Source organism: Pseudorasbora parva, chromosome 25 (assembly GCF_024679245.1).
Source record: "Pseudorasbora parva isolate DD20220531a chromosome 25, ASM2467924v1, whole genome shotgun sequence".
Classification (NCBI taxonomy): Eukaryota; Metazoa; Chordata; class Actinopteri; order Cypriniformes; family Gobionidae; genus Pseudorasbora; species Pseudorasbora parva.
In genome coordinates this window covers 9,423,600-9,567,778 of record NC_090196.1, presented here as the reverse complement: position 1 = coordinate 9,567,778, position 144,179 = coordinate 9,423,600, and the positions used below count along the sequence as shown (strand labels likewise).

Below are 144,179 nucleotides of genomic sequence, written 5' to 3'. Positions count from 1 at the left end.
GAATACATCAGAGGTGGGATGTTTTCTTGTTTTTTTCACCAATTAGTACAGAAACATCCCACTTCTGATGTTTTTAATGGGCCCTTGATACTGGTTTCGTGGACATTCAGTTTTTATGCAAACTATACACTATTGTGACATGAAACAGACACGGATTGGTTCCACTGAGTGTGTAGAGTACAGTAGAGGTGGTTTTATATGAAATATTGACTATAATTATGAAAAATACACTTAATTAACATGTGTCCACAGGGCCTTTACAAGGTGTCCACTGAATACATCAGAAGTGGGATGTTTTCTTGTTTTTTTCACCAATTAATACAAAAACATCCAATTTCTGATGTATTCAGTGGGCCCTTGATACTGGTTTCGTGGACATTCAGTTTTTATGCAAACTATACACTATTGTGACATAAAACAGACACGGATTGGTTCCACTGAGTGTGTAGAGTACACTGAAAAAAATGACTTTGTGGTATTGTAAAATCTATTACATTAATTCATGTAATTTATACATTGTAAAATCAAGATTAAGTTGGAACTATATATCTTATGTAAAATGTACACAATTTATTAATGTAATAAATTAACTGAGAAGAAAGAGTACATTTTACTATATATTTACAAATAGTATTTAATGTTTTATAGTCACAGCACATTCACCTAAAAATACTAAGTAAATTTTAATCTGAAAAGCAAAGTGTGTTTGAATCTGCCCGCCCGTTTTTGTTGTTGCTCAAAAAGATCCCGGTTCAGTGGCAGAGACGGTTGGTTTGGGATGTCGCTTTTACATGGCTGACTTATTCTCGGTAAGTTCTGACCTTTCTATTTTAGATTTGTGATAACGATGTACTTCGTTTTGATGGTTTGATTATTGCATAGACGTTACGGTTTAAAATGGACTAAAAGTGAGTTTTAATCACAATAACGGTAGCTAAAGCTAAAGCTTTATCCACTTCTATAAAGTTGAGACTGGTGTTTAGTCAAAGATAGAGGGGATTAAATGTAGTTAGCCACGTTCTTGTAGAAGAAGTCACCCTGTCTGGTTAACTTCAAAATAATTTAATGTTAGCTGGCCGTGATTAAGTGCTGGCTGCCTGTTTGTGTGTCCTCTAGCTAATGTTAGCATTTTTTAAAAGTGTCTAAGTTAGTTGTTTTTATATCCACTGAAAATTTCACAGCAATTATTATATCAAAGCATAAGTTAGTCTGCACTCTGCACTAAAGAAGGAAAGTTTGGATGGCAGGAGAACTCTGATACCAAATAAGCATTGATGTATAACGTTAGCAACAAGTGCATGAATGTCAGCAATTCTATTTTAGTGAGCTAACGACATGAAGGTCCGGTCACCTTTTTAATGAAAATAAAATGTTATAAATGTAATTCTATTTCTTAAATGGAATTGTGTTCTTTCTTTCTTACAAACTGTATGCAGGAGGACAGTCGCAGTGTTGCCGCTGAACATATCCTTAAGATGGTCGTCCATGGAGCTGATCGAGAGGATCCAGTCGATGAATGAGCATTAAGGAAAAGTGACCATTCTGTTTCAGCTGGACTATGCATGTGCTCGTCATTAAAGCGTTAAGTTAGTTCAGTTCAGTCAAAAATGAAATGTCTGTCATTAACTCCTCTCCCTAATGTCGCTCCACACCCGTAAGACCTCCGTTCATCTTCACACACAGTTTAAGATATTTTATATGTAGTCCGAGAGCGTATGCAAGTGTATGCACACTATACTGTCCATGTCCAGAAAGGGAATAAAAACATCATCACAGTAGTCCATATGAGACATCAGTTAGTTCATTAGAGTCTCTTGAAGCATCCAAAATACATTTGGGTCCAAAAATAGCAAAAACTACGACTTTATTCAGCATTGGCTTCTCTTCACCGTTTGAATCTTTATTTGAGGATTGAACACAAACACGGAAGAGAAGACAATGCTGAATAAAGTCGTAGTTTTTGTTAATTTTGGACTCAAATGTGATACATTTCATATTTGGCTGAACTAACCCTTTAATGTTAGTTATGCCACTGTTGGCTGCTGATGTTTAGTTGAACCATACATGGTTAATTCTACAGTTATTGTAAATTATAATGAATGTACCTTAACTACTTAATCAGTTGATGTGAACATTACTGATTTAATGGTTAATTGTAAATTTTGACATAATAAACTGTTCAACTTTATTGTATTTATGTGTGATTTGTGATACATGTATTTGATGCAGAGAAAATTATTACATTTATTTGGTTTAAAATAGCAACATTAACATAATAATAGTGAGTAATATAAATTAATTCAACTAAGTAATTCAAAATGTCAAATGGACAAACATTATAAAATCTACTTAATTACTTCATAAGAGTAAATAATACAGATTTATAAAATGTTCACAATAGTTATGCTCCTTTTAAAATTAAATTTACTTGATTACTTTTAATAAATACAACATGCTAAGTTAAATATAATTAAGTAACATTTACTTAATGTCTTTGCAAATGTTACATTTATAGTTAAGTACATTTTACTTAATATTGGCAAGTAAGTTGTACTTGATATCGCAGCAGTAAATTTTACTTAGAAAAACTGAGTGCAAATTGTTACAAAGATTTTATCAAGTAAATCTTACAAGTTGTTTTTATCAGTGTACAGTAGAGGTGGTGTTATCAATAATGTTGGTAATAATTATTAACAATACACTTAATTAACATGTGTCCACAGGCCCTTTACAAGGTGTCCACTGAATACATCAGAAGTGGGATGTTTTCTTGTTGTTTTTTACTAACACAAAAACATCCCATTTCTGATGTATCCAGTGGGCCCTTGATACTGGTTTCGTGGACATTCAGTTTTTATTCAAACTATATACTATTGTGACATGAAACAGACATGGATTGGTTCCACTGAGTGTGTAGAGTACAGCAGAGGTGGTTTTATCAATAATATTGTTCATATTTATGAAACATACACTTAATTAACATGTGTCCACAGGGCCTTAACAAGGAATCCACTGAATAAATCAGAAGTGGGATGTTTTCTTCAGCTGGGGGCTAGGGGTCATTCCGTCACTTTAGTGGGTAAGTGGACAAATAGTGGTTTTGTGGGCTGGGGGGCGGGGCCTGGGGGTGGGGCTGTGGTCAGCATCGGTCAGCTGGGGGCTAGGGGTCAATCTGTCACTTTAGTGGGTAAATGGACAAATAGTGTTTTTTTGGGATGGGAGGCGTGGCCTGGGGGTGGGGCGGTGGTCAGCATCGGTCAGCTGGGGGCTAGGGGTCATTTCGTCACTTTAGTGGGTAAGTGGACAAATAGTGGTTTTGTGGGATGGGGGGGGCGTTGCCTGGGGGTGGGGCGTTGGTCAGCATTGGTCAGCTGGGGGCTAGGGGTCAATCTGTCACTTTAGTGGGTAAATGGACAAATAGTGGTTTTGTGGGATGGGGGGGCGTGGCCTGGGGGTGGGGCGGTGGTCAGCATTAGTCAGCTGGGGGCTAGGGGTCATTCCGTCACTTTAGTGGGTAAGTGGACAAATAGTGGTTTTGTGGGCTGGGGGGCGGGGCCTGGGGGTGGGGCGGTGGTCAGCATCGGTCAGCTGGGGGCTAGGGGTCAATCTGTCACTTTAGTGGGTAAATGGACAAATAGTTGCTTTGTGGGAGGGGGGGCGTGGCCTGGGGGTGGGGCGGTGGTCAGCATCGGTCAGCTGGGGGCTAGGGGTCATTCCGTCACTTTAGTGGGTAAGTGGACAAATAGTGGTTTTGTGGGATGGGGGGCGTGGCCTGGGGGTGGGGCGGTGGTCAACATTGGTCAGCTGGGGGCTAGGGGTCATTCCGTCACTTTAGTGGGTAAGTGGACAAATAGTGGTTTTGTGGGATGGGGGGCGTGGCCTGGGGGTGGGGCGGTGGTCAGCAACAGTCAGCTGGGGGCTAGGGGTCATTCCGTCAATTTAGTGGGTAAGTGGACAAATAACGGGTTTGTGGGATGAGAATGTGTCCACCCCGCCATATAAATGAATGTCACTGTCGTAATCCTGGAGTGGGACAGCGTATCGCCACCCTGTGGAGAAAGGACGAACTGCTTTTTGTGGCCCCAAACTTCTGCGGGCTCCCGTCTGGCCCCTGAGAGGGTCAGGCCCACCAAAATTGGTCAGGGTCAGTCAGGCGGCCGGCGAGGGCCGCCGGATGTTGTTGCCCCGCCCCTACAAAAATGTGAGGGGGCAGGGCGCAGCGTCCACAAGGCCACGTACACGACCCGTTTAACCAATGCCTAGAAGGACGCGTCTGAAAAGTGGCGTGCTTTCTGGAGGAAGCGCGCTCACCGTCACCCTCAAATCGGCCGCGCTACTACCGGAAGTAACCCTCTGTGGAGGGTTAGATCGCGGCAGAGGCACGGGGACTCCGCCTTTTGCAAGACGGAGCTGCGACCGCAACTCTGAGATGGTCATGTTCCCGCAGTAAGAACATGAGTCATCCATCAGCGCTGCCTCAGCGTGCTGCACGGCCAAACACGAGATACTGCGCTGATGACCATCCCGTGGTGAAATGAAACCACCGCACCCAGAAACACACAGATAGAATGTCATCTTTAAAAAGACGCAAGCTCTATCTGTGTTGCTCTTTTAGAATGATGCTCTCCTTGGTGCTGAAACACGCAGGGGGTGGGGCCGCGGCGACACAGACAGGAATGTAGTGCAGCCTGTCGTGCGCGCTCTCTCTCACAGGACGCTTTCAACAGCCGTGAGAACGGCTTTTTAGCGCTCTCCACCTAGCGCACCATACCAGCTGTGAAAACAGCCCTTGTGGTTGCTCTTATAGACAACGAAGAGAGAAGATCCGAAGAACACACGACCCGCTGCTGTGTTGTCACACCAATACCGACCGAAGAGATCTCTTCCAAAAGGCAGGTTCTTTCTCAGTCGAACTGCGAAGTGAGGAGTGATATCTGGCATAACCCTATACCACTCGGCTCCGAAGCAAAAGGATAGTTTGATGCAGTCAACTGTGTCTCATTTATACCCGCGTGGCGTGGCATGGGCACCTGGTGCAATCATTGCATGCCAATGTGCATTGGCTCGTTTAGTTAGACTCGAAGTAGATTGGCTCTCGCAAGCGAGATTCCTATTCGCGTCGAGAGTGACCGACTGAATGGGAACTAATCTTATTGCACAAGGTTTTTCGTATTTAATGCAATGCAAAAACACCTACTCTCAGTGCAGAGCGACTTAAATGCAATGCATTAGAAACCACTAATTTCTTGAATGAACAAAATGTTTTTGTATGCAATGCATGCAAAAGTCTTCTATGCCTGAGTTTTTTAGTATGCAATGCAATGCATTGCAAAAGCACTTATCTCTTTGCATCGCGAATTCTAACATGCCACACAAAACCGCTATTAACTTCATTGCACGAGATCTATGCAATGCAAAGACACTGGCTCTTTGGTGCAATGCGAGTTTTTTATGCAATGCAATGCAAAAGCAATAACTCCTCATTGCACAAGTTTTTTTGCATGCAATGCAAGGCCGAATATCTAATCTTATTGCACAAGGTTTTTCGTATTCAATGCAATGCAAAAACACCTACTCTCATTGCACAGCGACTTAAATGCAATGCATTAGAAACCACTAATTTCTTGAATGAACAAAATGTTTTTGTATGCAATGCATGCAAAAGTCTTCTATGCACGAGTTTCTTCGTATGCAATGCAATGCAAAAGCACTCTTCTCTTTATTGCACCGCGAATTCTAATATGGAACACAAAACTGCTATTAACTTCATTGCACAAGATTTATGCAATGCAAAGACAATGGCTCTTCGGTGCAATGCGAGTTTTTTATGCAATGCAATACAAAAGCAATAATCTCCTCATTGCACAAGTTTTTTTTGCACGCAATGCAATGCAGACTAACTAATCTTATTGCACAAGGTTTTTCGTATTCAATGCAATGCAAAAACATTTACTCAGTGCACAGCGACTTAAATGCAATGCATTAGAAACCACTAATTTCTTGAATGAACAAAATGTTTTTGTATGCAATGAATGCAAAAGTCTTCTATGCACGAGTTTTTAGTATGCAATGCAATGCAAAAGCACTCTTCTCTTTATTGCACCGCGAATTCTAATATGGAACACAAAACTGCTATTAACTTCATTGCACGAGATCTATGCAATGCAAAGACACTGGCTCTTCGGTGCAATGCGAGTTTTTTATGAAATGCAATACAAAAGCAATAATCTCCTCATTGCACACGTTTTTTTTGCATGCAATGCAATGCAGACTAACTAATCTTATTGCACAAGGTTTTTCGTATTCAATGCAATGCAAAAACATTTACTCAGTGCACAGCGACTTAAATGCAATGCATTAGAAACCACTAATGTCTTGAATGAACAAAATGTTTTTGTATGCAATGAATGCAAATAGTCTTCTATGCACGAGTTTTTTAGTATGCAATGCAATGCAATGCAAAAGCACTCTTCTCTTTATTGCACCGCGAATTCTAATATGGAACACAAAACCGCTATTAACTTCATTGCACAAGATCTATGCAATGCAAAGACACTGGCTCTTCGGTGCAATGCGAGTTCCCTTATCGAGGGAACTTCCCACTGCGTCGAAACGCTTTTGGGGATGCTCCCTAAGCATCAGCGAATCTGAAGCCTGAATAAACACTAGTCCAATCCGATTGGTCGTGCGTGATGACGTCATTGTGACGGCGTACCCGGAAGTATAAAAGGGGGGCCGGCGCATAATGGCGGCAGTTATTGCTCTTCAGCATAGCGCTCTCTGTTTGGTCTGTCTATTTACTGTTGTCTGTCCAGTTGCGAGTGTGTGTGTGAAAGATTTATTTAAAAAGTATGGAAGAGAGAAGGAGTGCATTTAGGCAGTGTGTGCATCCGTGTCCCCGTTACATCTCGGGATCGGATACACACCTGTTATGTGTGCAGTGTCTGGGTGTTCAGCACGCTCAGGCGGCTCTCGAGGGAGCCGCCTGTGAACACTGCGAGCTGCTGACACTCAGACTGCTCCGCTCTCGGCTGGCCGTGTTCGATGAGACCGGCCAGCCTCGTGGCGGGTGACGTTAAAACACCATACACACTGCTTCACTCATAAAATAAGGTGCTCAGGCAGTCCCCGAGGGGGCTGCCTGTAGTAACCCGGTGTTCTCCGTTCCCGTGCGGAAGCCCGCGATGCGGCTCTTCCACGGGAGGGAGAACCAGATGCTTGAGCGATCTGATTCCGAGGAATTAGATGTGCTCAGCGTCGACGGAGTGAAGCAAACGAGAGCCCGCCACCTTATAATGCAGGCTCGATCTCGCGTTGCCGAGGCAGCGCGTGCATTAAGGGTCTGCAACAGAAGTGAACACACGCTATATGTGTACATGTGATACTGTTTAGCGAGGCTTGCAGTCAGCCCCTGAGGGTGCTGGCTGTGGTCGTTGAGAAATGTCTCGTAGCGTACAGAAACGTGCGTTTTCGAGTGTTTCAGCCTCGCGCCTGTGGCTTTCATCTCGAGGGATGAAAGCCAAATATGTTGGGAACGATTCGAATCTCGCGTTGCTGAGGCAGCGTGTAGATGACGAGTAGTTGAATACATATTTAAACAGTATGGTCTGGTGATTAGGGCTGCATTTAATTCTGAGGAATTTAAATTAAACATTATCTGACTTTGAGGAGTTAGATATGTCTATTCAGCCTATCATTCAGCATGTTCACGTGATGGGTGATTATGGTGGCATTTATTTCTAAGGAATTAAATGGGATTTATCTAACTTTGAGTAGTTAGATTATCAGCCTATCATCCCAGTTGTGTTCACTATTTGGGTGTTTTTGGTGGCATTTAATTCTGTGCAATTAAATGGGATTTATCTGACTTTGAGGAGTTAGGTATTTCAGCCTATCATCCAAATTGTGTTGCTCCCGGGGAGCGTTCGAGATCGCCTCCTCTGTGGAGTCTTCTGGAAGTCGATGCTGCGATCCGCCGTCTACGACGCTCGGGCCACATTGGCTTCCAGCGAACGCATGCTGCTCTAGCCGCCTCTAGAAAGACTGCAGCAAACGCGTTCGCACACCGAAAATCCTCCCCGACTAAGCCCTGCCGGGTGGCCGCTTCAGGGGGTCGGGCAGGAGGCTCGGTGGGTACCAGAGACCAGCCTTGAGAGGCTGGTTCCCCTAGTAGAATATATCAGCGCATAGTCATTATGCTCCTGAATATATCTGTTGGGCCCTGTGTACCATGGGCAAAGGGTGCAGACTGCAGTTCAGTGTTCCACCACCGGGGTTCATCGGTGTGGCCTGGATAGTGGTGTGCCCAGCCCAGTGGCCTGCTGGCCAGCCCCCTCTCCAGAGGAGCGATCGAGGTCGCCTCCTCTGTGGAGTTTTCTGGAAGTCGATGCTGCGATCCGCCGTCTATGACGCTCGGGCCACATTGACTTCCTGCGAACACATGCTACTCTAGCCGCCTCTAGGGAGACCTCGGCTGGGCAGCGAACGTGTTCGCACACCGAAAATCCTCCCCGACTAAGCCCTGCCGGGTGGCCGCTTCAGGGGGTCGGGCAGGAGGTTTGGTGGGTACCAGAGACCAGCCTTGAGAGGCTGGTTCCCCTAGTAGAATATCTCGGCGCATGGTTATGCTCCCGAATATATCTGCTGGGGCCCTGTGTACCTTGGGCAAAGGGTAGAGACTGCAGTTCAGCGTTCCACCACCGGGGTTCATCGGTGTGGCCTGAATAGTGGTGTGCCCAGCCCAGTGGCAGGTAGGGAACAGGAAGTGTGCTCCCTGAGGGTAAAGGAGGCTATATTGTGTATCCCTCCGCCAGACAGGGAGTCCGGCTTTACGGTCGCTACCTCATGGTTCCCAAAGAGGATGGAAGAGTGCGTCTATTATTAAATCGGAGGTACTTGAACCGTTCTCTGAGGAGATTCAGGTTCAAGATGCTCATTATCCCATCGTGAGTCAGATCCAGTCCGAGGACTGGTTCGTCACGATGTATCTAAAGACGCATATTTCATATCTCCATCCTTCCTGCCCACAGGAGGCCTGAGGTTCGCTTTCGGGGGCGAGGCGTACCAATATCGGGTTCTTCCCTTCGGCCTCACTGTTAAGCACACCACTGTGAAGCACTTTCAGAGAGTGCTGGGGCACATGGCAGCAGCGTCCAACATGATACCGTTCGGCCTGCTACACATGAGACCCCTCCAGTGGTGGTTGAAAACCAAGGGGTTTTCCCCCAGAGGGAATCCTTTTCGTATGATCAGGGTAACGCGCAGATGCCTTCGTTCCCTAGTCATATGGAAGAAACCTTGGTTTCTGTCCCAGGGGCCAGTGTTGGGAGCGTCCTGTTGCCGGAAATCCGTTTCAACAGACGCCTCCCTCACTGGTTGGGGCGCGGTCATGGACGGCCGCTTTGCGAGGGGCCCATGGGAGGGCCGTCATTCCTCCTGGCACATAAATTGCCTGGAGATGATGGCGGTCTACAAAGCTCTCAGGAGCTTTTCTCCCGGACCTCCGCGGCCAACATGTCCTGGTGCGGACAGACAATACGGCTGTCGTAGCGTACCTCAATCGCCAGGGAGGGGTAAGATCGCGCCCTCTGTGCAGATTGGCGCATCTAATCCTCCTGTGGTCCCAGGGGAAACTGTTGTCCATCAGGGCAATGTATGTCCCGGGGGTTCAAAATCAGGGAGCAGACATCCTGTCGAGGCAGGGGCTGAGGCCCGGGGAGTGGCGGCTCCACCCCGAAGTGGTGGAGGCCATATGCGAGAGGTTCGGCCCAGTGGAAGTGGATCTGTTTGCGTCTCGAGAGACGTCCCACTGTCCACTGTGGTTCTCCCTCACGCATCCAGCCCCGTTGGGGTTGGATGCCATGGTGCAGATGTGGCCGAGGCTGCGTCTGTACGCATTTCCCCCGATTGCTCTGCTCCCGGGAGTCCTGGAGAGGGTCCGTCGGCAGGGGGTCAGTCTACTTCTGGTAGCACCCCGTTGGCCGACGCGAGTTTGGTTCTCAGATATCATAGCCCTGCTGGCAGGTCATCCATGGCAGATTCCTCTGAGGAGGGATCTCCTGTCTCAGGCGGCGGGGACGATATTCCACCCCCGGCCGGAGATTTGGAACCTTTGGGTCTGGCCCCTGAGGGGGCCAGGTACCTAGAGGCTGGCCTGTCGGCAGACGTGGTAGAGACCTTACTCAGTTCCAGGGCTCCGTCCACAAGGAGACTGTACAGCCTCAAGTGGAATGTGTTTTCCACTTGGTGTAGGGGGCGTGAGGTGGACCCAGTTAACTGCCCAGTGGCTTCAGTGCTGGAGTTCCTCCAAGATCGCTTCTCTGCGGGCCTAACCCCGTCCACACTCAAGGTGTACGTGGCTGCCATTGCGGCTTTCCACACTCCTCTGGGTGATGGGCCTCTGGGTAGGCACCAGTTGGTTGTACAGTTCCTCCGTGGGGCTCGGAGGATGAGGCCTGTGGCTCAGTCCAGAGTTCCAACCTGGGACCTGGCAGTGGTTCTCGAGGGGTTGGCTGAGGCCCCCTTCGAGCCACTGGAGTCAGCAGAACCGAAAAATCTGACCCTTAAGGTGGCTTTTCTACTCGCCATCTCCTCTCTAAGGAGAATGGGGGATCTCCAGGCCTTGGCAGTAACGCCGATTGCCTGGAGTTTGCCCCGGGTGGAGTGAAGGCCATCTTACACCCTAGGCCGGGCTATGTGCCTAAGGTCCCATCGAGGGTGGTCAGGTCTTTGGTTCTGCAGGCATTTCATCCTCCGCCTCACGTGACGGCGGAAGAGGGGAGACTTCACCTACTCTGCCCGGTCAGGGCACTCAGGGTGTATCTGGCGAAGTCCGCACAGTGGAGGAGATCTCAACAATTGTTGGTGTGTTTTGGCTCACCCAAGAAGGGGTTGCCTGCGTCTTCCCAGACAATCAGTAAATGGATTGTCCAGGCAATAACCAGGGCTTATCAGGTGCGCAGTTTGCCTTCACCTGTAGCCGTGAGGGCACATTCCACCAGAGGCATGGCCTCTTCGGTGGCCCTCCTTTCTGGGGTCCCCTTGCAGGATATCTGCGAGGCGGCGGGGTGGGCTACTCAGGTTCTATAGCCTGGATCTCCCTGCGACGCCTGGCGCGAGGGTGCTCCAACCCTAGTTGTGCCCGGTCTCCGGCTTCACACTAGGACAGGCGCAACCCTCGGTGTGGCCTAGTGGGTACTCGTTCCCCAAAGCGTTTCGACGCAGTGGGAAGTTCCCTCGATAAGGGAACGGCTCGGGTTATGTATATAACCCTTGTTCCCTGAGAGGGAACGAGCACTGCGTCGTACCGCCACACCTCGGCACGCCTGGAGCGCATGCTTCAGAGCAAAAAACTGCCGCCATTATGCGCCGGCCCCCCTTTTATACTTCCGGGTACGCCGTCACAATGACGTCATCACGCACGACCAATCGGATTGGACTAGTGTTTATTCAGGCTTCAGATTCGCTGATGCTTAGGGAGCATCCCCAAAAGCGTTTCGACGCAGTGCTCGTTCCCTCTCAGGGAACAAGGGTTATATACATAACCCGAGCTGTTTTTTATGCAAAAGCAATAATCTCCTCATTGCACAAGTTTTTTTTTGCATGCAATGCAATGCAGAATAAGTAATCTTATTGCACAGGGTTTTTCGTATTTAATGCAATGCAAAAACACCTACTCTCAGTGCAGAGCGACTTAAATGCAATGCATTAGAAACCACTAATTTCTTGAATGAACAAAATGTTTTTGTATGCAATGCATGCAAAAGTCTTCTATGCACAAGTTTTTTCGTATGCAATGCAATGCAATGCAATGCAAAAGCACTCTTCTCTTTATTGCACCGCGAATTCTAATATGGAACACAAAACCGCTATTAACTTCATTGCACGAGATCTATGCAATGCAAAGACTCTGGCTCTTCGGTGCAATGCGAGTTTTTTATGCAATGCAATACAAAAGCAATAATCTCCTCATTGCACAAGTTTTTTTGCATGCAATGCAGACTAAATAATCTTATTGCACAAGGTTTTTCGTATTCAATGGAATGCAAAAACACTTACTCAGTGCACAGCGATGTAAATGCAATGCATTAGAAACCACTAATTTCTTGAATGAACAAAATGTTTTTGTATGCAATGAATGCAAATAGTCTTCTATGCACAAGTTTTTTAGTATGCAATGCAATGCAATGCAAAAGCACTCTTCTCTTTATTGCACCGCGAATTCTAATATGGAACACAAAACCGCTATTAACTTCATTGCACGAGATCTATGCAATGCAAAGACACTGGCTCTTCGGTGCAATGCGAGTTTTTTATGCAATGCAATGCAAAAGCAATAACTCCTCATTGCACAAGTTTTTTTGCATGCAATGCAAGGCCGAATAACTAATCTTATTGCACAAGGTTTTTCGTATTCAATGCAGTGCAAAAACACCTACTCTCATTGCACAGCGACTTAAATGCAATGCATTAGAAACGTCTCAGTTACGTATGTAACCCTCGTTCCCTAAAGGAGGGAACGGAGACGTACGTCAGAACTGAACCGACGAATGGGATCTTACTTTAGAGACCAATCCTACTTCGAGCATCTAACAACGAGCCAATGAAATTTGGCATGCGATCACGCATTCCACGCTCCGCCCCGCAGCGCGGGTATAAAACAGGAAGTGGAATGATAGATCAGCGCTTTTCCTGCTGAGAAGCCGAAAGGTGACCGGACTCCCAGCGGAAGCACAGCACCTGGCGACGGGACGTACGTCTCCGTTCCCTCCTTCAGGGAACGAGGGTTACATACGTAACCGAGACGTTCCCTTTCAGTCGGTCACGTTCGACGTACGTCAGAACTGAACCGACGAATGGGATCCCTATGGAAAACGCCAGGATGCTGGCCCTTCCAGCGTCCTGCTTGAGCGCACTGCACCGTCTAGTATGGTACGGAAGTCAGGGCTCCAAGCAGGGAGTACAGTCACTGCCGTTTCTGCAAGACCCACTCAGAATGACTATTGGATAACGCTGGGAAAGCGTGCCGAGAGAGAGAGAGAGGGTACGCTGCAGGGCCACGTCCTTCGGGGAAGGAGAGGTGGCAGAATACACATAAGGACTAACCTGGCAGGGTAGTGCAACATATGGCAGTCTCTGGGGTGGTTCCAGCCTGATTGAAGGGGGGAAAGAACACGCCCAGAGACGACAGAGCGGGCTCTGTCGAGGGAAAGACACGGGGCTACCCCGAAGGGTAGCTGGTACCGTGGAAGAATACACATATGGGGTTGCCGTGATGGAACCGCTACATATGGAACCCAGCCTACAGCCACGTTACACAAGCATACGGGTGCAGGCCTGGCGTCGGACGGTCCGCAACGTCTGACACCGGAGGGGTGACGGAGGAGCTCGACAGGGTTAGCCGGTTTCCCGGGGAACACAACTGGAGACAAATAGACGCACGTATCCGGCCCAGAGGGCGGGAGTGGCGTTTCGCAAGCCGACACTTAGAACGGGCACTTAACGCTCCTGGCCACTGGGGGCGAGGATGCGGGAAGATACCGGCTCTACACGTAAGCTATAGAATCTAGCAAATGTGTTAGGTGTCGCCCAGCCCGCAGCTCTACATATGTCTGTCAGCGAGGCGCCTTGAGCCAGCACCCAGGAAGAAGCAACACTCCGAGTGGAGTGAGCTCTTACACCGAACGGGCAAGGCACGTCTTGGGACTGGTAGGCCAAGACTATAGCATCCACTATCCAGTGGGCTAACCTCTGCTTGGAGACAGCCTTTCCCTTCTGCTGGCCTCCGTAACAGACGAAGAGTTGCTCTGAGGTCCGAAGGCTTTGGGTCCGGTCAACGTAAGCGCGAAGGGCGCGGACCGGACACAGCAAAGCCAGGGCTGGGTCTGCCTCCTCCGAAGGCAGCGCTTGCAGGTTCACCACCTGATCCCGGAAGGGAGTGGTAGGAACCTTGGGCACATATCCGGGCCGGGGTCTCAGGACAACGTGAGAGTTACCTGGCCCGAACTCTAGGCACGATTCGTTGACCGAAAGTGCATGCAGGTCCCCTACCCTCTTGATCGAGGCCAATGCCGTCAGGAGCTTGTCTTCATTGACAAGATCTTAAGCTCACAAGATGCCAAAGGCTCGAAGGGAGGGCTCTGAAGTGCTCTGAGCACTAGAGCTAAGTCCCAAGAGGGTATCGAGGATGGACGAGGAGGATTTAGTCTCCTCGCACCTCTGAGCAACCTGACGATTAGTTTGTGCTTCCCCACGGACTTACCTTCTACTACATCATGGTACGCCGCTATTGCCGCAGCATATACCTTGAGGGTGGAGGGAGACAGCCTTCTCTCCAACCCATCTTGCAGGAAGGAAAGCACGACACTGATCGAACACCTTCGGGGGTCTTCCTCTGGAGCAGTCACAGGATGAGACACTCAAGCACGCCTTCCAACAGGTCCGATCCATCGACGGCCAGTCTCTCCAACCCGCCTTGACCGTCACCTATCCCTATTTTGCCATACTAAAAGACTGGTTGTATCAAGTGACCCAAGACACTCAGACAAAAATGGATACAACCCAGTTGTTGGTTCCGAAGAGCCGCCGGGAAATGCTTTTCCGGGCGGCTCATTCCAATCCGATGGCGGGCCACTTGGGACAGGCGGCCACGCTGAATCGCCTCATGACCCAATTTTTTTGGCCAGGCATTCATGACAACGTGCGCAGGTGGTGCGTGTCTTGTCCGGAATGTCAGATGGTAAACCCATTGGCTGCTCCAAAAGCGCCATTGCGCCCACTCCCATTAATGCAAGCCCTCTTCGAAAGATTTGAGATGGACCTCATCGGGCCATTAGAGCGATCCGCACGCGGGCATCGTTTTACGTTAGTCATCGTGGACTACGCAACACGATACCCGGAAGCAGTGGCTCTCCGCAACATTTCGGCGAAGAGTGTTGCGGACGCACTGTTTCGTCTTATCTCCCGGGTGGGGGTTCCGAAAGAAATCCTCACCGACCAAGGCACGGTGTTTATGTCACGTACATTACGCGAACTGTACGGATCATTGGGCATTAAATCCATTCGAACTAGCGTCTATCAACCACAAATGGATGGCTTGGTCGAGCGGTTTAATCGCACACTTAAATCCATGATCCGTAAGTTCGTACAGGAAGACGCCAAAAATTGGGACAAGTGGTTAGAACTCCTCTTATTCGCCGTGCGGGAGGTCCCGCAAGCCTCCACGGGGTTTTCCCCCTTCGAGCTTCTCTACGGACGCCAGCCTCGGGGGGTGCTGGATGTCCTACGAGAGACTTGGCAGGAGGGACCTTCTTTGGCGAAAAACGAAATTCAGTATGTGCTGGACTTGGAAACAAAACTCCACACACTGGGGCGGCTATCCAGGGACAATTTGTTGCAAGCCCAGGACCGCCAGAGCTGGTCGTATAACAGGGGTACTAAACTACGCAAATTCACACCGGGAGAGAAAGTGCTTGTATTACTCCCTATGTCAAGCTCAAAATTAATGTCAAAGTGGCAGGGACTGTTTGAGGTCGCACGACAAAATTGGGGATCTTGATTATGAGGTGATATGGTCCGATAGGAACGGGGCTCGTCAAATCTATCACCTCAATCTCCTTAAAAAATGGAATGAGGTGGAATCAGTGTTGTTGGCAACGGTTATCGGGGGAGAGGATGATCTCGGGCCAGAGGCGAGCATCAAAGCACAATCAGTCGCGCTGGCCCCTGGTGTAGATCACCTCTCAACGTACCAACTGATTTATCTAAATTACATTCGGAGTTTGCCGACGTGTTCTCGCCCCTACCGGGACGTACCGACCTGATTCAGCACCATATCGAGACCGAGCCGGGCGTGGTAGTTCATAGCCGGCCGTATAGGTTACCTGAACACAAGAAAAAGGTGGTTCAGGAAGAATTGGGTGCAATGCTTGATATGGGAGTAATAGAGGAATCCAACAGTGACTGGGCGAGCCCGATAGTTTTGGTCCCTAAAACCGACGGCTCGGTCAGGTTCTGCGTGGACTATCGCAAGGTGAATGCTGTGTCGAAATTCGACGCCTATCCAATGCCGCGGGTTGACGAGTTGCTTGATCGGCTGGGCACGGCTCGATTTTATTCGACATTGGACTTAAAGAAGGGCTACTGGCAGATCCCCTTGTCTCCATTGTCCAAAGAAACGACAGCTTTCACCACGCCGTTTGGATTGCACCAATTTGTCACACTTCCATTCGGGTTGTTCGGGGCTCCCGCCACCTTTCAGCGGCTCATGGACAGGATTTTGCATCCCCATGCAGCATATGCTGCTGCCTACCTGGATGATATCGTGATTTACAGTCACGATTGGCAGCGGCATATGAAGCATGTCAGGGCGGTCCTGAGGTCGCTGAGAGGAGCGGGGCTCACGGCCAACCCAAAGAAGTGTGCAATTGGGCGGGTGGAGGTAAGGTATCTGGGCTTCCGCTTGGGCCATGGACAGGTGCGTCCCCAAATTGATAAGACCGCCGCGATTGCGACCTGTCCGAGGCCCAAGACCAAAATGGAGGTAAGGCAGTTCTTAGGGCTGGCGGGATATTATAGGCGGTTTATTCCCAATTATTCGGACCTCACCAGCCCTCTGACTGACCTTACTAGAAAGGGGCTACCAGATATGGTCCAGTGGACGGAGCCGTGCCAGCAGGCCTTCACCCAAGTTAAGGCTGCTCTGTGTGGCGGGCCGCTTTTACACTCCCCTGACTTTTCTCTCCCTTTTGTGTTGCAGACTGACGCGTCGGACAGGGGGTTGGGCGCAGTCCTGACCCAGGAGGTGGAGGGGGGAGAGCGGCCGGTGCTGTACATTAGCCGCAAGCTCTCCAAGATCACCCGTTGGTATCTAGCTCCCCAGCCTTTTAAGTTCAAGGTGGTCCACAGGCCGGGTGCTCAGATGGCTGTGGCCGACTTCCTCTCCAGAAATGGTTGGGGGGTTGCAGGCCGGACGGCTCCCCGGCCTGAGTCGGGCGGTGGGGGTATGTGGCAAGGGGGGCGTGGTTCAGCGAGGTCTGCAGCGGAAGAGAGAGCCGCGGGACGAGCGGTAAGGGAGTGGGTTGGACACAGATTGATAACACATGTCTCTTGTTCCAGTAATGGGCATGGAGAGAGGTTAAAACGCTGGCGGAATCGGAAGCAGGAGAGAGAGAGAGACGGACTGCTGACGCACCCCCTGGAGACTCTGAGATATCCGGAACCCGGAAGTACTACGACCCGGAAGTGAAACTGAGACTGAGCATATGAGAAAAAGACACACGCTGAAGTGTGCACGTTGTGATTTAAGTTATTCAATAAAAAGACGTCAGCAGTCCAAGCCGACCCCTTGTCCTCTTCCTTCCTTACTTTACGAACTCGTTACAGTCTGACTGTAAGTGCTTGAATGAATTTTGTGGGGAATAAACTATACAGTAAAATTACTTGTAAATAAATACAGTAATAGTCAGTGTCACTCTGAACAAATATCAAATGACAGAATGAGCAAACCTATAAAGGAAAGAGTTTTATGAATTGTTTAAAATTGGACAGTGCAAGTGCTTGAATTAATTTTTGGGCAAATTGGACCGTACTTTTCTCTTAAACTATACAGAAAAATGACTTGTACATAAATACAGTAATAGTCTATAAAGGACTAGCAAACCTATAAGGGAAAGTGTGGCAGGGGAGGCGTGGTTTTGCGGGATCGGCAGAGGGAGAGAGAATGCGGAGCCGAGCGGGGCGTAAGGGGGTCAAGTGCAAATGAATAACACCTGTGTCTCATTGCAGTAATTGGCGTGGAGAGACGGCTTAAAAGCCACGGCCGAGAGAGAAGAGGGAGAGAGAGACTGTGCGTTGATGCTGAGTGATGAGAGAGAACAGAGCTGTTGTTGAAAAGTCTTCGAGAGAAAGAGTTTAAGTGCTTTGAGTATAACGCCCACGTGCGTACTTTGTGTTTGAGAAAGAGAAATAAAATCGCAAGCCACAGAAAGATTTTTATGAATTTTTGAAATTGGACACAATGTAAGTGTTTGAATAGACAGATTATTTGCAGTTTGACTGCCCTTTTCTCCAAAAATATGCAGTAAAATGACTTGTAAATAAATACGGTAATAGTCAGGGTCACTTTGAACAAATATAAAATGACAGGATAGGCAAACCTATAAAGGAAAGAGTTTTATGAATTGTTTAAAATTGGACAGTGCAAGGGCTTGAATGAATTTTGGGGCAAGTTGGACTGTACTTTTCTCTAAAACTATACAGTAAAATGACTTGTACATAAATACAGTAATAGTCGGGGTCACTCTGAACAAATATCAAAGGACAGAACGAGCAAACCTATAAAATAAATATTTTGGTTTTTTTTTGAAAATTGGACAGTGTTTGAATTCAAATTGATTTTTGGGCAAGTTTGACTGTACTTTTCTCCAAAAATATACAGTAAAATGACTTGTAAATAAATACAGTAATAGGCAGGGTAACTCTGAACATATATCAAATGAAAGAATGAGCAAACCTATAAAGGAAAGAGTTTTATGAATTGTTTAAAATTGGACAGTGCAAGTGCTTGAATGAATTTTGGGGCAAATTGGACTGTACTTTTCTCTAAAACTATACAGTAAAATGACTTGTAAATAAATACAGTAATAGTCAGGGTCATTCTGAACCAATTTCAAATGACAGAATGAGAATACCTATGAGGTAAAATTGTTTATGAATTTAAGAAAAAATGGGACAGCGTACGTTTTTGAATGCACATTGATATTTGGGGCCAGTTTGACTGTACTTTTCTCTAAAACTATACAGTAAAATGACTTGTACATAAATACAGTAATATTCAGGGTCACTCTAAACAAATATTAAATGACAGAATGAGCAAACCTATAAAGGGAAGATTTTTATGAATTTTTGAAAATTGAACACAATGTAAGTGTTTGAATAGACAGATTTTTTGCAGTTTGACTCCCCTTTTATCCAAAAATATACAGTAAAATGACTTGTAAATAAATACAGTAATAGTCAGGGTCACTTTGAACAAAAATAAAATGACAGAATGAGCAAACCTATAAAGGAAAGATTTTTATTTATTTAAAAAAAAAAAATTGGACAGTGTAAGTGCTTGAATGACTTTTGGGGTGAATTTGACTGTACTTTTCTCCAAAACTATACAGTAAAATTACTTGTAAATAAATAAAGTAATAGTCAGGGTCACTCTGAACAAATATCAAATGACAGAATGAGCAAACCTGTAAAGGAAAGATTTTTATGAATTTTTGAAAATTGGACAGTGTAAGTGCTTGAATGAATTTTGGGGCGAATTTGACTGTACTTTTCTTCAAAAATATACAGTACAATGACTTGTAGATAAATGCAGTAATAGGCAGGGTCACTCTGATCAAATATCAAATGACAGAAGAGCAAACCTATATAAAGGAGTGATTTTTATGAATTTTTGAAAATTGGACAGTGTACATTTACATTTACATTTGCATTTATGCATTTAGCAGACGCTTTTATCCAAAGCGACTTACAACTCAGGAGAACAGGAACCGATCCGTCAAGAAGAGGCAACGATACACAAAAAGTGCCCTAAATACCAAGATTTGTACACTGCTCAGAGTAGCAAAGACCAGAAAAGGAAAGAAGAAATGAGAAATAGAGGGGGAAATATATATATATTTTTTTAATAAAAGATTAAGTGCTCGTGGAAGAGATGAGTTTTTACCTGTCTTTTTACAATATTAGTATTTTTTTATTTATTTTAATACACAAAAGCATAAAACAGTAAACAACATAGGACAACCAAGGACACATCACACAAAAAAAAGAAAAAAAAAAGACTAGATTGCCTCAGTATATATATACATATATACATATAAAAATTATTGAAAATATTAACATAAATTACAATACACCGTTGTTTTATAAACCAGATAATTCACCACAGGAGAAGAAAAAATATATACAATAAAATAAAATACAATAAAATGGAGGGGTTACTGAATATATCATCGTTACACTTCCAAAAGTCTCAAGATAGGTCCCCAAGTGTCTTCAAATCTTTTTTGTGAGCAAAGTTCACCAACATGTAACTGTTCCATCTCGATAATATAAAGCATCTCATTTAACCATCTCAGGAAACAAGGGGGATTTGGAGTTTTCCAATTGAGGAGTATTACTTTCTTGGCTGCAATCAAGCCTACCGTTAGAGCATGTTGATGAGTCCGAGGATTAGTATCCATTATATCAGAATAGCCAAAAATAGCCAGGTTGTGGTCAGGTTGAATGTTAATTCTGTATGCACTTGAAAACAATTCAAAAATGTTGGACCAGAAATCATACAGAACAGGGCAAAACCAAAATAAATGTGCCAATGTCCCCTCCGCCATCTTGCACCTATCACATTGAGAAGATATGGAGGGAAATATTTTGTTTAATCTAGTTTTGGAGTAATGAATTCGATGTATAACTTTGAATTGGATAAATTTATATCTCAAATTTACAGAACAGCTCTTTATTCTCGACAGGCCTTCTTCCCAGATCTCATCAGACACTTCATCATTCAGCTCAGTAGACCAGGCTACTTTAAGATGATTGGTGCATAAAGATGTTGCAAAAGCATGAACGAAACAAGAAATCAAATGTCTGGTTTCAGGATTAGAGGATAAGAGTTCATGAATGATATGGTTTTCAGGTTTATTTATGAACTGTGGAATATTTTTCTTTACATAATTTCTAATTTGCAAGTAACGGAAGAAATGAGACTGTGGGAGTGCAAACTTACTTCTGAGTTGCGAAAAAGACTTTCAGCATTGCCCAATGAAATGCCATGAATATGTGGATGAGTTCTGATTCCTACAGCTAGTGGCTCAAGTGCAACATTGAAAAGAAGAGGTGATAAAGGATCACCTTGTCGCACACCCCGGTGTAGTTCAAAAGAGCTGGATCTAATACCATTGGTCAAAATAGATGAGGAAGGATGGTGATAGACTATTTTTATCCAGTTGATAAATCTGTCCCCAAATCCAAACCGTTTTAGTGCCTCAAACATATATGGCCATTCAATCTGATCGAAGGCTTTTTGGGCATCTAGAGAAATAACAGCTGCGGAATTGTTGGTTAACTGACGGTCTGAATATAAAATATTTTGTAGTAGGCGGACATTGCAAAATGAAAACCTTCCTGGAATAAACCCAGTTTGGTCAGGATGGATAATTGTTGAAATGTGTTGTGCTAATCTGGAGGCCAATATTTTGGTTAACACTTTTTGATCAAAATTTAAGAGGGCATTTGGTCTATAATTTGCTGGCTCGGTCTCAGATTTCCCTTTTTTCAGAATTACACAAATATTTGCTTCATATAAAGAATCAGGAAGTTTCTGTTTTAGGATTGAATCTTGTAGCATTCTTAGCATATAAGGGGCCAACTTCTTACTAAAAGCTTTAAAGAATTCACAGCCAAACCCATCCGGGCCTGCAGTTTTTCCAGTTGGAAAAGCATGAATTGCCCCTAGTAAATCTTCTATTGAAAGTTCAGAGTCTAGATCAGACCTAGAGGCTTCACTAAGTTTTGGAAGACTTCATTTTTTTAAAAAGCTATCAAAATTAGGGTCTGTAACGTTAATTTTAGAAGTGTATAATTCAGAATAAAACTCCCTGAAACATTCGTTTATCTCCTTGGGATTAGTTATTAAACTGCCCGTTTTTGATTTTATCATATGAATCGCCTTTTTAGCTTGTTCTCCCCTCAATTGCCTTGTGAGGAACCTTCCGGGTTTATCCCCCAACTCAAAATACTTCTGTTTAAGTTTGAGGAGAAGGGTACTTATTTGCCCATTCAAGATAGAATTATACTCGTGTTTTAATTTTAAAATTGTATTATAGTCAGACTTTGAGAGTGACACTCTATATGCTTGTTGGAGTACTGGGAGTGTTTCCTCTATTTTCCGAAGTCGACTATTGGTTGCCCGTTTTTTGGATGATTCAAATGATATGATATGGCCTCGCATTACAGCTTTAAACGTATCCCACAAAATTGAATCTGAAACCTCTCCATTGTCGTTAGTCGCAAAAAACTCCTCTATTTTTCCAGTTAAATATGATACAAAAGTTGAATCTTTTAATAACATTGGGTTAAAACGCCAACAAAAATTTCGCTTTGGCAAGATACTTTCAAATTGAAGTGTAACTGGGCTATGATCAGATATTAATATATTATGATATTTAGTACTGTTAATATTAGAAATCAATTCAGATGTTACCAAAAAATAATCAATTCTAGTGTATGATTTATGAACATGAGAATAAAATGAATAATCCCTATCTGTCGGATGCTGAAGCCTCCAAATATCAATCATATTTCTAGATTTGATTAAGTTATGAAGTGTTTGTATGGAGGTAATTGTAGGTGGTGGTTTTGAGGAAAGTCTATCCATATGGATCTAAGTAACAGTTGAAATCACCACCTATTATTATGTTTGAGGAGTTTACATCTGGAATTACACTAAAGATTTTGCGAAAAAATTGGGGCAGTAATAGTCGGGGTCACGCTAAACAAATATTAAATGACAGAATGAGCAAACCTATCAAGGAAAGATTTTTATGAATTTTCTAAAATTGGACACAGTGTAAGTGTTTGAATAGACAGATTATTTGCAGTTTGACTGTACTTTTCTCCTAAACTATACAGTAAAATGACTTGTACATAAATACATAGTCAGGGTCACTCTGAACAAATATCAAATGACAGAATGAGCAAACCTATAAAGGAAAGATTTTTATGAATTTTTGACAATTGAACAATTTGTGCTAGAAGAATTTTGGTGTGAGTTTGACTGTACTTTTCTCCAAAACTATACAGTAAAATGACTTGTAAATAAATACAGTAATATTCAGGGTAACTCTGAACAAATATCAAATGACAGAATGAGCAAACCTATAAAGAAAGGTTTTGTATGATTTTTTAAATATTGGACTTTAAGTCCTTAAATGGATTTTGGGGTAATTTGACCATACTTTTCTTCAAAAATATACAGTAAAATGACTTGTAAATAAATGCAGTAATAGGCAGGGTCACTCCGAACAAATTTCAAATGACGGAATGAGCAAACCTATAAAGAAATATTTTTATGATTTTTTGAAAATTGGACAGTGTTTGAATTCAATTTTTACTTGCAGAGGCGAGTACATAGTCGGATACAGGCTCCAATCGGAGGTTATAAAACCTGGCGAATGTGTTTGGTGTCGCCCAGCCTGCAGCTCTGCAGATGTCTGTCAGCGGAGCGCCATGTGCTAAAGCCCAAGAGGAGGCCACACTCCGGGTGGAATGGGCCCTGACCCCAAGGGGACATGGGCGTCCCTGCTGCTGGTAAGCCAAAACAATAGTGTCCACTATCCAGTGAGACAGCCTTTGCTTTGAGAGAGCCTTCCCTTCAGCTTCCCACCATAACAGACAAAGAGCTGGTCTGAGGTCCTGAACACTGCATCCTGTCTACGTAAGCGCGAAGGGCACGTACTGGACAGAGCAATGCCAAGGTTGGGTCTGCCTCCTCCAATGGCAGCGCTTGCAGGTTGACCACCTGGTCTCTGAACGGAGTGGTGGGAACCTTGGGCACATATCCAGGCCGGGGTCTCAGGATCACGTGAGAGTCAGCCGGCCCGAATTCCAGGCACGCTTCGTCAACCGAAAATGCCTGCAGGTCCCCTACCCTCTCGATGGAGGCCAGTGCGGTCAGGAGCGCTGTCTTCATAGACAAGAACTTAACATCTACTGACCGCAAAGGCTCAAATGGGGCCCTCTGCAGAGCACTTAGAACTACTGAGAGGTCCCAAGAGGGTACGAGAGGAGCACGAGGAGGATGTAGTCTCCTCGCACCCCTCAGGAACCTGATCACCAGGTCGTGCTTACTTACCGTTTTCCCGTCCAAGAGGTCATGATAGGCGGCGATAGCGGCCACATACATTTTTACGGGGTGGATGGAGACAGCCTTCGATCCAACCCTTCCTGGAGGAAGAGAGCACAGACCCGATCGGGCATTTCCAGGGGTCTTCTTGGCGAGAAGAGCACCAATTGACGAAGAGGTTCCACTTCAACGCATAGGCCTGTCTCGTGGACTCGGCCTGAGCGGAAGTGATGGTAGCCACCACCGTAGGTGGTAGGGTACTCAAACCTGCCGCGTCCCATCCAGGAGCCACTCCAAAGATTGGGACGCGGGTGCCACAGGGTGCCCCGTCTCTGAGAGAGTAGATCCTGTCTCAGAGGAATCGGCCAGGGAGGGGCTGTCGCAAGGAGAACTAGTTCTGGGAACCAGGTCCGGCCGTGCCAGTACGGGGCGACCAAGATGACCTGCTCCTTGTCCTCCCTGACCTTGCACAGAACACGTGCAAGAAGGCTCACTGGGGGAAACGCATACTTGCGTAGGCCCTGCGGCCAGCTGTGCGCCAGTGCATCCGTGCCGAGCGTGGCCTCGGTCAGGGAATAGTAAAGGCTGCAATGGGACGAGTCGTGGGAGGCAAACAGATCTACCTGTGCGTCCCCGAACTGATCCCAGATCAGCTGGAACGACTGGGGATGGAGTCTCCACTCCCCAGGGATAGACTGAAACCGTGAGAGCTCGGCTGTACGGTTCAGGAACCCCGGGATATGGACAGCACGAAGGGACCTCAGGTGCTTCTGACTCCATAAAACGAGATGGCGGACGAGTTGAGACATGCGGCGGGAGCATAGACCGCCCGTAGAAAGCTGAGGTTCGACCACTGGGTGAGTGTCTGTCTGCAGGCCCGAATCACTGGGACCCGGAGCGTGCCAGACTGCCATGCCCATCTCGGGACTCGATCGCGAAGCCAGTGCTGAAGCGGTCTCATATGAAGCAATCCGAGCGGCGTCACCGCGGCTGCAGATGCCATATGCCCCAGGAGCCTCTGAAACAGTTTCAGGGGAACCGCGCTCTTGCTCTCTACTGACGGAGGCAAGTCAGCAGTGACTGCGCGCGCACGCCGGTAAGCTGCGCACACATGGCGACCGATCATTCTCCATACCGAGAAAAGAGATCCTCTGCACTGGGCAGAGTTTGCTCTTCTCCCAGTTGACCCGAAGGCCCAGACGAGAGCATGTTGATGTGTCAACAGATGCGTCCACCACGGGTTGGGGTGCCATGTGCAATGGACATGCAGCCGCTGGCTCTTGGTCAGAGAGCCAGAGCCGCCTGCATATCGGTTCGCCCTGCACCGCTTCCGAGCGTTGCTGAAGGGTCAACACGTACTAGTCAGATCGGACAACACGGCCGTAGTAGCGTACATCAACCACCAGGGCGGTCTACGCCCCGCCGCATGTCTTAACTCGCCCGCCATCTCTTTTTATGGAGTCAGAAGCGCCAATCCCTGGGGACTGGAGACTCCATCCCCAGTCGGTCCAGCTGATTTGGAATCAGTTCGGGGACGCACAGGTAGATCTGTCCCACTGCAGCCTGTTCTATTCCCTGACCGAGGGCACGCTCGGCACGGATGCACTGGCGCACAGCTGGCCGCAGGGCCTACGCAAGTATGCGTTTCCCCCAGTGAGCCTTCTTGCACGTGTTCTGTGCAAGGTCAGGGAGGACAAGGAGCAGGTCATCTTGGTCGACCCGTACTGGCACGGCCGGACCTGGTTCCCAGAACTAGTGCTCCTTGCGACAGCCCCCCCCCCCTGGCCGATTCCTCTGAGACAGCATCTACTCTCTCAGAGACGGGGCACCCTGTGGCACCCGCATCCTGATCTTTGGAACCTCCACGTGTGGCTCCTGGACGGGACGCGGCAGGTTTAAGTACCCTACCACCTCCGGTGGTTGCTACCATCACTTCCGCTCGGGCCGAGTCCACGAGACAAGCCTATGCGTTGAAGTGGAACCTCTTCGTCAATTGGTGCTCTTCTCGCCAAGAAGACCCCTGGAAATGCCCGATTGGGTCTGTGCTCTCTTTCTCCAGGAAGGGTTGGATCGAAGGCTGTCTCCATCCACCCTGAAGGTTTATGTGGCCGCTATCGCCGCCTACCATGGCCTCCTGGACGGGAAAACGGTAAGTAAGCACGACCTGGTCATCAGGTTCCTGAGGGGTGCGAGGAGACTACTTCCTCCTCGTGCTCCTCTCGTACCCTCTTGGGACCTCTCAGTAGTTCTAAGTGCTCTGCAGAGGGCCCCATTTGAGCCTTTACGGTCGGTAGATGTTAAGTTCTTGTCTATGAAGACAGCGCTCCTGACCGCACTTGCCTCCATCGAGAGGGTAGGGGACCTGCAGGCATTTTCGGTTGACGAAGCGTGCCTGGAATTCGGGCCGGCCGACTCTCACGTGATCCTGAGACCCCAGCCTGGATATGTGCCCAAGGTTCCCACCACTCCGTTCAGAGACCAGGTGGTGAACCTGCAAGCGCTACCTTTAGAGGAGGCAGACCCAGCCTTGGCATTGCTCTGTCCAGTACGTGCCCTTCGCGCTTACGTAGACAGGATGCAGTGTTCAGGACCTCAGACCAGCTCTTTGTCTGTTATGGTGGGAAGCTGAAGGGAAGGCTCTCTCAAAGCAAAGGCTGTCTCACTGGATAGTGGACACTATTGTTTTGGCTTACCAGCAGCAGGGACGCCCATGTCCCCTTGGGGTCAGGGCCCATTCCACCCGGAGTGTGGCCTCCTCTTGGGCTTTAGCACATGGCGCTCCGCTGACAGACATCTGCAGAGCTGCAGGCTGGGCGACACCAAACACATTCGCCAGGTTTTATAACCTCCGATTGGAGCCTGTATCCGACTATGTACTCGCCTCTGCAAGTGGCCGGTAATGGATTGGCTCAGGTGTCTTCGCTTGCTCGCCATTCCACTCCACGGACTGGATACGTGCGATATTCTTCTCAGGTGAGTTCCCCGAGAGCCCTGAGCTCCTCCAGCACTGACGACGCTGACGCCAGTAAGTCTGCCCTTAGCCCAGACACTCGTGTCCGGCCAGGTGCCCCGTGTGCATGGTTCCCCTCCGGTGACCCCCACATGTGTATTCCACCGTAAGCCTTCCTGAGCGGGTGTATTCCCTTGGCAACCTTGCCACCCCTTGGGGTTAAAAATCCACCTGCGGCTGGTACCCCAGTGATCTTCCGTATGCAGCCCCCCCCGGGTCATACGTGTATTCCCAAGTCCTCCCTACGGGTAGGCATCTTGGCGCATATCTCCTCCTGGAATATGCCTCCCAGTGTACCTTGGTATTCCTGCGTTAAGTAGAGGCCTTTGACCGTCCTACTTGCATCAGGGTTCTCACGCTTGAGCAGGGCACTGGAAGACAGCCGAGTGGCGTTATTGCATTGGGACCCCCATTCGTCAGTCACTGACGTTACGTCGGAGTGACTGAACAAAAGGAAATGTCTCGGTTACCTATGTAACCCTCGTTCCCTGAGGAGGGAACGGAGACGTAACGTCCCGTTGCCACATCCGCTGTACCACTGGAACGGAGTTCAACTTGGCTCCTCAGCAGGTAACATAATGCGATTCATGCCTTATATACCCAGGTGGGTAGGCGGAGTTACGCATGCAAATCTCGCATGCCCATGGCATTGCCACTGCCATTGGGCGTTTTCTTAGATCTCGAAGGTGATTGGCTTCTAGGGGAAACCCCCATTCGTCAGTCACTGACGTTACGTCTCCGTTCCCTCCTCAGGGAACGAGGGTTACATACGTAACCGAGACGTTTTACTTTTAGACCAGGACTGGAGAACGCCGGATTATACGACTTCTTCCTCTGGTTGAGAAAAGGCTACACAACATCAGTGATCACATCATCTGTACATTTATTATACTGTAGGGTACAAGTGGGCGAACTGTTTAGAAGAAGAAGAACATGAACATGATAGAGGGAAGAGACAGAAACCAGTCTAGTTGTAATAATGAATCATTATTTTCCAACACTATATCAAATCTGTTTTCTGTATCATAGTTGACTGGATGGGATTATGTGGCACTCATTTGTGTGGCTTCAGCAGCTGTGAATGGATTAATATGATGTTAATGTGTTTTTTAAAACCCATTTTTATTTATCTTGAATCTTATTTGACTTTATTCTACTTTATCAACTGTATACTGTATCCTCCAATAAAGTGTTGAGTGATAAAGTATGGTGAGTATTGTGTATGGTGTTTGGTACAGTAAATACACATTCAACAAGTTTATTTAGGTTATCTAATTAATTACCAAGAATATTTTACATGAGAAGTAAACATTTTATATCTGGTTATATTATATTTGGTACAATGTTCCAAAAAGTTGTATATACTTGCATGCTGTGACAAGTATGTCAGTTTTCAGTGAAATAAAGGGAAGGATTACAAACACTTCAAGCTTAACTGAAGATGATCCATGTTGATAATTCTGGTACATCTACTACTGCAATAAAAATTAAAGCATGCACATTTTCGATGCCAGGTATGTGAAGAGGGTATAGATGAAATTGTGACAATGTCTCTTGTTATTTTACTTAATGGTGCATTGTCCTTAATAGTAATAATGAAGTGTAAATAATATAAATAGTTTTTGTTTTCTCTGGAAAGTGGATAATGGCAAGTTGTTGCAGGTTCATCCATGATATTTATTAGTGTTTATCCATAAAAGAAAATAATTTAATAATTTTAATAAAACTTAATAATTATTATTTTACAACATTTCTTTCAAATATTTCTGTATTTCATCAGATGGTCTTACAATATCAAAACCTATACACAAGCATGACGTTAGAATAGAAAAGACAAAATACTCTGATATTTAAATGTGACTCAAAGTTTGTTGTCCGTGATGAGGAGAATATATCTGTGTATGTTGTACTGCCCTTACACCTCCAGGGACCCAGTAGTGGCCCCTGGAAGAGCAAAAAAAAAAAAGCATATTTCAAATGGCTTTAACTCAAAGTCTGGTTAGCGTATATCACAGAGAAAATTGGCAGGACAACTGCATATGCAATGTTTACTAAATAATGTTGGCCACAGTTTTCAGACATATATGGAAAGCTGCCATAAAGGTTTTTTTTTAAAGTGCTCACAGTAAAATATACAATTTCAGCTTGGCCCTCATATATGTCATGAAGGTTTGCACAATGAACATATTTTAATATCCAGTTGTCCATTAAATATGTAATTTACTTAACATTTATTGTTTAATTATGAAACCTTTTAAACTACATTACCCATATATCTGTCATTGTATCAATGCAATGGGAAACATGGCGCTGTAGTTCATAGAAGTGTGCAGAAATGCTTAGGGTTAGGGTTGGGTTCTCAGTAAAGGAGTCATTTCTCACAACATAGCGACACTTTATAGTTAGCTTAACGTATAAATAACGTAATAATAACACCAAAACATACTTTGTAACATGAAACACCATTTTATATGGGTTAAAACAGATAGTCCAATCACAGCGCGTTCTGCGATAAAGTCACAGCCAATGACAACCCAGCTGAACAGAGGCGTCACACTTACTTGTCCATTTATGGTAAATTATATCACATCTCATCCGGTTCAACTGAAGGGGTAGATTCCTTAAATATTTAATATTTAGGCTGCTAAATATTTATTTATTCTAATTAAATAATAAAACTCACATTTTAAAACGAAAGTCTTCTTTGTGTGGTTAAACTGATGCATAATAAATATATTTGAAAGAGAATCGTCTTTCTATGCAATGGTCTACAAGCATAAACTTCTTTAAGCCATCCTTTACAATCTGAACTCTTGGAATTAAAACAAATATAACAAAAGCACAATGAATGCACACAATTTTGTAAGCATATTCCAATATTTAATGTCAAACAGTTTAAATACAAATGTAGTGCCCATATATATATATATATATATATATATATATATATATATATATATATATATATATATATATATATATATATATATATATATATATAGGCAAAAAAAGAATATTTTACATTCTAAACTTTAATACTATACATTTGCGATATTTTTCACTTTTATTGTAACTAAATTAAATGCCAATTAAAATAGTTGATGATTATTGTAAATGTTAACCATTTTCAGTCAGAAAATACTTCTATAAAGTACATTCATGTTACAGTTACATTAACAAGGTAGTGATATAATGGTAGGTAGTGAAATAATGATAGAGGTAGTTATGGTGGACATGTATTTTAGTGACCATTGTAATAAAAGTTTTAATGAATAATTATTGATTTCAAAAGGTATTAACTCTCACTATCTTCATTTGTTCAAACAAACAACAAATGCAAAAATATACATTGGACTATAGCATCATGAAGTCAATGCAAGATTAGAACTAGTGGATGGCAATAGATATGTCCTTCACTAAAACTCCTGATGATAAAGGCATAGGCAGACATCAAGAAAAGTTTATGAATATTGGTTCTGCATATATCAAAGAGATCTAGCCTAGAAATCTAGACGCACCCTAGCGGCAGCAAATTTAATTTGCCCGCAAGTGTGGTCTAGCAACTCTCAATTCCTATCTGAGCTGTATTCCTCAAAATCTGGACGACCCAATCACATTGTGTAGGTAGGCTATAGAGTCGGCGGGCGGGGCCATAATAACGACGGCCGAGTTGCGTTTGCGTGCTTCTAGTAACACAGTATTCTAGTCAACACAGAAACTGGCGAACGGCGGCGGTCTTTCGAATCAGCTCTGCCCGCGCCTCCGGTAGACTTGGAGTTCCCTTTATCGAGGGAACTCGCACTGCGTCATCGTAGATGACACATCGGGGAACGCCCACGGCGTGACGCTGCTGAGTTCATATCAAAAAAGTCCAATCTTGATTGGTGTTGCGTAATGATGTAACGAGTGACGGCATACCCGGAGGTATAAAGGGACGCCGGCACAAGCAAACGCAGCTTCCTGCTTTCAGCGGTCGCGCTCTGTGTTCTGTCTGTCTATTTGGTGTTGTTTGTCCCATAGGGCTTATTATATCAGTAGAAATGGCGAGCGAGCAGTTCAGACGGTGTGTGCCTCCCTGTCCGCGCTTTATTTCGGGCACGGACACACACCAGCTCTGTGTGCAGTGTCTCGGCGTGCAGCACGCCCGGGCCGCTCTCGAGGGAGCGGCTTGCGGCGAATGTGATAAGCTGCCGCTGAGAGTACTGCGCTCGCGGCTGGCGGTCTTTGACGAGGCCGGTCAGCCTCGCGAGCCTCGTGGTTCTGGGCCCGCTGTTGCCGAGGCAGAGCGGCGCTGCAGGTCGTGGGGCTCGCAGCTGGATCTGTCAGCGGGATTAGGGAATGTTGAGGCATCTCTCTCTTCCTCTGACGATTCAGAGGATCTTCCGCCACGTGTGGAAGCCCGCGCTGCGGCTTCTTCCCGCGAGGCGGAGGATCAGGTGCTCATGCTGTCCGATTCCGAGGGATCGTTGACAATGAGCACCGAAGCAGGCACAGTGGGGCAGTCGCCACCCCACTCGCAGGCTATGGAGGAGCTCGTGGAGGTCTTGACTCTCGCTGTGGCCAAGCTGAGTTTAGATTGGCCACAAGAGGAAGTGCACGTCCAGCCGCCAAGCAAGCTGGACGAGCGCTTCTTCAAGCGTCGAGCCCAGCCTCCACGCCGGGGTCTGCCGTTTTTCCCCAACCTGCACAGTGAGCTGTGCAGGGCGTGGGAGAAACCCTTCTCAGCACGTTTGACTACGCCCCCTGCACTTGACTTCGCTAACGTGCTGGGGGCGTCTGAGAAGGGATATGTTGCGCTGCCGAGGGTAGAAGAGGCGCTCGCGGGCCACCTCTCTCCCGAGACAGCAGCTTCATTGAAGACCCCGGCATTGCCCTCGAAACCATGCCGAGAGACTTCGAAGCTGGTGGCGAGGGCATATAGTGCGGCTGGTCGTGCTGGTGGGTGCCTGCACACTCTTGCGGTTCTGCAGGCCTACCAAGCGGACTTGCTGAAGGAGCTCGATGAGGGCGAGGGTCCCTCTCCGGAGGATGTGACTGAGCTGAGGAAGGCAGCGGATTTGTCTCTTCGTGTCACCAAACAGGCGGCCCGTGATATCGGCCGCTCCATGGCGGGTTTGGTGTGCGCGGAGAGGCATCTCTGGCTGAACCTGTTGGGGATCAGGGAGAGAGACAGACACTTTCTCCTTGATTCCCCGGTTTCGCCTTCTGGCCTTTTCGGCGGCGCTGTGAGCACCGTCATCGAGAGGTTTCAGGAGGTGAAAAAGCAGGCTGCCGCTCTCAGCCAGTTCATCCCTCGCCGCTGGGGCTCCTCCAGCAAGGCTGCCTCGAGCGGGCAGTCTCGGCCAGCAGAGGGCTCCTCGCACCGTGAGGTGCAGAAGCAGAGCGTCGCTTCTCGTGCCCCTCCTGAGGGAGCTTGGCAGAAGAAGCGACGCTCTCAAGGGAAGTCTTCAAAGCCGAAGACCGACCTGAGGGAGGTTATTCAGGCCAAGAAGGCTTCCAAGCGGTCCTAGCTGCGGCAAGACCGCTGAGAGCTGTCCCCCACGGGGCGGAGCGACCGAGGTCGTTCTCCCCCCGAGGCTCTCGGGAAATCGATGTTGTGCTCTCGCAGTCAAAAGGGCTCCGGACCACGTCGTTTCCCCATGTTCGCGCGCGGCTCTGGCCAGCACATATAAAATCTGCGGCAGAGCAGCGACTGCGTTCACACACCGAAAATCTACCTCGATTAGTCCCTGCCGGTTATCCGCTTCAGGGGGTCGAGGCAGAGGTTCGGTTGATACCCCAGACTGGTCCCCTTATCAGAGTATCTCGGCGCATGGTCATGCCTTCCGAATATCTCTGTGTGGGCCCTGCGCACTGTAGAACGGGGATACAGACTGCAGTTCAGAGTTCCCCCCCCGAAATTTGGGGGGATAGTCTGGACAGTGGTCAGTCCCGAGCAGGTGGGGGTAATGGGGCAGGAAGTACACTCTCTGCTGGAAAAAGGGGCGATAGAAAGGGTCCCCCCGCCAGAAAGGGAGGTCGGGTTCTACAGCCGGTACTTCATAGTCCCCAAGAAGGATGGGGGGTTGCGTCCAATATTAGATCTCAGGCTTCTGAATCGGTCTCTGAGGAGATACAGGTTCAGGATGCTAACCATTCCTGTTATCGTGAGTCAGATCCAGTTCGAGGACTGGTTCGTCACGATAGATCTAAAGGACGCTTACTTCCATATTTCCATCCTTCCCAGTCACAGGAAGTTCCTGAGGTTCGCTTTCGGGGGCGAAGCGTTCCAATATCGGGTCCTTCCCTTTGGCCTAGCCTTGTCACCTCGCACCTTCACAAAGTGCATGGATGCAGCCCTGGCTCCGCTAAGACTCCAGGGCATCCGGGTACTGAATTATATCGACGACTGGTTGATCATGGCCAGGTCATACGATATGGCAGTTCAGCATCGAGATGCTGTTCTAGCACACATGAGGTGTTTGGGGTTGAGACTCAACGCGAAAAAGAGCGCGTTGACGCCCTCCCAGAGAATTACGTTCCTGGGAATAGTGTGGGACTCGGTAACGATGCGGGCACACATGTCACCCGCACGTATCGAGACCATACGGGCGGAGGTCTCAAGTATAAGGTTGGGCCACAGCATCACTGTCAAACAGTTCCAGAGACTGGTGGGTCTCATGGCAGCAGCGTCCAGTGTGATTCCGCTCGGCCTGCTCCACATGAGACCGCTACAGTGGTGGCTGAGAACCAAGGGGTTTTCTCCGAAGGGTGAAATTGATCAGGGTAACGCGCAAATGCATTCGTTCCCTGGTTATATGGAAGAAACCTTGGTTTATGTCCCTGGGGCTAGTATTGGGAGCATCGTGTTGCCGGAAAACCGTTTCAACAGATGCATCCCTTACTGGTTGGGGCGCGGTCATGGAAGGCCGAGGGGCTAGAGGTCCTTGGACAGCCCAGCATGCTTCATGGCACATCAACTGCCTAGAGATGCTGGCTGTCTGGAAAGCTCTGAGGAGTTTTCTCGAGGACCTTCGCGGCCACCATGTCCTGATACGATCCGACAACACTGCCGTGGTATCGTATCTAAATCATCAGGGGGGTCTGAGATCGCGCCCTCTGTACAGACTGGCGCATCAGGTCCTCCTGTGGTCCCACGGGAAACTGTCTTCTCTCAGGGCAGTTTATATCCCGGGGGACCAGAACCAGGGAGCAGACATCCTGTCAAGGCAGGGGCTGAGGCCCGGGGAGTGGCGTCTCCATCCAGAGGTGGTGGAGGCCATATGCGAGAGGTTTGGCCGAATGGAAGTGGATTTGTTTGCGTCTCGAGAGACGACCCACTGTCCACTTTGGTTCTCCCTCAGGCATCCGGCTCCGTTGGGCCTGGATGCCATGTCACAGGCGTGGCCGAGGCTGCGTCTGTACGCATTTCCCCCGATTGCTCTGCTCCCGGGAGTTCTGGAGCGGGTTCGCCGGGAAGGCATTCGCCTGCTTCTGATAGCACCCCGGTGGCCGACCAGGGTATGGTTCTCCGACATTATGGACCTGCTAGACGACCTTCCATGGCAGATTCCTCTGAGGAGGGATCTGTTGACTCAGGCGGGGGGCTCGATATTTCACCCCCAGCCAGAGTTATGGAACCTGTGGGCTTGGCCCCTGAGGGGGCAGAGCTCATAGAAGAAGGGCTGTCAGCAGGTGTCGTGGAGACTATACTCAGCTCCAGGGCTCCTTCCACCAGGAAGCTGTACAACTTGGAGTGGAGAGTGTTCTCCATATGGTGTAGAGACCGTGAAGTAGACCCAGTGAACTGTGCTGTGGCTTCAGTACTGGAGTTTCTGCAAGATCGGTTTTCCGCCGGGCTTACCCCGTCCACACTTAAGGTGTATGTGGCAGCGATAGGAGCTTTCCACGCACCATTAGGTGAAGGACCTCTGGGGAGGCACCATCTGGTTGTACGGTTCCTCCGAGGAGCGCGGAGGATGAGACCTGTGGCTTGTTCTAGGATCCCTGCGTGGGATCTGGCAGTGGTTCTCGAAGGGTTGGTTGAGGCCCACTTCGAACCGCTGGAGTTGGCTGAGGCCAAGAACCTCACGCTTAAGGTAGCTTTTCTCTTAGCCATCACCTCTCTGAGGAGGGTGGGGGACCTTCAGGCATTGGCAGTAACACCCAATTGCTTGGAGTTTGCCCCAGGCAACGTGAAAGCTATCTTGCGGCCGACCCCGGGATACGTCCCCAAGGTACCGTCTAATGCGGTACGGTCGGTGGTTCTCCAGGCTTTTCATCCCCCGCCTCATGTGACGGCAGATGAGGGCAGGCTTCACCTCCTCTGCCTGGTGCGGGCATTGAGGATTTATTTGGAGAGGTCTGCCCAGTGGAGGAAGTCAGACCAGTTGTTAGAGTGCTTTGGTCCACCTAGGAAAGGGCTGCCTGCAGCGAAACAGACAATTAGTAACTGGATTGTCCAGGCAATAGCCACGGCCTATCAGGTGCGCAACTTGCCTTCACCTATAGCCGTGAGGGCTCATTCTACCAGGGGCATGGCCTCCTCGGTAGCCCTCCTTTCCGGAGCTTCTTTGCAAGAGATTTGCGAGGCGGCTGGGTGGGCCACACCGCATACCTTCGTGAGGTATTATAGTCTGCACCTCCCGGCGACGCCAGGCGCTAGGGTGCTCGCCCCCTGATTATGCACTCCGGTTCATGTCATGGGGTGCAAGATAGGCGAGGACTAGTGGGTACTCGTTCCCCGATGTGTCATCTACGATGACGCAGTGCGAGTTCCCTCGATAAAGGGAACGTCTCGGGTTATGAATATAACCCATGTTCCCTGAGAGGGAACGAGACACTGCGTCTCGTAGCCCCACCTATCTACAGAGCGGCCCGCTTCATAGCAGTAAGCTGCATTTGCTTGTGCCGGCGTCCCTTTATACCTCCGGGTATGCCGTCACTCGTTACGTCATTACGCAACACCAATCAAGATTGGACTTTTTTGATATGAACTCAGCAGCGTCACGCCGTGGGCGTTCCCCGATGTGTCATCTACGATGACGCAGTGTCTCGTTCCCTCTCAGGGAACATGGGTTATATTCATAACCCGAGACGTTAAGCTTTCCTCTGAGAAAAGAACAAAGAGCGGCACTGAAGTCATTCTTAAAAAGGGAAGATGTGTTCGGAGTTTAGCCGACCGGATACGGCGAATGTTTAATCAGTCAGCGAGCTCCCCTTCACCGTCGTTGCTCCGGTTGGTGTAGCGCTATCCTATCGCGTGCAGAGGGAGTTTGAAAGACAACCGTTTATCCCGCCCCTCGGATTGAGCCCTGTCTATGGTGAGTTTCCAGACCAAACATCTTGATGTGGCTTGTCAGGCTAAAAGAGATCATAAGACTCCACAGACTCCACGTGAAGACTTTGATACACTGTGACAGAGCAAAGGGTGCACTTCACTGGACATGTCCTATGCATGCCCAAACAACAACACCCAAAAACACTTATGAAGTGGACACCACCAGGAGGACGCACGAGACAGGGAAAACCAAGGAAGATATGAGACTGATGTTTCACGAAGACCTCAATGCCGGCGTTCCATGAGAAGATGTGAAAACGTGGCCACAGATCGAATATGTTGGAGGACACATGTTGCCCAATGTGCCCAGGACAGGACATGATGATGATGTTGTCAGTTTATACAAAACTGTAGGATTTATTTCTGTAAAAAAGGATGCATAATTAAATGTTAAATACATTTATGTAATAAGTTCACAGATATGTGTGCATTCCCATTATTAAAAGTATATAATAGCAAGCTATATCATATGAATTTGTTTGAAAATGTAAATAACTCACTTGATTTTGTGATCACATAAATTATTTACATGCAAACGGGACGTTAATAATAAGAAAAAATAATCGAATATCTGATGTCATGTGACCGAAGTGGCTTTTTGAGGCTTTTGCATCTGAACTCTTCATAATACAGCTCTGGATATACTATACTATTTAAATAACAATATTTGGTTTTTACATTAAAATGCATTTAAAGCATGGTAATTGTTGTGGCTACTGTTTATTTACAACAAATATCACATTAAACACTGTCACGTCACGTGACAGTGTTTAATCACCCTATTAGCAAGGTGTGTTTATTTAGAAAGCAAAGAAATGCAAAGCCTCAGTGGAGATGATGACAGATGCAATGCAGTGACTGAACATGATCGATAACGACAAGCAGAAAATACTTTATATCAAATATTAGGACATAATATGTATGACTACTCACCAACATGTGGCACACGTGATCTGATGCCAAACATCGCGATGTGTTCTGAATGAGACTTCTTCAGCGCGATTTCATACCGATAGAATTGCCGTCTAATGTTGACGCCAAGGGTTTCCCACTGAAAGCAATTGGGTTCCCAGTTCGTCCATTACGTGACGCCGAGGGGTCTACCTGTGGCGTCTTCAGTGTGACGCCGGGGCGCGGCGCGCGCCGTGGATAAAGACGGTGATTGCTTTTGGGTCTTTTCTTCACACAATTCAATCGTTTGGCCTCGGAATAGTTGGACTTTTTCAATAAAGTGTGCCTGTTGTCTGTTACAGTCTGTGTTTTATATCATATAATACGCAAATGGGTAGGTTTAGGGTGGGTTGGGGTTTGACTGCTGTTTCAAACGTGTATCATAGCGTAAATAAATGTAAATAATTGTGCTGGCTGATTAAATTGAGAATCACACTCCAACATGTCATAATGGAAAAATTATAACCCAACAAATTCCATCATGACGATAACATTCACATGCCCAACACGTCTGTTTATGACGTCCTAGGTTTCTCATTGAAATCAGTGGATTACCCAGTACGTCGAAAAATGGCGATTTAGGGGTACCCTGTGCGTCAACAGCTGACGTCAGGGTCCCTTGACCGTTCGGCAACATTTGAGGAGTAGGGGTGAGACTGTGTTGTTTCTTCAAATGTTCTGGTAAGTAAAATTCTTTTTGCCTTTTTAGAAATGTTTAGGGAAAAACAGACGCATCCCATATCGACACATTAATAGAATGGGTCGGAATACCTAATGTTAGACCGAAACCGTATCGACAGCGCAGTAGAGGAATTAAAACTTGTGTTATGGATTTTAAATATTGTTGGCATAGTGTAACACGCATCGCGGCACAAGTACGACCCTCCCTCCCAAACAGTGAATAACGGAAATGAGCAGAAAAGGAATACACTATCTCTAAATTTGGACCAGCGATCAGAAGAATCAGATTCGGTCAAGAGACTGTGTCAGCAACAATGGTAGAAGGAATGACGACAACACTGGCTGCATTAGAAGCAGGCAAGTTGTATTAGGAAGATATTAATAATGCAATAATAATAATGATGATAATATCAGAGGTTCAATACATCAGAAACAATAAAGAAAAAAAAAGAAATAGTGACCAAAATGGGGGTAATGGATAATAAAAATAAATATAGGAATGAATGTATTCTTATAATCCCTATATATTTAAATTTCTATTTAGTCTTCTTATTATTTATATATTTATTTTGACCTATTTAGGTTCAAGCTAATAAAATTAACTGAATCTTATTTTCGCCTATTAATTCAATTTGTTTCTAATTAGCTTAATTAATATAAAGAACAACTTTGGATTTGAGTATGAATACAATTTACCCCAAATTACTCTTGAAATACTCTTTCACTCTGGCTCTTCAGAAAACAACAACAGAAATAAAATGAAACAAAATATATACAAAAAACAAAATATAAAACAAAAGGACAGTGAAATTAAAAGTGGAAAATCAGTAGACAATAAATCACAATAGATCAATATTAATGCTCACGATACAGTCCCAATGTGGATTAGGGTTTCATTGGAGTTCAGCTCACATTCAATGCTGTTTACACGAGATCCTCCTTCCGCAACTTAGTTCTGAGCAACACAGTTCAGGTCAGAAAAGCGAAGAAAAAAACGTGTGCACAATAATACCACTCAGTTCCCTTTCGGGGAACTCGAGCGGCGTCGAAACGCTGTGAGAACGCCTCTGCGTTAATGCGTCGTGAAGCGCCTGTAGAACCATTCCATCGGAAAAAAGATCGATCGTCGGCGTGATGACGTCATCGACCGGAAGCTATAAAGCGTCTGTGAAAACAAACAGGAACTAGCTTCTGAGCCTTCAGCAAGCGATCTGTGTGAATCTGTCTGTCTATTTGGTGTTTTTGTCTGTCTATTGAAGAGTTTTTCCACCCTTTTTGTTAAATATTTCATATATATTAACAAAACAAAGTGAAAATAAAATAGATAGAGTACTATGGCGAGTGAAAGCAGTTTTAAGAGGTGTGTTCATCCCTGCCCACGTTACATCACGAGCGGGGATACACACTCTCTTTGTGTAGCCTGCTTGGGAGCGCAGCATGCCCAGGCAGCCCTCGAGGGGGCTGCTTGCGAGCATTGTGAAAAGTTACCGCTGAGAACGCTGCGCTCCCGCCGGGCACTCTTTGAGGAGGGTGCCTCGGCTCGTGTTCCCCGCGGCTCTGGTCCCGCTGCCGCCGAGGCTGCAGTCGTGGGGATCACAATTGGATGTTGCAGAGGGGTTGATAGACGGGCGCTGCCTTATCTCTGCCCTCACCTGCACCATCCAGCGGCTCTTTTCGGGGAATGGAAGCACGCATGGCGGTTTCTTCCCCCCCGAGAGAGTCGCCGGTGCTTCAATTGTCCAGCTCTGAGGAGGTGGACATTGAAAGCATCGAGACTGATGACTCGCCACTTCAGTCCCCTGCATGCGAGGAGCTCGTTGAGGTTCTGACGCGAGCTGTGGCCAGGCTTAACATCGACTGGCCAGCTGAGAGATATGAGGCAGGAAGAAAGCGTGTAAGCAAGCTAGATGAAAGATTCCTGCCTTCTCGCGCTTCAGAACCTCAGCGACGGGGCTTGCCGTTCTTCCATGATTTGCACACTGAGGTGGCAAGATCATGGAAGAGACCGGCATCGTATCGTGTTTTCAGCCCGCAGACTTCGGTCTACAGTAACATCGCCGGGCTGAAACAGTACGGTTATGGGGCGATGCCAAAGGTTGAAGAGACGCTCGCGAGCCATCTCTCGCCTTCCTCGGCGTCGTCCCTTAAGGCCCCGACTTTGCCCACCAGACCCCTTAAAACAACGTCGGCGCTGGTGGGCAAAGCGTACTCGGCAGCGGGTCAAGCTGCTGCATGCCTGCACACTATGGCTATCGTGCAGGCATATCAGGTTGACCTGCTGAGGGATTTGGACAGTAGTGATGTCGTGGGGGGAGATATAGTAGCCGAGCTTCGTACATCTGCGGATTTAGCTCTCCGGGCCACCAAAGAGACGGCCAGATGTGTTGGCCGCTCTATGGCAGCATTGGTGGCCACGGAGAGGCATTTATGGCTAAACCCCACTGACATCAAGGAGAGGGAGAAAGCTTTCCTGCTTGATGCGCCGCTTTCTCCTGGAGGCCTCTTCGGTGACGCAGTTCACACTGTCACCGAGAGGTTCCAGGAGTCGAAAAAGCAAGCTGCGGCGCTCAAGCAGTTCCTCCCTCTACGTGTCCAGGTCCCTGGGGCTGCTGCTGACATCAAGCAAGCTCGCACAGGGCAAAACAGAAGCAGAGCGTCGCTACCGGAACTCCCCCTCAGCGCGGGGATGAGGGGCGGCGCTCTCAGACGAGGCCTTCGAGGGGCAGGGCTGATATGAGGACAGTCCTGATCGCCAAGAAGGCCTCGTCGAAGCGTTCCTGACGCCAGAAGCGTCAGGACGCTGAGGGTGGTTCCCCCCGTAGGGAAACGGTGTTTACCCCTGCCAACGGTACCCGTTTCCCTGCGGCACCCTCTGGGGGCCGCCCTGCCAACCCCGCCGCAATGCCGGGGCGCAGTCGGTCTCCGCGGGCCACCCGAGGGTGGTCCGCGCCCCCCTCGGGGGGCCCCCGAGCAGTCAAGTCAGTCGTTCCCTGCCGGTCCGCCGCTTCAGGGCACTGTGCTTGTTGCTCAAAGTACACCAGAGGCCAGCCTCGAGAGGCTGGTACCCTTAGTAGATTTTCTAGACAAGTGGAAACGTCTATCAAATATATCTCATTGGGTCCTGCAGATAATCGAAAGGGGGTACGCCATTCAATTCAAAAGTCGGCCATCTCCTTTCAGCGGTGTCCTACCTACAGAGGTGGGCCCGGAGCAGGCTCTGGTAATGGCACAGGAAGTACAGACACTCCTGCAAAAAGGGGCTATAGAGAGGGTTCCCCCTCCCAGCAGGGAGTCTGGGTTTTACAGCCGTTACTTCATCGTGCCGAAGAAGGATGGGGGCTTACGCCCGATATTAGATCTGCGTCTACTAAATCGCTCGGTGGCCAAGCTCAAGTTCAAGATGCTCACACTCAAGGATTGTTTGTCAAACAAGAGGATTGGTTTGTCACCATAGACCTCAAAGATGCGTATTTTCATGTCTCCATCCTTCCACATCACAGGAAGTTCCTCAGGTTTGCCTTCGGGGGAGAGGCATACCAATATCGAGTACTTCCTTTCGGTCTAGCACTGTCAACCCGCACATTCACCAAGTGTGTGGATGCAGCTCTGGCGCCGTTGCGTCTGCAGGGCATCCGCATACTGAATTATATCGACGACTGGCTGATTCTAGCGAATACAGAGCAGATGGCGGTTCAGCATCGAGATGCTGTTCTCGCGCATATGTCGAAGTTGGGGTTGAGGCTGAACGCCAAGAAGAGTGTGCTTTCTCCGGCTCAGAGAACCACTTTTCTAGGTGTGAACTGGGACTCGGTAATAATGCGGGCGCAATGATCGCCAACACGCATAGCATCGATCCTGGCAGCAGTCAAAGAACAGAAGCTAGGCCGGGCCGTCACTGTGAAACAGTTCCAGAAACTGTTAGGTCTCATGGCAGCAGCGTCCAACGTTATACCTCTTGGCCTACTGTACATGAGGCCACTGCAGTGGTGGCTCAAAACAAAGGGATTCTCCCCGAGGGGAAATCCGCTCCGCACGATCACAGTCACGCGGCGATGCCTACGTGCTCTGGTCATGTGGAAAAACCCGGGGTTTTTATCTCAGGGTCCCGTGTTAGGGTCTCATGTTCGTCGCGTAACGCTAACGACAGATGCCTCTCTCACGGGCTGGGGGGCGACCATGAGTGGTCGCTCATTCCAGGGTCTATGGCAGGAACATCAGCGGTACTGGCACATAAATCGGCTAGAGATGCTCGCAGTGTTTCTGGCATTGAAACAGTTCCTGCCCGACCTCAGGGGCCACCATGTGCTAGTCAGGTCAGACAACACATCGGTGGTCACCTATATAAATCACCAGGGGGGTCTGAGGTCCCGTCCGTTGGACAAATTGGCACATCGGATCCTCCTGTGGGCCCAAGGGAAATTGCTGTCAATCAGAGCAGTATATATCCCGAGGGTCCTGAATCAGGAAGCAGACAGCCTGTCGAGGCAGGGGCCGAGGCCCGGGGAATGGAGACTCCACCCAGAGGTGGTGGAGCTCCTATGGAAGGTATATGGAAGAGCATAAATAGACCTATTTGCTTCGGCGGAGAATTCTCACTGCCCGCAGTGGTTTTCTCTGACCCATCCAGCCCCGCTGGGGTTGGATGCCATGGTACAGGAGTGGCCGAGGCTACCTCTGTACGCCTCCCCCCCGATTGTCTTGCTTCCAGGAGTTCTGGAGAGGGTACGCCGGGACGAGGCCCAGGTACTTCTAGTGGCTCCGTACTGGCCGACCAGAGTGTGGTTTTCGGACCTGATATCTCTCCTGGAAGGCTCTCCGATGGAGATTCCGACCAGGAGGGATCTACTCTCTCAGGCGGGCGGGAGATTCCTGCACCCACGCCCGGAGATGTGGAAACTATGGGCCTGGCCTCTGAGGGGGCTAGGCTCATAGAGGAAGGTCTCTCGGCCGAGGTCGTAGAGACCATCCTTCACTCCAGAGCTCCATCCACGAGGAAGCTGTGCGCTCTGAAATGGAAACTTTTCTCAGCATGGTGCAGAGAACGCCAGTGGGACCCAGTTAACTGCCCGGTTGGTACAGTGCTGGAGTTCCTGCAGGCAAGGTTCTCGGCAGGGTTGACCCCCTCCACAATAAAGGTGTACGTGGCGGCCTTGGGTGCCTTCCACGTCCCTTTCGGTGGAGTGTCTTTGGGAAGACACCCTCTAATTACACGCTTCCTCCGTAGCACTTTGAGGTTGAGGCCGGCTATGCACTCGAGGGTCCCAGCATGGGACTTGGCCATTGTCTTGAGGGGCTTGTCTGGGCCACCGTTCGAACCTTTAGAGGAGGTTTCGGACAAGTTCCTCACCCTAAAAACCATCTTTCTTTTGGCCATTTCATCTCTCAAAAGAATAGGAGATATTCAGTCCTTGTCTGTAGGACCCTCATGTTTAGAGTTTGCGCCTGGGATGGTGAAAGCCTTTCTGCATCCCAGGCCGGGTTATGTCCCAAAGGTTCCTACGAGCCCACGGGGCCCCATTACTCTCCAAGCCTTCTGTCCTCCTCCGTTTAAGACGTCAGACCAGGAAAGACTGAATCTGCTGTGTCCTGTGAGGGCACTGGATACACTGCATGAAAAGTGGGATTTTCGTCAGTAAGCGGCACTGTAGATTGTCGTGGAAGATCAGGTTTACGACTGTACACGGCAGTTTGCAGGCGACACCGAAAACTGCCGTGAATTGTCAGAAATTGACGTGGGCCTTGCTTGGCAGTTGTCCCCCCCAAGACCCCCCTTCCCTTAACTCCAGGGGAGGCTTTAACATGTAAATGAACATGCTGTGAGCTATACAAATGCAAATCAGGGTAGCAGGAGTTTTAACCCATGTGACATTTTTCTAAAAGGTATTAACTTCCTTCTAAGAAAATCTCTTAGATAGATCAGGCTCAGTATAGCCTAATTGTAAAATCTTAAACTTAAGCTTGAATTTATATATTTGATGAAAGTATTCTAGATTATTTATTGTGTGTCATTTGCAATCAGTCCCCGTGAATTCAGTGCGACTCGCAATTTTGACCAATCACCGCAACTTTTACCAATCATTGCGGTCTCCTGCTAATAAGCGGCGTCATACATCAGCAAACTTTATATATCATATATCATTGCCTGTCAAAATGAACGTGTTAACGCAAATTAATTTTAACGGCACTATATATATATATATATATATATATATATATATATATATATATATATATATATATATATATATATATATATATACATATATATATACATATATACATACAGGGGTTGACATTAACTTTTTTGCTCACCGGCCACCGTGGTTAGTGGTTTTCCAAAGTTACTAGCCACTCAGCATTTTCACTGGTCACAATTTTGCTGTTTGGAAATTACATTGTATATGTTTAAAGTTGACTTTGGCATATATAAATTACTTGATTTTGAATCATTTTACTTTATTTAGAAGATTTAAAACCCTTTCAAACTTTCAAATGCAGAATGACCCACCAAATCTTGTATATCAGCTGGGATGTGCAGGTGGGCAAGGGGTGGGCAATATAATAGATTATAATAGAATATAATAGGCTAATATGAGAAAGGTAATATGACAGGCTATGAGTTATTTTAGTTAGGATATATATATATATATATATATATATATATATATATATATATATATATATATGTGTGTGTGTGTGTGTGTGTGTGTGTGTGTGTGTGTATATATATATATATATATATATATATATATATATATATATATATATATATATATATATAATTTAAAAAATACCCTAAGCAAATTACAAAAACAATAGTTGTTAAAAATAAAATAAAAATTCCGATACTAATACGACACAATGTAATTTATTGAATGTAATTGTCATTGGATACGACTTTCATCGAAAAGAATGTAACAAAATGTGGGCGTGGTCTGTGTTGTGAAATGAAACCACATTAAAAATTCCCTTAAACTGCGTTTGAAACATACAGCAAAGCAGCGACAGAGGAAAACACAGAGCCTGATATTATGCAAACATTTACCAATAATGTGGAAAGCGTTTTAAATCTGTTCAGTGGAAAATCCGCTGTGACGAATCTGTCCTCGTCTAACATCTGCTGTAAATCCAGGTAAAACTAGCTGCGTGCACGCGCCCGTCCCCAGATAACATGATCCCCAGTTGATCCGTAACACCGGCGGGAAGAAACAGCTGAATGCAATCTCGTCAGCTTGCTCAGTTTGCTGCCGATTTTAACGAGCAGTTAACTTTAGTAATCTCCAGGTTGCTGTCCATCGATGATAGGTTGCTTGCTTTGGAGTCGAAAAACTGTGTGGAAGATACTAAGAAGAGAAGACGAGTGCCTAAGAGAAGACCAGTCCTAAGATTGCGGTAAGACTGTTATCTAAGCTAAAGTAACCTAAAGCAAAGCTTTTTAAGTAGCACAAGCTGAAATTAGCCTAGTAAAAGAACAAATGTAAGTTGCTTTATAAAAGTGTTTTCTTTTTCTGGTCATTTTACAGGAAGCAGTACGCCGTCTTCACAACTTCGTCATAATACTCATTTAATTGTTTTCCAGCTGCATGTAAGACAAAGAGACAGTACGCAGGAGGTACAAACATCCAGTTCTTGCATCGCGCGCAGAAGCTGTGAAGAGATCAGCTCGGAGTCGATTGAGAAGAAAGAGGGTAAGATTTATTAGATTAGATCCGTTTTTGGTCAGTGTGACTATTTTTCAGGTGCATTTTACGCAGTACATCGTGCGATAATGATTGTCTTTATTGTTTGTTTTTACAGCTGCTACAAGCAAGAAAGAGTGTGTTAGCTGAGGATGAGGTGGGCCTTTGGAAGTGCGCTACCATAGACCTGATGTCTGATGAGGAAGACGGCATCGTTCGCGCGGTGTCTGGATGGACTGTTTGACCAGCCAGGAGCTCGCCGAGCTCTGTGCCACGCTGCAATCGAGATTAGAGGCGATTCCAAAGAACGGCAACGCACGACAGACGTCTGAAAAATGGACTGAAATCAGACAGAATGGCGCTAGTTACCTACAGCTCTGAAGCGGAAAACAGAGACTTCATGGTGCTGTAGGATTTTGGGCTTCTCGTGAGCTTCCTATTGTTGTGTGGGCAGATCTCAAACGTTTTGCATTTGGTTGTGTGTTTGTGTTTGTTCTAATAAAGCTCTTTCTGTGAATAAACTGCATGTCCCTGGCATATTTTCTTTCCTCAATAAATGAATGTCCTTGATGGTTATAATAGCGTAGTCCATAGGATAACAATGACATGAATATAAAACATAATAGCATATCATATGAATATATACAATTAAAAAATAATATGCAAATCATAATTTTATATATATATATGGGTGTAAAATTATTATAATTTGGGGGTTTAAATGTATTAATTTATTACCCAGGTTGACCAATAGTAACAGATCTGCCAACCAATCACGAGTGATATTTCTTGTTTCAATGTAGTAGTTTCAACCAATACTGAGTGAGGAAATTCAAGCCATTCCGGCAAGGCGCCGCCCAGAGCTGCTATTCATATGCTAATTAGAGTCATTAACGCCGGCGCCAGCATGCCTCCGCAAGCTCCACATACGTCATGGTTCGTTTCCGTCAATATGTGGCACAGACGAACGCGACGTTCACAGGCTGTAAACTGACGTTAATTGTCGAAAATCAGGGAGATTTCCGGCCGTTTACGGGGACGAAAATCCCACTTTTCATGCAGTGATATATATGTCCACAGAGCTGCCCTGTGGAGAAAATCTGACCAGTTATTTGTCGGTTTCGGACCCCCTAAGAAGGGGGCTCCAGTATCCAAGCAGAGGATGAGCAAGTGGGTGGTCGAGGCCATCTCACTTGCTTACGAGGCGGCCGGGCAGCCGTCTCCACTGGCTGTCCGGGCGCATTCCACCAGGGGTATGGTTGCTTCGAAAGCACTTCTGTCAGGGGCTTCCCTCCATGACATCTGTAACGCGGCCAGTTGGTCGTCTCCGTTAACTTTTGTCAGGTTCTACGAACTAGACCTGGCATCTACTGTTGGGGCGCAGGTTCTCTCGTAACCGTGTGCGCTTCGGCTTCACACATACGAGACACTTGGTCCTATGGCGATGTGGGTATAAGCGTTCTCACAGCGTTTCGACGCAGCTCGAGTTCCCCGAAAGGGAACGTCTCAGGTTACGTATGTAACCCTAGTTCCCTGAGGGAACGAGACGTTGCGTCGCTTTGCCATACTCCCGGCGTGTCCGTGATCACTTACTTCAGGCTTTATCAGAAGTTAGTTCCTGTTTGTTTTCACGGACGCTTTATAGCTTCCGGTCGATGACGTCATCACGCCGACGATCGATCTTTTTTCCGATGGAATGGTTCTACAGGCGCTTCACGACGCATTAACGCAGAGGCGTTCTCACAGCGTTTCGACGCAGCGTCTCGTTCACTCAGGGAACTAGGGTTACATATGTAACCTGAGACGTTTCTTGGTTCTCGTAGCTCGATCCTTATATGGGCATGGGTCGCCAGTTCCTGCTTGCAAGAGTTACTCTCGGGAGTGAAGCAGGGACTTCACAAAAAATCTTCTTTAGAGTTCGTCTAGTGTCCATCAAACGTGCAGCATCCGACTCAGGAAGTGATTAGGAAAATAGCAGAATAGAAGAGAAGAAACGGGAAAAGGGGAGCAAAGGAAAAAAAAAACCCAACTGTAGTGGACAGCACATTCCAGGGCCCTGTTTATGGCCGGGCCCCTCTTTGCCCGTAACAGTGGACAAAGGTTTGCTCCATTTTGATTGGAGGGGCGCAGCCGACCCCCCGGTAGGGTATGGACAGGGCCATCCTGGTGGTGGTGGGGAGGATGGGGGTAATCGTCACTTCAGTATCTGCGAACTCAAACATGTGTAAGTACAGAGCCTTTATACCGTGAGCATGAGAATATCATTGGATTAGAGTGAAGGCATTAAGTGACGTGGTAATTGAGTCTTCCCAGCAGAACTTATGCTAGAGCTTTCATTTCTACCAGAAAGACTCGGGGGGAAATATATTAACAATAGTGCATTTATTAACAGCTCAGCAAGCTGATAGTGTACAGAGTCATTTTGGCGTAGGCCCCGTCCGAAGAGCATAATCCGAGGGTCTCGGATCTGCAATTCCTGCCTGAAGACGAGGGCAGGGGCACAGCCGACCCCCAAAAATGGGTGGAGTGTAAATCCACCGGGACGGGGCCCGCCAACCCCCAAAAGTTGGTAAATGATTATACCCACCGGTCTAAAATCTTGGGATTCCTGAAATAGAGAATGAAGTTATTATATAATAGAAGTAAAAGGAGAAAAGATACAGCATGCCTATGTCTTAGAATTTTTTTTTTTTTTTATACATATAAGACATTTGCCAGTTCACTCATAGGAACGCAGAGACAAGGTCTTATTGGATCATCCGAACGGCCGCCTTGGCGGAATAATAATCAGGCCTCATTTCACCACGCAGACGAGCTGCATTTTTTATTTTTATTTTTATTTTTTATAATTATTATTATATAACATTTACCAGTTACTCCTAGGAAAACACAAAGACAAGGCCTCATTGGACCATTTGAACACGAGGCCTCATTGGACCATTTGAACACAGAGATGAGGCCTCATTGGACCATCTGTACAGCCGTTTTTGGCAAAATAATAAATGGGCCGCATTTCACCACGCAGACAAGCTGCCCTTTTTTTTTTTTTTTTTGTAATTTGCCAGTTCACTCCTAGGAAAACACAGAACAAGGCCTCATTGGACCATTGAACACAGAGATGAGGCCTCATTGGACCATCTGTACTGCTGCTTTGGCAAAAATAATAAACAGGCCGCATTGGACCACAAACACAGAGACAAGGCCTCATTGGACCATTTGAACAGCCGCTTTGGCAAAAGTAATAAACAGGTCACATTGGACCACATATAGCGGCCACCTAGGGCCGTACAACACAAATTCTGGCCTCATTGGACCACATGGCCTTTATAGACCACAGAGACGAGGCTCTGATGAGCCACACGGCCTCAACAGACCACAGAGACGAGGCGTCTAAGCCACAACGGCTGCTAATGCCACATAGAGACGAGGTGGACTGGACAGTACATGAACTTGGCTAGATGAAAACAGGCGCTTCCTTAATAAAGCAAAATGCTACGGGTCTAAGACCACACATAACCTATGCCCCGAGGGGCGACTGGCCAACTTGGCATCTTTTAAGGACGAGACCAAGCCACTAGGGCAACACATAGACAGACCACGCAAAACACCGGCATCTAAGCCACATTGAACATATGCCCCAGAGGGGCCACTGGCCGATTAGGCATCTTTTTGAAGGACGAGGCAAACATATGCCACAAGGCGCCAAGCCCCACATAAACACAAGGCCCACGTGGCCACGAGGCCACTAATGCCACACATAGACAGACATACTTAAGACAAGGCTACTAGGCCACATTTAACCATGCCATGAAGGCCACAAGACCACGAGACAAGGCCACATTAGGCTACACGGTCACAGTAGACCACACAGAACATAGACCGTTTCCTCGGCCATGATTCCACATTTAGACAAGACGTACAGACGACGGCTGTTAAGCCACACGAAACATGGTCATGAAGGCCGGACGTGGCACGAGGCAATATGTACCATGAGACTGACATAGAGACTAGGCCCCTTTTCTTTGCTGGGCCACAAGGCTACTAAGCCACACTGAATGAGGCCAACGAGACAAAAGCCACTAGGCCACATTTAACCATGCCATGTAGGCCACAAGACCACGAGACAAGGCCACATTAGGCTACACGGTCACAGTAGACCACATATAACATGAATATCGCATTAAATATATGAATTTATTTATTAATTTTATTTAATTTATATTTATTTATTTATATTTATTTCATTATTTTTATTTTATAATTATTATTATTATTATTTTTTATTTATTTATTTTTTTTAAACTTATTTATTTGCTTTAATAATCGAACATGTAACGAAGGCACAATGGCTGCTACAGCCACATAGAGACAAGGCCACATAGAACAGAGCCGTTAGGCCACACATTAGATGACTAGAGAGTCGTTGAGGAGTGCTGGCTAGAGTAATATAACGGGATGAATAATAATGACACCACCACCAGTAGTTGCATAGAAATTTACCTTATAGTACTGTAGAGCTTGCTGAGCTTGAAGAATGGTGATAGAATCTGATCTTCTGTATGATTTGAAGGCAGAGGAAGATCACCTACCCAGATGCTTGATGGCTGACATGGGGATTCCTCGTTCAGCTGCTGTAGTAGCTGCCCTGATTCTGAATGAGGGCCGGTGTAGAGAGAGGGGGATAGACTACAGCTTTTAATGACAGAGTTTAAATGGATCTGACCAGCCTTTGAAAGAGGTGCACCGTTAGGTAAGATGAAGAGAGGGGCAACGTTAGAAGTTTTAGGGCGGATTTTAAGAATTTTAACCATAGATGTAAATGCAGAAATTATTATTGATTTAAGGGAAAGATAAGGTGACGCCAGAGCTTTGAGCGTCGTTTTTGAATGTTAAAGAATTAGAGTGAAGCAATTTGGGAGAGAAACAATATCAGAAAAGGAAATGCTGTGAGAAGGATAGAAAATATTAGGATCATAAGAGAATTCACCTGGACACATGATCCGTAAAAGCAGCTAGTACACTGCTACTAGCAAGATATTGATGTTAAGGGAAGAAACCGTTGCGGACGGAATTGATGAATTAAGCAACAACGGCAGAGTAATGGGCAGACATTTATCGATCTGTTTAATAGAGGATTTAGCTACGCCTTAAGGAGTAAACGAATGAAGTTCGGAGAAGAGAATTGGAAAATTAGGATTATTTATTTTTGCTTAGGATTGAATACCTGCGAGGAGCCGGCGGATGGAAGTTTTTTTTTTTTTTTTGAATGAGAAAGGAACACGGTCGAAATTAAAATGGGAAATACTGGAATTGGAAGGCTAAACAGAACATAGAAAAGCTAGCAATGCGGACGTGTAAGCTTGCTCTTTTTAAAGATTTCTATCAATGTAAGCAAGTATCATTTGGTGATTATTTGTCTCTAGAATATCTGGGTATTGTGTTAAAAGGTTCTCCACGCATCCTGCTTATCATTATTTACAGGCCTCCAAAGTACTCTCCAGCCTTTATTGAGGAATTTACAGAACTGTTATCAATAATTTCCTCAGAGTTTGACTGTTTTGCTATTGCTGGGGATTTTAACATTTAACACATAGATAATATTGAATCCAGTACAACAAAAGAGCTCATGACTGTTCTTAACACTTTTGATTTGACACAGCATGTAAATGGACCCACACACAATCGTGGACACACTCTAGATTTACTTATCAGTAAGGGTCTAAACATTTCATCAATTGTTGTTAAGGATGTGGCACTGTCTGATCATTTCTGTATTTTCTTTGACATATCAATCACTCCTGCCATTGAAGCTAGATCTGTCTCTGTCAAAAAGAGATGCTTAAATGAGAACACTAATTTGCTGTTTATGAAGGCTTTATCTCTAACACCAAGCATATCTGCAGACTCTGTTGATTTTCTCCTTGACTCCTTTAACTCAAAAGTTAAGAGTGTAATGGATGATATTGCCCCTCTGAAAGTCAGGAAAAAGAGTGGCAAACAAAAGGCACCATGGAGAAACTCAACAGCAGTTCAAATAATGAAAAGACAATGCAGAAAATCTGAACGAAAGTGGCGGAAGACAAAACTTGTAGTCCATTATAACATCTATAAAGACAGCCTTCATGCTTTCAATGTTGAACTAGGCAAAGCTAGACAGACCTTCTTCTCAAATATTATAAACAAACACATAAACAACACACGCACTCTTTTTGCTACTGTAGACAGACTAACAAACCCCCCGAGTCACATTCCCAGAGAAATGCTCTCAGACAGCAAATGCAGTGAGTTTGCTTCCTTCTTCTCAGAGAAAATCAAAAATATCAGAAAGGCGATCAGCACATCCTCTAGTTGCTCTGGGGTCAGTCAGATCAGACCAAACCCTCGGAAAATTACTATGTCTGATTTCGAAACAATTGACGGTAAAATTTTAGAAGACACAGTACAGCATCTTAAAACATCAACCTGCACCCTTGACGCACTCCCCACTTCTTTTTTCAAAAGTGTGTTTAACTGTTTGGAAGCAGATCTCCTAGAAGTGGTAAACTCCTCACTTCTCTACGGGACTTTTCCAACCGCCCTTAAAACTGCAATAGTTAAGCCTCTTCTGAAAAAGAGAAATCTAGATAACTCCATACTGAGCAACTACAGACCAATCTCAAATCTCCCCTTCATAGGCAAAATCATCGAAAAAGTTGTTTTCAATCAACTAAACAAATTCTTAAACTCAAACGGATTCTTTGACAATTTTCAATCTGGTTTCCGACCACATCACAGCACAGAGACAGCGCTCATAAAGATTATAAATGATATTCGCTTAAATACTGATACAGGCAAAACATCAATTCTGGTTCTACTCGATCTCAGTGCTGCATTCGACACTGTTGACCACAACATACTTCTAGACAGGCTGGAAAACTGGGTCGGGCTTTCTGGGATGGTCCTCAGATGGTTCAGATCATACTTAGAAGGGAGAGGTTATTATGTGAGTATAGGAGACCATAAGTCTGAGTGGACGTCCATGCCATGCGGAGTCACACAAGGGTCAATTCTTGCACCTCTCCTGTTTAACCTGTATATGCTGCCACTGAGCCAAATAATGAAAAAGAACAATATTGCTTACCACAGCTATGCTGATGACACCCAGCTCTACTTAGCACTGTCACCTAATGACTACAGCCCCATTGACTCGCTGTGCAAATGCATTGATGAAATTAACGACTGGATGTGCCAAAACTATCTTCAGTTAAACAAAGACAAAACTGAAATCATTACATTCGGAAACAAAGATGAAATTCTCAAGGTGAACGCGTATCTTGAGGCTAAAGGTCTGATAACAAAAAATCAAGTCAGGAATCTTGGTGTAATTTTGGAGTCAGACCTGAGTTTCAGTAGTCATGTCAAAGCAATAACTAAATCAGCATACTATCATCTGAAAAATATTGCAAGGATTAGATGTTTTGTCTCCAGGCAAGACTTAGAGAAACTGGTTCACGCTTTCATCACCAGTAGGGTGGACTATTAAAATGGACTTCTCACTGGCCTTCCCAAAAAGACCATTAGACAACTGCAGCTCATACAGAACGCTGCTGCCAGGATTCTGAACAGAACCAGAAAATATGACCATATCACACCAGTCCTCAGGTCTTTACACTGGCTTCCAGTTACATCTAGGATCGATTTTAAAGTTCTACTACTTGTTTATAAATCACTCAATGACCTAGGACCTCAATACATCGCAGATATGCTGATTAAATACAAACCCAACAGATCACTCAGATCAGCAGGATCAAGTCAGTTAGAAATACCAAGAGTTCACTCAAAGCAAGGAGAGTCTGCCTTTAGCTATTATGCCAGCCGTAGTTGGAACCGGCTTCCTGAACAGATCAGATGTGCTCCAACAGTAGCCACATTCAAATCCAGACTCAAAACACATCTGTTTAGCTGTGCATTTACTGAATGAGCACTGTGCCACTATACGTCCGACTGATTGCACCTTATCTCATCTTATCTTATCTATGCATCATTTTTTAAATAATTTTTTATAACTGTTTTAGTTTACCTGTTCTTTTCTTTGGTTGTCATCATTTTATTACTTTTAATTCTCTTTACATTGTATTCTTTTTCTTATGCATTTTTTAGCCCTATTTTAATTCATTTCTATGTAAAGCACTTTGAATTGCCATTGTGTATGAAATGTGCTATATAAATAAACTTGCCTTGCCTTGCCTTGCCTTGAAGTTGTAGGAGCGACACCTTAAGACACACGTTTAATTAGGTAGTTTTAGATTCCGTCTAAAACTGGAATCGATCGATAGAGCGCATCAGCAATAACATGGCAGTGCCATGAATATATTTTGAGCTTCAATGTTAGGATTACGGCGACGGATTGCCAGATAAACCGTCTCACTAAAGCTTACTGGAAGGCAAGATGATCTGCCTTGTTATTGGGGGCAACCGTGCATTGTTTTCGCAGAACATCGAGATGCGTGGGCGAGACTATGAATGGCCCCAGATCGTGCTAGCGACGGCTATGGGGTAAATGTCGTAGAGCGAGAGCAGACCTATAGAGTCTGGGAATCAACGTCACTGCGCGTTGCATTCTGGGCAATCGCCGCCATGTTTTAGGTCATGCTCATGAGCGTACGAAGATAACAGATACGAATCACTAGAGAAAAAAAAACGACTGTATTCGCGTTATTTAAGAACTGCTTGCACTCACTTGGAATGCATGTACTAATATTTGAACCTCTTGCGTACATGAGCACTCAGTCGTAATGCCAGGACATTGCACATATTCATCTCATTTCATACAATCAGAAATCATACGGCCGTCTATCGCACCACACACAGGACTACACATTGATTTCTCTTTCGGAGTTTTTTTTTTTTTTTTTTTTTTTTAATTGCTAACTGACTGCGTGTAGCATTACTGCTCTGTTTAGGAATCTAAGCATGGTTTATATTCAGTGGAGAGAGGTCACCTTGGAGTGAAGCTGTTTTTTTTTTGTTTTTTTTTATATTTGCGTACATATTTTGTTCACGTCACGAGTAATAATATCAAGTATAACTAAATAATTGTCATCACCCGTGTACCTTAGCCCGCTCTTCTCGACGTTTCCTGGTGGTTTATAGACGAGTACTCGGATTCACCCTCTGTCGTTTTAAGAATAGCACGACGGCGAGCGCGTCAAGTAACGTCTCGTCCGATTGGGGAGGAGCGCGCGCAGTCTCGGAGGCTCACGCTGCGGAGCCAGCAAAGTATGAACTAGCTTAATGTGTTCAGCTCCTTGGACGGCCTTGCATCTGACTAGCCTGCTTGATGTCATGATGATGAGTGCCGTGAATGGAACATGCCAGTTTTTTTTTTTTTTTTTTGAACCACCGAAAGGCGAACGAGCAATTCCGTGATGGTAACGGACCAGACTAAACTGGAGTTGTAGAGCGAGAGGAGTAGATTTGGCTGAGAAGGTTTGTGATATTCATAGAACAAGTTTCTCCTGTACCTTCGGTTAGAGTCAGCCATTAAAGCTAATTCAGATCTATCTCTTCCCTCCGATCAGGAACCTGGCCCAATATGGCTATGTAAAGCTGAATGCGATGGCGAATCGCCGAATTAACTATTCCGGTTATCTGGGATCGTAAATTATGAGAAGCACTGCCACGTCACCACGTTCTACCATTTTCTGTTAACGGCAGACGATGGAAGCAGAAGTGAAGCCAAGTTAATATCCTTACCTTAGACAATGTTCACTATAATAAGAGGGGACACTGCAGCTGGAGACAAGATGCCTACCGGAGACTGAGCTGAGCTGAAGAAAGTTAAAAGAAGGAGTTTCGGGTGTGGCAGAGCATCCTGAAATGTTGACTCCTCCGGTTGAAGAACGTTTAGATGGCTGAAGTAGAAGGCACGTCCAATGTAATGCTTAATCCGATGGCTGGGGAGGAAGCTGGTGGGTTGCAATACGTTAGTGGCTGGGACCGAGCTCGGAGTTATTAAAAGAATGTTCGAACTCGACGTCTTTGATTCCAGGGTCTTGACTGCTTGAAAGAGGCTTGGATGTCTTGGAGAATTGAGCATTAACGCTACAAGCTGTGTAACTTTTAATTATTCTTATCTCTAGCTTGGTTCTTCAGAATATGAGCTCGATGATGTATATGTACTTATTCAAGTAATAAGGTATTCTTGTAAGTTTATGCCATTGTAAATGCATAATTACGTAATCGCCATGTTGGCCCTCCATCTGAGTACATTAGTCTAGGAGGGACATACCCGTAAATAAAGCTTCGCCTTTCGCGTTTAAACGCTCGATGCACCGTGTCGAATGTAAGGAGGGGGATTGCCGTGTTGATCTTAGATTAAATCGGCCACCGTAGAGTTAAACGAATCGGAATTAAGAGGAACAGAACTAAATATTCCAGGTTGGTCATATGCATTTCCGCCGCTAGTTGGGGGAAATAATACGCGGTGTGGTTTAAACTCCGGCGGGCTCGGATAAATCCAGTGAAGTAGAAGCTTGAGGGTGCTGCGTAGACTTCTCTTCCTGCCGACTTGTTGCGTCTGCCGGGTGAAGGAGCGGTTACTGGCTGTGAGAAGCAGGTTCTGGTGGATTAGTCAGAGTATTAAGGCCAGGTGCAGTAGGTACACACTGGATAACTTCGGCTGATGGGATACCGGTAAGCCTTCGCGGCTTGATAATGTCCTCCGAAGGCCCTTTTTCCGATCAACCCGCGGCACTGAATGTGCGAGCTGCGCATGTGGATGGGAGGAAGCGGCAAACTTCGTCATCAGTGACAGGAGAATGACGAACGCGGGCGTGTCAGTGGACGTGACGATTTGGCAGGCGAGCGAGACGAATTGTCACTTCAGTATCTGCGAACTCAAACATGTGTAAGTACAGAGCCTTTATACCGTGAGCATGAGAATATCATTGGATTAGAGTGAAGGCATTAAGTGACGTGGTAATTGAGTCTTCCCAGCAGAACTTATGCTAGAGCTTTCATTTCACCAAGTTCTGAGCCTCTGGTTTAACCAGAGAGACAACGCAAGATCCGAGGATCTGAATCTACAGCTTGTGAGGCAGTGACAGATACGACAACGTTCTGAGCCTCCAGCCGGTGAGGAAAGAGACATTAACCAATAGTTCAGAGTTTTATTCCAGCGAGACGACTACAGCACGTCCCGAGTCTCCATGCTAAAGAGACCAGAGCAGATTGACCAACTTCTGAGTGTCTGTTCCAAAGAGGCAGAAGACACACAGAGACATTTGTAACAAGGTTAAGCTCAGGAGAGCAAACCTTCACTTCAAGGTTCCTTCGTCTGCGTATTCCAGATTAAGGACCTTCTGCACCTACTTCAGGGCCTCATCTGCGTGTTCCAGATTTTAGGACCCTTTGGTGCCACAGGAGATCAGCATCCCACAGACCTTCGAGTTTAAGGCTGTTGAAACAGATTCCAGCTCCTTTCTTCACTGCACTGTCTCCCAGCAAAACCAGTGGAAGAATTCATCACCATCGGACTGCTTACTCAACCACATGGAACGTAAATATCACTTAACCAAACCTCTTTCTAGAGACCTTGGCATTGTTGTATATTATCAGAATATGATTTTCTAATTTACATTAGAGGTAATATAACTGATGCTAGTTAATAACAAATAATCTTTCGTTTATTTGTTTGATACATAATAAGGTTCTTCACCTTAATTTTGGAGAAACAACAGTTTATCTTTCCATAAGATAACTTAAGGTCTCGGTTACGTATGTGTGGTGTGACAGGCAGCGGGGCGAGGGACCGCGAGAGCGGGCCGGTGATTAATGTTGACGAGTGCCAGCTGCGTGGCACACCGGTCTCGTCTCGCGGCCATGTGACGGGAGCATAAAAGGAGGAGCAAGGACAGCGGAAGACGAGAGAGGACCAGGCCTGGAATTTATGTTTAGTTTTGTTTTATGTGTTTGTGGGCAGTCGTCTGTGAGGGGCTGTCCACGTTTTATTTTGTGTGTTTGCGGGCAGTCGTCCGTGAGGGGCTGCCCGCGGTTTTACTTTCATTTTGATTATTTATTTTGAATAAATGTTTGTGAAACGTTCGCCGGTTCCCGCCTCCTTCCTTCCATCCACGAATTTCATTACAGTATGTAACCCACGTTCCCTGAGGAGGGAACGGAGACGTAACGTCAGTGACTGACGAATGGGGGTTTCGCCTAGAAGCCAATCATCTTCGAGATCTTAGAAAACACCCAATGGCAGTGCCAATGCCATGGGCATGCGAGATTTGCATGCGTAACTCCGCCTACCCACCTGGGTATATAAGGAAGTAGCTGGCATGAATCGCATTATGTTACCTGCTGAGGAGCCAAGACTGAACTCTCGGGCGTTCCAGCAGTACAGCGGAAGTGGCAGCGGGACGTTACGTCTCCGTTCCCTCCTCAGGGAACGAGGGTTACATACGTAACCGAGACGTTCTCTTTCGTTCAGTCACTCCGACGTAACGTCAGTGACTGACAAATGGGGATCCCAATGAAATAACGCCACTCGGCTGTCTTCCAGTGCCCTGCGCAAGCGTGAGAGCCCTGATGCAAGTTAGGATGGTCAAAGGCCTCTACTTAACGCAGGAATACCAAGGTACACTGGGAGGCATATTCCAGAAGGAGATATGCGCCAAGATGCCTACCCGTAGGGAGGACTTAAGAATACACGTGTGACCCGAGGGGCTGCATACGGAAGATCACTGGGGTACCAGCCGCAGGTGGATTTTTAACCCCAGGGGTGGCAAGTGGCAAGGGAATACACCCGCTCAGGGAGGCTTACGGTGGAATACATGCACACGGGGCACCTGGCCGGACACGAGTGTCTGGGCTAAGGGCAGACTTACTGGCATCGGCGTCGTCAGTGCTGGAGGAGCTCAGGGCTCTCGGAGAGCCCACCTGAGAAGAATATCGCACGTATCCAGTCCGTGGAGTGGAATGGCGAGCAAGCGAAGACACCTGAGCCAATCCATTACCGGCCACTTGTAGAGGCGAGTACATAGTCGGATACAGGCTCCACTCAGAGGTTATAAAACCTGGCGAATGTGTTTGGTGTCGCCCAGCCTGCAGCTCTGCAGGTTTTGTCAGCGGAGCGCCATGTGCTAAAGCCCAAGAGGAGGCCACACTCCGAGTGGAGTGGGCCCTGACCCCAAGGGGACATGGACGTCCCTGCTGCTGGTAAGCCAAAACAATGGTGTCCACTACCAGTGAGACAGCCTTTGCTTTGAGAGAGCCTTCCCTTTCAGCTTCCCACCATAACAGACAAAGAGCTGGTCTGAGGTCCTGAAACACTGCGTCCTGTCTACGTAAGCGCGAAGGGTGCGTACTGGACAGAGCAATGCCAAGGCTGGATCTGCCTCCTCCAAGGGCAACGCTTGCAGGTTCACCACCTGGTCTCTGAATGGAGTGGTGGGAACCTTGGGCACATATCCAGGCCCGGGTCTCAGGATCACGTGAGAGTCAGCCGGCAGGCACGCTTCGTCAACCGAAAATGCCTGCAGGTCCCCTACCCTCTTGATGGAGGCCAATGCGGTCAGGAGCGCTGTCTTCATAGACAAGAACTTAACATCTACTGACCGCAAAGGCTCAAATGGGGCCCTCTGCAGAGCACTTAGAACTACTGAGAGGTCCCAAGAGGGTACGAGAGGAGCACGAGGAGGATGTAGTCTCCTCGCACCCCTCAGGAACCTGATGACCAGGTCGTGCTTACTTACCGTTTTACCCTCCAAGAGGTCATGATAAGCGGCGATAGCAGCCACATAACCTTCAGGGTGGATGGAGACAGCCTTCGATCCAACCCTTCTTGGAGGAAGAGAGCACAGACCCGATCGGGCATTTCCAGGGGTCTTCTTGGCGAGAAGAGCACCAACTGACGAAGAGGTTCCACTTCAATGCATAGGCCTGTCTCGTGGACTCGGTCCGAGCGGAAGTGATGGTAGCCACCACCATAGGTGGTAGGGTACTTAAACCTGCCGCGTCCCGTCCAGGAGCCACACGTGGAGGTTCCAAAGATTGGGACGCGGGTGCCACAGGGTGCCCCATCTCTGAGAGAGTATATCCTGTCTCAGAGGAATCGGCCAGGGAGGGGCTGTCGCAAGGAGAACTAGTTCTGGGAACCAGGTCCGGCCGTGCCAGTACGGGGCGACCAACTTGGCCTGCTCCTTGTCCTCCCTGACCTTGCACAAAACATGTGCAAGAAGGCTCACTGGGGGAAACGCATACTTGCGTAGGCCCTGCGGCCAGCTGTGCGCCAGTGCATCCGTGCCGAGCGTGCCCTCGGTCAGGGAATAGTATAGGCTGCAATGGGGCGAGTCGTGGGAGGCAACAGATCTACCTGTGCGTCCCCGAACTGATCCCAAATCAGCTGGACCGACTGGGGATGGAGTCTCCACTCCCCAGGGATTGGCTGAAACCGTGAGAGCTCGTCGGCTGCACGGTTCAGGATCCCCGGGATATGGACAGCACGAAGGGACCTCAGGCGCTTCTGACTCCATAGAACGAGATGGCGGGCGAGTTGGACATGCGGCGGGAGCGTAGACCGCGGCCGTGTTGTCCGATCTAACTAGAACGTGTTGACCCTTCAACAACGCTAGGAAGCGGTGCAGGGCGTAACCGTACTGCCAGCAACTTGAGGCAATTGATATGCAGGCGGCTCTGGCTCTCCGACCCAGAGCTGGCAGCTGCATGTCCATTGCACATGGTACCCCAGCCCGTGGTGGACGCATCTGTTGACACAACAACATGCCAGGAAACTCGTTCTAAGGGCACACCCTGCCCGTAGAAAGCTGATGTTCGACCACTGGGTAAGTGTCTGTCTGCAGGCCCGAGTGACTGGGACCTGGAGTGCCAGACTGCCATGCCCATCTCGGGACTCGATCGCGAAGCCAGTGCTGAAGCGGTCTCATATGAAGCAATCCGAGCGGCGTCACCGCGCTGCAGATGCCATTTGCCCCAGGAGCCTCTGAAACAGTTTCAGTGGAACCGCACTCTTGCTCTCTATCTGACGGAGGCAAGTCAGCAGTGACTGTGCACGCACGCCGGTAAGCTGCGCACACATGGCGACCGAGTCGATCTCCATACCGAGAAAAGAGGTTCTCTGCACTGGGCAGAGTTTGCTCTTCTCCCAGTTGACCCGAAGGCCCAGACAAGCTAAGTGGTGGAGAACCAGGTCTCTGTGTTCGCACACCCGGTCCCGAGAGTGGCCCAGTATGAGCCAGTCGTCGAGATAGTTCAGGATGCGAACCCCTTGCTGCCTGAGTGGCGCCAGGGCTGCCTCGACAATCTTCGTGAAGACGTGAGGGGACAGAGGTAGCCCGAATGGTAGTACGGCATACTGATATGCCCGCCCTTGGAACGCAAACCGTAGGAAAGGTCTGTGTTGCGGATGGATGGACACATGGAAGTACGCGTCCTTCAGGTCGATCGCTGCAAACCAATCGCATGGACGAACGCATTCAAAAAGGCGTTTCGCAGTCAACATCCTGAACGGAAGCCTGTACAGGGATCGTTTCAGGACGTGAAGGTGCAGGATCGGTCGTAACCCACCGAATTTCTTCGGTACAATGAAGTAAGGGCTGTAAAAGCTGGACTTCATCTCGGCTGGAGGGACGAGCTCGACCGCGCCCCTCGCCAGTAGGGTCGCGATCTCCGCACGCATGACTGTGGCATTGGACCCCACCATGGTGTACCGGACACCCCGGAAGCGGGGAGGAGCTCGGGCGAACTGAATCGCATAGCCGAGCCGGATGGTCCGTGCGACCCAGCGGGACAGTCCCGGCAGCTGTAGCCACGCTCCCAGGGAGTGTACCAACGGGGTCATACGGAGCACCGGCGTACCCTCGGTGGGGCAGCGAGGCAGCGTTACCGGCCTGGACTCGGGTGGCGTAGCGGCCCGGTGTCGGGGCGGCGGTAACGGCTGCGCCCTGACAGAGGAGACCAGGGAAGGACTCGCGTTCCACTGGGGTCTGCTCTGAGAGGGGGCTGGCGACAGAGAGGGACGAGAGCGGCGTGGCCCGGAGGCGGCGCACACTGCCGTCACCGGTCTCTGGGTGCTCAAGGATGGGTTAATCAGTTCCTTCTTACAAAGGGTGCTGCTGACCCGTGGGCCAGCAGCTGGACAAAGGATTCTACCCCGACCCTCCACCGGGGGAAGGGGCAGACCTGCCACCGTCCCCTGAAAGAACTGCCCATCCCAGAGCTGTCCAGGTCCGGAGCGCCGCTGGCCTCTTTTTTTTTTTTTTTTTAGAAAGCTGCGGGGCTGGCGTAGACTGGGACGGCTTCCTGCAGCGCGCTCCGCGGCGTGGCCAGGGTGACGGCTGCTGCTGTGGCCACGCGGGAGGGGGTCGCCGGAAGTCGCCCTGGCGGCGAGGAGGCTGAGGCAACTGTGCCGGCGGCGCTTAGGTGCAGCAGCGGGCCGCCGGGGCAGATGGCCTCAGTCTGCCTCTGGGGACGGCCAAGAACTGTTGGGCGCAGTCCCTGACCGTGCCGCTGATAAGGCCGGCCTGGGATATGGGCGAGGTGAGGAGGCGGGCTCACTCAGCCTTCCCACATCTACCAAGTAAGGCCAATTGTCTCTCCCGGACCACAGCTGTGAACATCTCCTGACCCAGGGGGCGTGTGGTCACCTACGCCGCGCTGGGCGGGATCGGTGGTGGCACGCCTTTCTAGAGGCAGTGTTACCGGCCCGGACTCGGGTGGCATAGCGGCCCGGTGTCGGGGCACTGGTAACGACTGCACCCTGACAGAGGAGACCAGGGAAGGACTCGCGTTCCACTGGGGTCTGCTCTGCGAGGGGGCTCATAGCCCTGGATCAGCTCTGTCCTCGTGCATACGCATCGGGGCTGCAGCTTACCCCATAGCGCTGCTGGACTTCGCCACCGAAGTAGACGAGCCAACAGGCTTGGGAGGGCGCTTAGGATAGCCTCACCGCGTCAAGTCAAAGCACTCAGTGGACACCGTAGTGCGCAACAGAGCACCTGACTGAGGGGGAGGGACCCCAGTGTACCCTTAGGCCGCGACCCCTCGAGGGCAGAGAAGGTGGAGGAGGCCACTGAACGGTCGTGCGAAGACCCGGAGATCTCCCGGACCGCGTGCACTCCTAATGCATCTCGGGAGCGAAATGGCATTGGGGGCGGGGCCCGCAGCTGTCGGGTGCCACCTCCAAAAACCAATCGCCCAACCGCGAGCACTTGTGACAGGGTGGAGATTCACACCAGCCCGAGGCTCGCGGCTGCCCGAGATAACATGGCTGTCAACTCTAGGTCATATTCTACAGTGCTACCACACCCGGAGGCGGAGCATAGCCGAATCGTCATCCCCAAAGGACTCTAGCCCACCTTGAGATGCGGCAATCGACCTCTCGCCGATATCTGGAGTATGAACGAAACGAACGGGGCGTCAGCAGTCCCGCTGCTTCAGTCCAACACTCACTGGAAGCGATGTGCAAGAGGGCGGGAGTGGCCCGAGGAATGATCGTCGGGGTTCTTAATACCACAGCACCGCCCTCAGGTCACCCTGGCCACCAGCCAAAGTACCACCTCTCTCGGAGATGGTAGATCGGGGTGTGGCAGAGGGGACTCTCTCTCTTTACAGAGATCATTGAGTCTCGACCACAACATCGCGATGGTCATGTTCCCACAGAGGGAACACAGCACATCCACAAACACTGTCCGAACGTGCTGGGCCCAAACACGTCGAGCAGTGAATGCGTCCCAAAGACAGCAACAGATATCGACCGCACCCGGAAGTGCGCGGGCAACCCGTCTTGAAAAAGACGTGCCACACGCAAGCTCTTTTTGTGAGAGGAAGCTCTGCAGAGTGCCGAAGCACCCAGGGAAAACACACACAGCTGTTGCAGATCACTGCACAGATCAGCAGGCAGGCAATGTGAGATCGCTGGAACGCGCCGTTACACCAACACCCTGGTGAACCGCTCGTCTCGAAGACTGAAGAGAGGACTTCAGAATTCAGGCTTGCCGGAGTGAAGAGATGCTCTTGGCTCTGAAGCAGAAACATAATGCGATTCATGCCAGCTACTTCCTTATATACCCAGGTGGGTAGGCGGAGTTACGCATGCAAATCTCGCATGCCCATGGCATTGGCACTGCCATTGGGCGTTTTCTAAGATCTCGAAGATGATTGGCTTCTAGGCGAAACCCCCATTCGTCAGTCACTGACGTTATGTCGGAGTGACTGAACGAAAGGGAACTCTTCTATAGCCACACTTAACTTACTCACATGTATTTTATGCATTTTACGGACTTTATTCCTTTATCATTCATTGTATTAATTTAGAAGTTGTGTTAATTGTTCTGTTTATCTTTTGTTAATAAATATATTTTATTACAATTGTGTCTTCCTTGTGCTGATAAAGCAGAAAAGGCTCTACAAGTTAGAAATCTCACCAATCTTATAAATGACTGGGCAGCCTCCTGTGCGAAGTGTTCTCATACAGCCAAGGTAAAAGGCCTTGACTAGTGTCCCAAACTAAGAGGGGGGAAGGTGGTCATCTGATGTACTCATAACCACACCTTAAGTGACATGTGATCCAAAATTCACAACGTCAGCGGTGACGTGAGTACCAATCACTACCTTACTTAGTGTCCTTGGGTGGACAAAAGTAAAAATCACTACATAATTGGCGTCCCTGGGTGGGCTAACTTAGAATGATATGAGCCTTTAGTTAATACACTGAAAGATAAAAAAGGAAGTAACTTTAGCAGGAAACTAAGTCTTTCACCAAGTCAGAAACCAATTGCATCGAAACGAGTGGTTCTCTCTAAGCCTGATTGATAGTTTCCCTGCTCAACTCCTTGGCACAATTTATGACTAGGATTGGTTGCAAAGTTTGTAGAATTTTTGTGGCGGCACAGAGCTTGCAATGTTTTTTTAGCACACGTTGTAATTGTTGATTATAACTAATTGCTAATATAAGAATAGCATATGGTGTTCATCTAAGTCTACCATACTGTTTTAGAATTTTTATGAACGTGTCAGATAAGGGTAGTGCCTTCTGACAAATTGAAGACAAGTGCTAGAATTCTCACCCCTTAGTGTGTGTGACATTCATTGTCGTAGTGGCTTAGAGCTGCTTTCACTTGTGGTAAACTTTCAGAGTTCAGCTGGTTTCGGGGGTGTAGTTATTTATTATATATACACAACACAAGTATATATATTAAATAAAGATGGCTGATATGACCGCTGAAGCAGTGAGCCAGGCCTTAAAGGGCGCTTCACTAATAAAGCTTCTTTCTAGCCTATCACTAAATTGGCCTGTACAACAAACCAAAGCCACAGACAAAATATCCCTCGCCCAAGAACAGAATAAAGATTTGTTCCAGGAATTCAAAAATGAGCTGGCTGATCTGCGTAGGGATAATTTAAGATTAAGAGCTAAATTATGTAGGTTGTCAGCTGAGACAAAAAGCTTACAGTCTATTACTGTGATTCAGGAAGCAGAACTTGAAAGAGTCAAAACTGGCATGGTCACTCTCCAGACAGAGTTGGCCCATACCCAAAATGACCTGCTTGAACAGACAGAGAAGTTAAATTCTCTGAGCTCTAGTGAGACAAGGACTAAACCGGAGTTAAGTTCAGCATTGCTTAAAATTTCTGAGCTGAAGAAGCTCCAACAAATTGAGCATACAGACAGGATAAGTCAACTTGATAGAGTCAAGTGCCTCCCCCAGCAGAAACCTGAACTACAAAGTGTGTACCCCCGCACCTTTGGTTCAGCTGGTAGGGACCCCCTGTTGTATGGCTTTGAAAAGAGAAAGCATCATCAGGACAGTGATGTCACAGTCTCAAGCAGCCTAATTGTGGGTGACTCTCCTAAAACTTTCCGCTCCTTACCTAAGCTTCCTAACATGCTACCATCTAGCAACAGACTGCATATTCTTAGAGAATTAGCACATGACATAGAGGTTTTTAACCCTGAGACAACTAAACACAACATAGAGTTGTATTTAAAGGATGTAAATGCAGCCTTGACATACTTTTCTGAGGCCAGCACGACTGACAAAGTCTTTCTTTTGAGAAAGACCACATCACAGATTTTCCATGGCTTCATGGATAGACAAAGCCCAGATATTGCTAACAATTATGACAAATTGTGTAAAGCTCTTCTGGTAGAGTATACTCTATATCAGAACCCATCTGCCTCTCGTCTCTCAGCTTTCCGAATTAAGCAAGGCCGCCATGAATAGTATAGTCAATTACCTCTGTCTACATGACTAAGACTGGCGAGTTTGTGATCGTGGGCCCGCATAATAAATGGCCAGTGCGAGGACCCTAAGCGACGGTGAGAACCGAATAAACAAGTCCAATAAGAGAAAAGAGTTAAATAGAATAATCAAACATGTACTCACATTTATAAATTATTAAAAATCTTTGGAAACCTTTTAATTTATGGAGTCAGATGAAATATTGAGGAAATGCATACAGAAATGTATTAGTTTAATCTTGTGTTGCATTGGGTTAATTCCCAGTGCCAAAAGGGAGGGGTTGTGCTGTTATCTTTTGCCTTTACAAGAACACAGCTATATGTGTGGCACTGATAATCGCAAACCAATTCACCCTTCACCACAGAAGTACCTCAATTTTTTTTTACAGGTCACAGAGACCTCAAATAATCAAATGTGTGTGCGACACTGTAAAACAAAATTCAAAGCAGACAACACCAAAACAGGTGAATCAATTTCTGTCCACAGATCTGACTGTAATGAGAGCAACTGGAAATAAAGCCATCGGAACCAACCCATCGGAATTCGAGACAGTATGAGTGATAAAAGCTCTGATTAATCCAGAAAAATTCTCCAGCAGAACTGGGGTTTCTAATGCTCACAGCAGACTGTAAAGGCTCGACTGTAAGACAGTTTTAAGGTGTCACACACTTTACTAAAACAACAGCAACAATTCAGACCTTGCCGATGAAACTCTGTTTCATGTGACAGCCAGGATGAAAATTGCAACAGGCATAACGGTGCCATTCAATTTAGGTCCACATTTAACTGTGAAGCTGTTGATAATGTCAGAATTAACTGTGATTCTCTGCATTATTTCTGTCTCAGGTTGACAACTGCAATTCCTTGGAGGATGGACGCTGGAAAGGGGCTAACACCCCCATCAGAGCCAGAACAATGGAATTGTCAGAGCAACATGAAATGAAGGAGATGGGTGCAAATACACTTGATGGGGTCATTCACACTTCACAAAATGTATACATGACCTCCCAGTGTAGCACTGGAACTAAATTTTGCAACACAGATTGTTAATGATAAGATTCCACCCATCTACCAACCCGAACACAGAACACACACCTCCTTTCTCTACACCCTCATATCACCTGAAACAGATCAAATCTATCCAGGCTGTACACTACACATCAAAGATGGCATAGAGTCCAAAAGTGTTACTTCACTAAAGATCTATTGTCCATCTTTTCACACCAACAGATCCAAATAGCTTCACACACACAGGACAGTAGAGTTGGTCACATGATGACAATATAACAAAGACACACACACACACACACACACACACACACACACACACAGACAAGAAATACCACACAGACACACACACACACACACACTCTGTGACAAGGAATGCACCATCTCCATTATTGTATGACTAAACATATTTAGATCTGACTTAATTGCATTGGAAGATTCCTGAACAATCACAGTGGTTATTATATATATATATATATATATATATATATATATATATATATATATATATATATATATATATATATATAATACGGTTTGTAGATGGGAAGGAAGGAGGCGGGAACCGGCGAACGCTCAACAAACATTTATTCAAAATAAATAAACAAAACGAAAGTAAAACCGCGGGCAGCCCCTCACGGACGACTGCCCGCGAACACACAGAATAAAACGTGGGCAGCCCCTCACGGACGACTGCCCACAAACACATAAACAAAACATAACATAAAATTCCAGGCCTGGTCCTCTCTCGTCTTCCGCAGCTCCTGCTCCTCCTTATATGCTCCCGTCACTTGGCCGCGAGACGAGACTGGTGTGCCACGCAGCTGGCACTCGTGAACGTTAATCACCGGCCCGCTCTCGCGGTCCCTCGCCCCGCTGCCTGTCACACCACAATATATAATAGATTTTATTTATAATGCACTTTTCATTCCAAAGAATCTCAAAGTGCAACAAAGGGTGGAAAAATAACAAAAAAAATGAATAACAAGTAAAAATATAGAATACTACAAACAATCAACCAACACAGAAAACAGAACAGAAACAGAGCTGATGGTGAACAGAAACAGAGCTGATGGTGGAAGTCTCTGTTAGCTCCGCAGCACACTGTGGTCCACTCCATGTTTTACATTTCTCCCAGCGGCAGTGTCCTGATGACCAGATGATGGGTCTTCATGACTTCATCGCCGCAGCACCATGCAGGAGGCAGAACATTTTTCCGGGCACTTTTGTGTGTGTATATATATATATATATATATATATATATATATATATATATATATATATATATATATATATATATATATATATATATATATATCTTCATAATTGTGATTGAATATTGAATATTATTGATGATGTTATTATTATATATTATTATATCTATTTAAATATATAAACTGCACTGACTTTTTGCTACATTTCCTTAGGTAATTCAGACCAAGAATACTTAAATTCCGCTATCACTTTATCACAATGATTGAATGATTAAATACCACCCTACCAATTATGACCTTAAAAAACACTTGAGAGAAGGTGTACCAATCGCACTGCTGACATGAACCCACATTGTTTTTTTTTTTTTCTTGCATTGTATGTTCTTATGCATTTCTCTACGGCTTCAAGTTCATCAGTGTTCAGTCGTCAAGTGGACATTAAGATACTTTCAGGTGTGTCACACCACACAGTGTGAACCTACGGAGAAGCCTTCCACATATTGAAGTCTACCCAGTGAACCACACCATTGGACGTGTGAGGATTGCACAAGGAGGGTCAGATTATCATCGGGAAGGTACTACAGAAGCAGAAGTTTCTCCATGAAGAAGTGACACGTTAACTGAACATTCACCAAGGTCCGAGACTGACTCTATGAACATGTTGTGCTGAACTACAGGTGGAACACCTGAACACATTCACCCACCAGCTGAAACTCAAGCTACACACACCTAGTGAGACGGTGTCCTGCAGGTGAATAAAGAGCCTTCCGAAGGGCTCTGCAGCAGCTAAGACAATTTCTTCATCTTGAGGATTGAACCAACGTCTAACAGTGATCCCATGGAACCACCAGAGTTTGACCCAACAGGATCAAGAGGTGGAACTGTAAGACTGAAAAAACTAGTAGATGCCGAAATGTCTGAATGAAGAACAAGGACTCTGAGAAAATAAAGGAAATTAACATCTGAACTGTCCCTCACACACCACTGGAGACGCAAGTCTCACCTCACTATCAGCTAATCTACATCTTTCCCTGTTGACTCCCTCTCCCCCAATGTAGGCTATATGGAATACAGTAGCCTACAGTATTTAAAATAGCATATATGCATTAGTTATACTCTCAATTTAATTTACAGAGCAAACTATAAAAAAAGATGAATGTGTGTGGCACGCCTATTACACGTCTTTTTTCTTTTCTTTTTATATCACGCTAAACCGCGGGAATTTCTTGCTTTTCAACCACGGTAAAAAAAAAAATCCATAACGTCCCAGCCCTAGTGAGCCGGCTTCAGAGGACGGGAGGAAAGGTCCGAGGACGAGTAGAGAAGATAGAAGAAATGCTTCCACTTGTCTTTTAAGACAATTAATCCACACCCTTCTGGGTTAGTTTACTCAATCCAGAGGGTGAATTCTGAGCGGGAAAGATTCTCTTTGTCTCTGTTTACGACCCACTTTGCATGTTTTATCAGGTGTAGCAAAGGGTGTCGAGTTTATACAGTTTTACTCCCAAGTTTGCTAAACGTACTAATGATATATTTCATAATCCTATTCTGTGCATCGTTGATTAAGACAAAGAGAGAGGAATATTTAGATATCAAACACGTTATGGCTGGGAGATATTAAATCAGACATACATTCTTACACAGGAATACAAGCATTTAAAATGAACTTACATTGTTTATACATCATGACTATGTTGGTATGACATAGGGAGCATACATACACACAAGGATACATCATATACAGTCTGGAATAGTTTTAATTAAAGCTTCATAAGGAAAGTGTGTGTGTAGGACTGTGTATTGGGAAGAGTCTCAGGCGTCTTTCTGTCTGAGAGAATGTGAGGGGGGGAACAGGGTTCAAGTCATGTGACCAGATAACAATCTGATTGAAGTTGTCAAAGTTTTCCAAAGATGCTGCCTGTCTCATTTCAGCTAGGTCACAAAGCTGTCTAAGGTGTCAACTTCCCCAGACTTGTCGGCATCGGGCCCCTAATTTATATGTGGCTAAAAGCTATCCACCATAAACATCAGAATTGACTCATCTTTGATCCTGACGAGAGAGACCACAGATGCTACATCCACTTGGATCCAAAAACCCGAGGTCCGACCCGAGAACTCAGAGAGTGTTTCTGACACAGGTCGGGTTCGGTATTAGTGGCCTCGGGTCTCGGGTAATTTCAAATAAATATGCCTTTTTCAAATGGACCCGAGAAGACCCGAATTCTTTTAAACTATTTTGGGCATTTAACAAAATTGCAGTAAATAAAACCACTCTATGACACAGTTCTCTCACTTTTTCTAAGTGAGAGAGCGAATCCGTGCTTCTACGTGCAATGGCATAAGCATAAGCACTGTTGCCTTCGCGACCGCATTTATTTTCTCAGTTGCTCGCTCCTCATATACAAACCCCCTCCCTTTGCCAAGAACTAGTGTGTTATCATTTGAATGGATGTTTGACTAAATGCAAGTATTTGAATTGTCGTTAAGCCAGGCCGAGAAGGGTCTGACTGCAGAGCCACAGAGCCACAGTTTTACCCCAACCACAGTTTTACCACAGATGTTCTGACCATGCATGCGCATTGCGTCGTTATGTCTTCGAGATGCATGTTATGGCACTGGAAGGGAATAAAACTACACTTTTATTTATTTATTTTTTATGGAAAAAAATATGATTCTTTACAGTTTTTCTCAATCGATTTGGTACATTTCTCCAAACTTAGGTAACTACTCTCAAAACATTTAACACAGTGATCTGTACACTTTATAATTGTCAGATAGTAAATTATCCTTCATTTCATACAAATTACAAATCAAATTTGATTTCTTATTTAGAAAGAAAGACTTTCTTATTTAAAATGTATTTATTTAGCATTAATATTCCTTGTTCAAAGTCATTAAAAACATCAAGTTCTGCATCCGTTAAAATCACGACAGAAGTAAAGTAGTGACAAATGTTTTCTTCCTGTGACCTAGTGAAATGGAAAAATATCAATGTGGACTTAGTTCTATTACTGTAATCGGTTCTTGATTGGATGGAGGCAGATCTGAATGTGAACTTGCAGTCGATTGTAAAAAAGGGCTGAGTTTGGAGAAGTCCAACATCCAGTTTTGATTCAAAATTACAGGGTAAAAACTAAAAAAACAGGAAAAAAAGTAAACATATACAGATGATTTGTTCACAATAAGATCAAAAACGCATTTAAAAAATAGATATGAATTTTCATTAGATGGCGAACTTAAATGGAACAAAAAAAGTATGAAATGCTTCTTAACTTCAATTCCATGCTGACTCCGGAAATCTGCAGTCCATACAATGTCTTTATGTGCGTGAGTTACCAGTAGGATGTTGATTGAATTTCTCACAGGTGTTCTGAAACCAGCATTCCACAAGACTCCAGGGTTCATGTGTTGCAAAGTTTGTCCTGCTTTCTGGAATACCAGGTAGATGGTAATATATTGTATGGTTAGAATCTGATGTGGACAATTTGCCAGCAGGCTTTGCCAGGTGCTCCATCAATCCTCTTCCACCATTTTAAGGAGCATGTCGACCAATACTAAAGAAAAGATATACAGAAGATAAATAATGCTTTCTTAAAGGGATACTTCACCGCTTTTTAAACTATTAAACTATGTTATTCCTTCAACTAAGACGAGTTGATACATACCTCTCTCGTCTCAGTGCGTGCACTTAATTGCTCTGATGCGCGGTGACGATCTGATAGCATTTAGCTTAGCCCACTAAGCCCAGTTGATTCACTATGGTACCAAACAGAGATCAAATTAGAAGCTACCAAACACCTCCACATTTTCCCTATTTAAATACAGTTACACGAATACTTAAATGATCAAGTATGGTGACACAAAATAAAATGTGGCGCTTTTCTAAGCAGATTTAAAAAAGAGAACTATAACGTATGGTGGAATAGCACTTTTGAGTACTCTTCGACTCGGCGCAGTAAAAAGACCCGGCTGAATTCCCCTCCCCCATAGGAGGATGTTTCAGCCGGGACTTTTTACTGCGCCGTGTCCAAATACTCTCAGAAGTGCTATTCCGTCATACATTATAGTTCTCCTTTTTAATACGCTTAGAAAAGCGCCACGTTTTTTTTTTTTTTTTTTTTTGTGTCACCATACTAGGTCGTTCAACTATTCGTGTAACTGTATTTAAATAGGGAAAACATGGAGGTGTTTGGTCGCTTCTAACTTGATCTCTGTTTGGTACCATAGTGAATAAACTGGGCTTAGTGGGCTAAGCAAAATGCTATCAGAACGTCACCGCGCATCAGAGCGATTAAGTGCACGCACTGATACGAGAGAGGTATCTATCAACTCGTTTTAGTTAAGGGAATAACATAGATTAATATGAAAAAGCGGTGAAGTATCCCTTTAAAATTCAGATTTTCCTTTGTTACCCCCAAAAATGATAGTCCACGAGTTCACACTTACATCAAATTAAATAAAGTACAGATTATGCGTATTTGTCGTGCTGTCCGGGTGTGGGACCTCACCACTGTTACAGTGGTGGCTCAAGACCAAGGGATATTCCCTGAGGGGAAACCCCTTTCGTGTAATCAAGGTAATGCGACGGTGTCTCCGTGCCTTGGTTATGTGGAATGACCGTTGGTTTCTGGCCCAAGGTCTGTCCCTGGAGGCACCGTGTCAGTGTGCGTCTCTGACCATGGATGCCTCCCTGAAGGTTTGGGGAGCGACCATAAGTGGTCGCTCAGCCCAGGGCCTATGGCAGGAGGACCATCGTTCCTGGCATATAAATTGTCTAGAAATGTTGGCTGTGTTTTAGGCCCTGAAACACTTCCTGTCATATCTCAGGGGCCACCATTTGCTGGCCCGCACAGACAGCACATCGGTGGTCTATATATCAACCATCAGGGGGGTCTGAGGTCTTGTATGTTATACAAGCTGGCCAGACAGATCCTGCTGTGGGCCCAGGGGCAACTGAGCTCAGTCAGGGCAATGTACATCTGGTCTCTCAACCGCGGTTGTTTTGATTCCGCAGTTGTCGTTCTACACTCTAGAACTCCCTCCATGAGGGAGTTATATGCTTTGAAATGGCGACTCTTCACCTTATGCTGCAGAGATCCCCTGTGGGACCGGTGTCAAAGCAGAGGATGAGCAAGTGCACTCAAGAGAGCACTCAACCCAGGGTATGGCAGCCTCTCAGGCTCTTCTGGCAGGGGCCTCCCTGCAAGATATATATGTGATGTGGCAGGGTGGCCTCACACTTTTGTCAGGTTTTACGAACTGGACATAAATTCCACTCCTGGGGATCGGGTGCTCGCTCCTTAGACAATGTTACAGGCGGGCACCCGAATCGTATGGGGACGTGGGTATTCTTGTTCCCAGAGCGGTGATGCAGCTTGAGTTCTCATGATAGGGAACGTCTTGGTTGCATCACCCGGCCATACTCCCCATGTATGCCTAGCATACTCCCCGTCTAGCGTATTGCTTCAGTCTCTTTACAGAAACAGGGGGCGTGTGTTAGCCGGCAGGCTTTATAGTTTTTGGGTCTATGACGTCACCCGCCTATGACATTCTGTCTCTCTATTGGACTCATTACATACGTGCTTCATGACGCAATCACGCAGAGGCGTTCCCAGAGCGGTGACGCAACGTCTTGTTCCCTACTCAGGGAACTAAGGTTATAGATGTAACCGAACCGCTTCGGTTCAGACGTTAAGGTGTGAAAACGCCCTTAGTCACAAATGTTTGTAAAATAACCATTTTCCCATTTGTGCCTGTGTGACCAAGCTCATATGGGCGTCAAGTTGAGAAGTATTGAATTAAAGTAGAGCTGGTTCCAACTTGTGGCTTATCATTTTCGTGATATGTGCACTTTCTGCAGTGCGCATAGAGATAGCAAGAAAAGCTTGATGTGTGCCGGTAACAATACATTCATTATTTAAGATCATTTTCTATTTCTTAAGACAGGAACTGTTGTAGTTTCATGTTAGCAAGTCTGTGCAGTGTGCATTCTTTACCATGTCCGAGCGCTGCTTTCACTGTTGACTCTGTTGGCATGGTTCCAAAAACACAAAGTTATTAACACGCCTTCAGAACATCGATTATTGAAGTTTGTGCATCGATTAGAATTGTTAGTAAATAAATTAAAAAAAAGAAGCCAATTGTATATAGTCGGGAAAAGCAGAAATCTTTTATCATGAATGCTGATGAAGCGGTATGAAGTGGGTTTGTAAGTAGCTTAAAATTTTGTAAGGAAAAGATTTGTTTTCCATTGAAGAATTGCTTGGATTTTAGATTTCATTTAGAGCTATGCATGAGTGGGTGGACAGGCTGGTGGTTGGGGCAACATACCGGAAAAGCCATCTGTGCTAAAATAAAAAGGTCAACGAAAGAAGGTAAATCTGTTGTATATATACACCTCTTATCGTTGACTAGATTGATTAGCTTAATGTGCTCCACTCGTGTTTATTTAGGTTTAATTATCTGAATGTGCTCCTTCCGAAATGTGTTAATAAAACATAACTTTGTGTGTTCTTGTTCACATATTCAAATATCTATTTGAATCATCTTCTTTATAATATAATTTATAATAATAATAATAATAATAATAATAATAATAATAATAATAATAATAATAATTTTATAATGATGTCAGTTTTCTGAGCAAGAGTGAAGATTAGCTGTAAGATTAAGACTTTTTTGGCCATTGTAGGCTCTTTATCCTTTCTTGAAATATCTCACTAAAAGTAGGTTTAACAGATATGTTGACCATTGATTTTTTTCTTTGAGTCATATTGTTCATGTACTTCATTTTTATTTGTTTGTTTTGTTGTTGATTTTTTACTGGTTCATTGTTTCATGTTCAATTATTTTGTCATTAGTATTTATAGCCATTATGTTAGCCCTGTCTTTGAGCAATCATTTATGTATGGGTCGTACGGGCTCTTCTCCCGGTAGGGTGCGCGCTCGCGTGTGACTAGAGCGAGAGAGGAAATGCACGCCCATACACTCCCGCCGCGCTCCACTTTATTCCTATCTGTGACATCAATCGACTTCAACGCTTTAGCACAGCAAGTCACTGCTGTCAGGACTTCACCAAATCATACCAAAGAAGTATGTTTTTGATGGAGCGTTCCCAGCGATGAAGGTTCGGTCCTGATTTTGAAGCAGCCGGTGAGTAAAACTGCTTCAAATGTCTATGCTGTTGTCGCGTGAGTAAACATCAGTAAACGACACTGTTGTGTTTGTGTAGGACTCAATAAACACACCGTGTAACTTCGTTCATATCACGTTTTACTCTCCATCCGAACAGCCCCCCTCCCGTTTTACAACCCTGCCGTAAACCACTGCTCTCAGCCTTAAAGGCACCGTAACCTGTCACATGCAGTGAATAACATAACAGTCCAACAGGACCCAATGCTGAACGTTTTCAGACATAACATTTCCCCCCCCCACCCCCTTGAAAGCTGAAACATAACATTTAGCCCACATTCACATGTCACTATCACCCTGTCACATAGTCCCCATGCCAGATGGGAGGGGCCCTGATTCTCTGAGGGCGTGCTGGCCGCGAAGCTGCGTCGAGCAATGCTGGTGGATTCCCCCCCCCCCCCCCGGTTAGCTCTTGGTTTGGGCTGCCAACCTAAGGCCGCTGCTGGGGACAGGGGTGATGCTGGTGCTGTGGGGGCTGCGACTCGGTGCAGGCGGTTTGAGTGCCAACGAGTCCCGTTCTCCAGTCTGTAAGTGGCTGGGCCCAACTGCTTAGACACTCGCAGGGGCTCTGACCAGTATGACTGCAGCTTATTTTGGCGGTGGAGGTGTTTGACCCTGACCCAAACACCTGGAGAGAATGAGGGGGTCTGCACCCTATGCTTGGCATCAAACCTCTCTTTCATCTGGGCCTGTGCACCTTTCACCTGAGCTCTGACTTTCTGGAGCCCTGGGCTCCCACGTACAGGTGCTGGCTTCGCTCTCAAACAGTCAAGTGGTTGTTTTAGTTCGCGCCCAATCATGAGCAATGCAGGTGATACTCCCGTGGTGGAATGCTTGGATGCCCGAATGGTCAGGAGAGTTTGGTTGAGTGCATCGCTGAAGATTTTCCCTTCCTCCAGACAGGCACGGATTCCATTTTTGAGAGTTTTTCCACCCCCCCATTGCTCTCTGGGTGATACACTGCCGTCCTAATGTGCTTGATAGACCGAACCATGAGAAACTCTGTGAACTCAGCAGATGCAAATTGGGGCCCATTATCTGTTGTGATGACACTGGGAAGGCCCCAGCGGCCAAACAGGTTGTCCAGGCGTTCGATGATGGAGTGTGCAGAGATGGAGCTCAGCTGAAAAACCTCTGGCCACTTTGAATGAAGATCGTGCACAACCAGCAGGTAGCGAGCGTGAGCAGGTGCCCCGTGAAGTTCGCCACAGAGGTCGACCTGAATATGTTCCCAGGGTGAAGAAGGCCAAGGGGTCGGGGCGAGAGGGGCTGTGGCAGGTTGACTGGTTTTCCCACTCAGGAGGCAGCAAGCGCAGTTACGTACCAGCTCCTCAACATCAGAGTCTATGTGGGGCCACCACACTGTGTCCCGGCAGCGCTGCTTCACCTTGACCACCCCCAGGTGGCCCTCATGCGCCATGTGTAGTACTCTGGACCTGAGAATCTCCGGAACGACCGCACGGTGGCCCCGGGCCAGGCACACCGCCCCCCAGCAGGAGAGCTCGTTGCGGAAACGGTAATAGGGAAGCAGCTCGTCATCCACTTTGGCAGGCCAGCCATCCTGGACATAGGTACGGAGAATCGTGAGTGCCTCATCTGCAGCTGAGGCATGCTGCAGCTCCGCCAGCGTGACTACTGAGCTGAGGGGCCCATGCAGTATGTGGACCCAGTCTTCGTCGCTCTCTATATCTGGTGTCACCCCGCCCGTCTCTTTTGTCACGGACACAGCTCTAGACAGGAGGTCGGCCACCGTGTTGGCCCGCCCAGGCAAAAAGTCCAGGCTGAAATTGTACTGGTTTAGCCTGTCAGCCCACCTCAGCAGTCTCATGGGCCTGTGTCCTGAGCCTTGAGTCGCCAGCAGTGCCGTCAGCGCTTGGTGGTCAGTGCGGATGGTGAAAGGCCTCCCGTATAGGTAAACATGCCAGCGTTCGCACGCCCACAGGCAGGCCAGGGCCTCCCTCTCCCCCACCGAATACTTCTGCTCTGCCAGAGTAAGTGCTCGTGAGGCGAAAGCCACCGGGCGTTCCACCCCTTCCTGAGTCTGGGAGAGCACAGCGCCTAATGCCACCCCGGAGGCGTCGCAGGTGACCATGGTGGGCGCAGTCAAGCTGAAATGGGTCAGTGTGGGTGGGGACGTGAGCTGCCGTTTGATGATCTGCACAGCTTCGTGGCAGGCCGGGGTCCATTCCCACGTAACATCCTTCCTGAGCAGCTGGCGCAAAGGGGCCGTTGAGTCAGAGTAATGTGGCATGAACCTGAGGTAGTAGGCGGCCATCCCCAGGAAGGAAGACAGCTGGGATGGTGACTGCGGGTCTGGCAAGGATAGAATTGCCTCAGTGTGGGACATAATCGGGGCGATGCCCTCCTTTGAGAGTCTGAAGCCCAGGAACTCGACCTCCTCAACCCCAAACATGCATTTCTCCGAGTTTAATGTGACCCCATGCTGTTCGAAACGCTGAAAAACCTGCTCCAGGCGATCGTCATGCAGTGCAATGGAGGGCGCATGCACCACCACATCATCCAGATAGATGGAGACACCCTGGATACCAGCCAATATAAGTGACATTATTTTCTGAAAACAGCTTGGGGCTGATGAAAGTCCAAATGCCATACGTTTAAATCTGAAGACCCCCACGTGCGTGACAAACGCTGTAAGGTCCATGCTGGCTGGTGCCAAAGGGACCTGCAGGTAGCCGTTACGCAGGTCCATCTTACTGAAGACAGAGGAACCATGGAAATGGCTAGTGAGCTCCTCAGCCGTAGGTAGGGGGTATTTATCAGGGATGATGGCTTTGTTTACATCTGTGAGATCGACACAGAGTCGCAGTGTGCCTCCCTTTTTCTTCGCTATTACCAGGTTAGACACCCACGGCGAGGCATCGACTGGCTCTATGACATCTGCCTCTACCAGGCGAAGAAGCTCGGCCTCCACCGCATCACGAAGAGCCAGGGGAATGCGCCGAAGGGGCTGGATAATAGGGCGGACCGACAGATTAACCGTAGGCTGGTGTACAAATCCAGTCATGCAGCCCAGCCCGTTGAACAGTTTTGGGTAGCGGTCAGGCCAGGAGGTGGCGACCTGCAGGACATGCAGGCCCCTAGCATCACTCACAGTAAAACCCAGGGCAAGGAACAAGTCTAAGCCCATAATGTTAGCTCCCTTCCGGGTGATACAGAACTTAGTGGCAGGCGCACATTGTTGATCATATCTGACGGAGAGGCTGACCACACCCAGTGTGGAGATGGGAGAATGGCCGTAGCCTAACAGGGGTCTAGCTGCTGCTTCCAGAGGAATGTGACTGAAGAAGCGGTCATAAGTGCATTTGTTCAAAATTGACACTTTAGCCCCTGTGTCCACAAGGAGGGGAATGAGAGCAGTGCCCACACGGCATGTGCAGAGCTTGAACGAAGGCTGTGAGGTCTGTACCGTGTTTATGGGGACAGCAGCATTGTCATGGCAAACAGCAGAGGAGCGACAACAGCGTGCAAAATGGTTCAACTTGTTGCAGTTATGACAACGTTTTCCCTGGGCAGGGCATGATTGGTCTCTGGTTGCATGTTTAGGGGAGCCACAGTTGCTACAGCTCTTGCGCCCACTCTCCCTGGGCCCCCTGTATGGCGTTTAAATGAAGTCAAAAGTCGCGCGCACGAAAACCACGAGCACGCGAATAAACCCAAGCGCGCAAAACAGACCCACGATAGGAAAATAGCAACGCGAGAGCGCATCTGTGCACCCGCGAGAGCGCATCTGTGCAGCCGCGAGCGCATTTGTACACCGCGAGCGCGCATTTGTACACCGCGAGCACGCGAAACAGTATTTAGGGGCGGAAATGAATACTAGCGCAAGCCCCTGCTGCCTAGCGCGCACAACTGCAAATGAGCGCTCGCGTGACTACTCAACACTCGCTCGCTCCTCGAGTTGACTTTTGACACTTTGAGGGCGGGGCAATGACTTTTGTCTTCCCACCTGTGATTGGTCATTTGTTTAATCAGTTTTACTCCTGTTTAAACATGTAGCAGGACTAGGACAAGACACATTTTAAGGAACCATTATGTCGGACCCTGAGCAGGTAATTTAATTTTTAAGTCTTTGTGTTTCGAGTGCAATATATTCAATATATGAAATTGTATTGTACAATTTCAAAGGTATTTTGTTTACAATCATCTTGAATAGTTTGTATAGGACCTTAACACCAAAAAAGATAAGCTAATTTAAGATAAAGCTGACTAACCCATAAATGTAGGATGTTAAAGGATAGTTTTGACCTACATTGACAATATACAGTAAATAAATCATCGCTGAGTAGCATTTCTAGCTACTTAACAAAGCTAGTATGCTAATGTATAAACAAAGCAGCGTAAATGCAATCTTTGTGATTTATTTATCTGACACATGGTGCTGGATGTTCCGCTTGTGCCCGTATAAGGTCAAAGAGCTCTTGCAAAGCCTGGGTGATACCACCCATTGGGCCACTGAATCTGCATTAACGACAACAGCTGGGGCAACAGCCTTAGTCCTAATGGGTTGTTATCATAGCTATCAAAATCCAGTGTTTTGTATTTTGCGTACGTGAGTTTTTGTTGTACATGTCTATAAAAAAAAAAAAAAAAAAAAAAAAAATTTGTACTGTGCTAATTAATTGAGATTTCTTACAGCTCTTACGGTTGTTGGCCTTGTCTGTTTCGTTGCTTCTATTACTCTCCCCTTTTTTGTAAGTCGCTTTGGATAAAAGCGTCTGCTAAATGATTAAATGTAAATGTAAATGATAGCAGGGGGTACTTGTATGTGACTGGACAGGGCCTCCAGAATATACAGCTCCTGACGACACAGAAACTCCAGATAATCTAAATCCAGTGGTATTGTGCTGAAGGCCTGTTGCAACTTGTGTAAAAGATTTGCCAAAAAGTGGTGTCTTAGCTATTGACAGAACAAAGAATAATTAATGAGATGTTAAGATACCATGTCACTTTTGTGATAAACACACTTCAAAAGTTGAAAGGGTTACATTATCTCTACTCATCCTTTGAGTCCAGGAAAGTATTTAAAAAAAATAGATAATGAGCATCAAAGTTTGATTTTACTTACTAATTTCCCTATTTCAAACATGGTCTTAGTAGTACATCTATCAAAATTATTTTCTTAATTGTTTGCATATAGGATGACAGAAAACATCAAAACGTCACTTTTTTTTGTTTTACACTTTTTACAGGGTCACATAGACCATCAGCAGAAAAACGCTTTCAGTGATGTAACCCTTAAGTTTCACTAATGCCGTTTGTAATGTGTTCTAATCATTTTATAAACGGCATTACGATAATAGCAATAGGGCAATAGGGGTCGGTGCTGTGGTTTGAATAAATTACAAAGATTGCATTTACGCTGCTTTGTTTAGTACATTAGCATACTAGCTTTAAGTAGCTAGAAATGCTACTCAGCGATGATTTATTTACTGTATATTTTCAATGTAGGTCAAAACTAACCTTTAACATCCTACATTTATGGGTTAGCCAGCTTTATCTTAAATTAGCTTATCTTTTTTGGTGTTAAGGTCCTATAGGCCTACAAACTATTCAAGATGATTGTAAACAAAATACCTTTGAAATTGTACAATACAATTTCATATATTGAATATATTGCACTCGAAACACAAAGACTTAAAAATTAAATTACCTGCTCAGGGTCCGACATAATGGTTCCTTAAAACGTGCCTTGTCCTAGTCCTGCTACATGTTTAAACAAGAGTAAAACTGATTAAACAAATGACCAATCACAGGTGGGAAGACAAAAGTCATTGCCCCGCCCTCAAAGTGTCAAAAGTCAACTCGAGGAGCGAGCGAGTGTTGAGTAGTCACGCGAGCGCTCATTTGCAGTTGTGCGCGCTAGGCAGCAGGGGCTTGCGCTAGTATTCATTTCCGCCCCTAAATACTGTTTCGCGCGCTCGCGGTGTACAAATGCGCTCGCGGCTGCACAGATGCGCTCTCGCGGGTGCACAGATGCGCTCTCGCGTTGCTATTTTCCTCTCGTGGGTCTGTTTTGCGCGCTTGGGTTTATTCGCGTGCTCGTGGTTTTCGTGCGCGCGACTTTTGACTTCATTTAAACGCCATACCCCTGTCCACTCTCTGTACATCCAAACTGTCACTCACCCTGTCAGCTGCTTCTGCAGTCGCTGTGTGCTGAACTAACGGTGGTGATGACGTCATAGGCTCGTGAACTTGCGTGCCTCCGCTAGGGCCGTTTCCAGTTGCTTTCCAATTACTAAAGCATCCGCTAGTGTCGTGGAGTCTGGCTCTAGTAAAAGTCTCTCTCTCAGTTGGTTACATGACGTTTTTTCTATTAACTGGTCAACTATAAGTCCATCCTCCAATACCCCAAAATCACAAAGTCTGGCCAGCTCACGTAATGCTGAACGTTTTCAGACATAACAGACACGATCGCGTGCTTCATCATTAAAATTAGCTAACGGACTCCAATGTTTGTATAACGTTACACTAGTCTGATGTGCAAAACCGTTTTGCTTGCTACTGCTAAGGTTTTGTCGCATACAATTGTCCATAAACCGAATCATGTCATCATAAACGTCGAGTAAACACACAAATGTTGACAGGCCACTAAATACAGTACATACCACAGAGACGGGCGTCCTGCTGCTGCTGTTTCTCCTGTTCAATTTATTTCAGCCTGGATCATATATCTATTAGCTGAGCTCGATAGCTATGGGGTTCCTCCACGCTTGAGGACGTCATGGCTTTGCGCACTCGTCATTCTTTTGCTCCGCCCACACGATTTATTTTATAAATATAATAAAACTAAAGACTTTTCAGAGATATGAAGGATGCAATCCCCCCCCCCCCTTTAATGTTCAACAGCTCACTGCCCTGCATTGTATCAGTTGGTTTTGTTACTCTAATAATGGCAAAAACCAAACACAATTATAAAAAAGGTTGTTTGCAGAAAAACACATCCTGGGCAACTCTGGCCCTCGAGATCCACATTCGTATTTATTTCTACAAAGTTTGTCTTCTACAAACTCAAAAGATTGTTTTGAAAGATTACATGTTAAACAAGTCTTTAGAACAACACTTTAAATCCTTAAAATGAAAAACATTTCTGTAATTATTTAACCATTATTCATTATGTAGCCTAATATTTATTTAGTTTGCCATGGGGCATTTTCACAGTATAGACCTGTGGTGTGACTGGCAATAATGAACCATAAAATAAAATAAAATAAAATATGCCAAAACACAAAACAAATTCATAAATACAATCCCTATTTTTGTACGCTATAAGTCCAAATCTTCAGAATCCATATGATTGTGAGGTTCATCTCCATTCTATGGAGCTCCTAAAGGGACATGTTCAAAATATTACATGAAGGAAATAAATGTTTTCCAATGGTTTTGTATTCTCTCGCAAATGTTTTGTGTTCCCTTGCAAAACGTCTCAGGTTACGTATTTAACCATGGTATCCTTAGAGGGAACTTCGAGCTGCGTCAAAACGCTTGGGGAACGCCTCTGCGTGATGCGTCATGAAGCACTCGTGAAATCAGTCCAATAGCGGGAAGATACGTCATAGGCGGTGTGACGTCATCGACCAGGAAGCTATAAAGCACACCCGGACCAAACAGTCATTAGCTTCTGAAAAAGCCAAACAAATCAATCACAGGCATGCCGGGAGTATGGCATAACGATGCAGCGTCTCGTTCACTCTCAGGGAACCATGGTTACATACGTAACCTGAGACATGCCCTATCTCGAGGGAACTTCGAGCTGCGTCGAAACGCTAGGGGAACTCCATACCCACGCCGCCAGAGTCCCAAATGTCTGTATGTGTGAATTCAACCCAGAAACACCCGGGACCCCGGGGTAGAGGCCACATCTAGATTATAGAACCTCACAAATGTATGCGGAGAGGACCACCCAGCCGCATCACATACCTCTGACAGTGAAACTCCCGAAATAAGAGCCATAGAGGCAGCCATACTCCTGGTGGAGTGGGTGCGGACCCACATTGGTGAAGGCTGTCCGGCCGACTCGTAAACGAGTGAAATAGCCTCGACTATCCACTTGCTAAGCGTCTGCTTTGAAGCCGGTGTCATGACAAATCCTGTCCCCTGTAAAATCGTGTCCGCTGGTAGCGGTTTTAAATGCCTGATCAAAAGTTGTTATACATGGTTCTGGACAATCAATTGTTTAAAAATAACTAAATAATAAACTAATAAACTATGAATTCATTGCCACACTAAGTACACACGCAAAACATTCATTTGAAATATTTAATTGATCGCTATAATGGGAGCAAAAACATGTTCTGAATTATATACTTATATAAGCACGTATAGCTTCAGTTATATACTACTAATATATAAAACATATGCTTTGTAAGACAATAAAGACTATTTTAACACAATTTAAACAGTAAAAATCAAAACGCGATTGTGTGAGAATTGTAATCAGGCTCTGAACAGATTACCTATTTAAATTTCTTTCAGCCAATAGAATCGCTCTGCGGGGCCTTGCGGACACGATTTCACAGGGGGACAGGATTTTTCATGACACCGGTTTTCCCTTACTCGGGGACCCAAAACACACAAACAACTGTTCTGACTTTCGCCACAGGGCAGCTCTGTGGACATATGCATCTAGGGCCCTGACCGGACACAGCAGATTTAGCTTCTCTTGGTCTTGGTTTGTGAAAGGAGGCGGACAGAAAGCCTGCAGCATTACTGGTCCCGGCACATTAGTCGGGACCTTGGGAACATATCCTTCCCTCGGGAAGAGAAATGCTTTTACCATTCCTGGTGCAAACTTAAGACAAGAGGGTGCCACTGATAGAGCCTGTAGGTCTCCTACTCTTTTCAATGATGAAATTGCCAGAAGGAATACCGTCTTTAGTGTGAGGAACTTTTCTGACACTTCCTCTAATGGCTTGAACAGGGCCAACATTAGGCCTTCTAAAACTATGGCCAGGTCCCAGGTAGGCACCCTTGAGCGTGCCGCAGGTCTGAGCCGCAAAGTACCACAAAGGAAACGCGTGACCCACGGGTGTTTCCCTAACGATGTATTATCTAATGGAGTATGATAAGCAGATATCGCTGACACATACACTTTCAGCGTCGAAGGGGATAACCCTGCAGAGAATTTTTCTTGTAGGAACTCAAGAACTTAACCGACCGGGCAGTTAACAGGGTCCAGAGCCTGGGCTGTACACCAGGCGACAAAAACTCTCCATTTGAGCGTGTAAAGTCTCTTTGTGGATGGTGCTCTGGAGTGCAACATGGTCTCTATCACCTCGGTAGATAGACCCGTGTTCATGAGCTGGGCCCCCTCAGGGGCCAAGCCCACAGTTTCCACAGCTCCGGGCGGGGGTGCAGTACTGACCTCCCGGCCTGCGAGAGAAGGTCCCTCCTGACTGGGATTTCCCAGGGAGGACCCTCGAGGAGAGACATAATATCGGCTAGCCATACTCGGCCCGGCCAGAGCGGGGCTATCAATAAGAGCTGAGCCCCGTCTCGGTGTATTCTCTCCAGAACTCCTGGGAGCAACGCCAGAGGGGGAAAGGCTGGATGTGTGAGGAAGAAAAATAATGGACAGTGCGTTGTCTCTCGAGATGCAAACAGATCCACCTGAGCTCGCCCGAAGCGAATCCATAGCTCCTCCACCACCTCGGGATGGAGTCGCCATTCCCCCGGCACCACTTCCTGCCTCGACCGCCGTGCCCTGAAGCACCAATGGTGGCAGGGTTGGCAGACCCCCCCCCCCCTCCCCCCCGATGGCACCGGGAGAGAGCGGGCGCCTCAGCGAGCCACACTTTCCTGGAGGGGACTGCCATCGGAATATATTTTACGGAGGAGAAATCTCTGAAATGCCGCCGCCTGGCCTCTTGGTAACGGTCGACGACTGTTGTTACTGCGTCGCCGAAGAGGCCAGAGGGAGAGACAGGCGCATCCATAAGAAACTTTTTATCTCTCTCCTTTATATCTGAGAGATTGAGCCACAGATGTCTCTCCGTGGCCACCAGGGCTGCCATAGAGCGGCCGATGAATTTGGCCGTCTCCCTGGTGGCACGAAGAGACAAATCTGCAGCCCGTCTAATTTCTGCAATAGTCTCTCTCCCCACTTCTTCCGTTTCTTCATTAATATCCCCCAACAGATCGGCTTGATACGCCTGCAGGACGGCCACCGTATGTAAACAGGCGGCTGCCTGCCCTGCTGCCGAGTACGCCCTGCTCACCAAAGCGGACGTTGTTCTTACTGGCTTGGTGGGCAGCTGCGGGGCTCGCAGCGAAGATACTGACTCGGGGGAGAGATAGCTCGCGAGCGTCTCTTCCACCCGAGGCATCGCCGCATAACCATGAGCCTTCAACCCATTTATATGAGAATATTCTGATGTTGAAGGGTTGAATACTCTCACTGATGCTGGTTTAGCCCAGGTGTGGAGGTCCGGGAAAAATGGCAAGCCCCGCCTATGAGGTTGTGTGTAAGAGGGCAGAAATATTTCGTCTAACCTACTCTGTTGTCTTTGTGATTCATACTGCTCAGCCGGCCAGTCAAGGCTTAATCTGGCTATGGCACGAGTCACAACCTCCAGCTCCTCCTGAGCGTGTGTGTGCAGTGGTGGTAACAGATCGTCAGTTTCTTCAACGCTAACAACATCCAGTTCCTTGGAACTGGAGTGCTTTTGCGGATCATGTGCCCCAGCGCGAGCGGAAGAAACCGCAGAGCGTGCTTCCAACTCGCGAGCTGAGGCTTGAGATCCAGCGGGTAAGGGCAGAGATAGGGGATCACCCGTCTCTAACCCCGCCACTAGATCTAATTGCGATTTCTTTTTCTTTGTTTGAACACACACACAATAAATGGACATACAATTCACACAGAGCGCTTTGTGAAGGCACAGAAAAGCTAATGACTGTTTGGTCCGGGTGTGCTTTATAGCTTCCTGGTCGATGACGTCAACCGCCTATGACGTATCTTCCCGCTATTGGACTGATTTCAGGAGTGCTTCATGATGCATCACGCAGAGGCGTTCCCCTAGCGTTTCGACGCAGCTCGAAGTTCCCTCGAGATAGGGAAACATTTGCGTTCTGCTGAAAAACTTTGCGTTCATTTCCAAAGAGCTCAAAGGTTTTGAAATCAAATTTAAATTTCTCGGGGGAATGTATAACATTTTGCGAACAAACTCAAAGTTTCTACACATTTGTTACATTAAGATCAAATCTGCTTCTCACAATGGTCTCCTTCAAATAGAAGAGACCTCAACATCATCACACACTGAGATTTTCTCTTTACCAGAGATTCTGGTAGTCTCACATTTGTCTCCTCTAAAGATTCATAGGAGGACAAAGATCTTTCCAACTTTACAAATAGAAAAATGTCTCAGTATGAACTCAAACATTTCTACTATAAAATATATTAAAATATATTATTACCGGTCGCTGCATGTGGCAGAACCTGTTGATTCTTTTAAAAAGCAGCTGAAGACACATTTATTTAGACAAGCTTTTAGTTGACTGGGCTTTTATGTTTTATATTTTGTTGTTGTTGTAAATTGTTACATTTCTGTACTTTGTAAAGCCCTTTGTGATTTTATCTATGATAGGTGCTATATGAATAAAATGCACTTACTTATCCAAAGGCATCAGGTACTGATGGTATGGAAACGAATTAACAATGCACATAAACTGTGCAGCTCTACTTTCTTGTGTTGTGTAATTGTTGAGTGTCAACAAATAAGAGTAATGTTAACCTTATTTCTGCATTACATTTGGCATGTGTTGAATGTTTTTTACTTTAGGACCTTTCAAGTACTTGACTTGGAGCACAACTTGTAAAGTTGTTGAGACTCTTCTGAACTTTAAAAGTGATAAATGTAAGAGCTCCTCTAGCTCAGAAAATTCTGTTTAGGTATTTTCTTAAACTTTAGAGGATACTGTTGTGAGTGTTAGATTTGCTGTTTCAGTGTGAGAAGTTTTCAAACTTCATAATATATTTTAAAGACTCTTGTGATGATACAACGACTTACAATAGGTTGAATGACACGTCTGCCATAGCCTGACGGGTCTGTATCGTTTTAATTCGTACTTTTAAACTTCGGGTGTTGGGTAGTAACCCGAGAACAAAAAGAACTACAAAATTCGACTGCTTTACGGCATATACGTCATTTCCACCAACACCCACACTTCCTTAAATTCGGACGTGCGAGCCCAACTTTGTTCGTCGGATAATATAGTCATTTCCAAAGCAGCACAGACAAATAAGAAAGAAAAGGTTTTGCTGGAGGAAAGCAATAAGAGGAAACAAAAAAGTGATCGGATTAAAGGCAGGACGAAGATCAACATTGGACCAGCGTTTGCTCGTTGGCATGAGCTGAAGGAGGTGTGCCCGACCGATGCTGTCATGCTTGTTATGGTGATTACCTACCACTCAAACATTTAATTGAAGTATCATATAGATTCTGTAAAACGGTATAACCAATAGACTACTGTAATCACGCTGGCTTGTAAACGTGAGCATCGCGATTATTTGGTGTTTGAAAAAAATAAAACCCATGAAATTATATTCATATGACATGCTGAAACATATGCCACTGACTGTACCTGGGATGAAGACATTTCAAACGTGACGCCAGAAGAACACCTGCATGTGAACTCCTCCTGCAGCGTTCAGGGTAACTGTTAGTGCTGCACCAACCCGCGGGGCAGCTTTTATGAAGTTATTTGGCCCGCCCCGCACCACTGTATATATTTTTACAACCCGCCCCGCACCCGCGATCATTAAATAGACATACAGGGTCCGCGGGTTATGAGACGACAGGAACTAGCTTCTGAGCCTTCAGCAAGCAATCTGTGTGAACCTGTCTGTCTATTTGGTGTTTTTGTCTGTCTATTGAAGAGTTTTTCCACCCTTTTTGTTAAATATTGCATATATATTAACAAAACAAAGTGAAAATAAAATAGATAGATTACTATGGCGAGTGAAAGCAGTTTTAAGAGGTGTGTTCATCCCTGCCCACGTTACATCACGAGCGGGGATACACACTCTCTTTGTGTAGCCTGCTTGGGAGCGCAGCATGCCCAGGCAGCCCTCGAGGGGGCTGCTTGCGAGCATTGTGAAAAGTTACCGCTGAGAACGCTGCGCTCCCACCGGGCACTCTTTGAGGAGGGTGCCTCGGCTTGTGTTCCCCGTGGCTCTGGTCCCGCTGCCGCCGAGGCGGAGCGGAGGCTGCAGTCGTGGGGATCACAATTGGATGTTGCAGAGGGGTTAGAGACGGGCGCTGCCTTATCTCTGCCCTCACCTGCACCATCCAGCGGCTCTTCTCGGGGCATGGAAGCACGCATGGCGGTTTCTTCCCCCCCGAGAGAGTCGCCGGTGCTTCAATTGTCCAGCTCTGAGGAGGTGGACATTGAAAGCATCGAGACTGAAGACTCGCCACTTCAGTCCCCTGCATGTGAGGAGCTCGTTGAGGTTCTGACGCGAGCTGTGGCCAGGCTTAACATCGACTGGCCAGCTGAGAGATATGAGGCAGGAAGAAAGCGTGTAAGCAAGCTAGATGAAAGATTCCTGCCTTCTCGCGCTTCAGAACCTCAGCGACGGGGCCTGCCGTTCTTCCATGATTTGCACACTGAGGTGGCAAGATCATGGAGGAGACCGGCATCATATCGTGTTTTCAGCCCGCAGACTTCGGTCTACAGTAACATCGCCGGGCTGAAACAGTATGGTTATGGGGCGATGCCAAAGGTTGAAGAGACGCTCGCGAGCCATCTCTCGCCTTCCTCGGCATCGTCCCTTAAGGCCCCGACTTTGCCCACCAGACCTCTTAAAACAACGTCGGCGCTGGTGGGCAAAGCGTACTCGGCAGCGGGTCAAGCTGCTGCATGCCTGCACACTATGGCTATCGTGCAGGCATATCAGGCTGACCTGCTGAGGGATTTGGACAGTAGTGATGTCGTGGGGGGAGATATAGTAGCCGAGCTGCGTACATCTGCGGATTTAGCTCTCCGGGCCACCAAAGAGATGGCCAGATGTGTTGGCCGCTCTATGGCAGCATTGGTGGCCACGGAGAGGCATTTATGGCTAAACCCCACTGACATCAAGGAGAGGGAGAAAGCTTTCCTGCTTGATGCAACGCTTTCTCCTGGAGGCCTCTTCGGTGACGCAGTTCACACTGTCACCGAGAGGTTCCAGGAGTCGAAAAAGCAAGCTGCGGCGCTCAAGCAGTTCCTCCCTCTCCGTGTCCAGGTCTCTGGGGCTGCTGCTGACATCAAGCAGCCCAAACCGAGTACGAGCGCCTCGCACAGGGCAAAACAAAAGCAGAGCGTCGCTACCCAAACTCCCCCTCAGCGCGGGGACGAGGGGCGGCGCTCTCAGACGAGGCCTTCGAGGGGCAGGGCTGATCTGAGGACAGTCCTGATCGCCAAGAAGGCCTCGTCGAAGCGTTCCTGACGCCAGAAGCGTCAGGACGCTGAGGGTGGTTCCCCCCGTAGGGAAACGGTGTTTACCCCTGCCAATGGTACCCGTTTCCCTGCGGCACCCTCTGGGGGCCGCGCTGCCAACCCCGCCGCAATGCCGGGGCGCAGTCGGTCTCCGCGGGCCACCCGAGGGTGGTCCGCGCCCCCCTCGGGGGGCCCCCGAGCAGTCAAGTCAGTCGTTCCCTGCCGGTCCGCCGCTTCAGGGCACTGTGCTTGTTGCTCAAAGTACACCAGAGGCCAGCCTCGAGAGGCTGGTTCCCTTAGTAGATTTTCTAGACGAGTGGAAATGTCTATCAAATATATCTCATTGGGTCCTGCAGATAATCGAAAGGGGGTACGCCATTCAATTCAAAAGTCGCCCACCTCCTTTCAGCGGTGTCCTACCTACAGAGGTGGGCCCGGAGCAGGCTCTGGTAATGGCACAGGAAGTACAGACACTCCTGCAAAAAGGGGCTATAGAGAGGGTTCCCCCTCCCAGCAGGGAGTCTGGGTTTTACAGCCGTTACTTCATCGTGCCGAAGAAGGATGGGGGCTTACGCCTGATATTAGATCTGCGTCTACTAAATCGCTCGGTGGCCAAGCTCAAGTTCAAGATGCTCACACTCAGACAGATTGTGTCGCAGATCAAACAAGAGGATTGGTTTGTCACCATAGACCTCAAAGATGCGTATTTTCATGTCTCCATCCTTCCACATCACAGGAAGTTCCTCAGGTTTGCCTTCGGGGGAGAGGCATACCAATATCGAGTACTTCCTTTCGGTCTAGCACTGTCACCCCGCACATTCACCAAGTGTGTGGATGCAGCTCTGGCGCCGTTGCGTCTGCAGGGCATCCGCATACTGAATTATATCGACGACTGGCTGATTCTAGCGATTACAGAGCAGATGGAGGTTCAGCATCGAGATGCTGTTCTCGCGCATATGTCGAAGTTGGGGTTGAGGCTGAACGCCAAGAAGAGTGTGCTTTCTCCGGCTCAGATAACCACTTTTCTAGGTGTGAACTGGGACTCGGTAATAATGCGGGCGCAATTATCGCCAACACGCATAGCATCGATCCTGGCAGCAGTCAAAGAACAGAAGCTAGGCCGGGCTGTCACTGTGAAACAGTTCCAGAAACTGTTAGGTCTCATGGCAGCAGCGTCCAACATAATACTTCTTGGCCTACTGTACATGAGGCCACTGCAGTGGTGGCTCAAAACAAAGGGATTCTCCCCGAGGGGAAATCCGCTCCGCACGATCACAGTCACGCGGCGATGCCTACGTGCTCTGGTCATGTGGAAAAACCCGGGGTTTTTATCTCAGGGTCCCGTGTTAGGGGCTCATGTTCGTCGCGTAACGCTAACGACAGATGCCTCTCTCACAGGCTGGGGGGCGACCATGAGTGGTCGCTCATCCCAGGGTCTATGGCAGGAACATCAGCGGCACTGGCACATAAATTGGCTAGAGATGCTCGCAGTGTTTCTTGCATTGAAACAGTTCCTGCCCGACCTCAGGGGCCACCATGTGCTAGTCAGGTCAGACAACACATCGGTGGTCGCCTATATAAATCACCAGGGGGGTCTGAGGTCCCGTCCGTTGGACAAATTGGCACATCGGATCCTCCTGTGGGCCCAAGGGAAATTGCTGTCAATCAGAGCACTATATATCCCGGGGGTCCTGAATCAGGAAGCAGACAGCCTGTCGAGGCAGGGGCCGAGGCCCGGGGAATGGAGACTCCACCCAGAGGTGGTGGAGCTCCTATGGAAGGTATATGGGAGAGCAGAAATAGACCTATTTGCTTCGGCGGAGAATTCTCACTGCCCGCAGTGGTTTTCTCTGACCCATCCAGCCCCGCTGGGGTTGGATGCCATGGTACAGGAGTGGCCGAGGCTACCTCTGTACGCCTTCCCCCCGATTGTCTTGCTTCCAGGAGTTCTGGAGAGGGTACGCCGGGACGGGGCCCAGGTACTTCTAGTGGCTCCGTACTGGCCGACCAGAGTGTGGTTTTCGGACCTGATATCTCTCCTGGAAGGCTCTCCGATGGAGATTCCGACCAGGAGGGATCTACTCTCTCAGGCGGGCGGGAGATTCCTGCACCCACGCCCGGAGATGTGGAAACTATGGGCCTGGCCTCTGAGGGGGCTAGGCTCATAGAGGAAGGTCTCTCGGCCGAGGTCGTAGAGACCATCCTTCACTCCAGAGCTCCATCCACGAGGAAGCTGTACGCTCTGAAATGGAAACTTTTCTCAGCATGGTGCAGAGAGCGCCAGTGGGACCCAGTTAACTGCCCGGTTGGTACAGTGCTGGAGTTCCTGCAGGCAAGGTTCTCGGCAGGGTTGACCCCCTTCACAATAAAGGTGTACGTGGCGGCCTTGGGTGCCTTCCACGTCCCTTTCGGTGGAGTGTCTTTGGGAAGACACCCTCTAATTACACGCTTCCTCCGTGGCACTTTGAGGTTGAGGCCGGCTATGCACTCGAGGGTCCCAGCATGGGACTTGGCCATTGTCTTGAGGGGCTTGTCTGGGCCACCGTTCGAACCTTTAAAGGAGGTTTCGGACAAGTTCCTCACCCTAAAAACCATCTTTCTTTTGGCCATTTCATCTCTCAAAAGAATAGGAGATATTCAGTCCTTGTCTGTAGCACCCTCATGTTTAGAGTTTGCGCCTGGGATGGTGAAAGCCTTTCTGCATCCCAGGCCGGGTTATGTCCCCAAGGTTCCTACGAGCCCACGGGGCCCCATCACTCTCCAAGCCTTCTGTCCTCCTCCTTTCTCGATGTCAGACCAGGAAAGATTAAATCTGCTGTGCCCTGTTAGGGCGTTGGATACATATGTCCACAGAGCTGCCCTGTGGAGAAAGACTGATCAGTTATTTGTCTGTTTCGGGCCCCCTAAGAAGGGGGCCCCTGTATCTAAGCAGAGGATGAGCAAGTTGGTGGTCGAGGCCATTTCACTTGCTTACGAGGCGGCCGGGCAGCCGTCTCCACTGGCTGTCCGGGCACATTCTACCAGGGGTATGGCTGCTTCGAAAGCACTTTTGTCGGGGCCTTCCCTCCATGATATTTGCAACGCGGCCGGATGGTCGTCTCCATTAACCTTCGTCAGGTTCTACGAACTAGACCTGGCATCTACTGTTGGGGCGCAGGTACTCTCGTAACCGTGTGCGCTTCGGCTTCACACATACGAGACACTTGGTCCTATGGCGATGTGGGTATAAGCGTTCTCACAGCGTTTCGACGCAGCTCGAGTTCCCCGAAAGGGAACGTCTCAGGTTACGTATGTAGCCCTAGTTCCCTGAGGGAACGAGACGCTGCGTCGCTTTGCCATACTCCCGGAGTGTCCGTGATCACTTACTTCAGGCTTTATCAGAAGTTAGTTCCTGTTTGTTTTCACGGACGCTTTATAGCTTCCGGTCGATGACGTCATCACGCCGACGATCAATCTTTTTTCCGATGGAATGGTTCTACAGGCGCTTCACGACGCATTAACGCAGAGGCGTTCTCACAGCGTTTCGACGCAGCGTCTCGTTCCCTCAGGGAACTAGGGTTACATACGTAACCTGAGACGTTTTCATTCCTATGAGTGTCCATTACGTTTTATATATATTTTTATATATATTCTTCTCTATAAAATGGTTATGTTTGGGGGTAGGGTTTAGGGATCTACAATTCATCTATAAAATGGTAAAAAGGTAAATTATACAAATATCTTTATTACACAAAATATTCATAAATATTTCGTTTTTTTAGCTATAAATATGTTATAAAGTTTACGTTTAAATGTTATTAATGTGTCCATAATGTACGTTTTAGCATCTATCCAAATGTAAAAACTATGGAGGGATTTTTCAGTCAGATTAAAAACTAAAAGTCTAAAACTAAAAGTCTTAAACCGAAACTAAAAATCTAAATTTGAAACTTAAAGTCCAAGTCGAAAATGAATTTGGTATTTAGGATTGGGCATTTGGTATTTAGGATAGGGCATTTTCTATTTAGGATTGGGCATTTTCTATTTAGGGTTGGGCATTTGGTCATTTAGCCATTTAGGATTGAGGATTGGGGATTTGGGGATTTAGGATTGGGAATTTGGTATTTAGGATTGGGCATTTAATCATTTAGCCATTTAGGATTTAGGATTGGGCATTTGAGGATTGAGGATTGGGGAGTGTATGCAAATTAGGAGGCGTGGCCCAAATACTGGAGGCTGGGTTTGAAATGGCTGGTGCGCAGATGCACCTTATGGACAGCAGAGGGAGCTCCCAGTGCTAAGGAGCACACTTTAATGAAACCAAACGGAGCGAGTGAGCGGCTTGAGCGAGGACTGTGCGATAACTTCAACTTAATGAAAGCTTTGTAACATTTGTGGCCTCAAACACAAAGTCACCAGTGAAAGGAGTGCTATCGGTCTGACGACGAGAAAGCAGCAGACAGTGCAGCAGGTAAGATGCTAACATTAGCTACTAGTTATATAAGCTGATATTGCTAATATGCTTTAGTAGGGAATTATTATATTGGTACATGCTGCCTTGTTTTTTAAACTGCGGTTAACCCCTCTGACATTAGTAGATACACTCCTCTCCCATTGCCACTAGATGGTCTTGTTTATGTTTTTTTCTTTTTTGCTATATAGCCTATATACATTTTATTTAAATTGTGAGAGAAAAGAAATTAGGCTTGTTCGACTTGAACGCTGCACACTGCAAGACCTATCGGTTTATGACATCAAAGTACTGCGATTCAAAAGCATAAGGAGCGTCTACTCTCTTTGATGTCATATGTTGTGTGTGTATGTATGTATGTATACGTTAAGACGATGTCAGTCAGAGCATAATATAGCAATATATTGCGGTCCTTTTTACACTGCACAAAAACCCTGCTGTTACATCGTCACTGGCCTTCATGATTGCTTTCCTAACCTTGTTTATATATATATATATATATATATATATATATATATATATATACACACATACATACACACACACACAACATATGACATCAAAGAGAGTAGACGCTCCTTATGCTTTTGAATGCCAATATAATAATTCCTTACTAAAGCATATTAGCAATATCAGCTTATATAACTAGTAGCTAATGTTAGCATCTTACCTGCTGCACTGTCTGCTGCTTTCTCGTCGTCAGACCGATAGCACTCCTTTCACTGGTGACTTTGTGATTGAGGCCACAAATGTTACAAAGCTGTCATTAAGTTGAAGTTATCGCACAGTCCTCGCTCATAGGTCCTCGCTCAAGCATAGACAGTAAAAGAAATGGACACAGCGACCCCATTGACGTCTACGGCGAAATAATGAAGTCAACCTAGGGGCACTCACTTCCTGATGGCTGAGCGAACTGCGCAGGCTCAGACTGAGCTTGACGACGTAGATGTGACGTGAGCCTCCTGTCTGACAGCTGTGAGTCTTCTAGTAGATGTGGAAAGCGAAATCTGAATCACGTTGTTTAAATATTTTCTCCCGTTGCTTTTGGCTCACTATGGGCTTCTCCCCATTCTTCCCCCTTGACTTTATCAGACTAGTCTCCAGGACATGTCTCCACGTCCCCCCGACTGCCTCATAGACAGTAAAAGGTTGCCTGGGAGCGTCTCCTCAGGTCTATACGGTAATTTCTCAACTGTGCGACAGGGTCGCGTTGGTTATGACGCAATCGTTAGCCTATTTTTACAAAAACAGCTTCTGCGGGGCGATAGTGTAAGATACAAGGTAATGGAGCCTTTTATACATTGTCGTGTTTCTTTAGAAATAAACAATGGACAAATGGAGTCTTTAAACGTCTCAGATGTAAAGTTATTCACTGTCAAAGTGACTCAAAAATGAATGGGAGTCAATGGGATGCTAACAGCAGGTGATGGCTTGGTTAGCAATGGCAGCCCCTAGGGGTGGAACGCTTTCCGAGCGCTAGATTACCCCCTTGCGCTCAAGCCGCTCACTCGCTCCGTTTGGTTTCATTAAAGTGTGCTCCTTAGCACTGGGAGCTCCCTCTGCTGTCCATAAGGTGCATCTGCGCACCAGCCATTTCAAACCCAGCCTCCAGTATTTGGGCCACGCCTCCTAATTTGCATACACTCCCCAATCCTCAATCCTCAAATGCCCAATCCTAAATCCCCAAATCCCCAATCCTCAATCCTAAATGGCTAAATGATTAAATGCCCAATCCTAAATACCAAATTCCCAATCCTCAATCCTAAATGGCTAAATGACCAAATGCCCAACCCTAAATAGAAAATGCCCAATCCTAAATAGAAAATGCCCTATCCTAAATACCAAATGCCCAATCCTAAATACCAAATTCATTTTCGACTTGGACTTTAAGTTTCAAATTTAGATTTTTAGTTTTGGTTTAAGACTTTTAGTTTTAGACTTTTAGTTTATAATCTGACTGAAAAATCCCTCCATAAAAAACAATGTATGTTTCGCACCTGAAAATGTTACGTATTGATACCCATGTATAAACAATGAGACCAGGCTGATACTGAGGACCATAATTAGGTTGTTGAGGTGTATTTGATTAGAGTTAGAACTAAACACATGAAACATGAAAGTGGATCTCAAGGGCCAGAGTTACACCCTGGTATAGGGCATAGGAAAGTGATGCTGCTTCTTCACTTTCAAAAAGTCTATTCATGTATGTACTAATCACAGAATAAAATGTGATGGCCCACTTTTTTATGTAACTTAATTTGTGTGATAGGGTCTTACCTCCTGCTGTGGGTCTTAGGAAGGGCTCGAATGAACGGCAGGCATTGATGAGCTCTTTTAGCTGTTTGGGACAATCTATAGGAAGTGGCTCCATGACCTTCTCTACACACACTTTTTGATAGATCTGACTGTGGGAAGAACAATCTAAAAACACAGGCAAAAACGAAGATTAACAGATTTTATTTATTTATTTATTTATTTATTTATTTATTTATTTATTTATTTATTTATTTATTTATTTATTTTTTAACAAAATTGATTGTGGTGGTGATACACACCTTTAAAAGGATCCTCTCGGGTTGCAATTTCCCACAAGACAATGCCAAAACTAAAAAGAGCATGTATGGTCAGTAACAGTCATCCTTTATTTGAATAAGATACACATTTTCAATGATTTTTGTGTGCCATACCTGTAGATCTCACATGCTTTATCGTAAGGATGGTTGATATTCTGAAGCAGTTGTGGAGAGCTGTAATGGAAAGCACTGTTCTTTTTGGATTTATTCTTCTGAAGAGAAGTTTCTGTTCTTGCCAACTCAAAGCCCCCCAACTATGAACAAGATATGAAACGAGCATATACACATAACATAAAAAATAGGATGAAACCCCAAAAAGTAATATTCCCTTTTAGGTTTAGGTTCGGTTAGGTGTCCAGTACATTTTGAGTTTGATTTGGTTTGAATGTATTTTTCTTTATTTTTCTTTAATGATCTTTGACCAATTTGACTAAATTGGTTTGTGTGTGACCTCTATGAAAAAAATCTATCATAAAAATAACTCTCAAAGCTCTAACTCTCAAAGCTCAAACTTTTTGATGCTCACGACCCCTAAATCCTTTGAACCTTTATAAAATACAAACTATATTTTAAATATTTTCTTATGTAAAAAAGAAAAGAAAAATATTAATGTGATATAACGGCTCGGGTTATGTATATAACCCTTGTTCCCTGAGAGGGAACGAGCACTGCGTCGGAACGACGATTTGGGGATACTCCCTTAGCATGAACGCGTCTGAAGTATGAATGAAACTAGTCCAATCCTTATTGGTCCTACGTCATGACGTAGATGTGACGGCATACCCGGAAGCTATAAAGGGGAGCCCGGCGCATAGTAGCGTCAATTATCGCGATGAAGCATAATGCTCTCAGGCGATACGCGGTGTGGCGACGAGACGCAGTGCTCGTTCCCTCTCAGGGAACAAGGGTTATATACATAACCCGAGCCGTTCCCTATATCGAGGGAACTTCGCACTGCATCGGAACGACGATTTGGGGAACGAGTACCCACTAGGCCACACCAAGGATACGCCTGCCCTATTGTGAGCTGGAGACCAGGCACAATCAGGACTGGAGTACCCTGCCACCGGGGGTCGCAGGGAGGTGTAGGCTGTAAAACCTTATAAATGTGTGCTGAGTAGCCCAGCCAGCCGCTTCACAGATGTCCTGCATAGGGACTCCGGACAGAAGGGCCACCGAAGAGGCCATGCCTCTAGTCGAGTGGGCTCTCAAGGCAATAGGTGAAGGCAGATTGCGCACCTGTTATGCCAAGGCTATTGCCTGCACAATCCAATTACTGATAGTAGGGGTTGACGCAGGCAGCCCTTTCTTGGGTGAGCCAAAACACACTAACAGTTGGTCTGATTTCCTCCACTGAGCCGACCTTTCCAGATAGATCCTTAGGGCCCGAACTGGACACAAAAGGAATAATCTCCCTTCTTCCGCCGTCACATGGGGCGGAGGATGAAATGCCTGAAGAACCAAAGATCCCAGGTTGGAACTCTGGTACGCACTACAGGTCTTAACCTACACGCCCCACGAAGGAAGCGTACAACCAATTGATGCCTACCCAAAGGCCCATCACCTAACGGAGCGTGGAAAGCTCCAATAGCTGCCACATACACCTTAAGTGTGGACGGGGTAAGCCCTGCAGAGAAACGATCTTGGAGGAACTCCAGTACTGAAGCCACTGGGCAGTTAACTGGGTCCACCTCACGTTCTCTACACCAAGTGACGAAGACATTCCACTTGAGGCTGTACAATCTCCTAGTAGACGGGGCCCTAGAGCTAAGCAAGGTCTCTATAACGTCTGCCGGCAGGCCCTCCTCTCGGAACCTGGCCCCCTCAGGGGCCAGACCCAGAGGTTCCAGATTTCGGGGCGGGGGTGAAATATTGTGCCCCCCGCCTGCGATAGGAGGTCCCTTCTCAGAGGGACCTGCCACGGGTGATCCGCCAGCAGCGCTATTATGTCCGAGAACCATACTCGAGTTGGCCAACAAGGAGCTACCAGAAGGAGACTGACTCCCTGTTGCCGAACCCTCTCCAGGACCCCTGGGAGCAGAGCGACGGGGGGAAATGCATACAGACGCCGCCTTGGCCAAGTCTGTACCATGGCGTCCAACCCCAGCGGGGCTGGGTGCGTGAGGGAGAACCTCTCGAGACGCAAACAGATCCACTTCCACTGGGCCGAACCTCCTGACAATCGCCTCCACCACCTCTGGGTGGAGCCGCCATTCCCCGGGCCTCAGCCCTTGCCTCGATAGTATATCTGCCCCCTGATTCTGTATCCCCGGGATATACATTGCCCTGAGGGATAACAGTCTGTCTTGTGACCAGCGAAGGATTAGATGCGCCAGTTTGCATAGCGGGCGTGACCTCAACCCCCCCTGGTGGTTCAGATATGCCACGACTGCCGTGTTGTCTGTACGGACTAGAACGTGGTACCCGCGAAGCTCTGGGAGGAAACTCCTGAGAGCCCTGTAAACCCCCATCATTTCCAGGCAGTTTATGTGCCAGGTCGAATAATGGTCCTCCCATAGACCCCTCGCAAAGCGGCCTTCCATGACCGCGCCCCAACCAGTAAGGGAAGCATCTGTTGAAACGGTTTTCTGGCAACATGATGCTCCCAGGACTGGCCCTTGGGACAGAAACCAAGCTTTCTTCCATATACCTAGAGCCCGAAGGCATTTGCGCGTGACTCTGATCATACGGAATGGGTTCCCTCTGGGGGAAAACCCCTTGGTTTTCAGCCACCACTGTAGAGCTCTCATATGTAGCAGGCCGAACGGAATAATGTTGGACGCTGCCGCTAGATGCCCTAACACTATCTGAAAGTGTTTCACAGTGATACTCTGGCCTAGCTTTATTCTTGAGACTACCGCCAGAATGGTCTTGATTCGTGCGGGGGAGAGTTGCGCCCGCATCGAAACCGAATCCCATACTACCCCCAGAAAGGTCGTTTTCTGGGCTGGCGCCAACACGCTCTTCTTTGTGTTGAGCCTCAACCCCAAGCGTTGGATATGTGCTAGAACTACATCTCGATGCCGAACCGCCATCTCGTACGACTGGGCCAGTATGAGCCAGTCGTCGATATAATTCAGTACACGGATGCCCTGAAGCCTCATAGGAGCCAGAGCTGCATCCATGCACTTTGTGAATGTGCGTGGGGAGAGGGCTAGGCCGAAGGGAAGTACTCGATATTGGTACGCTTCGCCCCCGAAAGCGAACCTCAGGAACTTCCTGTGACATGGAAGGATGGAGATATGAAAAAAACCCGATATAGGGAACAAATATAACAACCTTTTTACTGAAATAACATAATTTAAAAATATTATTAACAAATGATTTAAATATTGTCTGGAAATTATTTATATTGTATTATGTTGACAGCAGATTTTTTTTTAATAGTCCAAAAAAAATCTGTCAAAAAAGTTTCAGAAAAAAAATATATAAAAAATAATGCTATGATAAAAAATAGTGCATTTTGTAACAAAACAAAAAAAACAAAGCAACAACTTTCCCCTGGTTCCTGTACCAAGAAGTTATAGTGGGATGTGAGATGTTTTTTCTGACAAAAAACGGCTCGGGTTATGTATATAACCCTTGTTCCCTGAGAGGGAACGAGCACTGCGTCGAAACGCTTTGGGGATGCTCCCTAAGCATCAGCGAATCTGAAGCCTGAATAAACACTAGTCCAATCCGATTGATGACGTGCGTGATGACGTCATTGTGACGGCGTACCCGGAAGTATAAAAGGGGAGCCGGCGCATAATGGCGGCAGTTTTTTGCTCTGAAGCATGCGCTCCAGGCGTGCCGAGGTGTGGCGGTACGACGCAGTGCTCGTTCCCTCTCAGGGAACAAGGGTTATATACATAACCCGAGCCGTTCCCTTATCGAGGGAACTTCCCACTGTGTCGAAACGCTTTGGGGAACGAGTACCCACTAGGCCACACCGAGGGTAGCGCCTGTCCTAGTGTGAAGCCGGAGACCGGGCACAACTATGATTGGAGCACCCTCGCGCCAGGCGTCGCAGGGAGATCCAGGCTATAAAACCTGATAAAAGTGTGTGGAGTAGCCCACCCCGCCGCCTCGCAGATATCCTGCAAGGGGACCCCAGAAAGGAGGGCCACCGAAGAGGCCATACCTCTGGTGGAATGTGCCCTCACGGCTACAGGTGAAGGCAAACTGCGCACCTGATAAGCCATGGTTATTGCCTGGACAATCCAGTTACTGATTGTCTGAGTAGACGCAGGCAACCCCTTCTTGGGTGAGCCAAAACACACCAACAATTGTTGAGATCTCCTCCACTGTGCGGACTTCGCCAGATACACCCTGAGTGCCCTGACCGGGCAGAGTAGGTGAAGTCTCCCCTCTTCCGCCGTCACGTGAGGCGGAGGATGAAATGCCTGCAGAACCAAAGACCTGACCACCCTCGATGGGACCTTAGGCACGTAGCCCGGCCTAGGGTGTAAGATGGCCTTCACTCCACCCGGGGCAAACTCCAGGCAAGTCGGCGTTACTGCCAAGGCCTGGAGATCCCCCACTTTCCTTAAAGAGGTAATGGCGAGGAGAAAAGCCACCTTAAGGGTCAGATTTTTCGGTTCCGCTGACTCCAATGGCTCGAAGGGGGCCTCGGCCAACCCCTCGAGGACCACTGCCAGGTCCCAGGTTGGAACTCTGGACTGAGCCACAGGCCACATCCTCCGAGCCCCACGGACGAACTGTACAACCAACTGGTGCCTACCCAGAGGCCCATCACCCAGAGGAGTGTGGAAAGCCGCAATGGCAGCCACGTACACCTTGAGTGTGGACGGGGTTAGGCCCGCAGAGAAGCGATCTTGGAGGAACTCCAGCACTGAAGCCACTGGGCAGTTAACTGGGTCCACCTCACGCCCCCTACACCAAGTGGAAAACACATTCCACTTGAGGCTGTACAGTCTCCTTGTGGACGGAGCCCTGGAACTGAGTAAGGTCTCTACCACCTCTGCCGACAGGCCAGCCTCTAGGTACCTGGCCCCCTCAGGGGCCAGACCCAAAGGTTCCAAATCTCTGGCCGGGGGTGGAATATCGTCCCCGCCGCCTGAGACAGGAGATCCCTCCTCAGAGGAATCTGCCATGGATGACCTGCCAGCAGGGCTATGATATCTGAGAACCAAACTCGAGTCGGCCAACGGGGTGCTACCAGAAGTAGACTGATCCCCTGCCGACGGACCCTCTCCAGGACTCCCGGGAGCAGCGCAATCGGGGGAAATGCGTACAGACGCAGCCTCGGCCACGTCTGCACCATGGCATCCAACCCCAACGGGGCTGGATGCGTGAGGAAGAACCACAGTGGACAGTGGGACGTCTCTCGAGACGCAAACAGATCCTTTTCCACTGGGCCGAACCTCTCGCATATGGCCTCCACCACCTCGGGGTGGAGCCGCCACTCCCCGGGCCTCAGCCCCTGCCTCGACAGGATGTCTGCTCCCTGATTTTGAACCCCCGGGACGTACATTGCCCTGATGGACAACAGTTTCCCCTGGGACCATAGGAGGATTAGATGCGCCAGTCTGCACAGAGGGCGCGGTCTTACCCCTCCCTGGCGATTGAGGTACGCTACGACAGCCGTATTGTCTGTCCGCACCAGGACATGTTGGCCGCGGAGGTCCGGGAAAAAGCTCCTGAGAGCTTTGTAGACCACCATCATCTCCAGGCAATTTATGTGCCAGGAGGAATGACGGCCCTCCCACGGGCCCCTCGCAAAGCGGCCGTCCATGACCGCGCCCCAACCAGTGAGGGAGGCGTCTGTTGAAACGGATTTCCGGCAACAGGACGCTCCCAACACTGGCCCCTGGGACAGAAACCAAGGTTTCTTCCATATGACTAGGGAACGAAGGCATCTGCGCGTTACCCTGATCATACGAAAAGGATTCCCTCTGGGGGAAAACCCCTTGGTTTTCAACCACCACTGGAGGGGTCTCATGTGTAGCAGGCCGAACGGTATCACATTGGACGCTGCTGCCATGTGCCCCAGCACTCTTTGAAAGTGCTTCACAGTGATGGTGTGGCCTAGCCTTATTCCTGAGACCATCGCCAGTATGGTCTCGACTCGCGCGGGAGACAATTGTGCCCGCATCGTCGTCGAATCCCATACAACCCCTAGGAACGTAGTCCTCTGGGACGGCGTCAATACACTCTTGTTCGTGTTGAGTCTCAGCCCCAAGCACTTTATGTGGGCTAGAACGACATCTCGATGCCGAACCGCCATCTCGTACGACTGGGCCAGTATGAGCCAGTCGTCGATATAATTCAGTACACGGATGCCCTGAAGCCTCATAGGAGCCAGAGCTGCATCCATGCACTTTGTGAATGTGCGTGGGGAGAGGGCTAGGCCGAAGGGAAGTACTCGATATTGGTACGCTTCGCCCCCGAAAGCGAACCTCAGGAACTTCCTGTGACATGGAAGGATGGAGATATGAAAATATGTGTCCTTTAGATCTATCGTGACGAACCAGTCCTGGGACTGGATCTGACTCACGATCATGGGGATAGTGAGCATTTTGAATCTGAACCTCCTCAGAGACCGATTCAAATCCCTCAGATCTATAATCGGACGCAATCCTCCATCCTTTTTGGGAACTATAAAGTACCGGCTGTAGAACCCGGACTCCCTGTCTGGCGGAGGAACATGTTCTATGGCCCCCTTTTGCCAGTAAGGATTTTACTTCTAGTTCCATTACCCGACCCCGCTCTGGTACCACTGTGGTCCAGGTCAACCCCCTGAACCCAGGGGGAGGTTGACCGAACTGCAGTCTGTACCCATTTTCTACAATGCGCAGGACCCATGTGGACACACTCGGAAGGCATTTCCATGCGCCGAGATAATCTACTAAGGGAACCAGCCTCTCGAGGCTGGCGTCGGGTGTTACACGAGCCTCGTCCCCGACCCCCTGAACCGGTTGCCCGGCAGGAAGTGGTTGGGAACGAGTCTCTGTGTGCGGACGCGCCAGCTGCCCAGCCGCAGGTCTTTCCAGAGGCGGCTGGAGCAGCATGCGTTCGCGGGAAATCGATGTGGCCCGAGGCGTCATAGACGGCGGGATTACCACATCGATTTCCCCAGGGCGCCGCGAAGGAAGCAACCTCGGTTGCCCCCTCGCGGGAGGGACCGCCCTGAGAAGCCCTGCCGAGGCTAGGACTTCTTCCCGGCAGCCTTTCGCGCTTGAAGGACGTTCCTCAGATCGCCCTTCGGAGCGGAAGCCTGGCGGTGAGCGCCCCGCCTCTGTTGCCAAGCTCCCGGAGGAGGGGCTCTAGAGGCGACGCTCTCTTTCTGCATCTGACGATGCGAGGAGGAGCTGGTAGGCGGCTGAGGCTGCCCGCTAGGGCCAGCCTTCCCGGGCTTAGAGCGGCGGGGGAGGTACTGTTGGAAGGCCGCTGACTGTCTCTTCGCCTCCTGGTGTCTGGAGACGACGGAGTTAACCGCGTCCCCAAACAGGCCAGAAGGCGAGATCGGGGAGTCCAGGAGAAAGGCTCTGTCCTTCTCCTTTATCCCCGATAGATTCAGCCAGAGATGTCTCTCCGCTGTTACCATTGATGCCATGGAGCGGCCGATAGCACGGGCCGTCTCCTTGGTAACGCGGAGAGACAAATCTGCGACCTTCCTCAGCTCCAGTACATCCTCCGGAGAGGGACCCTCGCCCTCATCAAGCTCTTTTAGGAGGTCAGCCTGGTAGGCCTGCAAGATGGATAACGTATGCAGAGCACTACCAGCCCGCCCAGCCGCCATATAAGCCTTGCCCACCAGCCCTGAGGTGTCCCGACAGGGTTTGGTGGGCAGCACCGGGGCCTTAAGGGACGATGCCGATTCGGGCGAAAGATAGCTCGCGAGAGCATCCTCCACCCGCGGCATCGCCCCATAGCCTGCCTCGTGTGCCCCCAGAACGTTGGCATAATCCAACAGTGGGGGATTGGAAACACGCGAGGAATAGGGCTTTTTCCATGATCTACACACCTCGGTGTGCAGATCCGGGAAAAAAGGCAAACCCCGGCGCGGTGTTTGGACCCGGTGTGCGAGGAACCGGTCATCCAGCCTACTGGGTGGCCGGACTTCCTGTTCCTCCTGTGGCCACTTGATATTAAGTTTGGCCACAGCGCGGGTCAACACCTCAACCAACTCCTCCTGGGCGGGCGGATGAGGCGATGGAAAAACCTCATCCCCCGCCCCGATGCCCGCGCCCTCCGGTTCCTCAGAACCAGAGAGAACGAGCATCGGACCCTCTGCCCCGGGGGAAGATGCCGCAAAGCGGGCTTCCACACGGGGAGGAAGATCATCGGAACTGTCAGAGGAGGATTGGGAAAGTGCCGCAGCAGTCCCAAAACCCTCTGACAGATCCCGCTGTGAGCCCCATGATCTGCGACGCCGAGACGCCTCAGCGACCGGGGGTCCAGAACCATGGGGCTCACGAGGCTGGCCGGTCTCATCGAACACGGCCAGCCGAGAGCGGAGCAGTCTGTGTGAGCCGCTCACAGTGCTCACAGGCGGCTCCCTCGAGAGCCGCCCGAGCGTGCTGAACACCCAGACACTGCACACACAACAGGTGTGTATCCGATCCCGAGATGTAGCGGGGACACGGATGCACACACTGCCTGAATCCACTCTTCCCTTCCATACTTTTACTAAAAATATCTCTCACACACACACTCGCAACTGGACAGACAACAGTAAATAGACAGACCAAACAGAGAGCGCTATGCTGAAGAGCAATAACTGCCTCCATTATGCGCCGGCTCCCCTTTTATACTTCCGGGTACGCCGTCACAATGACGTCATCACGCACGACCAATCGGATTGGACTAGTGTTTATTCAGGCTTCAGATTCGCTGATGCTTAGGGAGCATCCCCAAAGCGTTTCGACGCAGTGGGAAGTTCCCTCGATAAGGGAACGTGGTTAAATGATGGCAATATTGTGAAAGAGGTGGCTTAATAGTGGTCTCACACACGAGTTATGCTTCAAGCAACACAGGTTAAAGAACATAGGTTAGACGATATTTTGCATATTTTGGAGCTTTGGTGTGCAGACTTTTTTCTATTTTTATTATTTCTTTTGTCGAGCACCCAACTTCATTTTTTTTTTTTTTTTTTTGCCAGAGATGTGTGTGCTTTGTTTCTGTTTTTAATATTGTGAAAAAGAAAATCAATTACCTTCACTCTGTAGCCAGCTGCCACTAGAAAACTGCAGCTTCTGATGGAACCATGCACTTTAAACTTTTCTTCTGACTGGTGCAGTCTGAATTGTGCAAAGGATTACCACATACTGTGATTAAAACCCTTTATTATAGTCCATTTTAAAATTAAATGAGATTAAATTAACTAGATTTAGACCTGTAGAGCCCCCGTGCTGCATCCAAACACATTTGAGTCTTTCTGTCCCAGGGAAGATTGCTCTTACTGTCCAGGACTTGTCGAAGACTACCCTTCTCACAGTATTCCATAACTATCAAGTAACTTGGATTTGGTCCTGTAAGAAAACAATGACAATTAGATGTGTGTTCAACTCAAAGTTAACATTTTGAAAATATGTTTTAATTAGATTAGCATACCATTCTCATCCTGGATACAGATACCAAACATTCTTAAAATATTGGGTGACTCAAAGCGCTTCATGGTCTCCACCTCCTTGTTAAAAACACTCCTCAACTCACTGGAGAGAATGAACAAATGCAACAAAGAAATTTTGTTTTGATTAAAAGTTTTTTAATCAGTCAAGATGATGATTGCAACAAAATAGACTGGTCTCACTTATAATAAAAATGTAATGACATGATAACATTGACCACAAAACATATTTTATCATTTTAATGGAACAATTTCCCATATCCAGAGCTGCCAATACTATCTACCTGGGGGTGGGGTTGGTATTCAGCGGGCATGAGTATCTCTTGATAGCCACAGTGAACTTGTTATATGTCCCTTTGTATAGTTCGGAATGGCTGCACTTCAGAAGGGGTTTAGCAGGTAAACTGTAGGTCAGTTCTTCTGGTTTAATCTCTCTAATGTCCTGCAGATGAAGGCAGGTTTTTTTTACTGCCAACAAATGACAAATAAAACTGTTCAGTTGAGCAATCATTCAATATTAATTCAACAATGCTAAACATTACCTAAAGGGATGGCTCAAATTATGTTATAGTAAGATGGCCTTCGATCTAGGAAAAGAAGCCCCCCATCCCCCAGATAAACTTTTTCAAAATGTATAAAATTACGTTTTTTCCAAATAAAAATAGAGTATTTAATAATCATGAGAAATATTATTATTATATTGTATATTATACAATATGTTATAAAAAAGTTTTATTCAAATTTTTATTATTGTTATTAATAACTATGTTAATAATTATAATACCATCATTTATGGTAGAAAACAATTTTCAGAAATTTTTTATAGTATGTGTACAACAACAAAGAGCTTGCTTTTTCTTTGCTTTTAAATGTTAAACCATTGAGCCTTTACTTTTTTGAGCCTTATTCGCTTTTTGTTTGTTGACAACACCACCAACAACAAAATATAAAAAAAACATATTTGTAAATGCCACATTCAGAAAAAAGGTAAATTCTAGGCACACAACGTGCACTTGCAAAGTATTTTGCTATGAATCAAAACTGAAAACACAGTGCTGATACGGTAGAAAAAAAAATATAAGCAATAGGGACAACCGCAGCCTAGAGAGGATTGTGAAACAAAACCCATTCCAAAATGTGGGGGAGATTCACAAAGAGTGAACTGCAGCTGGAGTTAGTGCTTTAAGAACCACTACACACAGACGTATGCAAGACATGAGTTTCAGCTGTTGCATTCCTTGTGTCAAGCCACTCTTGAACAAAGGACTGCTGAGTGGTTCAAAGTTATGTTTTCTGATGAAAGTAAATTTTGCATTTCTTATGGAAATCAGGGTCCCAGAGTCTGGAGGAAGAGAGAAGAGGCACATGATCCGCATTGCTTAAAGTCCAGTTTAAAGTTTCCACAGTCAGTGATGGTTTGGGGTGCCATGTCATCTGCTGGTTTTGGTCCACTGTGTTTTCTGAGGTTCAATGTCAACGCAGCCATATACCAGGACGTTTTAGAGCATTTCATGCTTCTTGTAGCTGACCAGTTTTGTGGATATGCAGATTTCTTTTTCCAATAGGTATTGGCACCTGCACACAGTGCCAAAGCAACCAGTACCTGGTTTAAGGACCATGGTATTGCTGTTCTTAATTGGCCAGCAAACTCGCCTGACCTTAGCCCCATAGAAAATCTATGGGGTATTGTGAAGAGGAAGATGCGATATGCCAGACCCAACAATGCAGAAGAGCTGAAGGCAACTTTCAGAGCAATCTGGGCTCTCATAACACCTGAGCAGTGCCACAGACTGATCGACTAAGTATTGAGTGCTGTACATGCCAATACTTCATACTTTTCAGTTAACCAAGTTTAAAAAAAAATATATATATATAATATAATTTTCTGAGATACTGAATTTGTGATTTTCCTTAGTTATAATCATCAAAATGAAGAAAAAAAAACATTTGAAATATATCAATCTGTGTGTAATAAATGAATATAATATACAACTTTCACTTTTTGAATGGAATTAGTGAAATAAATCAACGTTTTGATGATATTCTAATTATATGACCAGCACTTGTGCATATATATATATCTCCACACATACATAAACCGCATTGTTACATTACAACCGCTGCAATTTGATGATGGCACTAAGCCATATGACATTCTCATCACCATGCATATAGCCAAAAATTCATTAAAAAAAGTTACTGGGCAACTGGCGAACACATTTTTACTTGCATTTGGCACTTTAAATCTTTGTAGATGGCACTGCAAGCTCATGTTTTCATCATCTTACCCCAATAATTTAATATTTTTTTCTTTAATATGAAAAAAGTCTCGGTTACGTATGGTAACCCTCATTCCCTAAAGAATAATAGCTCACTTCTGGGAGCCCCTATCAGCTTTGAGATTAAAGAGAACAGGCCAATGGCCATTAGCGTGCATGTCATGCATTCCGCTCCCCGACCCGCCGCACGGGTATAAAGCGGCAGCGATCGCCATGCACTATTGTTTTTCACTGAGGAGCCGAACTAGCTACTCGTCCTGCAGTGATGGTACAGCAACTGTGGCGACGGGGCGTATGTCTCCGTTCCCTCCTTCAGGGAATGAGGGTTACCATACGTACCCTTTCAATCGGTTACGTTCGACGTACATCGGACGTCACCGACGAATTGGGATCCCTTTGGAAAACACCACAGTTACTACCACTTCCAGCGCTCCGCGACGAGCCCCACCGACCAAACGTGCGGGGAAATTCATGCAGGAAAAGTCACACTGCTGTTCCGCAAGACCCAATCAGCAGACTTTTGGATAACGCTGAGAAAGCGTGTCCCGGGGGCCGCTGCGGAAGCCACATCATGCCCAGAGGGAGTTACCATGTGGGGAATATACGTATGGACTGACCGTGGGCAGTGCAACATACAAAAGTCCCAGGGGTGGCCCTGGCCATCTGAGGTGGGTGTTACGACCCCCAGTCTAGGGGTGCAGGGGTGAACATAAAAAAAAAAAAAACAGTACCAAAGCAGAGTACATTGAAAAGGAACGTTCTCGGGTTCCTGATTTTATTTTTGTGAGAACAAAAGGTGTTGCCAAAAAGTCAGCAAGGAAAAGTAAATCAAAATGCAGGAGTAACTTCAGGGCTAGGCCAGGCCAAAATAACAAACAAAAAGTCAACTAAATTATACCAGGAGAAACTAATTTCCCTGTCAAAAGAAAAATAGGTGCAAAAAAAAGTACAACATCTTTCCTATCTCCCTAACTAAACATAAACAGGAGATAAAGGTATCTTGAAAATAAAAAGGAACCTAGCCCCTACAGTGTTTTATAAATAACAAATAATTAATATAACTGTGGCACACACACCACTAAAATAACAAAAATGAGTGATAACAAGGAGAGGGAGTAGCTTAAAGGAAAGAACAACACCAGTGGCTCATTCAACAATAATTCACCAACACAATTTCAAAACTGTGATTTACAACACTGCACAGGACTAAAATTAAACGGATCAGTCTCTGGCTCTCTCCCTCCCTCGATGACGCGATTCCACTCCTCTTTTAAAGGGCCGCCACATGGCCGTGACCAACCAGCACTCTCTGACGTCACGTCCAATTTGGGCAGAACAACCTGTTAGAAACAGGATATGAGGGACTAGAACGGGTACTTCAGGGTTACTGGCTATGGGAAGCGAACACACGAGAAGCTACCGGCTCTAAGCGTAGGCTATAGAATCTAGCGAACGTATTAGGTGTCGCCCAGCCCACAGCTCTACAAATATCTGTCAGCAAGGTACCATGAGTCAGCGCCCAGGAAGAGGCCACACCACTGGTGGAGTGGGCTCTAACCCCGAGCAGGCAGGGCACGTCTTAGGATTCATACGCCAAGACGATGACATCCACTATCCAGTGGGCCATCCTCTGCTTGGAGATAGCCTTCCCTTTCTGCTGTCCTCCATAACAGACAAAGAGCTGCTCTGAGGTCCTAAAGCTTTGGGTTCTGTCTATGTAGGTCTGCAGGACATGGACGAGACAGAGAAAAGCCAGGGCTGGGTCTGCCTCCTCCGAAGGCAGCGCTTGAAGGTTTACCACTTGAAGGGTTATTCTGATTTATTCTGATCCCTGAAGGGGGTGGTGGGAACTTTGGGCACATATCCGGGTCGGAGTCTCAGGATTACATGAGAGTTACCCGGCCCGAATTCCAGGCATGATTCGTCGACTGAAAATGCTTGCTGGTCCCCTACCCTCTTAACGGAGGCCAATGTAGTTGGAGTATCATCTTTAAATACAGCACTTTTAGCTCTGCTGACTGCAAAGGCTCAAAGGGCGGCCTCTGTAGTGCGTTAAGCACCAGAGTCAAGTCCCAAGAGGGTATAGAGGGAGGGTGAGGCGTATTTAGTCTCCTCGCCCCCATCAGGAACTTGACGATCAGGTTGTGCTTCCCTAAGGACTTACCATCTACCATGTCGTGATCTGCAGTGATAGCGGCAACATACACCTTGAGGGTGGAGGGAGACAGCCTTCGCTCCAGCCCTTCTTGTAGGAAGCAAAGCACTAACCCGACCGTACACTTTTGGGGGTCTTCTCGGCGAGAAGAGCACCAGTCGATGAACAGGTTCCACTTCAAGGCATAGAGATATCTCCTAAAGAGGGGTTTAGCGGAAGTGATGGTGTCCACCACAGCCTGTGGCAGTCCACCTAGAACCTTCACATCCCGTCCAGGGACCAGACATGGAGTTTCCAGAGGTGCAGACACATGTGCCAGAGGGTGCCCCATCTCTGAGTCAGAGGTCCTTCCTCAGAGGAATGGGCCAAGGAGGTGCTTTTGCGAGAAGCACTAGTTACATTACATTTACATTTAATAATTTAGCAGACGCTTTTATCCAAAGCGACTTACAAAAAAGGGGAGAGCAATAGAAGCAACGAAACAAACAAGGCCAAAAACATGTAAGAGCTGTAAGAAGTTTCAATTAATTAGCACAGTACACAATTTTTCTACAAAAGCCACCTACAACAAAAATTCACGTACACAAAATACAGTACACTGGATTTTGATAGCGATGATAACAGTTCCGGTTACCAAGTCCTGTTGGGCCAATACAGTGCCACTAACCTAGGACCTGCTCCTCGCCCTCTCTGACTTTACACAGTGTCTGTGCAAGAAGGAAACACATGGAGGAAACGCATACTTGCCCGGGGCCAGCTGTGCGCCAGAGCGCTGTGCGCCGTGCCAAGGGTCAAACTGGCAATGGGCAGAGTCCGGGGCGGAAAACAGGTCTACCTGTATGGTCCCGAAGCGGCTCTATATTAGCTGGACCACCGGGGGATGGAGTCTCCACTCTCCTGGGAGCACCTGCTGACGTGAGAGCTCGTCGGCTGCACGATTGAGCAGGCCCGGAATGTGAGTGGCGCGAAGCGACCTCAGATGCTATTGACTCCACAGAAGGAGATGGCGGGCGAGTTGTGACATGCGAATGGAGCGTAAACCACCTTGCTTGTTGATGTATACAGCGGCCACAGTGCTGTCCGTATGGACCAGAACGTGCTTGCCACTAAGCGGCCCCTTGAAGCGGCTGAGTGCAAGACGAACTGCTAACAACTCTAGGCATTTGTATGTGCAATTGCAGTTGGGGTCCCGTCCACAGACCCCAAACTGCAAGCCCGCTGTACGTGGCACCCCAGCCGGTGGACGAGGCATCCGTGGAGACAACAGCATGCCTGGACACTTGTTCTAGAGGCAATCCTGCCTGTAGAAATGAAGGGTCCGACCACAGGCGGAAGGATTGGTGGCAGCTCGGTGGCACTGTGACACGGAGGGAGCCGCTGTGCCACGCCCATCTCGGGACTCGATTGTAAAGCCAGCGTTGAAGCTGTCTCATATGAAGCAATCTGAGCGGCATTACCGCAGCTGCAGATGCCATATGCCCCAGGAGCCTCTGAAAATGTTTCAGTGGTACCACTGTTCTGCGTTTGAATGAATTCAAGCAGTTCAACACTGATTGGATGCGCTCCTCGGTGAGGCGCGCTGTCTGAACGACCGAGTCCAGTTTACACCCCAAGAAAAGAGATCCTCTGCGTGGGGCAGAGGTTGCTTTTCTCCCAGTTGACCCGAAACCCCAACTGGATGAGGTGCCTGAGCATCATATCCCTGTGTTCGCACAACTGCCCTCGCGACTGAACCAGAATCAGCCAGTCGTCAAGGTAGTTGAGGATGCTCAACGCGAATTGAGGGGGCGACAGGGCTAGCCCGAAGGGTAAGACTTTGTACTGATATGCTCGTCTGTCGAACGCAAAGCGCAGAAAGAGCCTGTGTTGAGGGGAGAATCGAGACATGAAAGTAAGCATCCTTCAGGTCGATCACTGCAAACCAATCCTGGGGACGGACGCACCTGAAGATGCGTTTCTGGGTGAGCATCTTGAACGGCAGCCTGTGAAGGGACCGATTCAAGTACCGCAGATCTAAGATTGGCCGTAACCCACCGCCTTTCTTGGATACAATGAAGTACGGGATGTGGAAGCCAGTCTTCATATTGGCTAAAGGGACCGGCTCTATCGCATCCTTCGCCAGTAGCGTCCTTCGCACCGGGGCATTCTCCTTCGACATGGAGGTGAAGTGAATGCCCCTGAACTTGGGGGGATGCCGGGTGAACTGAATCGCATAGCCAAGTCTGATGAGCCAGCGAGACGGTTAGGGCAGTGCTAGCCAGGCTCCCAGGGACCTAGCAGGACCATCAGCACCACAGACATACCTGCAAGGGAGCATTCAGGGACCCGACTCGGACTGCCTGGAGGCGGACCGCAATGGGGTCTGCGTGCGCAGTGCAGCACTTACCTGCTTCCACTGAGGGGGTGAGCGAGTGAGGCAAGGCCACTTGAATGTGTCCCGACAGTTGACACCCCCTGCTGACGAACAGAGACGTTTCTGAGGATAACGAGGCACTTGCGCGTTCACCTCTCAACGGAATGTTCACCTCTCTTGGCCCCCAGAGATATTGGAAACTGCTCTTTCTTTGACAATTTGGGGGCCAGCGGCGGAATAAAAACAAAAGAACAAAGGATTTCCCCCCAGCCCACCTCCAGGGGAAGGAGTGGTGCTGCTGCCATCTCCAGAAGAGCAGTTTCCTCCATCTCTGTGCAACCCGTCTCAGGGTCTCTTCCGACGTCGCTTGCCACCTGGAGATGGGCAGGCGGAGGTGCTGCAGCCGGCAACGGAGAGGGCGCGGCCGCTGGCCGCCGGGGCAGGGTGCTTGATGGCCTCCTTCTGCTTCTGGGCGGCCAAGAATTGTTGGGCAAAATTTTGACCGCGTCGCCGAACAACCCGGCCAGCGAAATGGGGGTGTCCAGGAACCAATACTGCAGTCCGCAGAGGCTTGCTCGGCGGGTTAGCCCTGAACGTAATCCTTAAATCACCCCGGGCATCCGTAGGTCTATCTTGCTTGGCAGAGATAGCACTAGATCGAGGTATGCAGAGGGGGATTCCACCTTTCCGAAGGTAGGCGAGTCTCAATCTAAGCTCGGAGATAGTCATGTTCCCGACGTGAGAACATGAACTATCCACAAAAGCTGCTTCAGCGTGCTGAATGCCCAAACATGTGAGGCAGCGATTGTGACCGTCAGCAGGTGAGAGGGAACGACCGCATCCAGAAACACACGGGTGGAATGACATACAACACTGGTTGTATGTCGAACGTGACCCACTGAAAGGGAACAATAACTTTTACTCCACAAATGTGTTGTGTCCACAAATCCCTCATTATTGATATTCAGCATAACACAATGTAATAGATCACTTCAATGTCATCTTTTTGTGATTGTAAAATTAAGCATACACCATTTACTAATCCTTTGATATATCTAGCAAAACTATCCAATTGAAGGCTGATTCTGAACTGTATTTTCTGCAAGCTTTTTTTCTTTCCACAAAAGGACACTTGGAGACTCCAAAAGAACACCAGATAACCAAATGAAATAAGGAGTCCATAAAATGCATACATTTATTTATGAATGTATGTATTTATTTTATGAAAAACAAATTACAGAAAAAAACTTTTTCAGAATCCACAGTGTATGTTTACAGTGCAACAACAAAGAGCTTGTTTACATTTTAGACATGTCTTGTTTCCATACCGAACAGGACCACATGGAGATAAAACAAAAACAACAACCCCTTAACCAGGGGTGTCCAAAGTCCACTATCCTGTAGAGTTTAGCTCCAACTCACCAAATGCACCTGCCTGGAAGGTTGCCTATTAAGTCTTTGATTAATTGGTTCATGTGTGTTTAATTGGGGTTGGAGTTAGGGATGCATAAATTGGTATGGGCTGATATATGTTCATTTTTAATGTTAGACCAGATAAGAACATTTGGCCAATATGTTAAAGCAGATAAATAATGGATTATTTCCTTCAGCTGAGACTCTTTGGATGGTTTTGAATAACCACTATATACATATAACCATATGTATATATATATATATTGTGACGAGCATCCTCGGAAGAATCAGCGTCGCCCTGGTAACCAACACAAAACACCTGCACTTCCTCATTGCCGGCTGATCGGTCACAGCTGCTCCCAATCAGCCCACAGCCACATAAGCAGCACAGACTGAGCAGATGGGGAAGCCTGAGGTCTTGAGCCGACAAAACGCTGGTCTAACCTTTGTTTCTCTGTTCTCCCCAGAAAGCAGCGAGTGACCGACAGCCCACCCCTTTGGAGCACGTCTGGGTCACCCACTTTTGGTTGGATTGAGCACTGAAGAGCACTTAAAGCACCAGCCATCACGCACCGGCTTCCCTTCCTTCACCAGTTTGATTTCACTGTAAATAAATCTACCCTCCGGGGCCACTTTTCATGAAGCCTGCCTTGTCGAGTGGTTCTTCACCCCGTGACAGTGGTGGAGAATGCGGGCAAGTTCGTGAGGAATCACCGACAAGTTCATCGCTCCACCCCTTAATCCTTTTTTTTGTGTTGTCCTCTCTTCCTGTGTAGACACCGGGCCGGGGGAACACGGCGCGCTTGTCCCCACGATGGAGGAGGTATTACAGCGCCTCGCAGAAGTGAGCATCCGCCAGCAACAGATAGTGGAACATCTCGCCACTCGCCAGGGCAGGACAGAGGACGAGCTCTTCGCCGTCCGTGCCGCCGCCGCCCAACGCGTTCCGCTACCCGATCCTCGCGCCCAAGCTACCCGCCTGCTGCCAAAGATGACTGCTGATGACGATGTGGAAGCCTTCCTACAGGTCTTTGAAAACACTGCCACACGTGAGGCATGGGCTGAGGATGATTGGGCGCGTGCACTGGCACCCCTCCTCACTGGAGAAGCCCAACGGGCTAATTTCTCGCTCCCCCTCGAGACTGCCGAAGACTATAACAAAGTCAAGCGAGAAATTTTAGCGAGGCTCGGCCTCTCATCAGTCTGCGCCGCCCAGCAGTTCCACGAATGGGAATTCAAGCCCCGGGTACCAGCCCATGCCCAGGCAGCCGAGCTCAGCCGCATCGCGCATCACTGGCTATTGGAGGGGGACCCCACCGCAGTACAGGTAGCGGAACGGGTAGTGGTTGATCGACTTCTCTGCGCGCTACCCCGCGCTCATCGGCAAGCGGTTGGGATGAGGAACCCTACCAACACCCTGGAACTCGTGGAGGCGATCGAGCTGGCGGATGCCGTCCATCATCGCGAGGCCGGGGACCGACCGCCGCCGTTCCCCCGGAGAGTCGGCCAGGAGCGACGCCCGCTCGAAGGGACCCCGCGACCAGTCAGCAGGCCCACGGTTCCCCCACCGCGAGATGAGCCCATGCCCAGCGCTGAACCTCCATCACCTCCGCGAGCATGGCTGGCAGGTTGCATCGTCCACCAGCATGTACCCTCGGGAGCCCCCGAAGCAGAAGTGATGGTGGAAGGGAAACGGTTCCGGGCTTTGCTGGACTCAGGCAGTGCGGTCACCCTAATCCAGTCACGGTTGTGCGCCCCTTGAAGCGGCCAGAAGACCTTCTTACCGATTACATGTGTGCACGGAGACACTCGCCAAGTACCGGCCCGCAGAGTCATCATCTCGTCACCCCAAGGCACCTGGCCGGTAGAAGCGGACGTGGTGAAGGACCTGCCGGTGGCCGTACTGCTTGGGAGGGATTGGCCTGGCTTCGACAGACTGCTCAACACTGCTACTCAGCCTGCCAGCCCGGAGGGAAACCATCGAAGACGGAGACGGCCTCGGGGACCCCGCCGCCGACCGGCCCTGCTCGCCTCTGACAGCGGGAGAGATGGTGAGTCCCCTGCCCAGAATACTAATCTGTTCTATGATATTTACCAACAGGCTGCTGGAGGGGGCTCATTCGCCAAGGAACAGCGGGAGGACGATCGGCTCAAGCACTGTTGGGCTCAAGTGCGAGTCGTCGATGGAAAAAACATTCTCCCACGGCCCCATCCTCTCCCGCATTTTGTCATTGAGAATGGCCTGCTGTACTGTGTCGCTCAGTGGAGGGGGGAGGAGAAGAAATTGCTGGTGGTACCTCGAGCTAAGACCAAAACCATCCTGGAGCTGGCACATTCCCATCCCATGGCAGGTCACCTCGGGACAGCCAACACCACTCAGCGCATCCGTGACCGTTTCCTTTGGCCGGGCCTGGAGGCCGAAGTGAAGCGGTTTTGCCAAGCCTGCCCGACCTGCCAGGTCACGTCGCCCAAGACCCCTCCCCCCAGCCCGCTCATTCCGCTGCCTATCATCGAGGTGGCCTTTGAGCGGATCGGAATGGACATAGTGGGGCCGTTGCCAAAGTCTGCCCGCGGACACAAACACATCCTGGTAATCGTCGACTACGCCACCCGGTACCCAGAAGCAGTTCCCCTTCGTAAGGCCACCGCGAAGTCCATCGCCTAGGAGCTGTTTCTGCTGGCCAGCCGAGTCGGCCTCCCCTCGGGGATCCTGACTGACCAGGGGACCCCGTTCATGTCCCGGCTAATGGCGGATCTTTGCAGGCTGCTGCGAGTGAAGCAGTTGAGGACCACGGTCTACCACCCTCAGACGGACGGACTCGTAGAGAGATTCAATCAGACCCTAAAGCAGATGCTTAGACGCGTGGCGGCGGAGGATAAGCGGGACTGGGACCTCATGATTCCCTACGTGCTCTTTGGGATCCGCGAAGTTCCCCAGGCCTCCACTGGCTTCACCCCCTTTGAGCTCCTGTTCGGCCGTCAACCACGTGGGCTCCTGGACGTCGCCAGGGAGGCGTGGGAGCAGCAGCCTGCCCCTCATCGCACCATCATCGAACACGTTCGACAGATGAGAGAACGGATCGATCGAGTGATGCCATTGGTCCGGGAACACCTCAGCAAGGCCCAACAAGCGCAGCAACGCCACTATGACCGGGCAGCCCAACCACGGGAATTCCAGCCCGGAGACCGCGTCATGGTACTGGTCCACAGCTCTGCCTGCAAGTTCCTGGCCTCATGGAAAGGACCATATACAGTACTGGAAAGAATGGGACCAGTAACATACCGGCTGAGACAACCTGGACGACGGCAGACAGAGCAACTCTATCATATCAACCTCCTGAAGAAGTGGGTGGGGACCCGGGACCAGTTGGCGGCTTTGAGTCTCACCGATACCGTGGTTGTGGACGTCAACCCTCACCTTTCGGCTGCCCAAAAGACGGAGCTGCAGCACCTGCAGCTCTTCCCAACCTGGGCAGACCAACGTGATCCAACATAACATCAAGACCCCCCCAGGAGTCATCGTCAGGCAACGGCCCTACCGCGTCCCGGAAGCTCGTCGGCAGGCTATTGAGGATGAGATCCAACAAATGCTAAAGTTGGGGGTAATTGAACCATCCCGGAGTCCGTGGTCCAGCCCCATTGTGATGGTCCCAAAGCCGGATGGCACCCTCCGCTTTTGTAATGACTTCCGCCGCCTGAACGAAGTCTCCGAATTCGACCGGTACCCCATGCCTCGGGTCGACGAGCTGCTGGACCGCCTCGGAAGGGCCCGGTACATCAGCACCCTAGACCTCACCAAGGGCTATTGGCAGGTACCACTCTCTGAAACGGCTAAGCCGAAGACTGCTTTCTCAACCAGCCGGAGAAAGTATGCTGGACCCCATCGCTTGAGGAGGCCTTTGCCCAAGTCAAAGCAGCGCTGACGTCCTCGCCTGTACTCCGTGCTCCAGACTTCAGCTGCCCCTTCCTGCTGCAGACGGATGCCTCCGACACAGGACTGGGAGCCGTCCTGTCCCAAATCCAGGAAGGTGAGGAGCATCCGATCATTTACATCAGCAGGAAGCTGTCCCCGGCCGAGAGGAAGTACGCCACCATGGAGAAGGAAGCCCTGGCCATCAAGTGGGCAGTCCTGGAGCTCCGGTACTACCTCCTAGGCCGCAAGTTTACCCTGGTCACAGACCACGCGCCCCTACAGTGGATGGCCCGTGCCAAAGACACCAACGCCAGGGTGACCCGCTGGTTCCTAGCGCTCCAGGACTTCCACTTTGAGGTACAACATCGGGCCGGGGCTGCCAACGCGAACGCCGATGGCCTCTCACGGATCTGGACAGCGTATGCAGGTCTGTCAGGGGTCATTCCCCACCCTCCCCTAACATCACTCCTGCTGTCTCCGTTTGTTCACAGGACAAGAGCGACGCTTAGGGGTGGGGAATGTGACGAGCATCCTCGGAAGAATCAGCGTCGCCCTGGTAACCAACACAAAACACCTGCACTTCCTCATTGCCGGCTGATCGGTCACAGCTGCTCCCAATCAGCCCACAGCCACATAAGCAGCACAGACTGAGCAGATGGGGAAGCCTGAGGTCTTGAGCCGACAAAACGCTGGTCTAACCTTTGTTTCTCTGTTCTCCCCAGAAAGCAGCGAGTGACCGACAGCCCACCCCTTTGGAGCATATCTGGGTCACCCACTTTTGGTTGGATTGAGCACTGAAGAGCACTTAAAGCACCAGCCATCACGCACCGGCTTCCCTTCCTTCACCAGTTTGATTTCACTGTAAATAAATCTACCCTCCTGGGCCACTTTTCATGAAGCCTGCCTTGTCGAGTGGTTCTTCACCCCGTGACAATATATATATATATATATATATATATATATATATATATATATATATATATATATATATATACATACATATATATATATATACATACATACATACATACATACATATATATACATACATACATATTATGGCATGCCGTTCAGGAAATTATAGTATTTATATTACGATTGGTTGTATATATGGAATGAAACTTGAATATATGGAATGAAAGTCTGAATATAGTGAATGAAACGTGAATATATGGAATGAAACTTCAATAGATGGAATGAAAGTCTGAAAATATGGAATGAAACTTGAATATATTGAATGAAAGTCTGAATATATGGAATGAAACTTGAATATATGGAATGAAACTTGAATATATTGAATGAAACTTGAATATATGGAATGAAAGTCTGAATATATGGAATGAAATTTGAATAAATGGAATAAAAATGTCCACTGGTGCGGCAGTGGCTCAGTGGTTCATGTAGGTTGTCTACAAACCAGAAGGTTGGTGGTTCAATCCCCGATTCCACTTGACCAAGTGTCGAAGTGTCCATGAGCAAGACACCTAACCCCAGCTGCTCCCGACGAGAGTCCATTTGAAAGTGGAGAGTCCCTATCTCGAGGGAACTTCGAGCTGCGTCGAAACCCTAGGGGAACGCCTCTGCGTGATGCGTCATGAAGCACTCGTGCAATCAGTCCAATAGCGGGAAGATACGTCATGGGCGGGTGACGTCATTGACCAGGAAGCTATAAAGCACACCTGGACCAAACAGTCATTAGCTTCTGTGCCTTCACAAAGCGCTCTGTGTGAAATTGTATGTCCATTTATTGTGTGTGTGTCAAAGAAAAAGAAAAGAGAATGTCTAGTCAGTTCAGGCGATGTGTTACTCCCTGCCCTCGTTACATCACGGGTGGGGATACACACGACCTGTGTGTAATGTGTTTGGGTCTCGAGCATACCCAGTCAGCTCTCGAGGGGGTTGGCTGCGAGCATTGCGAGAGACTCCCAATGCGAACACTAAGATCACGCCGGGCACTCTTCGAGGAGAGTGCTTTGGCTCGTGGTCCTCAGGGCTCGGGTCCCACTGTTGCCAAGGCGCAGCGAAGGCTCGCGTCCTGGGGATCGCAGTTAGATCTAGTGGCGGGGTTAGAGACGGGTGATCCCCTATCTCTGCCCTTACCCACTGGATCCGGCCGAGCAGTATGAGTCACAAAAGCATCAAAGCAGGCTAGATGAAAGATTTCTGCTCTCATACACGCAACCTCCTAGGTGGGGCTTGCCATTTTTCCCGGACCTCCACACCGAGGTGTGGAGGTCCTGGGCTAGACCAGCATCTGCCAGAGTCTTCAACCCGTCCACATCCCGAAAACTCAAATATAAGCGGGTTGAAGGCTCATGGTTATGCGGCGATGCCTCGGGTGGAAGAGGCGCTCGCGAGCTATCTCTCCCCCGAGTCAGCATCGTCGCTGCAAGCCCCGCAGCTGCCCACCAAGCCCGTGAGAACAACATCAGCGCTGGTGGGCAGGGCGTACTCGGCAGCAGGGCAGGCGGCCACCTGTCTACATACGGTGGCCGTTCTACAAGCGTATCAAGCTGATTTATTGGGGGATATTAATGAAGAAACAGAGGAAGTGGGGAGAGAAACGATCGCTGAAATTAGGCGGGTGGCAGATTTGTCTCTCTGGCCACGGAGAGACATTTGTGGCTAAACCTCTCAGACATTAAGGAGAGGGATAAGAAATTCCTTATGGATTCGCCCGTCTCGCCCTCTGGCCTCTTTGGTGACGCTGTAACAACGGTCGTCGACCATTACCAGGAGGCCAGGAGGCCAGGAGGCCAGGAGGCCAGGAGGCAGGAGGCAGCATTTCAAAAGTTTCTCCCCCGCTAAATCATATCCCCAGGGCGGGGGCAGCCCCAGCCGAGTATGTCCTCCTCCGCAGCGCATCGAGTGCAACAGAGACAGAGCGTGGCCGCTCGGGCCCCCCCGCAGAGAGAACGGGAGTCCGGGCGACGCGCTCAGCTGGGACCTTCCCGCGGTAGGACAGATCTGAGGACCATCCTTATCGCTAGGAAGGCCTCGGCTAAGAAGTCCTGACGCCAAGAGCGCAGGGCTTCCGATGGCAGTCCCCAGTGTCACCATTGGTGCTTCAGGGCGGGCGTTCCCCGGCGAACGTATATCTCCATGTCCGCCCGGAAACGTAGCAGCTTGGGGATGTTCGCGCCCTCTCAGGAGGGCCCCTGGGCGGTCAGTTTGGTTGCTACCTGCCAGTTATCCATTACAGGACACCGGGCTGACCACCCAGGAAAATCCAGAGACCAGCCTCGAGAGGCTGGTTCCCTTAGTAGATTTTCTGGCAGCGTGGAAACTTCTGCCGAATATCTCAGAATGGGTCCTGCGTACAATAGAAAAAGGGTACAGAATTCAATTCGGGTTACACCCGCCCTTGTTCAATGGGGTTACTGCCACGGTAGTAAGCCCCGAGCAGGCTATGGTAATGGAACAAGAGTTACAGACTTTTCTGCGAAAAGAGGCTATAGAACGGGTCCCTCCCCATTGCAGAGAGTCTGAGTTTTACAGCCGGTACTTCATAGTTCCAAAGAAGGATGGGGGGTTAAGGCCTATCTTTGATCTGCGTCATCTAAACAGAGCAGTAAAGAAATTAAAATTCAAAATGCTCACGATAAAACAGATCGTGTGTCACATCAGGTCCGAGGACTGGTGCGTCACGATAGACTTAAAAGATGCGTACTTCCACATCTCCATCCTTCCGCAGCACAGACAGTTCCTCAGGTTCGCTTTTGGGGGAAAAGCGTACCAATATCGAGTGCTGCCATTCGGTCTAGCTTTATCGCCCTGCACTTTCACGAATGGCGTGGATGCAGCTCTGGCTCCGTTGCGACTCCAGGGCATCCGCGTGCTAAATTACATCGACGATTGGCTGGTATTAGCGCAGTCGAAACAACTGGCGGTTCAGCATCGAGATGCTGTTCTTGCCCACATGAGAGTGTTGGGGCTAAGGTTTAACGAAAAGAAAAGTGTGTTGGCACCTCAGCAGAGCATTACTTTTCTGGGGGTAGTTTGGGACACGAGAACGATGTCGGCTCGGCTATCTCCGCCCGGGATAAAAAGGATCCTGAATACCGTCAACCAGATAAAGCTAGGCCAGTCACTCACTGTCAAACACTTTCAAAGAGTGTTGGGTCTGATGGCAGCAGTGTCCAACGTGATACCTTTTGGCCTGCTATACATGAGACCCTTACAGTGGTGGCTCAGGACCAAGGGGTTCTCCCCGAGGGGAAACCCTTTTCGCTTGATCAAGGTCACGCGGCGCTGCCTACGTGCCTTAGTGAAGTGGAAAGATCCTTGGTTCCTGTCCCAAGGTCCAGTTCTGGGGGCTCCTTGTCATCGTGTAATGCTAACCACGAATGCCTTCCTAACTGGCTGGGGAGCGGTGATGAGTAGCCGCTCGGCCCAAGGTCTGTGGAGGGGCCATCAGCTCTCCTGGCACATAAACCAGTTGGAGCTGATGGCTGTGTTTCAATCACTAAAACAGTTCCTCCCAGACCTGCGGGGCCGCCATGTGTTAGTTCGGTCAGACAACACTTCGGTGGTCTTGTATATAAATCACCAGGGGGGGTTGAGATCACGTTGGTTGTGGAAGCTGACGCATCATATGCTAACATGGGCCCAAGGCAAGATGCTCTCGCTCAGGTCCTGAATGTACATCCCGAGGTGGTGGAGGAGCTGTGGATCCGCTTTGGGCGAGCCCAGGTGGATCTGTTTGCGTCTCGAGAGACGACACACTGTCCAGCATATTTCTCCCTCACGCATCCAGCCCCGCTGGGGCTGGACGCAATGGTACAGACGTGGCCGAGGCTGCGTCTGTACGCCTTTCCCCCTCTGGCGTTGCTCCCAGGAGTGCTGGAGAGAGTCCGCCGGGACGGGGTTCAGCTTTTATTGGTAGCCCCGCTCTGGCTGGGCCGAGTATGGCTCGCCGACATTATGTCTCTCCTCGAAGGTCCTCCCTTGGAAATCCCAGTCAGGAGAGATCTTCTCTCGCAGGCCGGGGGTCAGTACTGCAGTACCGCGTCCGGAACTGTAGAAACTGTGGGCTTGGCCCCTGAGGGGGCCCAGCTCATGAACACGGGTCTATCTACTGAGGTGATACAGACCATGTTGCACTCCAGAGCACCATCCACAAGGAGACTGTACGCACTTAAATGGAGAGTTTTTGTCGCCTGGTGTACGGGCCAGGCTTTGGACCCTGTTAACTGCCCGGTCGGTTCAGTTCTTGAGTTCCTACAAGAAAAATTCTCTGCAGGGTTATCCCCGTCGACACTGAAAGTATATGTGTCGGCGATATCTGCTTATCATATTCCAGTAGATAATGCATCATTAGGGAAACACCCGTGGGTCACGCGTTTCCTTCGTGGTACATTGAGGCTCAGACCTGCGGCACGCTCGAGGGTGCCTACTTGGGACCTGGCCATAGTTTGGCCATAGTTTGGCCATAAGGCCTTATGTTGGCTCCCTTCGAGCCATTAGAGGAAGTGTCAGAAAAGTTCCTCACACTAAAAACAGTGTTTCTCCTAGCCATTTCATCACTGAAAAGAGTAGGAGACCTTCAGGCTCTGTCAGTGGCACCCTCCTGCCTTGAGTTTGCACCAGGAATGGTGAAAGCATTTCTCTTCCCGAGGGAAGGATATGTTCCTAAGGTCCCGACTAATGTGCCGGGACCAGTAATGCTGCAGGCTTTCTGTCCACCTCCGTTCACTAATCAAGACCAAGAGAAGCTAAATCTGCTATGTCCGGTCAGGGCCCTAGATGCATATGTCAACAGAGCTGCCCTGTGGCGAAAGTCAGAACAGTTGTTCGTGTGTTTTGGGTCCCCGAGCAAGGGAAAACCGGCTTCAAAGCAGACGCATAGCAAGTGGATAGTCGAGGCTATCTCGCTCGCTTACGAGTCAGCCGGACAGCCTTCACCAATGAGGGTCCGCGCCCACTCCACTAGGAGTATGGTTGCCTCTATGGCTCTTATTTCGGAAGTTTCATTGTCAGAGGTATGTGATGCGGCTGGGTGATCCTCTCCGCATACATTTGTGAGGTTTTACAATCTAGATGTAGCCTCTACACTGGGGTCCCGGGTGTTTCTGGGTTGTATCACGCATACATACGTGGGTATTGAGTTCCCCTAGCGTTTCGACGCAGCTCGAAGTTCCCTCGAGATAGGGAACGTCTCAGGTTACGTATGTAACCACGGTTCCCTGAGAGGGAACAAGACGCTGCGTCGCTATGCCATACTCCCAGCATGCCTGTGATCGATTTGTTCGGCTTTTCCAGAAGCTAATGACTGTTTGGTCCGGGTGTGCTTTATAGCTTCCTGGTCGATGACGTCACCCGCCCATGGCGTATCTTCCCGCTATTGGACTGATTGCACGAGTGCTTCATGACGCATCACGCAGAGGCGTTCCCCTAGCGTTTCGACGCAGCGTCTCGTTCCCTCTCAGGGAACCATGGTTACATACGTAACCTGAGACGATATATTGAATGAAAGTCTGAATATATGGAATGAAACTTGAATATATGGAATGAAAGTATGAATATATGGAATGAAACTTGAATATATGGAATGAAAGTCTGAATATATGGATTGAAACTTGAATATATGGAATGAAAGTCTGAATATATGGAATGAAACTTGAATATATGGAATGAAAGTCTGAATATATGGAATGAAAGTCTGAATATATGGAATGAAAGTCTGAATATATGGAATGAAACTTGAATATATGGAATCGAAAGTGTGGGCTGGCATGAAACGCCCCTTTCCTCTGATTGGTCAACCAAAGATCAGCCGGTGCCGCTTTCAGTGTTTCCACAGATCCAGTCAGAATAACGGCCTTTTCACACCGCAAGCGTGAGCGGCGCGTGAGCGGCGCGTGAGCAGCGCATATTTTTTCCGGCGCCCATGTTAATCAATGAGTGCATTCAGATATAGCTATGTATATCTGCAGCTGCAGTCACGGTGTAACGTGAAAGCACACTTTTCATGGAAAAATAAATAGAATATCACACAAAAAGCGCTCAAAATGCACACAAGAAGCACGTGTGGTGTGTTTTAACAATAACTGTCATTAAAGAAAACAAAGAATACAAAATATCTGTAGAAGATTTAACCATTTAAACTTGTTTTACAGTTGTTGCTTTTTTTGTTTTTTTATTCGCTTTGGTACTATTTTCACAAGCAAGGTGTACATTTTCAAAACTCATAGTACTAATTTCACAACAGATCATCAAAGTTCACTTTTTTTTCAAACATTTCAGCATACTTTCAATTTTGTTAGTACAATACACAAAACTTTACATTATAGGGGCAATTATAAAGATGGCAATATCCTAAATCCTTGTCCTTGCGGGGACCTTTTTTACTTTCTATGAGGAAACAAGCTTATAAATTAAGCCCTACAGGGAACATAGAGCAGAATAGAGTATTAGGGATGGATAAGATGGATGGAATCAAATACAGCATTGTACATTACAGTATGTATGCCACGCTATAATGTAAACAGATTACTATGATAGAGGCTGCCACATTACTGTAACTCACCCTTATAAACCTTAACTACTGTAGATTTAGTCATATGGTACAGTGAGAACATTTACTCTATTAGCAGCAAACTCTGTTCTGTTACATCAGGGTTTGAAAGAATGAAAAGCTGTGATCATGGATTTTGGTACTAAGAGTTTTGAAAATGTACACCTTACTTGTGAAAATAGTACCAAAGCGAATATAAAAAAAATAAAAACCTGTAATTTTTCAGTTTGGGTGAAAGTATGGTTATGATTATAAAAAGTAAAGTAAACTAGCCAGAAAATATGATAAACTTTCTTTTAGTTTAGTGTGTAGGCCTAGCAACTCTAGTGTGGGAGCTGCTGCTGTGACGCTTCCAGTGTGAATACTCTCGCACGTCTGCAGCTGCAGTAATGGTGTAGTTACGCTGACAACCAGACTAATGCTTTGACACAGATCGCACTGGACAGAGAACAAGAAAGGGTTCTCTTGTCTATAGGCATGGATTCAACAACCAACGTGCTAGAAGAATATTAGCTGCATTTATTATTTCAGAAATATTAATGTAGGTTACCTCTCATCTGCACCCACATTACCCATCAGCATACTTCTCTGGCACACCACTGGTTTTATTAAGTCCAACTATCAAAATCTGTGTGGCAAAAGCTGCGTGACCCACGCAGATGCAGTTATATGTAGCTAAGTGCATCAGTATTTAAATGTAACTATGCAGTAGGCACAACTTTTATTTCAGACAGTACACTGAGTTTTAAACAAGGGATGAAGCTAAAGTCTAATTAATTAATGCTATTGTAAAATAAAGCCACAGAACTGTTGTGCGGCTGACTCGTTGAGCTGTGCTGTTTATGAATAAATCAGATTCTTTAAACCAATTGGTTGAGTGAATGATTCAATGTCCCATTGATATCCACTTGCTTCATTCCTGATTCAGCGTTTTGAACAAATCGGTTGAATGAATGACTCACTGACTGACTAGGCCTATTATTAAGACAGCAATGTGCTGCCACCTACTGGGGTCTTAATAACTCTCATAATCTAAGTATAGTTTCATAAATAAAAATAAATAAATAAAAATTGTATTTCAAAAGATTAGGCCTATTCAAAATATTATATTTAAATCTTTAATCTCTAACACTATATGTAATTGTAATGATGTGTTAATCTTCCGAGCAGAATTAAAACAGTTTGCAAATAGCTCTAAATGCCACTTCAGAATTCATGAAAAGAGGACAAATATATTTAAAAAGATGTTTTATATTTACAAATATATTTATAATTCTTGCCTTTATTTATATAAAACAATTGCCTTAGAATAATTATACAGCTATATTATCTAAAAACAAACAAACAAAAAAACAACAACCTAAAAACGAATAGAATAACAACCAAAACAACAGATGCGCTGTGATAGTAAACTGACGTTGATACAAAATAATGTCATATATACATATTTTCATATCTTTCATATCATATTTAAGCTTCATCACTTGTCCAAAACTCAGTGTGCTGTCTACACTTCGCTAGAATGTATCTATCTTTCGCTGTCCAGTGGGTCATGCAGCAGATGCAAGGTAGCCTACATTAATATTTCTGAAATAATAAATGAGCTAATATTTCTCTAGCACTTTGGTTGTCGAATCCATGCTTATAGACAAGAGACAACACTTTCTATACAACCCTTATAGACAACCCTTTCTAGTCCCTGTCCAGCACGATCTGTGTCAAAGAATTAGTCCAGTTGTTTGATGAGAGAGAGAGTTTATTAAACACTTTAAGAATCCGTCCAGCAGCATGAAAATGCGTATAAATAGTTAAAGTATGCAATGATGTGGAAAATATAGGCCAAAACTAATTATGGCGTGCATATGCTACGATTTTTCGCGTGCATATGATACACACTTTATGGCGTATTATATGGACGAACCCCCCACCAACACCCCCATCCTACCCAAGAGCGTGTCATATGGACACCATAAAGTGCGTATCATCTGCACATGAACAACAGCGTAGCATATGCACGCCAAAACTCATTTTGGCGTTCCATGGTGCAATGTTCCATGACATTGCACACTCGTACTGTAAACATTTACATGTGATCGGGTTGGTTATTCTGCATGGAACTGTGGAAACACAGAGAGCAGCACGGGTTGATCTTTGGTTCACCAATCAGCGGAAAGGGGCGTTTAATGCAAGCCCACACGTAGATATTGAATATTCAAGCCTTAATCCATTTTCTATCCCTGAACCTAAAAATATAAAATCAAACCGAATTCTCTTTTTTTTTTTTCAAAAAACGAAAATTGAATAAATGAGCTGTTTTCGCAATTTCAACTTGATATTAAATCGAAAAACAAATGATCGCAAAAGTACAAGAACCACTTTCATTCCATTTATTCAGACTTTCATCCATATATTCAGACTTTCATTCCATATATTCAAGTTTCATTCCATATATTCAGACTTTCTTTCCATATATTCAGACTTTCATTCTATATATTCGTTTCATTCCATATATTCAGACTTTCATTCCATATATTCAAGTTTCATTCCATATATTCAGACTTTCATTCCATATATTCAGACTTTCATTCCATATATTCAAGTTTCATTCCATATTTTCAGACTTTCATTCCATATATTCAAGTTTCATTCAATATATTCAAGTTTAATTCCATATATTCAGACTTTCATTCCATATATTCAAGTTTCATTCCATATATTCAACCAATCATATTATAAATACTATAATTTCCTGAACGGCATGCCATATTATGTATGTACTATATATATATATTTCTTTGTTTTCTGTGGACAGTTTTATTGACCAACTTGTTTGTACTTACATGACTCCAGCAGGATGTCTTTAATGTCCTGCATATCTCTTTGTGTTTGGTCAACTGTCTTTTGCACAGCAACAACTGCCATTTTCATTTCTTTGTTCTCCCGGAGCACTATAGAAAAAAATGCATACCCTGTAATTCAAATCCATACAACAATAACTTTAAGTAGCCTAAAACTTACAATTCCGAAGTTCCTCCGAGTCACTCTGCCTGTCTTCTTCATCTTCCCGTCGTCTTGTTGCTTCTTGAAACACTTTCTCTATACTCTCTCTGTGCTCGACCTGAAGTGCTAGAGAAAGTAACTGGGCAGCATCATTTAGCCTTTCATTTAGGCTGCCGAACTCCTCGCCGAGTTCATATGCTTTTGTGATGCGTTTCAAATAGCTGAAGGAAGTGTATTTCATTACTACCCTCAATGCTGACTCCAGAGTGAGTTTAAGTTGTTTAAGTCCATTTTTAACCTGTTCAGGTTTAGTGACAGTCCCAAAGCCATGAACCTTTACAGCTTCCACCAGCTCAACCAGAGCACATACGCGGTCGGCTAAACGCATGCAGCGCTTCTTGTTGGCCTTCACTTCCCCACACAGGGCGTACAGTTTTTCTGCAATGGCCAGGATTGGTTCTATGATGTCCATTGCAGCTGGGAATAAAACACATTTTAAAAAAAAGTATCTATAAGGTTAAGAGATGCATAATGTCAGGCATGATGTCAAGTTGTCACAATGTACATCTGCGATTTGTTGACATTGAATTGTGAAAAAAGCTTTATTTTTAAATATAAAATAAGCTCTAAAGCAAACAAATAGAGTACAGATGATTAATTCAACAACAATTTAAACAGAAAAATGAAACACAAACTGATTAGTGAAACAAATATGGAAGAGATAAACAAAAATCTTGACTATTGCTAAAATATGATGCGTTTTAAATCAGTACGTTTTTATGCATTTGGACTTTGGACTTGTATAGTACTAAAAATACTGAAACATATCCATCATGATAACTTCCCCCATGTGACAACTAGACCTAGTTCCTCTAAGTGAAAATAATTTTCAGATATTAAATGTTCATCAGATTACTTTTAAACCTACTCCTCCATTGCTTTTCTACAAACTTACCTTATTTAGAATCAATGATTAGCTATATCAATAGCTATAGCAACTTTTCAACTGACAGCTTTTTATAATACTAATAATATGATAATAATATAATAATAATGATTTATGCACATTGAATGAAGAAGAAATTGAAACAAATGCAATCTGGAAAAACAAACGTCAGTTAAAAATGAAGGCAATAATACATGTAAAAAATGTAGAAAGTTTTAGGGGCATCTATTCCTCATATTCATTATAATGAAAGGAGAAGTGAAACATACTTAAACCAATGCACTGCATTTCCTCGTTCCTGATAAAACCACTGTTCTGGTCATTTTACTTTTTCCCAATTAAAGGCATAGCACAAAATAAATAATCAAAGAAAATGAAGTAAAATTGAAAACTACTTCAATAACGCATGTTAAAATAAGACCCTATTGTCTCTACAAACCAGTAAACCAAAGTTAGTTTCACAATCAAATAAAGCAACAGGAAATTCATTGTGAAATCTCCTTTCATTTTGAGCTTGGCACTGCATTCACAGCACATCATCAGCTAAAAATCACATTGTCTAAGTATTTTATACAGTGAAATCTAGACTTTTCTGTTGACTTTTTCTTGGTAATCCTTCCCAGCATATGTGCACTTTTTATCTTTGTATTTAAAATCTTATAACTGGTTCTTCTGTAGCAGAGCCCAAATTTTCTGACAAACACTCCAAAATACTTTTTAAAAAAAATTATTTTTATTGAATCAAAATACCACAGATACTTTAAAAGTTATTGCACTACATAATAAGTTTTAAAGAAAAACAGAAGTAAACATGTTACGATCATGGCACAATGTAAAACAAAAAACAATTACAAAATACATTATAAATGTAAAGAAATAATTTATGGTACTCACTTTCAAGTTGCTTTATCTGGTCAAAACAAGCAAAAACCCTCTTCAGTCTTACACAGGAATGTGAAAACGGCTAAAGTCTCAGTCAGGAGCGAGGCCAAGCATATTCAAAGAGGGTGGTCCTTCATAAAACAGGGAGAAATGAAAACCACACACCAAATTACCAGGAAGTGTTTCTAGTGTGTTCAACAGCAGTTCCCTTTATCGAGGGAACTCAACACTGCGTCGTCGAGTGACGGCACTCTGGGAACGCCCCCAGCGTGACGGCTCTGAAGTATGAATGAAATCAGCCACCAATCTGATTGGTGCAACGTCATGACGTAGTAGGCGACGGCATACGTGGAAGCTATAAGAAGGCGCCGCCCCAAACGAAAGACAGTCTTTGCTCTTCAGCGAGGCGCTCTGTGTGAATATTGTTTGTCTATTTACTTTTGTCTGTCACCAGTCTTCAAGCATGGCAAGCGAGCAGTTCAGAAGGTGTGTTCATCCGTGCCCGCATTACATTACGGGCTCGGACACACACCAGCTGTGTGTGCAGTGTCTCGGGGCGCAGCACGCTCAGGCGGCGCTTGAGGGTGCCACCTGTAGCGAGTGCGAGAGGCTGCCGCTCCGGGTGCTGCACTCACCGTGTTTACTGAGAGCGGCCAGGCTCGCGAGCCCCGTGGATCCGGTCCCACGTCTGTGTTATGTACTCATATAAATCAAGAGATATCACACGGAAGTAACTCACATGGTGTCTTTACTAGTACTGCATATCCCATTCTCCACTTCTTCTGTTACATGCATTTTGTTTTACATCATACCACAACTCCCCCTAGTGGCATTCTACCATATGACATTAAGTGAACACAACATCTCCCCCGAACTTAATTAATTACATATGTACTGCATTGCCTAGAACATTACCAACAATATAACAGTTTAACAGTTACTTCAAATATTTTTATATTCCACTATGTGTAGAATAATGCTCTAATAACAATGCTCTAATAACAAAGCATGTACAACATGAACATTATATGTGCATTAGTACAGTTCAACTTTAACCAATAATTATCCCTTTGAGTTGACTGTCACTTTCTTCTCTTATTTTCTTCTTACTGTGAGACCTTACGTTACATAATCTTTCAACCACATTGGCTTCCTTCTACAACGATGCCTCTCTGCTTGGATGTTGATACTTTTCAGTGGTGACACAGAAACTGATTCTGATTGTTCACCCAAAGTGAAATCTGTCGGCAGGGGTGCCAAATGTGACACGAGAGTTTGCAAGAATTCTACGATTAATGATGTCCATGGAGCTCTCTCTCTCTCCGCAGTCAGAATGGCATTCTTCAGTACCTTATTCCAACGTTCAACTGCTCCATTTCCTTCAGGATGGTATATGGAGGTGCGAATGTGCTTGACATCTCTTTCTTGCAGGAACTGTTTAAACTCAGATGACAGGAACTGAGGTCCATTGTCGGTGACAATCTCCAGAGGATTCCCCTTCTGACCGAACACCGATCTCAGAAAACTAGTAACAACAGACGCAGTCATGTGAGGTGCGAATGCAACCTCCGGCCATTTAGAATGGTAGTCAATCAATGTAATGGCATATCTGCAGCTAACAGGGCCTATCTCAAAAGGGCCCACCACATCAATGCCCAGTTTCTGCCATGGACCGGCTGGATACTCGACTGGGGTCAGTGGTGCATGTGTGGTTCTAGCTGTCTTATCGTTAAGTTGGCAGGTGACACAGGTTGCGATTGTGGACTGTACAAGCGAATCCATCTTGGGCCACCAGTATAGATCTCTGAGTCGCTATTTGGTCCTTACAATTCCCTGATGGCTTTCATGTGCCAGGGTGACCAAACGTGCACGTAAGCTAAGTGGCACGATCAGTCTATGCGTTCCTCTTAGCACATAAGAGTCATGCACAGACAGTTCATCTCTTACTGGGAAATAAGGCAGTACATTAGCAGGTAATGTTTTAGATGTTGCAGGCCAGCCGTTCTCGATATAGTGACGCAGTTTAATGAGCTCGGGGCAGGAAGAGCTTTCAGCAGCAAACTCAGCAACCGGAACAGCTGACAGTAGGGTGGTGATGGCAGCTACAGTTTCTGGTTCGGAGTCTGAATCGTCGTTCATTTCATTTGGCAGTGGCAAACGGGATAGGCAGTCGGCTACTCGGTTGTCAGCTCCGCGTTTGTACTCCACATCATAATTGAAACAGAGCAGTCTAGCAGACCATCGAGCCACTCTAAGTCCCGCGCGTCTCATGCCCTTCGTTGTCAACAGAGTAGTCAGGGCTTGGTGGTCTGTTCTTAATTTGAATCGTTTGCCCCACAGGTACGTTCTCCAGCGCTCAATGGACCAGACACAAGCGAGAGCTTCTTTTTCAACCACAGAATATTTCCTCTCTGGAGCTGTCAAAGTTCTGGACGCAAAAGCCACAGTCCTTTCTGACATATCAGGGTGGATCTGAGTCAAGATTCCACCAATGCCATAGTCCGAAGCATCAGTCGTTACAATTGTGGGCAAAGCAGGATTAAATAAAGCCAATGCAGTGCTCTCTGCAATCAATTCTTTCGATTTCTGGAAACTTCTGTGTGCATTGGTGGTCCATGTGAACTTTGCGTCTCCTCTGAGCACATCTCTCATAGGCTCAACGACTGCTGCATAGCTCGGAATAAATTTAGCATACCAAGCGGTAAGACTCAGAAACGATCTAAGTGTGGACGCATCGGCAGGAGCTGGGGCGTTTTGTATTGCCTCCAGGTGGCTGTTGTCTGGGATCAGTCCTTCTTTTAAAATGGTATGTCCCAAGAATGTGAGTTTCTCCTGGTGGAATTTACATTTTTTATCATTTAGACGCAAGCCTGCTTCTTGTAGTCTGTGCAGAACTGCTTTAAGGTGAGCATCATGACTGGCAGCAGAATCCCCAAACACAATTATATCATCCAAATAAAACTGGACACCGGGAACATCTTTAAGAATGGTAGACATCAGTTTTTGAAATGCTGCTGGGGCTGACGCTAACCCATAACAGACTCTCTTAAAGCGGAATAGGCCATCCTGTGTTATAAATGCAGTCAGGTCTCTGCTTTCCTCATGTAGTGGAACCTGATGATATGCATTTGCCAGATCAATTGTGGAAAACATCACAGCACCTCTTAACTGTGAAAATAGTTCCTCAATGAGTGGAATGGGATAGCTGTCCACCACAATTGCTTTGTTGGGCTCTCTAAGATCCGCACACATTCTGATATCTCCAGACTTCTTCTTAGTCACTACAATGGGCGATACCCAGGGTGAGGCATATACTCTTTCAATTATGTCAGCTGCTAACAGACGGTTTAGCTCCGCTGACACAGCATCCCTTACAGTAAAGGGCAATCTGCGCAGCTTCTGTTGCACAGGAACAGCATTTTCACGCAATTTCACTTTATGTACAAAGTTCTTTGCACAGCCGAAGCTTGGCATTGCAGAATGAGACACCTGTTCTACAGCGTGTTTGTGGGTGAGTACTTTATTCCCTTTTATGCACAGGTTCAAGGAAGATATTAAATCCATTCCCATCAATGGGTTTCCACTTTTCACAATATAGAATACAGCAGGTACTGAATAATCTCCATGTTGTGCACACGTCTTAATACATCCCAGCACCGGAAGGTTTTCTTTTGCATATGTGACAAGACGCACATCAGACTGTTCAAGGGGCAGCTCAGAAAAGTATTGTTTATATATACGCTCTGAGAGCAAAGATACAGAAGATCCTGTATCAACAATGAATTCCTGCATTGTAGAGCCTGACAATGTGCCCACTTCAATGTTACACACAATCTTGTCAGTAGCAGGAGACGTACTGGTCATGTACAACACCGTCAGTTCAGGAACTTCAATTTCACGGATGTTATGTTTCCTTGCCGAGCGACACACTTTTGCAAAATGTCCAATTCTGCCGCATAACTTACAGGTCTTGTTTAAAGCTGGGCACTGTTTGGAATTTGCTAGATGACTGCCGGAATCACAACGGTAGCATTTGCATTCCGAATATACTTTCGTTTTACTCTGCAGCTTTTCTTGTGTACCTCTACGTGCATTCTCTTTTTTTTTTCTCATGTGCAGTCTTTGAACTGGTAATTCGGCAGGCTTCGCAAATTCACTTGCATTAGCCATCGCATTTTCCACTTGAATTGCAATTTGTATTGCCCTCTCTAACGTTAGATCCGCTTCGAGCAATAAAAGTTCACGAATTCGACTTCTGTACACTTTCTTAACAATTTGATCCCTCAGCATTTCATCTTCCTTATCATCAAATGCACATAATGACACCATATCACGGAGCGCGGCCACATATTGCTGGATATTTTCATCATGTCTTTGTTCCCTTTGCCGAAATTGATGTCGTTCCGCAATGACATTCACTTTTGGAACAAAGTGCGCCCTAAGAACGGTGAGTGCAGATGCGTAAGTCGTACCCGTGTTAGGAAGAGTGTAGAAAATTCTCTGTGCTTCTGTTCCGAGGCAGTGAAGCAATGTAGCACGCTTACGTGTGTCAGGCCAGTCACCTCCCTCTGCATGAATCGCCAGCAGGTAGTTCTCAAACATTTGCGTCCATATTCCAAATGAAATTGTAGGCTCACCAGGACAGTGTAAGTATGTCGGAGGAAGATGAACTGCCATCCTCGTCGCCAGTTTGTTATGTACTCATATAAATCAAGAGATATCACACGGAAGTAACTCACATGGTGTCTTTACTAGTACTGCATATCCCATTCTCCACTTCTTCTGTTACATGCATTTTGTTTTACATCAAACCACAACTCCCCCTAGTGGCATTCTACCATATGACATTAAGTGAACACAACAGTCTGTCGAGGCAGCGTGGCGGCGTAGATCCTGGGGCTCACAACTGGATCTCGCGACGGGAGGCAGGCATGCTGAGGCATCTTCCCAATCCTCGTCCGATGATTCAGACGCTCTTCCGCCTCGTGAGGAAGCCCGCGCCGTGGCATCTTCCCATGAGGGCGATAACCCAGTGCTGATGATGTCTGATTCCAAGGGGTCAGATCAGTTCAGCCTGGAGGCGGGCGGAGTGCAGGTGAATTCACCTCTTCACTCTCCCGCTCAAGAAGAGCTCGTGGACGTGCTGACATGTGCTGTGGCCAAACTTAACATCGACTGCCCACAGGAAGAGGTGGAAGTTCAGCCTGTGAGCAGGTTGGATGGACGCTTCTTCAAAAAGCGTGTTCAGCCGCCACGCAGGGGCTTGCCGTTTTTCCTGGATTTACACAATGAGTTAATCCTGGGGAAAACCGTACTTGGCGCGCCTATCGACACCCCCAGTCCTCGATTTCGGGTGTGTCGTGGGTACGGCCGAGGCTGGCTACGGGACGCTGCCTCGCGTCGAGGAGGCGTTAGCGAGCTATCTGTCTCCCGAGGCAGCAGCGTCCCTGAAAGCCCCTGTCCTGGCCGGGAGAGCTGGTAGCTGCCTGCACACCATGGCGGTACTGCAGGCCTACCAAGCTGAGCTCCTTAAAGAGCTCGATGAGGGAGAGGGTCCGTCCCCGGACGACATTACTGAGCTGCGGAAAGAAACCGACTTGTCTCTCCGCGTCACCAAAGAGATGGCCCGTGCCATCGGCCGCTCTATGGCTGGCATGGTGTGCGTGGAGAGACACCTCTGGCTGAATCTATCGGGATGAAGGAGAAGGAGAAATCCTTCCTTTTGGATTCCCCGATAGCTCCTGTGGGTCTCTTCGGCGACGCAGTGAACAGCGTTGTCGAGAGATTCCAGGAGGTGAGGAAGCAGTCGGCGGCTTTCCGGCAGTACCTCCCTCGCCGCCAGTGGCCTCCTGTAGCCAGCAGGGAGGTCTCTGGTGGCCAGTCCTGGCCATCCACCAGCGCCGCTTACAGGCAGGCGCAAAAAGAGAGCATCGCTTCCCGCGCCCCTCCCGAGGGAGCTTGGCAAAGGAGGCGGCGTTCTCGCCAGAAGTCTTCTAAGCCAAAGGGCGACTTAAGAGAAGTCCTTCAGGCGAAGAAGGCTTCTGGCAAGCGGTCCTAGCTGCGGCAGGTACACTCAGAGCTGGCCCTCCCGGGGGCGGACGACCGAGGTCGTTCCGAACCCGCAGCTCTGGGGAAATCGATGCTGTGCTCCCGCCGTTAACAACGCTTTGGGCCTCATCGGTTTCCCGCATACGTGCGCCATCCCAGCCGCCTCAAAATCGACCTGCGGCGGGGCAGCAAATGCGTGCGCACACTGAAAATCCTCCCCAACTAAGCTCTGCCGGATAGCCGCTTCAGGGGGTCGGGCAGGAGGTTCGGTGGGTAACAGAGACCAGCCTCGAGAGGCTGGTTCCCCTAGTAGAATTTGTGTTGGCTACTGTATACAGGCCACCAGGGCACAATACAGACTTTATCAAAGAATTTGCTGGTTTTGTATCGGAGTTAGTATTAGCTGTAGATAAAGTACTAATTGTTGGGGATTTTAATATCCACGTAGACAATGAAAAAGACGCATTGGGATTGGCATTTAGAGACATTCTAAACTCTATTGGAGTTAGACAACACGTATCAGGACCCACTCATCGCCTTAATCATACTTTAGATCTAATAATGTCACATGGAATAAATGTTGATACTGTTAAAATTCTGCAGCAGAGCGATGACATCTCAGATCATTACCTAATATCATGTATACTTAATTTACCTAAGGCTGCAAAGCCATCCCCTCGCTTCAAATATGGCAGGACGATAACCGCTGCGACTAAAGATTGCTTTGTACATAATCTTCCTCATCAGTTCCATCTCCTCAGCATTACAGATAGCCAAGAGGAACTTGATGCTGCAACAGAAACTATTGACTCTCTCTTTACTAGCACTTTAGACATAGTTGCTCCCCGGCGCTTAAAGAAGATTAAAGCAAATAATCCAACGCCGTGGTACAACGAGCACACTCGGGCCCTTAAAACAGCAGCCAGAAAAATGGAGCGCAGCTGGAAGAAAACAAAACTAGAGGTTTTTCGCAATTTGTGGAAAGAGAGCATGATTGCATACAGAAAGGCCATAAAAACTGCTAGATCTGCTTATTTCTCATCTCTTTTAGAAGAAAACAAACACAACCCTAAGTATTTATTCGATACAGTGGCTAAATTATCACAAAATAAAGCTTCAGCTTCTGATGTTTGTAAACAACACAGCAGTAATGACTTTATGAACTTCTTTACTAGTAAGATTGATAATATTAGGAATAAAATTATAACCATGCAGCCGTCTATTACAGTATCACTTCAGACAGAGCACTGCAGGGTCACTGAGGAAAAATTACACTCATTCACTGCTATAGGAGGAGAAGAACTGGCTAAACTTGTAAAATCATCAAAATCAACAACATGTATGCTTGACCCTATACCGACTAGGCTATTAAAAGAGATACTTCCAGAGGTCATAGATCCTCTGCTTAATATCATTAATTCATCTTTGACATTAGGATATGTACCGAAAACTTTTAAGTTGGCTATAATTAAACCACTTATTAAAAAAACACAACTTGATCCTAAAGAATTAGTCAATTACAGGCCAATCTCGAATCTACCGTTTCTATCAAAAATACTAGAAAAGGCCGTGTCTTCACAATTATGTTCTTTTTTAGAAAGAAATGGTATATGTGAGGATTTCCAGTCAGGATTTAGACCGTATCATAGCACTGAGACTGCTCTAATTAGAGTTACAAATGATTTACTCTTATCATCTGATCGTGGTTGTATCTCTCTATTAGTGTTACTCGATCTTAGCGCTGCATTTGATACTATCGATCACAATATTCTTCTGAATAGAATCGAAAATTATGTTGGCGTTAGTGGAACTGCTTTGGCATGGTTTAAATCGTACTTATCTGACCGTTATCAGTTTGTAGCAGTAAATGAAGAGATGTCACACCGATCACAAGTTCAGTATGGGGTACCGCAAGGCTCAGTGTTAGGACCGTTGCTTTTCACCCTGTATATGCTACCACTGGGAGATATCATTAGGAAACATGGCGTTAGTTTTCATTGTTATGCTGACGATACTCAGCTCTATATTTCCTCACGCCCGGATGAAACCTACCAATTCACAAGATTAACAGAATGCATAGCTGATATAAAAAATTGGATGAATAGTAATTTTCTGCAACTTAATTCAGATAAAACTGAATTTTTAATTATTGGACAGAAAAGCTCCACAAGTAGTAACCGAGAATACTGTCTAACAATTGATGAGTGCTCTGTCAAGCCCTCGTCGTCAGTGAGGAACCTGGGTGTGCTCTTTGATACCAATCTTTCATTTGAAAGCCACGTTTCTGGCATCTGTAAAACCGCATTCTATCATCTTAAAAATATATCTAAATTACGGCACATGCTTTCAATGCAAAATGCTGAACAGTTAGTACATGCGTTCATGAGCTCAAGGCTAGATTATTGTAATGCTCTACTGGGTGGTTGCCCTGCTCGCTTAATAAACAAACTCCAGCTAGTCCAAAATGCAGCAGCTAGAGTTCTTACTAGAACCAGGAAGTATGATCATATTAGTCCAGTTCTGTCAACACTGCACTGGCTCCCTATTAAACATCGCATACATTTTAAAATCTTGCTTATTACTTACAAAGCACTAAATAGTTTAGCTCCCCGGTACTTAAGCGAGCTCTTAACGCATTATACCCCATCACGTCGATTGCGGTCTCAAAACTCTGGCCAGTTGATAATACCTAGAATATCTAAATCAACTGCAGGCGGTCGATCATTTTCCTATTTAGCTCCTAAATTGTGGAATAGTCTTCCTAGCATTGTTCGGGAAGCAGACACACTCTGTCAGTTTAAATCTAGACTAAAAACACATCTCTTTACTATGGCATACACATAGAACATTTTTAACTTTCATTATTCAATTCAATTGACTGATTGTTAGGCTGCATTAACTAGGTCAGCCGGAACCGGGAACACTTCCCATAACACCTGATGTACTCGTTACATCATAAAAAGAGTGACATCTACGCTAATGTTAGTCTCTCTGTTTATCCCGAGGTTTATCCCGGATCTGGGCCCTGTCCGGATCGGATGGTGGACCTGCCTGGACATGACCAGCTCATCCTGGAGTGTCTGCTGAGCCGTGTCAAATGGTGTCTCCTCCGAATTTGCCTCACTGGCACGACATGCTCAAAACCCGTCTTCGGCGCAATAATTCCGATCTTTCATGTATTCATACTCTTGTGTAATTGACGCCCCATCCTAAATAAATCTGTCTCTTCCGTGATACCCTGAAAATTTTGAATAATCCGATCTAATATGATTTCCGACCTGTAAGGTTGCCAGAATAATAATCTTACACGGTGTGTTAATAGGCCAGAGGAGAACTGGCACCCCGACTGAGTCTGGTTTCTCCCAAGGTTTATTTTTCTCCATCATGCCCCGATGGAGTTTTGGTTCCTTGCCACTGTCGCCTTTGGCTTGGCTTGCTCAGTTGGGGACACAAAAAATATGATTAAAGTTATTCAACTTATTATACAAATAAAATATATGAATTAGGTCTTATTTAATTCTATAAACTATAATACTGATCTGCCAACATTGTCGCTATATGATAAATTAAAATAAGCTGATAACATCACTGTTTTCTCCAGTACGGCTGTACAGCCAAATCTAATTTTGTCGCAATATTACCCTGTTTGACACTGTGAAGCTGCTTTGACACAATCGTGATTGTAAAAGCGCTATATAAATAAATTTGATTGAGTAGAATATATCGGCGCATGGTCATGCCTCCCGAATATTTCTGCCGGGGTCCTGAGTACAGTGGGAAGGGGGTACAGATTACAGTTCAGAACTCCACCACCGAAATTCAGCGGTGTGGTCTGGACCGTGGTCCCCCCGGCCCAGAGGCTGGTTATGGAACAAGAAGTGCAGTCTCTGCTGGTCAAGGAGGCGATAGAACGGGTCCCTCCGCCAGAAAGGGAGTCGGGCTTTAACAGCCGCTACTTCATTGTTCCCAAAAAGGGTGGGGGCTTACGTCCAATATTAGATCTGAGGTACTTGAATCGGTCTCTGAGGAGATTCAGGTTCAAGATGCTCACAATTCAAATGATCGTGAGCCTGATCCAGTTCGAGGACTGGTTCATCACGATAGATCTAAAGGATGCATACTTTCATGTCTCCATCCTTCCTGCCCACAGGAAGTTCCTGAGGTTCGCTTTCGGGGGCGAAGCGTACCAATATCGGGTGCTTCCTTTCAGTCTAGCTCTTTCCCCTCGCACCTTTACCAAGTGTATGGATGCGGCTCTGGCCCCGATGAGGCTTCAGGGCATCCGTGTACTGAATTATATCGACGACTGGCCCATTATGGCACAGTCGCGCGAGATGGCGATTCGGCATCGAGATGTCGTTTTAGCCCATCTCAGGTGCTTGGGGCTGAGACTAAACACGGCCAAAAGCGTGTTAACACCCGCCCAGAGGACCACGTTCCTCGGTGTAGTATGGGACTCGACCACGATGCGGGCGAGCATGTCCCCTGCACGGGTGGGGTCTATACTGGCGGAGGTCTCAGGTATGAAGCTAGGCCACAGCCGCACTGTGAAGCAGTTTCAGAGACTGCTGGGACTCATGGCAGCAGCGTCCAACGTGATTCCGTTCGGCCTGCTATACATGAGGCCCCTCCAGTGGTGGCTAGAACCAAGGGGTTCTCCTCGAGGGGAAAACCTTTCCGTATGATCAGGGTAACGTGCAGATACCTTCGTTCCCTCGTCATATGGAAGAATCCGAGGTTCCTGTCCCAAGGGCCAGTGTTAGGAGCATTATGTTGCAGAAAGATCCTTTCAACAGACGCCTCCCTCACGGGCTGGGGCGCGGTCATGGAAGGCCGGTTTACGAGAGGTCTGTGGGGACCCTAACATTCCTCCTGGCATATAAATTGCTTGGAAATGTTGGCGGTTTACAAAGCTTTGAGAAGCTTTCTCCCGGACCTCCACGGCCACCATGTCCTGATACGATCCGACAACATGTCAGTTGTATCGTATCTGAATCACCAGGGGGGTCTGAGGTCGAGCCCACTATGCAGGTTGGCGCATCAGATCCTCCTGTAGTCCCAGGGGAAACTGTCGTCTCTCAGAGCGATGTACGTCCCAGAGGACCAGAACCAGGGAGCAGACGTCCTGTCGAGGCAGGGGCTGAGGTCCGGGGAGTGGATCTGTTTGCATCTCTAGAAACGACCCACTGCCCGCTGTGGTTCGGCCTCAGGCCTCCGGCCCCGCTGGGGCTGGATGCCATGACACAGACGTGGCCGAGGCGGCGTCTGTATGCATTTCCCCCGATCGTTCTGCTCCCGGGAGTTCTAGAGCGAGTCCGCCGGGAGGGCATCAGCCTCCTATTAGTGGCAACCCGGTGGCCGTCTCGAGCTTGGTTCTCCGACATTGTGGCACTACTAGATGGCCTCCCATGGCAGGTCCCTCTGAGGAGGGATCTGCTGTCTCAGGCAGGGGGAATGATATTCCACCCCAGGCCAGAGCTGTGGGACCTCTGGGTCTGGCCCTTGAGGGGGCACAGTATCTAGATGATGGCCTGCCACAAGAGGTCGTAGAGACCATTCGCAGCTCTAGGGCTCCCTCTACGAGGAAACTGTATAGCCTTAAGTGGAATGTCTTCACTAGCTGGTGTAGAGAACGGAGGGTGGACCCAGTTAACTGCGCAGGGGCCTCAGTGCTGGAGTTCCTCCAAGACCGTTTCTCTGCCGGTCTGACCCCATCCACTCTGAAGGTGTATGTGGCTGCCATAGGGGCTTTCCACTCGCCTTTAGACAGGGGCCCGCTGGGTAGACACCACTTGGTAGTACGGTTCCTCCGTGGGGCTAGGAGGTTAAGGCCTGCGGCTCATCCCAGAGTCCCAGCTTAGGACTTGGCAGTGGTTCTTGAAGGGCTGGTTGAGGCCCCCTTCGAACCATTGGAGTCGGCTGAGGCGAGAAATCTAACCCTCAAGGTAGCTTTTCTCCTCGCTATCACTTCTCTGAGGAGAGTGGGGGACCTTCAGGCCTTGGCGGTAATGCCAACTTGCTTGGAGTTTGCCCCTGGCAGGGTGAAAGCTATCTTGCACCCCAGACCGGGGTGGAAGCTATCTTGCACCCCTACGTGCCCAAGGTCCCATCTACGGGGATGGGGTCGGTGTTTCTTCAGGCATTTCATCCTCCGCCTCACGCGACGGCAGAGGAAGCTAGGCTGCACCTGCTCTGCTGTCAGGGCATTGAGAATTTATTTGGACAGGTCAGCTCATTGGAGGAAGTCGGACCAGCTTTTGGTGAGCTATTAAAATTAATTCCCAGAGCCCCCCCACTCAGCTAAAATGGCAGCTTTGGGGGCATACACATAAAGGGTGTCTTTGTGCCTCTAAACAGACACAAAATGCAATTTTGTCCAACATGAACAGGTCCCTTACATGACAATGAGATGCGTTTAGCCACTTAGCCATTGTTTAAATTCACCTGTTTTAGGCGGCTAGCTGTGTCTCGCGCTGAAGTCCTGCGGTTGCTGGAAAAACATTCCAGTGGGGAAGAGCATTGTGTTTATGAAGAGGCTCTGCTCATTCGGCTCAACAGTTCTCAATATTGAACGTGTCCGAGAGAAACAGTTTTCGATTCTGTACTGCTGATCCTGAGGACCGCTGCTCGTTCAGTTACTCGCACATGCTCAGTATCAGCGGCTCGTGAGTACATCAGATCGCTCAGCAAAACATATCTCAGTTCATTGAACGGTTGGAGTTACAACATATAATTCAAGACATTTGTTTATTTATATCCGGAGGGACTGTCACTCATGTCAGAAAGTGAGTAACTAAAGTAACATGTGTGATCAGCGCTGATTTGAGACGCGAACCGTTTAGAACGATTTAGTCCGATTTGGTGAACTGGTTCGCCCGGTTCACTAAAAAGAACCGGTTAAAAAGAACGATTCGTTCATGACCGGACATCACTAGAGTGATTATCCGATCGGGTTCACGAGTGAAGAAGAAATTGTTCGCGTTTGTGCCTTTCCGAATTGTATAAATTTGCAGCGAACACTTGACTAACTTACAAAGACACAACACAGCCGGGCCGGTTGAAGAAAAATGCCATTCCGTTGTTAAAGACGGGTGCAACCACTGTGGAGGTAATGTAAACTTTATTTATCCTTCCATTTGGGCACACATGGCTTGAGGAAAGATGTGCAGTAATTTATAATAATCTTGCTTTACACACACAACGCTCTTCCCAACTGGACAAGAGGCATTTCCTCCTTTTTTCCGGCTACCGCTGTGTCCCCACGGGACTTTAGCGCAAGACACAGCTAGACCAGCTACACCTAAAACAGGTGAATTTAAACAATGGCTAAGTGGCTAAATGCATCTCGTTGTCATGTAAGGGACCTGTTAATGTTGGACAGACATTTTAATTGCATTTTGTGTCTTTTAAGAGGCACAGAGACACCCTTTACTTGCATGCCCCCAAAGCTGC

General features: G+C 47.2%; 1 protein-coding gene and 1 long non-coding RNA gene across 3 annotated transcripts; one reads left to right on the top strand and one right to left on the bottom strand.

The window, feature by feature from the left end:
* The first annotated feature begins 44,682 nt into the window (after positions 1-44,682).
* LOC137065309 (uncharacterized) lies at positions 44,683-46,057 on the top strand. Of its 2 annotated transcripts, none has more exons than XR_010901619.1 (3): positions 44,683-45,249; positions 45,437-45,545; positions 45,655-46,057. It is a non-coding gene; the product is annotated as an uncharacterized lncRNA (long non-coding RNA). The 2 variants fall into 2 exon arrangements; XR_010901618.1 differs by having other exon boundaries at positions 45,381-45,545.
* Positions 46,058-71,504: 25,447 nt separating this feature from the next.
* LOC137064785 (mixed lineage kinase domain-like protein) lies at positions 71,505-130,834 on the bottom strand. The gene is made up of 11 exons (XM_067436299.1): positions 130,692-130,834; positions 128,870-129,328; positions 128,692-128,799; positions 106,507-106,690; positions 106,207-106,307; positions 105,989-106,124; positions 105,809-105,893; positions 96,763-96,902; positions 96,631-96,680; positions 96,353-96,496; positions 71,505-71,555 (listed from the first exon to the last, which is right to left on the bottom strand). The coding sequence occupies exons 2-11, from the start codon at positions 129,321-129,323 to the stop codon at positions 71,515-71,517; spliced, it is 1,443 nt and encodes a 480-aa protein (XP_067292400.1). The 5' UTR covers positions 129,324-129,328; positions 130,692-130,834; the 3' UTR covers positions 71,505-71,514.
* Between the last annotated feature and the right edge of the window lie 13,345 nt (positions 130,835-144,179).

Coding starts and splice junctions, on each gene's coding strand:
- LOC137064785 (XM_067436299.1), bottom strand. CDS start 129,323: ATGGACATCATAGAACCAATCCTGGCCATTGCAGAAAAACTGTACGCC. Junction 96,497..96,630: donor CCGAGAGGATCCTTTTAAAG/GTGTGTATCACC, acceptor CTGTGTTTTTAG/ATTGTTCTTCCCACAGTCAG. Junction 71,556..96,352: donor CCTAAGACCCACAGCAGGAG/GTAAGACCCTAT, acceptor TCTTTTCTTTAG/TATTGGTCGACATGCTCCTT.